Source organism: Anas acuta, chromosome 15 (assembly GCF_963932015.1).
Source record: "Anas acuta chromosome 15, bAnaAcu1.1, whole genome shotgun sequence".
Lineage (NCBI taxonomy): Eukaryota > Metazoa > Chordata > Aves > Anseriformes > Anatidae > Anas > Anas acuta.
Window position 1 is genome coordinate 17,869,351 of NC_088993.1, and position 138,279 is coordinate 18,007,629.

The following is a 138,279-nucleotide window of genomic DNA, read 5'->3' on the forward strand; positions in this document are numbered from 1 at the left end:
TTACCACTGCAAACCCGACCCTGGAGATGTGTTGCTGCCTTATCCCTTAAGTGGCTGAAAGAAACTCCTGTCGGGGAAGTGATTTGTAATTCGAACACTTGAGGACTTCACGCTCCAGACAGTTAGTCAAGGTAAATCTGTCTCTCTGTATCTCACCTTGTTTGTTGATAGGCGCAGAAAAGGAAATGTAAGCAGAAAAAACGTGGGCAATGGTAACTGGTTCTGGCCTGTGCAAACGAGGTAACCTGTAACAGGCTCCTATTTTAGAAACAGATCATAATGAAAGGCTCCAGGAATTTAATAAACCAAATGAAAGGCTTTGCTTTTCTAACCCGTGCTTTCACCTGTGCGTGTGCAGGAACCTTCCGCCTGGCAGAAACACAGAAATTGGGCAGTGCAAACAGCAGGAACAAAAACTGGGGGAAAGCAGAACAGGGGACCCTTAGAGAGATGATTGTGTCCAGGCCAGCATCTCCTCCCTACCCAGTCTGGCCCTGTGGTTGTCACGGTTTATGGCTCAGTGTGCTCAAGATGCGGTACTTGGGGCCGGGTCCTTGTCCAAACGTGGGGGATCAGCCATGGGGGCTGCTGCCAGCCGTGCTGCGGGGCACTCGGTGCTCTCTGTCCCCACGCAGGGGCAGCGCTGGAGGCACGCGGGCGCTGTCCTGGTGGTTTTGGGCAGCTGGGTGCCCTGCTGCCACCATGGGTGCTGGCAGCACCCACCCGTGAGCAGCACAAAGCCCTCGGCACGCTGCCACCAAGCACGGCGTGCTGCGAGAGCCCCCGGCACCCCCGGGGGCACGGCACCCACCTTCGCACCCACCCGTGGGGAATGTGCCGGGGCCCATGAGGAAGGACGGCGCAGGGACCGGCTGCCCTGGGACCCGCAGCCGTCACGCCACGCTGGGAACCATGCCCAGGACATCAAGTTCCCAGTCCTGTGAGTTAACCACACGATCATGTTTCCTCTTGAAGTTCTGCACAAGTACTTCAGCAGATCCTCAGCGTGGCTGCGATGGGCACGGAGCCCCCTGGCAAGGCGCGGTGCCAGCAGCCCGGTGCCGGTGCCCTGGGCTCAGCGCCCTGTGCAGGCAGCAGCGAGGTCAGGCGAGTGCAGCCCCTCGCCCTCTGCCCCAGAGATGCTGCCCAGCACCCTGCCAGGCTGAGCTCCACCCTCTGCCAACAGGAACCTCTCTAAAGGAGACTTTTCAATTAATTTGTTTATTTATTGCCAAGAATGGTACTGTAAATGTCTTGGTGCTTCCTCTCCGCGCCTGAAGCTTTATCAAGTCTGGAGTACTTATCTCTGACACACATTAACCGGTGTGCTCACCTCAGGGCGAGCATTAACAACAACTGAGCAGCAAACAGACTGCAGAGCGTGAAGCCTCCGAGCAGCAAAAGGATGTTCTTTTCACTCTGTTTACATCAGAGCCATTTAGACATGGAATTACGGTGATCTCTAGTCAAAAGCAGTCTGGGGCCCTGCAGATCTGGCTCAGCCCACGCTGCTGCACACACTTGCAGTACAAGCTGCAGTCTCTGTCCAACGGGCCACGACAGCTCCTGCTCCTGCACCTTGGAGGGCTCCCGGGTCCCCTCCCAGCGCCGCTGCCTTGCAGCGCTGCTTCCTCGTGCCTCTGGCACCGCAGCCCCTTGGGCAGACCCAGGAGCTCGGCATCCTCCAAGCTGCCCAGGAGGAAGAGCTCCACACATGCCTGTGCGCATGGCTGCTCATCGGAGAGAAGCGGGGTTATTATATCACCAGTCGATTCATACAAGCTCTGTGTGCTAAAGCCAGAGCCTGACGCAGGCTCTGAGATTTATTGCAGGATTTATTAGAGCGCTTCTTCACAGTGAACATTTTAGGGGAGGGGAGGAGAGCGAGGGCTTTCGGCTCCTTCCTGATTTTACCAAAGCGTCGGAGGCTGCTCAGCGAGCTGTGAACCGAGCACAGCAGCAGCTCAGTCCATGGAGGCAGCGGGTGTGCTGCTTACTCGGTCTCCGCGTCGCTGTCCAGGCCCAGGGCGTCCAGCGGCCGCACGCGCAGCGAGTCGTAGTTGGGTGGGGGGGTGCCGGGCTCCGGGGGCAGCGCCTCGGCCCCTGGGCTGGGGACAGGGCCGGCCTCCTCGTGCTGGAAGCCCAGGTTCGTGTGAGCCTCCACCAGCTCCGACACCGTGGGCGGTGCGTCCGGGTACCGCGCCTGCGCCCGCTTCTGCTTCAGGCCTTTGCACCAGCCGATGATGTTGATAACAGTGATCCACAGGGAGTCTATGATGATTTCCCCGAACTCTATGAGGCACAGCACGGAGCCGCCCATCCAGAACCCGAACTGGCCTCCCAGGCTCGACAGCAGCCAGACAATCTGCAGGTGGGAGAGCGGGACAGAGAGGTGAGGTGGGGCTGCTGGTGCCGTGGGCTCTGGTGCCGAGCTCACAGGACCCTGCGGCAGCACGGCATGAAGCGAGCGCGGGGCACTCACCGTGGTGGCAGCAGACTCCGAGATGGTCCGGTAGTTGTACTCCTGGAAGTAGATGTTCAGCTTGATGATGCCGGTCCTGCAACACAGGACGGGAGCTCAGAGCAAGTCACGCTGCGGGCGTCCCGTGGGCATGCACTGCCCGCTGCACAGGGGGAGGGCAGCTCCCAGCCCAACAGCAGGAACCTCTGCCCACTGCGGGGAGAAGCCCAGCAGCGTTCCCCACTGCACGACACGTGCTGGGGGAGGGATGTGGCTCTGCTCCTGCAAAAGCACTTGTGCACCTGGAACCTTCTGCAGGGCTGCCCGCTGTGTTTTTTTCCCAGCTGCCTTAGTTGGTCTGAAGCCCCCCCTGAGCGCCGCGCTGCTTGTGCTCCAGTGCTGCTTGTGCTCTGGCTGCAGGGACAGAGCAGCCGCATCGTGCAACAGCCCCAGGGCAGCAGGAGCCCAGGCCCTGGTTCTGCCCTCAGCAGCCAGTCAGGGCACAAACGGATCTGCTGGCGAGGCTGGGTGGTGCTGGTGAGGTGTTTGCTCACCATGCAGAAGTTAAGCATCTTCTTTTTGTTTTGCTCTGATTTGTTTTTAGGGCCTGGCATTAGGGCAGGACCCGGTTGGAGCTTTGTACCAGCCCAGGCTGTGTTGCAATACGTGGGTTAACGCAGGGCTCCTCGGCCTCCGCAAGAACTGGCTTTTCAGGCATGCTGAGCAACGAACACCACGGGAGCTGCCTGTGCTTCCCCAGCCTGCCCATTCCTTTCTTCCCCGTAACTCAGGGCCTAGGTTATCGAGGGATAACTCATCAGCCACCCTGCTTTTGGTGTAACCCCCTCCTGCTGCTGCTGTTGGCAATTTGGAGGCATAAGTATAAAGGGACGAAGGCAGCACTACGGAGCTGAACCCTTGCAGAGCAGCACTTCAGAGCTTCCAGGCTGCTGGATGGGACCAGCTGGAAGCATAGCTCATGTTCATGTTAATTTAACTCCACGTTCACGGTTGTGCCTGACCCCGTTTGTTACTGTGGGGAGCAGACGATGTGCGCGAGGTGCGTTTCTTGCTTCATGTATTTTCCAGGCAAGCGTGTGCTGAATCTTGTTCTACTTTCTGCATTAGCAGTGTGCGCTCTGTCTCATGGCCAAGGCACGCGTTCAACTAATGTAGGCAGGCTCGACAGAGAAGATCCAGTGGTTGTGCTTTTCACTTACCTGTCCAGGGTCACATTTGTTGACATGTCCCTTTCGTAAGACAAAATATGGAAAATCCAGTCCTAGGGAAACAGAACTAATTCAGAACAGAGAACAGCATCCTGTCTAAGCACTTGCCAGGGCAGGAACCCAGGGCAGTAAGAAACCTGTCCTGAGTAGTCCTGTTTTAATCCAGCTCTATTGGATTAAAAACATTGAGTAACATGTTGGTCGAGTGTCCTCCGTCCCACTCCCACCCGGTGGTTTGTGCAGGGCTTACAGCACGTCACCACGCTGCCTCCACTGACTCTGACTTTGTGTCCACAGATGGTGTCGGGCTGCAGGGGCGTTCTGGTTTAACGCGGTGAGTTCATAAGGCACTCGTCCCATGTGCTTAGAAGGAGGCAAAGGCAATTAACGGGAGCTTGTGGCAGAAGATGGTGCGTGTTTACCCATTCCTAACTCCTGCACTTGGCAACTTGTAGATGCCTTTGCTCAAGCACAGTTGCTGTGGCTGCGTTTATGCAGCGGTAGCAGAGCCGTGCTGGCTGTTGTTTTATCAATTCAGGATTAGAGATGATTGTTAAGATAAAGTTTTTCTGTAAGGGCTGTGTGTGAAGTCCTTGGTGGCCATGTGCCGGAATAAATTGAATCACAGTGCATGTCTGAAATCTCCTCTGAAATCAGCTCTAACCGACTCCGTGTCACGAGGCACACCGTACTGAACAGGGTTTGCCCTGGGAGCTGTGCTGCCCGCCTGGAGGATGCGGGCACGGCGTGCTGTGAGGCGGGGAGCCAGCGGGGCAGCAAAGCCTCTGGTGCGTGGCGGGGGCAAGAGGCAGGGCTGCACACCTAGCATCGATCCCGGGTAATCCTGGGTGCTTAGTGCACGGTCCAAATGAGTGTTTGTTCTCTTTTTAGGGAGCCCACGAGACCTGACTGCCCCTGCAGCCTCCACCACCCTCATGCTGTGGGCAGGTGGCCCTGTTCCTGGCTGCTCTGCTCCTGACAGCACAAAGCATCAAGCAACAGCTCCCAGCAAGTGCGCTGCAGACCCTGACCGGGCGGCGTGTGCAAGGCAGGGCTGCAGGTAAGCACCCGTGCCCTGTGCCATGCCAGCGATATCGGAGGAGGAAAGCCTGTGCCGTGCCCTGCCTGCGCCCGCCTGGCAGGGAGCGTGGTCACTCAGCTTTGCTCATGCTGCTGCGGGGTTGTCACCCCTCGTGCCTCATGCTCTGGGGTTAGGCTCTGTCTGCAAGCTGAAAATGTGTAATTTAGCAAAGAGGCCCTTGCTACCTGGGCATTAACTCTAAAAGTCTGAGTGATTCACGTGGTTAAGAACGGGTAGTTATTAATGGCTGTTTCAAAACAAGAAATCAGTGTTACCTCTGAAGCCTCAGATGGCCAGTCTGCCATAGAGATGGTCATTTTATACTGCGTGTCGCTAGGAAGAAGGGGGAAAGAACATTAACACACAAGTCACTGGAACTTCAGTTCTCATTCAGATAAGCAACCTCACTCAGTTTTCTGCAATTTTAAGGAGGTCAGAATTGCTGGGAGACAAAATGCGGGATTCTTTTACCTCTACAGCTGCCAGAAATAGTCGAAGTACTTACTTGCATGTTTCCTTACAAGAGTCAATGCAAATTTGTCTCTGTCTTATACTTGATCTCAGTGATGAATAGCAGTATGCTGTTTGGTGAAAACAAAAAATCGAAGCTTCTGTTTAGATAAGAACCGCACTTACTGGATTATATTCATTTCATAGATTCAATTCTAATTTCTCAGTAGTGATAAACGTGCACCCAGGCCCTTCCTCCTGCGTGCCAGTGCCCTGGGAAGGCCGTACAGGCTGCTTTGTTCGTGCTCTTACCCCAGCCTGGGTTATCGTCGTTGTTGCAGTAAGTTACCCTTTCGGGTAAAGGGAACATGTAGTGACCGCATCCACAGATCTCAGCCATGTGGTTTTGGAAACAGGAACGCAGGCAGGCCTGGAAAAAGGGAAGAGGGAGCTGCTTAGAAGTGAGGTGTACTTCCCTGATGATCTCTGTGTTGCTGCTGTCCGTGTTTGCTATGTGAATTAGCCAGCTCCCAGGCACGTTCCTTCCAGGGGATTTCTTGCACCGAGTAGAAGGTTTTGTAGCTCCATACAGAGAGAAAGCTGCCTCTGCCATGGGAGCCATCCTACAGAGATGCTCCTCCAGCCTGTGCCAAGCGTCTCTGGGTGCTGCAGCACAGTGTGGCAGCCCCTCACAGCAGCACTGTTTGTGGTCTGTCACAGAGCAGTGATTCCAATGGAAAGAAGAGGTTGGTGAGTAAGCGATCATGTTTATAGCTGCACTGCAATTACATTTCTCTTGATGTTGCATTTTTACTACTACTCTGGTTTTTAAGCTAAATTGTAGTGGCAAGTTAACGTGGGTAATTCACCTCGCAGGAGTAGAAGGGAGCTGCATGCCTGCTCCCAGCCGCACAGGGAACTGCTCAATTCTTAATTATTTTAGGGTTTCGTGGAAGCAATATAGAGTTTCCAAAAAGGAATAAAAATGTTCTGTTTTATCCACAGACACAGCTGTTGTCTCCAGGTTTTATATCACATATTGACAAAGGGTTGGTTTCCACTTGAAAGCCAAGACTTTAAAAATACTTCAACAAAAAGAGCAGGCTTTAGAAATCTGAATTATCTTATCTGTGCATCTGTTTCTCTCCTTGAAGGGATTACAGCTGCAGCTCCGACAGCATGCGGTCCAGGGCTGCAACACTGCCATTAGCTCAGCGAGGCATGAAGTTAATCATCAGAGATTGGAGTGGGATTTTTCATGAAACAATGCACAAAGCAATAACAAAGTCTATGAGAAGATAATTGAATTTAACAGTTTCAGCTAGGTAGGACAGTCAGAGAATGTCTATGTAACACGAAATGCTTACAGAATTCACTATAATCATGGAGTGATAAAAAAGGCTGGTGTTGCTGAGAGGTCTCTGAAGTGACACGAATTATGCGGACATAGTACCCTGGCCAGCGTTTAGCAACTTTTTAGTAATAATGCAATCATTTCAAGTATTTGCTTAAACATTATACAAGCGTCTTAAAAAGTAGGGTAACGTGGTCCAATTGTTATAATTATATAAAGGCAGAAATGCAAAAAGCCTGCTAGACCAAACCGCTTCAACTTGTCTGAGATGTGTTTTTCAGTCATTTGTAAATAACCCCAAAAATGTTTTTGGTGTTTTCTTTATTGCCAGATCTCACCCCTAAGGACTGTTTCTCCCTTATGTTATAGCCTGTTACAAATTAACCAGTGTTTGATGTTTATACTACATTTTTATTACAGATTCAAGGTTTACAAACACTCAACTTTCTCATCCCAATTTTAAAGTGAAGAAAAGACAAAGGTCTGTCTTCGCTTCCTGTACAAAATAAGCAGCCCTTCTCAGCGTAAAAATTGACTTATTTCTCTCAGAGAGAGAAGGATTAAAAAAGAAGAGGCGTGTTCAGGAGAGGGATCCCTCCCGTGTGTTTATCCCTGTCAGGGCAGTAGCACCATTATGTGCGTACACAAAATACAAGCTGCTTTGCACCTTAGGGCAGCAGAGCAGCAGCGTGGTTAAAGCCAGCAGCACAACAGTTACCCAGGTTGCTGTTATCCGCCCGGAGCAGCCGGAGCAGCAGGAGGCATCCTGCTTCGTGACAAGCTGCGCTCTCAGCAAAGCCTTCTAGCACCGCAGTCACCTGGGCACAGCACTGGCACTGGCACAGCGGCACGTGAGGGCGTGCTGACTGCTCAGCAACCCCAGGAGTTTAAAGAAGTTCGCGTGTTGAACACAGGTAATGATTGCACGCCCGCCCCTTGCAGTTGATCTCCTTATAATTAAAAGATTTCAGCCAAGCATGGAAATTGTAGAAGAAGACATTCTCACAGCTGAAAAGAAATTAATTGCCTCAGTGACATGGCAGGATCAGGTATTCTTTTAAAGGACCCCTGGAAGGAGAAAGCTGAAGTGGCAGGCGGCCGGCACGTGCAGCACTAGCGAGGCACTGACCCCTTCAGGAGTAACACCAAGGAGCCAGGATGTGTTAATGGGAGCGGGGCACCCGGCTCACCTCCTCTCACTTTGATGTTTTCAGGTGAGAGGAACCATCCGTGGGGGGAGCTGAGCTGAGCTGAGCTGAGGCAGCTGAGACCAGCTTTAAATCGTGGTTGTATGTCAAGGTAAAAATATTTTGCTTTTTGGTCTGCAAATCAGCGCTCTGCTGGTACGTTGCCTGTACCAGGGTGCCTAACAACAGAGATGCTGGGGGATTTTCTGTGTTACGGCTTTTGAGAAAATTACAGCAATGCCCGTTTTCATCCCTCTCAAAATGAAACAAACTTCATGCCTAAATAAGGCAAAAATTACTAATACTGCTTCCTTGCTATGTGAGCTGCTTTGGAACAGGAATGAGGACTGTATGTTACACGAAACTGCGTTGTCTGCCAAAGCAATATTCGTAATAGTTTGATGTAACTTTTAATAATTACGTCATTAGGTTTTGATCCTGCAACACAGAGTGCAAATACAGTGGCTTCACTGGATTGTTTCCAAACCCGGGGCTACTGCGTGTTCAGACCTGAGTTCTGATTTATTACCAGAAAAGAAGGTTCCCATGCTTAGGTTATGCTTCCTTCCTTATCACTGCTGAGCCTCCAGTAACCTGACAAGCCAGTCAAAATCTGCAACTGCTTTGAAGAGTTCCCCTGAACATCTTTGTTTGATTTAAAATCATGTTTTACCTGTATGGAGTAGGAAGTATTGTATTCGCTGTACAGGTTTTTTACAGGGACATCAGACCCATTCATGGTACAGTCACTGTAGGGGTAGCCCATCCGCTCTAGTTCATCCTGAAAGAAAACCAAGACAGCAAACGTGAGGTTATTGCTCCCCTGAGCACCTGGGGCTGCTTTTCCAGAGATTCTGTAATTCCCGTATGTAATTCCCTGCTGGCTTTGGAAAAAACCTCAGAGAATCGCTGTCATCTTGTGCTCTGGCACCTCTGCTCTAGGAGAACCAGAGGCCCAGAGCGGGTGCCCTGGCCAGAGTTACCAGCCAAAACTTGGGCTCTGGAGTGACATGCCAACAGCGTGTGTTAGCGAGGAACCTTCTGACATAGTGTGAGAGGAGGGAACAATGACCTGGGCTCAATATTTTGGCTTTAATAAAGCACTTTGCCAGGACAGTTACATAAAAGTCTCCATAAACTTTTCCAGCCCATAGCTAGAGCACGCCTTGACTCTTTTGGTTTGAGCCAGTTCAGCCAAGACTTAAAACAAACTTGGTGGCGGTCCCATCAGATAACATTATTCTCAGACAATCTGCTCTAGAGGAATGCCACACATACCACCAACACGCCGATGGAGGTTTCCGTCCCAGCCATCGCATAGATGCCCTGATCCTTGAGGAATGGGAAGCTCTTCTGTTGATGCAGCATCAGCCGTGCCCCAGCAGCAGATGACAGGTAGGGGATGTAGTCCTGCTGGCTGATGTCCAGAATCAGCTTCAGCCCTGTGGCACCAAGCAAAATATTCTGAACAGGAATGGCATCAAAATTTAGGTCTTTATTAAAAAACAACAACAAAACACCTGAGCATCTTTTCCTCTCACTGTGCACAGAAATCTCCAGTCCTTGGGGGAAGAACCCAAGCCTGTCTGCCACAGCAGGGTTACACGTGCGTAAATACGCATGATGGCAAATGCACAGAATGGAAATATCTCACTGAGTGTTCAGCCATTCCCTCAGATACTTTGGCTATCCAGATGTTACACTTCTGCTAACTGTAGTCACGTTACTTCTCTCTATGCAACAGATTTCCATTCTGGGGACTTATACCCTCTGGAAAACAGTTATTCCCTGCTGTAGTGCTCTGGAGAAAAAGAAATTACAAATCTGTTACAGATAACAGAAACTGCCATTGAGAGACAGAATAATTCCCAGCGCTTCTGTTCCTTTAACTCTTTCTTTAGTGGAGCTTTCTCTTACCAAACTCGGCTCCGGGGTTGGAAGAATTCAAAGCCTCTTTGTCCATGCCCCAGTTAAAGATGTAGCAGTTACCGTGGTCTGGGTGATAGATTTGGGTGAAATTCCTGGAAGAATCATGCGCATAAAACTGTGACTCTCAGGGAGAACTAAAGGGTTATCAAATAACGGATGTGGTGAGACTGGCTTTTGGCAGCTAGCTCTGGGATTCACTTTAAATTGCTTCATTTGTTGAACACTTGAATAGAAATTTCAGCTGATGTAATTCCAATCAATCTGCTGTTGGAAACAAAGAAAAGCCAGGTACTGACATGTACCGAGGCACAGCTGTTGAGGATAATGCTCTATCGTAATGGAAAAGAATAGCCTGCCATGCAGATGAGACCAAAAATACTGGCTTCATCTCAGCTATAGTAACAGGCTTTGGCTTGTGTTATATCTCATTCTTTGATACTAATTCTCTGTTGCCTTCTTTGCAGAAGTGGTATTGCTGGCAGGATTCCTTGAAGCCTGGGTTGCTGCTGTGCACTTGAATTTCTTAAAACTGTATATATAAATTCGGCATTCACAAGAAACAGTGATGGATAAAATGCATTTCTCAGAGCCTTGCGTAAAAAGATAAGGTGTAACTGAGGGCTGTGTCTCTGTGCTGACTCAACACCTGAGCTGGCAGCGATTATTGCTAAATTCCTAGTGAAGGTCTCATCAGTGCTGCTAGCCTCAAAACATTTTGAGCAAAATGGCCCATCCAAACTAAACACCAAGCCACTATCCAAAAATACCATTTCAGCCAGGATCACATCCAGAAACCATCTGGGAAATGCTGTTATATATACTTTAAAAACTAGAAAATAAAAATAAAAGAGCTGTCCTGCCTTCAGCATCCTGCACCACTCCTGATGTGCCAGGAAGGGCGCAGTGTGTACCTACTTGTAGTTGCAGGGTTCGGCCCCGTAGAGACACGCCAGGATCATGTCCTCTGCCTGGTAGCCCATCCTGATTCTTTCTTGCAGTGGGACTTTGGAGAGGATGCTGGTGGACTGCAGGATGTACCACTCCGTCACCGCCTGCGCTGCGCTGGTGAAGTTCCTGTAGGTGCAGTTGTTGGAGCCCTGGTGGCTGCACTGGAGACACACACAGTCAGCTCCTGCCCCGGGCCAGCCCTGTCCCCTGGTCCTGAGGGACCAAAGCTGTGGCCAGGCAGGAGCTGAGGGAATGGTGGCCACATCTGAACGTGCTCAACAGGTGGGTCGGAAAGTGATACCACATGGAGTGGGGGTTGGAAGGGGCCCTAAGGATCATCTAGTTCCAGCTAGATGCCACCCGCTAGATCGGGGGCCCTTTCCCAGCTGGACAGCTTCTCCATCAGTCCCAGAGGTTACCTCACCGTGCTTACAGAAAACATCATGTTTTGCTCAATTCTTGAAGGCTGCAGTTGCCTCAGCTTCCAAGATCTCGGCCTGTAACACTGCCTGGCAGGACTGAGGCCATGGGAGAACAGGACAGGGGGAAGCAAGGCCACCGTGTGCCCCCACTGTGCCCCTGCAGCGGGCGCTGGGCAGAGGATGTGGCCGCAGCCTGTCCCCAGTGCTTTGGGTATGGGCGCAGAGGAAGGGGTGGAGGTGGCAGGCAGAGCCCCCCCTCTGCCCTGCCCTGGTGCAGCGGGCAGCCCCTGGCTGGGGGCTGCTGCGTGGCACAGGGACAGGCAGAGCCCTGCCCGCACCCACTGAGGCTGCGCCCGGCCCTCCCCGTGGCGGGGATGCTGTCGCCACCGCACCCCCTCTTACCAGCTTCACTGCCAGCTTGTACTTCTTCTCTTCGGAGGTGAAGTTGGACGGGGCAGGAGGAGCAGCAGTGGTCCCGTTCCCTGGAGCAGTCTCGTTCCCTGGAGCAGTCTCATTCCCTGGAGCAGTCTCGTTCCCCAGAGAGATCCCGTTCTCTAGAGCAGTCCCGTTCCCCGGAGAGGTCCCGTTCCCCGGAGAGGTCCCGTTCCCCAGAGCAGTCCCATTCCCCGGAGCGGTCCTGTTGGTCTCAAAGATCTCCACGATGACAGGGTTGTCCTTGTCATGCTCATCAATGAGCACCAGTGGAATCTGGTTCCAGAGTGCCAGATCCAGCCCCTCGGAGGCATTGTCGCTGCCGTTCAGCAGCAGGGGTGTGATGGTGTCCCCGTGCGTGGGCTGCAGGATCCTCTCCAGAGCCGCCTCAATCAGCTTGTCCAGCTCTTTCAGCAAGTGTTTCACCTCCGAGTACCTGCGGGGCAACAGATGGGCACCAGCTGGCGTAAGGGCGCTCGGGACGTGGCCGGGCTCCATCACGCCGCTGCACCAGGCCCATGTGGGGCTGTGGCTGTGGGGAGCTGCAGGAGGCGAGCTGCACGGCAGCGCCAGGCTGTGCAGCCAGCGGGGCGCCGCGTCTCCCAGCAGCTGGGTGTAAAATCATCCGGAGATAAACAGAGTCCTTCACTGGCAAACCTCGCTCACAGCCTGTTGGCACAGGGCTGCCTGTGTTGTATTTCAGCAATTCACTGCAGTTTACACAAAACAACTTTAGCAAGCAGAGAGAAAAAACAACAGATCCCTGTGCCTCAGGCGAGAGCATCTCACCTTGCGCTACGCTACTGCGTGGATATAAATTTGAAGCAACCCTAGCAAAGATCAGTTGCTCCTTTGAAATTGTAATTATGTTGCTGTAGCTCACAGCAGATATCACTGTTTAACTAGCTCTTAATGGCTGGAGTGTACGCGATAAGAGGTATGTTCATGGCGAGGAAAAAGAAAGGAATTGTGGGGAGAGATCACGAGACTGATTTTGATTGTGACAAGTTAGTTGAACTTCAAGTTTTCTCTGAGCCAGGGAAAGTTTACAGGGAGGCAATAACCATTATTAGATTAGCTGATACAGTAATGAGAAACAGACAAACTCGCAAGCACACAACCCCTGCTTTGGATCCAAGCCATTTGTTTTTACATTGTTCTCATTTGTTTGTTTTTTAGTGCCACTTGGTGAGTCAAAGGATAATTTTCACTGCTGCTCCCAATGATACCTGAGACAGGAACAGCCCCGTGTATCTTGTGCTGTAACTGCGTGTGTTCACATGCAACTGCATAAATCAGGCAAAGGAAAACTTACTTGAAGGGGTTGGCGTTGCAGACCGTGACTGCTGGGAACTTCATGGTCTTAAAGCCGATGGAGAGCGACGACGTGACGTTGTAGGAGAGGTACGTGTTAATGAGGATACCCCACTGCCAGAAGACCAGAGACGCGAAGAGCAGCGTTAAGAAGAACCAGATGACTTTCTTCTTCGGCCCCTCCTTGATGATGCGCTTGGGGCCGTGCGTGTTGGTGTTGTCGCAGTACCAGACCAGCAGCTCCTTGTAGGTGTAGCCGGGGCCCTTCTGGAGGCGGTGCAGGGCCCGGACAAAGTACTTCTTCACATTCATCCTGGTGTCTGCAAGCAGGAAAGAGAGATCAGAGCAGCTGCTTGGAGAAGCAGGGCTTCGCAGCAGGCCAAGCCCAGCGGTGCTGCCAGCGGGGCAGAACAGCAGTTACGTGGTGACGGCCCCGGTTTGTAGCCCTGCAGAAACCTGGGGCTGGAGCTCCTCATGGCAGGCTGTGACAGTGAAATGGCCCCAAATTCTTGAGAGAGTGTAAGGGGGGACTTCTGCTTAGTAGTTCCAGAAGTGGTGGATGCGGCCGTGTCCCTCTTTGTGGGGCCTCTCAGCCCCACGGGAGGGAAGCTGCTCGGGCCTGCGTGAGGTTTGTGTGCCCGGCGGTAGCGCACAGAGGCCTGGCTCCGTACACGTCCTTCCCATCCCTCGGAGGGTGGCCGTGCTGCACCAGGGTGGGCACACGGTGCCGGGGCAGCAGCAGGAGCTGCCCTGGCCCTGGGCTTCCTCCCAGCACCACCAGCAGCTGTCCTTGGAGGGCCCCTCGCAGCCTCCACCGCGCGGGGCTCCTCTGTTGGGGCAGACAGACGGACAGACGGACAGCCCTGTGCGAAAATGGCTTCGAATCCCCAGGCCTCTGTCATTTCATGTTAGCCTGTAATGGGTTTCCTTGGGAGGAGGGCGGCGTTTTGCCCCCAGTATCACCCAGGTCACTGTAAAAAGCCACAAGCGCTGTTGCTGCTGCAGCCCAGCAGTGTCTGAGGGCTTGGTCAGTGCTGGCCGGACCGAGTGCTCGGACGTGGAAAGGCGCTGCTCTCACCCCTTCAGGATAACCCTGCGTGGTGCTCGGCTAACGCGGGGCTTACCAGAGGGGTTCTTAAAGTGGGTGAGGAAAAAGTATTGCAGTGTGCCAGAATACCAAGGGGGGACAGGACTTACAAACTGCAGTGTCTTTCCCAGACCAAGAATGCTGTTAAGTACATGTTGCCCGCCAGAGGAAGAACAATGGATGTTTTTTTCCCACCAAATTCCTTTGTCTTTAAGATAGTATCGGTATGTTTCTATGGCTCATGTGAGAGATGCTGCATATTTTACATTCATATTGTGAGTAAATAGAACATTTTGTGCTGCTATTTTTAAGGCGAGAATTTGTGTTACTAAATCTTAATATCCTGAGGCAGGATTTCAAAACAAAACAGAGTCAGCTACTTAGAAAATTCTCCAGACTTCAATTGTAGGGGAATAGAATTCAAGATAAATGCTGTGTGTATCACAGCATCCTAGAAGCCCTAGCACTGAACTAATACAGCAATATTTCAGTAAGGAGCAGTACTCAGTACCGGGCTCAAGTCACAGGCACTAAGACGGGTCTGAATTATAAACAGTACAGTCAAAATACACTTAAAGGCAGAGAGACCAGCAAAGCAAACTAGTAAATATTTTCCACCTTTAAGAAATCCAATAAAAGATTTAGATTAGATTAAATTTAAAACACACCTACACTTTGCTGGGCAAAATCCAGCCCTGCTGGACCTGACTGGCTGCATGCCCTGCAATCTGTTTGCTTTCCTGCTGACACACAGCGCTGCCTGCGCGCGGAGCCTGGGCTGCTGCTGCTCTCTGAAGCCTGCTAAAGAGGATCCCAGGCGCTCGGTGCACGGCTCCATCAGCTGCACATCAAGCTGAGAACACCAGAAGAAGTTGTTATTTTTAATACTGTTCCCTAAGCCTGATTTTAACAATTTTTTTCCTGATGACGACGTTGAGATGTGTACATGCGGTTTGAGGAGTGCATGCAGAATACAAGTTTCGTATCTGACTGAAGTTGCTCAATGGCCAGTTTTGAACCTGCCTTTAGTCTTTGTTCAGTTCTGCAGGAGTCACTCACACATTTATTCTCCATCTTGAATTTATTTCCATTTAACCACTTTAAGAGTGTCTTTTTCTTGCTAGCAATAGCAGTGGCAAAGTGCTGCCATAGGAAAAGATGACCACGTTCAAATCAGTTTTAAGTAAAGATTAGAAAACCTTGTGGTTTGCTTTATGTCTTCAGCTCAGCAATCATAAAAACACCGTGCTGAAGGGCAGCATTTTCTCATTTTTAAGTTACATTCAGGCCATACTGTGGAAAATGGAATTGAAATAGTTTTTAGATATGTTTTAAACTGATCCAAACCATTTTTTCCTCAATGTCAAAGCTGCTGGCCTGGTTCAGGTAATTGAGACCCCCTCACACAACCCCCTCCGAGGAAGGTGGCAGGGCTGCAGCAGGGCAGGGGCCGAGGAGGCTTCCCCCAGCAGTGTGGGTGGCACGCAGCAGTGCTGAGCTAATGCTCACAAAGCGCTGTCCCTGCTGCTGCCCCCAGCCCCATTATTCATGCTGTGTGCAAGCTCGGGGACCCCAGAAACACAGCAGCTCGCGGCTGCTGCAGGGGTTCCCTCCCAGGAGAACTGTTCCGTTCCCAAGGTCAGGGCAGAGGAACGCACACCCGTTGGGCTGCCCTGCTCCTTTTCCTCCTTTGTGTTTTTTATCATCGCACGGCTGACCTGCAGGCTCCCCCTCTAACACACCGATGGGAGCAGACCTCGTGTTCCCCGCAGCCACCTGTAAATGCGCTGCGGCTGCTGCGCAGCTCCCCGGGGCTTGGCAGGGCTGCACCTCGCGGTGTGCAGTGAACGAAGCACCACGGCCCTGCCGCTGGCACCTGTCTGTGAGCCGGGCTCCCCTGGGAGCACTTCCAGGACCTGCTCCCAGGGCCACGAGCCCTCTGCGGTGCACGGCCGCCCTGAGCCCTTCTCCCGGCAGCACCACAGCTGCGCACTGACCGAGGCCGTCCCGAAGGCAGCCTCTGTGCTGTGCGGGTGTCCTCACCTTCCCCCATGGGCCACGAGTCCGGCCTTACTCCTAGCATCATCCCGGGTGAAACTCCTCCACCTTACCGGTGAGATCAGACTTCCACATTACGAAATTACCGTGTTGACTGTGTTTAATCTCCTCCAGGGTTTTCCTGGGGCAGTTACCACTTACAGGAAATAAAGACATAAGCAAAACTCAGCACACTCCGGGAGACTGCAGGTGATACCTGGGCTGTAAAACCACCCCAGCAGTACCAGCCCGATACTGCAATTATTCCCTACTTTCGCTACTGAGACACACAATAGTCATAGCTCTTTGATCATCAGCTGCTCGTATGCCATCTCCTCTAGAGCCTGATGAAAAGACTGCAGTAAAACAACCAGCCTTGTTTTCCTAGAGAAGATGGTTATGCTAGCTAATGGTACTTTTGCAGCTTAGAGGGAAGTTTTTTATCATACCACGAGTTTACAGGATGGCAGATAAAAGGAACAGCGGAGCAGTGCGGTGTCACTGTGCGATGAAAGCCCCCCAAGGCAGGGGGCACAGAGTGCCCAGCGGGCGCTTTGCTTTGCTGGCTCTGCGTGATGCCGCACGCAGCCACCAGCTCAAACGCCTGCCGGTGCCGCCTGGTCCTTGCCAGGCACACACAGCACTGGGAGCTCAGAAAGCATCTGCCTGCCTTGCTGCACTGTAGGTCAGATGCTCCATCCCTTCTCTCCCTGCCGTGAAGCCTGGATTTCCCATAATGTTGCTGTCTCCCAGGGCAGTGAGAAGCCTTACCCCCCGCTCGCCACTAAGGTGACGTTGCTGAGTTACACCTGCTGCTTGTGCAACGCTCAGCACGGATCCCTGAACGCGGAGGAGCAAAACCCCTCGGTGGCTCCTCCCCAAACGCAGCGCTGCGGTTCTGCAACAGGCAGAGCCCGGCCAGGGAGCATCCTCTGCCGGCGCCCCGGGAGGCAGCAGCGCGGGGCGGGTGGCACCTTTCCCAGAACAAAGGAAATGGACAGTGAAACGTTCAGAAAGCTGCGGTCTGCTTCCGTACCTCTTATCAGGGAGACTAAGGTATGAAGGCCCTGTGTAAACAGAGGTTAAATAAGAACAACTACACCTGACTGCACAGTAAGCGCGTCCAGGACACCCGGCTGGCACGATAACCCGCACGGATGCTGCCAAAGCCAGAAAAGGTCGGGCGGCTTCGGGGCTGTCCCAGCGGGTTCCTCACTGCGGGCACCACGGCCATGGAAGCTCCGCATCCCCCAAAAACGCCGCCAAAGAACCGCACCGAGCTGCGCCCGCCGGGACGGCACCCCACGGCCCCCACCCGGGGCACGTCCCGGTCCTGCCGGGCACCGAGCGCCCCCGCCCCGCGCGGTGCCGTCGGGCTGGGCCGTCCCGGGGCGCCCCCGGACCCGGCGCCTCGCTGCCCCCGCGCTGCCCCCGCGCTGCCCCCGCGTCCTGCCCGGGCCCCGCGCCCCGACGGCGGCGTCGCCTCCCCGCGACAGCGCCCGGCGCGGCACCGCCACCGGCAGCCGTCGGGCCGGGGCGCCGCGTCCACGCTGAGCAGCGGCAGCCCCCAGCCCCCAGCCCCCAGCCCCCGAGCCCTGCCCGTACCTGCCCGGAGCTGCCGGTGCCCGCGCGGTCCGCGGGCGCTGCGCCCTGAGGCCGGCCCGGGCCGGGCCCTTCCGCCGCTGCCGCGCCCCGCCCCGGCCCCGCCCGCCCCGTCGGAGCCCTCCGGGGCCCCGCGGCCCCCCCACGGCCGCCTCGGGCCCTGCTCCGGCCCCGGCCCCGGCCCCGTCCCCCCGCCGGCCTGGCCCGGGGCAGCCCCCCCCTGTCCCCGGCCCCGCGCGGGGCGGCTCCGGCTCTGCCCGCCCCGGGGGTGCCTCGGTCCGGGGCCGCCTTCCCCGCGCCCCCCCGGGGCCGTGCAGCAGCCGGGGGGCGCCGCTGCTCTTGGCCCCTAAGCGCAGGCGGCTGCAGCGGCGTTTGGGCCGGGCTCATGCTCTGAAGGGAGCTCCCAGCCCCGTCCTGACGGCAAACTCCCCGTTAGCAGCTGTGTTTACTATCAAGACCGCTGCTGGGCACGTTTCCCTGCAGGTGTTTTGTGCACCGCCTGGCTTTCAAGCACAGACTGCACCGTGTTGATGCTTAAACAGAGCAGGAAGGCTGCCCCGGCCCCGGCAGGCTGCTCCCGAAAGGTGGTGATCTCTTGCTAGGATAAATGATCTCTGCTTCCACAACATGACAAGAAAACCGAAGGACATCTCACAAAGCCGGAATAAAAATCAGCAGACGGGTAAAAAGCTCTTTGGTTTACTTGAGGTGGAACACGAGTGCTGGGATGAGGCCGCGCACCCATGGCCGGGTTCTCGGCCCTTCTCAGACTTCAGCTGCGTATTTGTATTTTATGTCTTAATCTCATCCTCACGTCTGTTACACGCCGGTTCCTGCTGATCACACAATTAGTCCTTTGGGGGTGTTACACGTGTAGCCTCAGATATGTGTGTTTTCTGTGGTTTCCCACACCAGGGCCAGTACACGCTGTGCCAGCGAGGTGCAACCCCTGAACCCAACAGTCCCTCACAAACACGGTTTAGAGGTAAAACCCCGAGCATCTTGAGTGATTGTGGGAGTCGTTAACTCCTGCCAGCAGAACAGTAAACGTGTATAAAACTCCTTGGAACCATAAATTGCTGCACAGTGGCTCAGCATTGTAAAACGTAACGATTGCTAGGAAAAGTAACCACAGATTCTTGTTCAATCAAGACTTGGTGAGACTTTCCCAAATGTCCCTGTGTTTTGTTATTTGGGAACAAAAGGGATTTTTACTTTTAAATTGCACCAGAGTACCTCCTACCATTATGTCAAAACTGGAATGTGGGATTGTGTTTAAACAGTATTTTCAAGTGAAGCTAGAATGAACAGGTTTCACGGTGAATACCGGGACTTACCCAGTTTCTAACCTCTGTCCTGTCAAAATAATTGCCCTTCTATTGCTACTTATTTCCCTGGAGAACAATGTCCATTAACAACACTGGCAGCTCTAATGCTGAAAATAGAGCAGGCTCCATTTGCTCAGTAGGTTGAAAAATCAGCTGTGAAGCCAACGAAGCCAAATGACCTTGGATTTTGCTTGACTTTGCGTTGTCTCTCTACTTGCTTCATGAGAAAGTTTATTTCATAAGCAAAAACCTCCTGCTAAAAATACAGCTGAAAAACACTGCGATGATCTCCTCTACACCCAGGGCATTGTGTGTTATGTTAGCGTGATGCACTACTGACAGTGGTTAAATACAGCTGAGAAATTAGGTACACGGGACAAACTGGCACAGAAAATGGCACCATTGATCTAATCTGTAATGTGTCTAAAACATCAGCTGGTCCTAAATTTACCTGGTAAAGTTAAATATTTTAATGGTGACTGAAATTGAAACAAAGAAGGCTGAAAAGGCTTCCAGGATAGCTGTAAGTGAAGATGTAAATAAAGATTTAAAAAATAAGATAAATAAGTGGAGGTGTTTGTGCCAGAGCCCAACTCAGAGATCCTGGGACAATTCCACAGGGAAGAAGTCACGCAGCAGTTACACTCAGGTCACTGGACAACCCATACAGCTTTTCATAACTGGTTCCTTCATTTATGTAAACCCGCATTTCTTCTGGCCCAATGATGCCCCTCAGCAGGGGGGTGGGCGCCATCCGGGGTGTCCAGCCCTGGTGCCGTGGTGCCACCGCTGCCGCCGGGGCCATCACACGGCTCAGGGAGCTGCCCTTCTGCGGCAGCATTTGGTGAGTGGAAAAGCTCTCTGAGACACAGAAATGGAGAGGGAGAGGTGCTTTGGTATTTATTTATTTATTTATTTATTTATTTTGTGTTTATCTACCCAGTCTCTGCTGGAGCCCCGCACCGCGCTGCCCCCCTCCGGAGCTGTCCTGGCCCGAGGAGGCAGCGCGGCACTGGCCACAGCCCTACCCAGGGCTCAACGTGTGCACCGCTCAGGACCTAGTTAGGATGCCATTTAATTGCAAGATGTACGTGCTCAATACCAGTCACTTCTGCAGCGAGGCTTCCAGTGGTGTATGCAGGCAGCCCCCCCTGCTCACAGGAGCGGGAGCAGCGCACGGCTCCGCGTCACCTGGATTCACCCGCTGCTTGTGGTGAGGAGCTGCAGCCCGGGCAGCAGGAACACTGCTGTTCTGCACTGTCCAGTGAAATGGCATCACCTGTTCCTAACTAGGGTGCAACCAGGCTAATTCACCACTTTAATTGCTTGGTTTATCAGAAACACGCCATTACTAAACAAAATAATATACTGAGTAATTTAGTTTTAACCGGTGAAGTCACAGTCAAAGGATACTGAACATCTAACCAGCCGAGTTACACGGGTAATCACCACGTATAAAACCTTTTAACTAATCTCTGTTTGCGTTACAAAGATCAGGCAGTAAAGTGAAGACCGGTGTGTTTTACAGCGGGAGGCAGGAGGGAAGCTGTCCCCACGGGCCGTTCCCACAGCCACTGCTGGCGGCCGCTGCCTGGCGCCGAGGGGCTGGGAGCGGGGGGGTGATGGGGTGGTGGGGTGGCGGGGTGGTGGGGCAATGGGCGGCGGGGTGGTGGGGTGGTGGGGTCCCTGCAGGGACATGCACCGCCGGGGTATGGGCTCCATGGGCTCCTCCAATTCAGGGAGCTCCAACTGCCCTGTTTGGTTCAGAACAGGAAAGAGGGGACAAAACCTATTTCAGGCCCAACTTACTTTAGCCCATCTATTAACAACTGATGATTTAACCCCATGGCTGCACACCTCTGTGGCCTTAAAACTAGCAGGATGCACTGCACAAGGGCTCGGTGCTCAGGCAGAGATTTGCCACAGGTGAAGTTACTCCCAGTTACTCTGTGTTCAGTGACGTGACAGGGAAATAATTGCATTAATTTGCTTTTTCTGCCATAAAGTTTAGTGGGAAAAATGACCACCCTGCCTTTGCTCCAGCTTCATGGGGTAGGCAATAGCCCAGGGTGCCTTTGGTGTGCTGGGTCCTGGGAGCGCAGCGCTGCTGGGGCGCAGCTGATAAAGCATCGGCGGAACTGGTGCAGAGGAGGAAGCTCTGCAGAGGTCCCCGGCTGCTGCTTTATGGGCCCTTTCCCATGCTCTGGGGGAGAAATGTAAAATATTCTGTGACCAATGAACTTTTATAACAAGAACAAGACTAAGGGATGATTACTAGTCGTGTTTATCTCAAGGAACATGTTGTACCTTTCAGGATTGATTATGTAAACTTGAGTGAGAAGGTCTTAAAATGTAACAGAGGAGGAACTGTAGCAATATAGCATTATGAAAACACCGTGATTCATGGTGACTCTGACTAGCAACTAGATTTAGCCATGCTTCACGACAATCGCATCTTCTTCGGGAAATGCAGCGTGTTTTTAATTTCAAGTGAATAAATACATATATAAACATATAAATGCATGAAATGCATATGCTTTTCCATCTCTAGAAGCATATCTGAGACAAAAAAAGAGTAGAAAGAGCCAGAGAAATGATCACGTATCATCGTGCTGCATAGGGCCAGTCTCATTCAGCTGTTTGGAAATCCTGGAGTTCTGATTTCGGGTGAGCAGGAGGAAGGAAGGCCGGCAGTGACACAGCCTCGCGCCTCCTCAGCTCTGCGTCAGCCGGCTCTGGCAGGGGCCTCGCTCGTGAGCTGCGTCCTTCTGCGCCCAGCGCTGCCACTGCTTTGGAAGCGCTGCCCGCAGCAGCCTTGGCAGAGTGGGAGCGGGGTCCTGGGCAGTGTAGGGCAGCGCCCCAAAACCACTGGGGAGTCAGCCCTGCTGAGGGACCTGAGCCCCCCGGCTGCTTCAGGAGGGATGTTGAGAGCCAGAGTGGGTATGGGAATCTGACAAGAATGTGCCAAAGCACGGGTGGTGATACAGGAGAGAAAAAAATGCCAGGAACATATTGTCTGTGGTCCTGGAGCTGGATGTGTTTTTGTGTTTATAGATCGGGCTGTGTTGCAACCGGGCCAGGGAGCAGGAGCGCCTCCCAGGTCAGCCCCGGAGCCCGAAGCGTGATCTCAGCGTGAGGCAGGGGAAGCGCCGCATTAGCAGCATGACAGCCTGCACTGCGGCCTGCTGCGAGGAACTCGCCGCGCTGCATTCCGCGGTGCGCCGCGCACGGCACGGTGCCGGACAGCAAACTGTGCCCACGCCGCCCACGCGCCCGCACCGCGGGTGCCCTGAGTGCCAGGCGGGACAGCCAGCCCTGCCCTGCCGTGGCAGGGGGCATGGACGTGCCCTGTGTCCCACGTCCCCTGTCCCATGTCCAGTGTCCCATGTCCCCAGCCCAGCTGGGTGCTGCATTAGCATGGGCCCGGTGCGTCCAGGCGCGCTGCCCTGCCTCTGTGCTCAGCGCTCTGTTAGCCAGAGTCCCTGGTCTTCACCAAGGAGCTTTCTGGGGGCTCAGCTGTGGGCTGCCATGGGCAGAGTGGGTTAACGAGGCCCTGCCCTTTATGGTTCCAAGCAGTGTGTGGTGGCTGTTATCTACGCTGGCACCATTTAGTTGCACTTTTCATGGTCAGGATGAGTAATGCACAGACTGAAAAAATGCAGATCTTACTGCTGTGTGAAGGACGTGTTCTGCATGGGAAAGGGAATTAGGGAGCTGTGCCACAGCAGGTACCGGCAGGAGAGAGAAACTCCTGATTCATCCTGAATTTCTCTTTCTCCCTCTTTTTTTCATTCATGACTTTGTGTTCTCTCTTAAATCCTGTGGGTCTGGTTTCTCACTGTGCCGAGTGGCTGCCTGGTGATTTCATTTAGAAGTGTGGAGGAAAAGCGCCCGTAAAATTAGGTCCCATGTTGCTGTGGTCTCTTTTGTGTTTTCTTTGTACTCACTGAACTAAAAAAGCAGTAAGACATAAAAAGGGAGATGAGATGCTTTTGTAGCCAGAAACCAAGGGAGCCATGAGAACTGACAGGCTGGAGGCTTGCTTTGCTAATACACAGCAGTTCATGGAGCTCCCCACGCCAGGGAAAGGGACACAACCCTGATAATGAGGTGGCCCTTAAATGGGGCAGGCTGCTGCCTGTCCTAATTGCAAGGCAGCTCTTCAGAAATTCTGCATTTCCTCACAAACCTCTCCAAGTCTTGCGCTTTAATGGGTCCTTACCAACATGCCTACAATCTCCACTCCGGGGCTGCCTCTGCACGTGGGTGAAGCCCAGCTCGTGGGGCTGGGGTGTCGCTCCCCCCCCCCCAGGCACCAGTTACACTCTGACAAACTCTCACTCTTCCCCAGTGCCTGTCAGTGATCAGCGCTCTCTGCCTTGGTGCTGGCAGCAGCTTTGCCTGGTGAGGCTGGCGGAGGAGGGAGGACACGTCCGTGCCCGCACGCCTGCCCGGTCCGTCCTGTTCGCGGGGAGATGCCGGCGTCAGGATTAGTGCCAGAGCTGCCCTCAGAGCGTCTCACTCTGGAGGCAGCTGCTGCAGTCGCTGCGTAACGTCTTACTCACACCTGCCTGGCACCGCTCGCACGCTGTCACCGCTTGGGGCTGCTTGCTTGGGATGCTCCAGCTCATCGCTGGGATGCTGGAGCTCAACCTGAAAGCACTCCTGCCCCGAACAGGTCTGGCTGATGGAGAAAGCTGGTGTTTGGCAGGGCTGGGAGTCACGGGGCATTGCCTGCAGCCCCCATTGCATTCATTGTGGTGTCTGCTGCAACGGGCACTGACACCTTGGTGCTGCAGCAATGACCTCGTACAGCTGAGCACCTGCCTGCCCCTCGTCTCCGTGTCGCATGCCCTGGCCCCTCGCAGCATCCAAGCAGTTTAAGCCTGGGTGCAGCTGAGGCCAGGGAGCCCCAGACCATGTCCGCAAGCAGAGGGGAGTCATTTCTGTGTGTCTAAAGCATCTCTTGCTTCAATGCAGGCTTCCTGGGAAGTAGTGGCAGCTGCTGTCGGGGCTGGTGAGGCAGAACTGATTTTCTTACAGCCAGGGGCTTTGATTGCAACCTGGCTTCAGGGCACAAAGGAAAAGTACTCTTGAAAGCCCAGTTCTTTGTGCTAGAAATGCAAGAGAAGGGCATTTTCCTGCAGTGGCAGCTTGGCTGTGAGTGCCGAGGGGCGGGAGCCAGAAGTTTGCCCTGCTGGAGCCTGAAAGGGTTTTCCATAGGCATGTGCTGGAGATGCCTTTCCCCAGCCCAGCCCCATTGACATTAATGAGGCATTCAGCTTCCAAACCTGTTTGTGGACCACTGAAAGGTCACCGCATGGCAGGGGAGGCACGGGCAACCTTAACCCTGTCGGTGCTCCCGTTGGGAGCAGCTTTGGGCAGAGGTCCCCTGGCGTGGCGGGGACATTGGGACCCCCGAGCTGGCTGCAGCAGGTGGCACCCGTGGGGCTGGAGCAGCGGTGCCTGGTCTGGCCACGAGTGGCATGAGCTCACCGGGACAGTTGCCATGCACTCCTGGCCCGGCAGAGCTCCGCACAGCACCGCTTGCCTCCTTGGCCTCCTCCTCCCACTCCGGCGGCTCCTCTCCTGCCCAAAGCTTTCCCCTCTAGCACGCGAGCACTGCTCCCCGCAGTGCAGGAGCTCGGGGAGCCTCAGGAGCCTCGGGGAGCCTCTGGGAGCCTCCTCGCTGCTGCAGCTCCCCAGGAGCAGCCAGTCCGGGCCTGCGGAGCTGTTCCCGGTGACTCACAGCCGCTCCTGGCTGGCTGTGGGCCTGTTGGGGCGCCTCACCGGGGCCCGCACCTCGCCGGGCCTGCACCTCGCCGGGCCTGTGCCCTGCCGCCCGCCATGCCGGGGTGTGGGGATGTGGTCGCCTGTTGGCCTGCTGCCAGCGGCTCGCCGCTGCCTCACAGCTCTGAGGCCATGGGCTTGGGGAGCCAGGACCCTCGTCCTCCCCCGGCAGGGGTGCGTGGGGCTGCGTGGGGCTGGCAGGGCACCCTCCGTGCCTGTACCACACTGGCCAGGCACCCCCAGGTCCCCTCATGCAGGGAGATTGAGCCGCCAACCTCACTGCACGCTGTTCCCATGGAGTTTGAGCCAAGCTGCTCAATAGCTTTGAATTTATGATGTTCAGCAGGTGTCAGACCCAATTCTCCTACCATTGCACAGACCTTTCTGGTGTTTCAGATGACTCAGGAGTTCAATAAAGTTCAATATTTAATTCATGATGAAGTAATCCATTTCTGGAGCTGCTGCAAAGGCTGCCTGCCTCCTGAGGGCTCTTCCTATGAAGGACAAAGCGCTGCTCCTGCCCCGAGGAGCAAGTGCTGAAGTCACCCGCAGACAACCTCTGGTTCTGCAGCCCCTGGGGGCAGCTCAGCCTCCAGCTGCCCCCAGGGCTCACGGCAGGGTCAGGGGAGAGGCGACCCCTCAGCAGCTTTGCTCCCGGCCGGGTGTTTTCCCCAAGTACTGCAGTTACCAGGTGTGCCGTTCGCCCCCTTCCTACACCTGATTTCTTGTAGGATTGGTGCCACCCTGTTTTAGAAGGCTTTTGCTTAAAAAACTTTCTAGAGGTGTCACTGGTGGAAGTGCCATCTGTTGGGTTCTGCTATAACAAGAACTTCACGGCACTGCAAGGCTTTTTTTTTTTTTTTTTTTCTTATGAATTCCCAAGTAGATGTGAGAAAGATGTGGGAACCGGTTCGTGGCAGTGCGTGGAAGCAGCACGTGATGCCTGACTGCCAGCGATGTGAAGGGTGCCTGTGGAGCCGCACCAAGGGCATCAACACCAAGTGATGATGCCCTTGCTCCTGACTGGGACATGTACGACACATTGTGCCCCATGGCTGCAGCCCCTGCTGCCCTGTCCCATCCCCAGGTCCCAAGATGCCAGCGGGATGGCGCAGGGTGGTGCAAGGGGCAGCAGGTGCAGGGGGTTTCCTTGGGGCAGCAGATTGCTTCATCAGTGCCAGCTGATTTAATTGAGCTCTGGGGGCTCAGCTGGGGGTGGTGGTTTGGGGGGCCTGGGGGCAGGAGTCTCTGTGTGAGTGGGCTCTGGGCAGAGCTGTGCTGTCACCTCCCCTGTTTGGGGCTTCTGTGTTGGTGTGCGCTGGGCAGGGAGCTGCTGCCTGCTGTGCGTGCACGTTCTGATGAAGAACCAAAGAACTGCGGTGTGTCCTGCTCTGAAACTTTTCTCAGGTAGACTTTGTGTTGTTTTTGCTTTTTCTCAACTTCCAATCTTCGTGAGGTGACAGCCTGTAAGAACTAAGTTAACGCTGCTTCTAGGAGCACTTTGCATATGTAAGAAGTTGTCTCAGGTGCTCCCGAGCCAAACTGGCTCCCACGTAAAGGAGAATCAGCCTGGAAGGAGGCTTTCTGTAAGATGCTGTCTGGCTTAGACCTGCTCTGCCTTCCTTGCTGCTGTAGTTGCAGCAGCTCAGTGCCGTTTCCCCTCACGTTACAGACATGGTGTGTGTTTGGTCCCTGCAGGCTGTCCCAGCTTTCCCTCCTGTCTGTTCCCTGCTATCCCAAACAGCCAGTGTGGGGGTAAGGAGCACTACTGCTGGGGGGACCCAGCGAGCTGTAAGGGTGGCTGGGGCAAGCCGCTGGCTGCTCTGAGTGCCTCATTCTCACCTGTTAGAGAAGGGGCTTTGGAGTAGGGTGAAATCCATTCTCTTCTCCCTGATGGCCTCCCAGGGCTGCCCAACAGCTTGTCTGAAGGGAGGGAAGCACCAGGCACGATGCGTGTGCCTGCGGGTCAAACCCACAGCTCCTATCTGCCTTGTGGGCTGCAGATGAGTACTGAAACCACAGGTAGCACCAGGCACTTCGGCCTGGCCTTTCCTCAGGTTGTGCTGCCAAGGGAGCACTTAGATTTAGAGAAACACGACTCTCTTTAAGGCCACGTACTTCTGGGGAGTTTGCTGCACAGCAGCCCTGGGGCAGGCATGGGAAAGTGCTGGCATCTCTTGGTGCTCGCACATTGCTGCTTTAATAGGTGAGGTGGGGAAAAAATAGGAACAAGCACTTACTCAAAAATATATCTTTATTTTTTCAGTTTATCAGCTATTTAAATAATCCGATTAAAATATATTTTATTGCACATTAAAGAACCTTTCTGGATTCTCACTTTCCTATATAAAATAAATTCATCTAGAGAGAGAAAGCAGGAGAGGGACTTTGCACATTGACACACGCGCATGTGTGTGTTCACTATGAAATCCCCAAGCAGCCAACCCAGTGCAGGATCTGCTGCTCAACATCTACACAGTGTGCTCTGGTCGGCTATGGAGAGGCTGCAGTAGGCAGGGCGAGGTGCAGGATCTGGGGCAGTGGGAAGGATGCTGTTGCTGCTGGGTATCCCTGGATGGCCCCTGCGGGGCCCTGAGCCAGCTCTGCCAGTGTTTGGGCAACAAGCTGCAGGGCGTGAGCCTGCTGCAAGACAGCTACAGGCTCGGGAAGGAAAGCCACAGCTCTGCGTCGTGCTCGGACAAAGCCAGTGTTGCTGTCGCCTGGCTGCCAGGTGCTCCTGCTTGCGGAGGTAAGGTGGGGACCTCTGTTGAGGAGGTCTCGCCTGCAGGACGGGCAGGGGCAGCAGCCTTGAACAAACGGCGCAGACAAAGCCTGGCGCTGGCTCTGCCCAGCACGGTGGCAGTGCAGGGAGGGTCTGGTGTACGGGAGGCAGGGTGTGGGGCTGGGGACACAGCAGGGGGGCAGAGGTGCCCTGTGCCCCCCTCCTGTTGGGGCGACGCACGGAGCCTGGGCAGCAGCAGCCCTGCTGTGTCCCCTCCCTGGGCAGCACCACCGCGGGCAGCGTTGGGGCACTGAACCGGCAGCTGCAGGAAGAAAAAGTCCTTGCCTGGGGTTGGGCAGGAAGAGAAGCCGGCTCCCTTTGAGGCTGCTGGGAAGTAATCAGTGGCTGAGCTTAACGAGCTACTCCAAGGCTACGTTTAAAGGCAGCTCAAGCAGCATTAAATGAAACAAGCTTGCAGAGTACGTGGTTCATTACTCTAAGCTGAATTAGGCTTCGTGCCCTTTCCGATGACTATTTTGGGATGACTTAGGTTCTCCGACTCAAGCTGTGAATAACTTGCTTTACAAGCACATCGGTGACTATACTAACTCTTCACTCCAGAATAACAAGCTCTTCAAACCACTTTTGGAATCAGGCTCCTAATCAAAACTCAGCTTGAGAGCTTTCCTTGTATCCATTTTCTTTTCTTCCCAAGCCTTCGTCCTTACCCTTCCTGAAAATGTCATGCTGCATTCCTGAAAGCCCCGGGTTTTTCCCACAAGTCAAGCCACACAGCAGAGAGCAATTAGTGTTGATAGTCAATGTGGCATCAATCTTCTGCTGTGGAGTAATTCCTGCCCACAAATAATGGGGTGCAGGTAGCTGGTTGCAAACACACGCCTCTGTTTGGCAAGACATCCCAGCTCAGTGCTACATCCTGCTCCAGCCATCTCCTGCAATAATTACCTTGGGAATTGATGTTGTTTGAAGTTCCTAATGTTTCTGAGCCCTTGGCTTTTGCGTCTGAGCTTTGCTCAGAGAATCTTAGACTGCAAGTTCAATCCTTGAATAAGGGTCTGACCCAAGAGCCCTTCAGTGCTCGCTTGGGTGCGTGCCTTTCACCCCAGGCACGTGGGTCCAGCACCCACCTCTGACTTTGGCACCTGGATGAGCGGATAAATAAGTGTCAGTGTTGCCCAGCCTCCAGTGTGTCGGGTAGCTGCTCCGTGAAGGCGGTCTCTAGCCGCAAAGTGCTGTAGTTTGGGGGGGGAGTCCTGGGCAGGTGGCTCTCCTGGGGCAGCGGCAGGCGGAGGGCGGTGTTGAAGGTGGGCAGGTCCTCATCGATGCAGACGGGGTTGTCGTGGCCCTGCCGCTCCACATCGCCGACCTGATGCTTCCCCGACCCTTCCCTTTTCCTGTCGTTCCACCACTTCTTCGCCTTTTGCCACTGGCGCCGCATTACGATGGAAAGCGAGTCGATGAAGAAGACCTCGACGATCTCAATGACGCAGACGACCGAGCAGCTCATCCAAAGGCCCAGCTGGCCGCCGAAGTTGGAGAGAAGAATGACGATCTGGAAGAGAAGAGAGCATGAGGTCAGCAGCTCCTGTGGGTGCATGCCCGCAGGGATGCTGCACCCAGGGTTTGGCACAGAGTGCCGTGAGCCCTTCCCCTGCTGCCTGCGTGGTCCCCTCCTGCCCATTCTGCTGCAGCGGGAGGCTGGTGAGCTCTGTGTGTGTTTGGGGTAGCCCATGGGATTCGGGTGTCTTGAAAAGGTGCCGGGCAGAAGGGCTGTGAAAGAGCAGGACTGGGCACCCCAGGCTGCACCGGGTTTCCTGCCTCTGCCTGGATGGGACCCTCCCGTGGCTGGAGGAAAGCCTCCGGCCTGGCAGGAGGACGAGCTGTGCTCACCGTGTTCGTGGGATTCTCCGAAATGAATCTCTCATTCAGGTCTTTGTAAAACACCATGAGGTTTGCGAGGTCCGTCCTGAGAGGAGAAACAGAAGGTGGCTGAGGGTTTAGTAAAACAATAACATGAAACATACTGAAAAACTATGCAAATAACCAGTTGGACCAGTAGGGCTGGGCCGCTCTAAGGGAGCTTTTTCCCCAATTGCCATCATTAGGGCTGCTAAGATTATATCTGAGCTTGAGGTGCAAGCTAGAAACATATAAATGGAAACTTACTTGTTCAACTTGTTGATTTTTTGCCCTTTGTCCCAAGAGAGAACTCGAAGCATCCAATCCTGGAAAAATTATAGAAAATAATACTATAGCTGTGTGTGCTTGTATAGAAATACCCTGGAAAGGGAGCTCATGCTCCGCAGCTCCTGGGACCAGCTTGGGCTCCCAGACCAAATGTGTGACAGGCCAGCTGTCCCCAGGAGGACACAACCCAAACTTAGCGTCATGGCTAACGAGTATCCCCTGGCCCCTCTGCCGCTACATTTAACTTTGGGGTTTGTTTAGCACCTCCTTCTGCAGTCATGGCTAAGCAGAACTGGGAACTGACCTCTGACACGATGGACGGCCACTGGGCGATGCTGGTGGTGAGAGCCCACTCCTTGAAGCTGTGGGGAAGGGCAGGTTGTTAGCTGTGAGCCCAACGCCCCCGCGCAGCCTTACTGCTGCCCTGGGGCAGGGCTTACCTGCAGGCATCTTTGCAGATTTGCTGGCAGCCCAGCTGCTCCTTCACGAACTTCTCGTGTAGTCTGTAGTAGCAGTACACTGCAAGAAGGGAACACAGGAGCTGTTTGAGAAGCTGGAGAGAAAAGCAGTGACCTTTTGCTGCCTATGCTGGAGTGAGGGGAAGGGGGTGTAGGTGGCCCCTGGGGCCATCGCCTCTATGATGGGAATAGCAAGATTTCCCCTACAAATATTGCAAAATACTGAGTAGTAGTTGTCACTTGCTATAAGCACGCATGATTGCCTCACACAGTCAAGTCCTCCACTCGGCACTCCTGTGGTGTGAGTGACAAGCAATAAGGAAAACCGTCAGACACAATCCAAACGAGAGGCAGCTCCCGTGCTCTGCGGTGTGAGCGCTGTGTGGGCTACAGATCCCCTTTCCCACCCACTGTGTGGGTACCAGGCACAGGCAGGGCCGTGCTGTGCTGAGGGCTTTGTGTCTGGCATGGGGTGGGGGTGTCCCAGCACTCACTCCAGTTGGGGTTCTTCTTGTAGTTGCAGTACTCTGCCCCGGCGGGTAACGGCTGCGTGTACTGGGCACAGCCGCAGGACTCCACCATGGCCTTCTGGAAGCAGGAGTGCAGGCAAATCTGGGGAGAGAAACCAAGACCTGGTGGCTCGGAAATGCGGGCTGCTGCCTTCTGCCCCGTGCTTGTGCAGCACTTGCCCCTGGCTCCCCAAAACCTCCCCTGCTCGTGGCAGCAACAACAAAATGGGAACCCCAATGAACACAAAGACAGGCAGAAAGTGCTGCGGAGCGTTTAGATGGTAGTGCAAGGAATAGGAATATAATCCTTTATGAGTGGGAGGACTGTGTGCATGCTCCCCCTTTCCTCACAGCCCTGTTGTTGCTTTTTCCATCAAAACCTCCACAGAGGCTTTTGGTCTGCAATGCCACCTGGTCCACGATTCAACAAGGTGGGGGAAGCGACTTGCTACTGAAAATGTTCACAGCTCTGACTGTTTTGTGTTGGTTCATGTCTGGAGATTGGAAATTGTAAGGATTAAAAGGGCAGTAGTCAGTATTTTCTACTAAAATGCTGAATCAGTTGGAGCAAGCAGGAACTGAGCTTTTCTTTCACAATTCCTAGTCATCTTTTTGTTCCCAGTCCCAGCCTTCCTGAGCCCTGAGTTTTCTTGAAGTACTGTTATTAAAGCCTCAGATAATGTCTGTGTGATCCTGCTAGGCAATACATCACAGCAGATTTTGGGTTTAATACCCATAAAATAAAAATCCAGCCGAGGAAAAGGATTTGCAGAAAGCAGCAGCTAATAATGTAATTGTGATTCTTCAAGTGGAGAGTATCAGAACAACTGACACTCTCCAAGAAGACCCAATTACAGAAACCAAGGAAAATTAGTGGAAACTTACTCTGTAAACAAACATCCTGCTATCTGGATACTGATTAGATGGTATCTGTTATTCTTGGAGTCCTAAAGGTCACAATTTCTGGCTTCAAGGGTTACTAAGCTGCAACATTTACTTGGCCAATATTTTCCAGTCTCACATTGCTTGAAAATTGCCTAATGAGCTAATGTTCCTTCTTTATCTAACAGGGTGCCTAAGGGAACTTCAAACATCAACCACTTAGGAATAAAACTCGGATTCTAAAAAGTGCTGTGGTATCTTGCATCAGTGATTAAAAGCAGTGACCCTATGCCTGGGCTGTTAACAATCTCAGATCCTGAACTACAGAATATTGTAGAGCTTTTTATGAAGGTAGTTTTCAAGCAATTGATAAAAACAAATGCAACGGTGGTTTACCTGGAGGGAGTAGCTCTTGTTATAGAGATTTTCTACTGGTATGTCAGCACCAGTCTCTGTACAGTCACTGTAGGGCTTGCTCAGCTTGCGGGACCGAGTCTGAGAACCAGAAAAGAGCAAATTTTGGTTTGGGAACATCAGAGAAACCAAAGAATCTCCTGGCAGCTCATTTGTGGTTGTAAAACTTTCAGTGATGGGGTGGTTTGAACAGCACGTTTACCTTCTGCCACCTCAAATGATTTGTCAAAATGAAGGTTTTCTGGTTTGTACAGTTCATTTCCCAAAGTGCTGTTCTAGCTTCATCTAGTGCCTCCGTATGCCACCTCTGCAGGAATACTGAGGTAGTGTAACTGTAACAGTGAGGATTTTCCACAGCAGAGTCTTTCACCAGTGTGATTTCTCTCACTGCAGAGTCTTAGTGACCATGTACCACTTATCCTGCAGAGAAAGCACCTGGGGAGAGCTGCGCTGCCCCGAGCTGCTGCTGTGCTGGCTGCTCCTGCTCTGCGGGTAAAACAGCACTTTGGGCTCCACTAGTGCTCAACAGCACCTCTCCAAAATCACTCCAAATGTTTGTATCTCCTTCAGGACTGTTTCCACGAACTGCTTTGACCCTTCCACTCTGAATGCTAACAGCTTTTCCTGTTCTGCAATCTATGCCGAGAGAGAGGAGCTGTGAAATGCCAAGTGCTGTGCCTGCACGTGGAGCTGGGAGCCCTCAGATTCACGAGACCTGCCTCAGGTTAGGCTGTCTGCCTCCTGCAGCTGTACCTCCCTCAGCCCCAAACTCGCTATCTTTTTGATATAATTATCTACTTATAGCAAAGAAAGTGGCCCAAATGCGACAAGAAATGTCACTTATTTAAGAATCTGTTCACTCATCTTTGTACAGAGTTTACATTAGCGGCTGGTCCTTCAAAGGCTGATAAATGCCTGCCCAGCTGTAAGGTACTGGCTGTAGAGCAACAGGTTACTGAGATCAGGCCTGACAGCAAGCATCACCTTTCTGTCTGCACTACAGAAACGCCAAGTCTCCAATCATGGATTTGACAATAAAAGGTATGACACATTGGCTCTTTTAGAAATATGCTCAAACCTCTCTTTGGGGAAACACGGAAATATGGGATTTCAGTATTACAGGTGGGCAACTTCTGAAAACAACAAATGAAACCAGCTTTTGGCAGTTATTCTTTTAACTTCTGTAGACAATCTGATGCCAGGATACCTGCCTTGGAGAGCATACTCCCTGGCAGATGATCAATCCTTTCTATAGATTATTATTTTTTGTCACAGCTTATGCCCCTATGAAAGCAAACTTGTTCATTTAGGTACTGAAATAATTTCCAAACTAAATATTTAACTGAAGTACTGAAACTGCTACCAAACAATGCCTTGTTTGCATTCCAAACATCTTGGAATATTTTTTGGGGGTGGGGGTGTGTGGGAAGTCCTGGTATACAGCAGAAGTACATGAGTGATTAGGAACCTAGACGCTGACATTTGCATTTGGAAAACATCACTCGCCCCGCTCAGGCCTACAGAGCAGAGTGGTTGTGTGCAGCACATCCCTGCTTCCTCCTTCCCGTGTTCGGATGCAGGTACAGGGACTGATCCAGCCCCTCGGCTGCGCAGCCCTGTCCCGATAACCACAACCCCCTCAGCAGGCTCTCTGCAGTCTCGCTTCACTGGCAGTACAGCGATCACCAGATACAGGCGTTTGTTTTGGGTCCAGAAACTGTGTTGAGCTTCTGTTTCAGCTGATACATTAGGATGCAATCAGAACACTTCCTCATGCCAAATCTTTTAAACACAGCCACCAGGATGTATTCACTCTTGTTTTTATACTACACGCAACAGTTCAAATCTACTGTGCCAAGGAACTCTTGCATTAAATATTGATATTCCTTCTGCAGTGGCTTTCTCCTGCATGGTGTAAGAGTTACAGAAGAAATACAGCTTTGTGAGCGTCTGCCTCCTTCCCACCATTCTCATTCTGATGCCTTCTGTTTGTTTTTTAGGCAGCATTTATCCCTGCTGGTTAGACCAAGCAGTTGGTGCTTTCCAGACAGCTGGACGATAGTTAGCTATTTGCACATTTTAAAGCAGTCAGCCTTGTATTTAATGTCTTTTCTAATGCATGGGCTATCTAGATCTGGCACACCCAGCCGGGACAGATAAGCAGGATCCCTGATGCATTTGAACCAGCCATCAGTGAAGAAAAGGCAGAACTAAAGCGCTCACTTAACAGCCCATCCAGATGAAAGGAAAGCCTGGCTTGCCTGATGGCACTGCTTTCACTTCTCCACCACAGAAAGAAGCCCCTTGGGTCAAACGCCTGGTTTGCACTACACTAATTGGGGAAATTTGATAGCCATTTGATGGCCATGCATTTGATGGCCATCTCTGTGGCTGTGGATTTTGCTGTGAAAACAGCACAGATCCTGTAAAGCCAAGGGGCTGGAGAAAAGGGAGAACAAACAAGGTCCCCAGTAGCTGCTTGGTTTATAAAGAACAGATTTTCCATCCTCAGAAAAGAAAACTGTTCAGAATAGTGCTCTCACAGGGTTTTCCTAGGGGTGCTTCAGCTGTACAAATGAGGAATTAGCTGCCCTCCCAGCTGGCTGTGTTCAAACACCACACTGGCTCACATTTACACCTGGTTCATAGAAATGATGCCGTGCACCTGCACACAAGATTGCTGTCACTCACAAAGTGCATCCCTATGGAGGTGGCCGCCGCAGTTTCGATTTCTGTGCCGATGTCCTCAATAAAGGGATACTCGTCTTGGTCATGGACAATGATCTTGGCTCCCGTTGATGTCACCAGGAAAGGGTTGTAGTCTGCTTCGTCGATGTACAGAACAACCTGCAATCCTGAAGAACAGAGATGGGATAGGAGCAGTGTTAAACCAGAAGCCAGAGCCAATTTTTTCTCATCAGGGAGGGCACCAGAGTTTACTCAACGCTACCTGGCCTTAAGTGGAATTATAACAGTCAGGCGATGCCTCTGCCATGCTAGACTGAGACACTTAGAGCAAGTGGTGTCCCTCTGCAGCCCCAAGTACAACAAACAAACGATGACTCCTTAGAAGGCAGCTGAAACTTACTTTAAGAAGTTATATAACTGGGAAGCAGTAATTTCAGATGGAAAACATTAGTGATGCAATGATATTATCTTTGTATTCTCTGGCAACAGTTTGCACTAGTTCAAACAGGCACTTCCCCAATCAGACTGCACATCTAGAGCCAACACATCAATCACTCTCCAGCAGGATCCAGTTCACTGAACCGCTCGTTATCTAATAGTTCCTCCACAAGCAAAGTTTCCTTACCGTACTCGCTGCCTCCGGTGGAGGTGCTCAGGATCGTCCCATTTTCTCCACTGTTGAAAGTATAGCAGTTGCCATGCAGGGGATGATGGAAACGGGTGAAATGCCTGAAAGAAACCAAATATTGTTGCGTTGCCCTCTGCAGTTTTAACTGCCTCTGGCAGAAACTCAGCAGGTTTGGACTTTTTTTTTTTTTTGGCCAGTAACATAGCAGGACTGGATTTGGATTTTTTTTTTTTTTTTTTTGTGCAAGCACTTTATTTTCCTGATTTTTTTTCTTTTTTTTTTTTCTTTTTCTTTTATTCCCTTAATATCTTGAAACTACATGGAAATATGATCTGTTTTAACAGCACCAGGAAATGAAAGATTTCAGAGGTTTTAGTGTGGGAGTCGGGGCTGAGAGAGTGGGGGGGCAGATTTCTGAACTAGCAGGAAGGCGGCAGTGGAGGGGGCAGAGTCCTTTCTCATTCAACAGTCAAGTGTCCAAAGGAACATGAATCTTCATTTTTCAGAAAAGATGTCACAGCCACGGCCATGTAGGAGAGGCTGAGCAAACACCCTTGCAGTTCAAGCACGTTTATGTCTTTTCCTGAGAACTTCCCCTCCCAGTCAAGCAAATCTCTCCTAATTCCAATAAAATATTTTATGATTACAGACACAAACAAAATGCTTCCAGAAAAGCTTCAGCTCTACCTGCTAAGGTGAGAGTTACGATGCAGCTCACTTTGTACGTGGCAGTGGGAAAATTGCTAAAGCCATGTACAAGTGCAACTTCATCCCAAGGGCTGCACCTGGGAGCTCTGCTGTTATCCCGGCATTAAGGGATGACTCTCCCACTACCAAGACACACAGGAATTGCACTGCAGCAATCATAAGCAGGTAGACCCAATTCTGACAAAAAACATGAGTTTATCTGAAATGTGGAGAGCAGAACACTGAGACAAATGAAATTAAAGACCATAATTGAAGTTCATTAAGACATGAATGTTTGCTTTCATTTAAAAATAGAGCTGGTTCTTGCTGGAATTCAGCAAACTGCAAATATTAAATTCCTACGTATGACATAGAAATAAACTGGTAAGCTGGCAGGTATTTTCTGTGCACTGACCTTTTGTCACAAGATAGGCCATCAAAGAAACATGTCAATAGAAGGTCGTCAGCAGAATAACTCAATTCTTCTTTAGTCTCCAAGGGAATTTGAGCCATGATGTTCATGTAATGCAGTTTGTACCACTCTTGGATAGCATTAACACCAGAACTGAACGTATAAAGTGCACACTCACTGCTGTTGTTTGCATCGCACTGATAATTACAAAGGAGAAAAAGCATTTCAGACAGAAAGAAATGATGTGTCCTATAAGGTCTGTGTGTATCATTTCTTTCCCACTGTAATAATCACATTTGAAGTTCTAGTGGCAGCAAGAGGACAAAGGGGCACCAAAAACCTTTCATTCAGGGCTAAACGATACAGTCAAATGCTTCAGGCCAAAAAGAAAGGTCACGGATGGCACTAAGTCTGTTTTGGCCAGACTTCAGGAAGGCATTTCTCCTCCAGAGAGCGGGAGATGGATCTGCAGGCAGCAGCGGAGGCAGACCGGGCAGAGGGGTGGGCAGAGCTTTATTCACTATCGTGCCACTAAGCGAGCAATAAAACCAGCCGGTGGGATACCCCCCCCCAAACACCCCCTCAATGCCCCCAGCAGGAGGTTGCTGCCCAAGGAAGGGTGCCACTCACCAGCTGGAAGCCGATGATATCGTTTGAATCCCCGGAGTTCACGATGGAGGAGTCCTTGTGAAAGACGCTGCCCTCAATTTTCCTCTTCCTCCCGCTGCGGAGGTCAGTGGCCGTCCTGGAGAAGTCCTCGAACTTCAGCAGAGGGATCTGATTGAAGAAGTGGCTCTCTGTCTCGTTCCAGTCACCTGCCGAACGGCGCACCTTGGACTTGCCCTCTGAGAACCCGTAGAAAGTCTCCAGTGCTTTTTTTGTCTCTTTGTCCAGTTCTGACAAGTAGTCTTTCATCGAACTGTACCTGTGTTAGAGAAAACAGGAGAACATCGTGTCGTTCACTGCACTCCCCACCTGACTGCAGCACGCTGCCCGCTGCGCTGTGTGTCTCAGTGCTCAGTGGGTTCGTTGTCACAGACCCGCGGCCATCACTTCTGACCCCATTTGTTTAAATCGGCGTGGGGAGAGGCCAAGAGGGCTCAGGGAAGGGACCAGGGAAGGGAGCATCATAAGCAGAGCAGACTGAGCAGATTCCCAAGCTCCTGGGAGGTTTTGCCAGCACGCCCGAGGAGGCAGCGTGTGTGGAAATGTGACTTCTGCAGCTGTGCCAAGAGGCAGCCAGAGAGCTGGACAGCGGGGAGGGACTGGGGCGGATAGCTGGCAGCAGAACAGACCTCAGCATAAAGCGTAATTTGGCAGGAAAAAGATATTGATAGCAAAAGTCAAGACATCCCCTAGGAAAATAAAGGTAACGGAGGAGTGACAGCTGCTCCCTCTCCCCTCTTCGGGAGATGTCACTGTTTGTAATCCTGGAACGGCCGTCCTAGGGAGAAGGAAATTTGAAGAGTGCCACAGACCCGCCAGGGGCCGTCTCCAGCAGAAAGCTAAACCAAGAGCTGCGGCTCGGCAGGCAGTAAGTGGGGAGAGATTGTGATCCACAGGTGTCTGAGAGCAAGAGCATGGAGCGGGTGTGATAGCTGATGGGAAGGGAAGGGAAGGGAAGGGAAGGGAAGGGAAGGGAAGGGAAGGGAAGGGAAGGGAAGGGAAGGGAAGGGAAGGGAAGGGAAGGGAAGGGAAGGGAAGGGAAGGGAAGGGAAGGTGCTGAGGAGCAGCGGGGCTGTTCTGCCCGAAGTGCCCGCAGCCGGCGGCCAGCACAGCCTTACTTGTAGGGGTTGATGTTGCAGATGGTGACGGCAGGGAAGGGCAGCTTCTGGAACTGGACCGTGACGGACACCGAGGCGCTGTAGTAGTTCAAGAGCAGCTCCGCGCACTGCCAGAGGATGAGCCCCACGGCGCTCAGCGTGAGCAGGATCCAGATGAACCTGCGCAGCCGGCCCCGGGACACGACGATGCGGCGGCAGCCGTGCGTGTTGGTGTTGAGGCAGTACCAGCGCATCAGCTCGCTCAGCGTGGGCGCCTGCGGGCCCCGCACCGGCAGCGTCCTCTTGATCCTGGCCGTGATCTTCTTCCCGGGGGCCATGGCGCTACCTGCAAGGGGGCACCGCGGGGCTGAGTCCGGTCCGACGTGCCCCGCAGCCCCGGAGCCCCGGAGCCCCGCTGCCGCCCGCAGGGGCTGGGAGGGGGCCGGGGCCCGCTCCTCGCCCCCGCCCGCGCCGCTTGTGCCGGTTCGTGCCCTCGGAAGGGACGGGACGGGACGGGTCGGGGCAGCCCCGTTCCCCCCGCCCGGCCGCGCTGTCCCGGGGCTCCGCACCGCCCGCGGCAGACCCGAGGGGGCGGCCGGACCCGGACCCGAACCCGAACTCGGACCCGGACCCCTCGCACCCCCCGCGCCCCGCTCACCTCGGCCGCCGTCCGGGCCCGTCGGGGCCATGCTGCCGCTGCTGTCCCGGCCCCGGCGCCGCCGCTGATGGCTCTGCGGCCGCCCGGCCCGGCACCTACCCCCCGCCCGCCCCCGCGGGGCCCGCCCCGGCCCGGCCCGGCCCTGCCCTGCCCTGCCCTGCCCGCCCCGCCGCGCCCTGTGCGGGCACACAGCGCCGCCAGCCGGCCGGGCCGGGGCGGGACGGGCGGGGACGGCACCGTGCGGCCGTCGGGGGGCTGCGACCAGGGGGCGGCGGGGGGCGGCTCGCGCGACCACCAGGATGAGGCCGACCCCGGCCACCCGCCCCGTGTCCCTGTGGGGGGTCCCCGTGGTGTCCCCGTCCCCCCCGGCGGCAGTGGCGGTGTGACGGGGGGGGCTGGGGGCGGTTGGGGGGGGCTGCCCGTCGGGGGGCGGCCGTGCCCTCAGCCAAGATGGCGGCGGGGCCGGCTTCTGCCCGGCGCGGCCATGGCGGCGCGGTCACGTGGGGCGCGGCCCGCCCCGCCCGCGGCATGGCGGCGCCGTGAGGCGGCTGCGGCCCGGGGCTGAGCGCGGCGGGGGGATGCGCGCTGCGCCGCGCCGCCATGCAGCGGGTGGGCGGCCCCGGGCCGGCGGGCAGCGCCAAGGAGAAGCGCTCCTTCAGCAAGCGGCTGTTCCGCGGCCGGGCGGCGGCGGGCGGCGGCGGCGCGGCCCCGGCCGCGGCCCCTGCCCCGGCCCCGTCCCCGGCCGCGGCGCCCGCCTCCGCCGCCCCGGCCGCGGCCCCGGGGCGCTCGCTGGGCGGCTTCATGAGCCGGGTGCTGAAGACCCTCTCCACGCTGTCGCACTACGGCGGCGAGCCCGAGCCCCGCGGCCCGCAGGCCCCGCGCCCGGCCCCGCCGCGGGCGGCCGGCGGCCTGGGCAGCTGCCTCCCGCCGGGGCCCCCCCGCAGCCCCGAGCCGCCCCCGCCGCCCGCAGCCGGCCCCGAGGCGGTGCCCGGCGTGGCGGGGCTGCGCAACCACGGCAACACCTGCTTCATGAACGCCGTGCTGCAGTGCCTCAGCAACACCGAGCTGTTCGCAGAGTTCCTGGCGCTCGAGCAGTTCCGCGGCCCCGCCGAGCCCGGCGAGGTGACGGAGCAGCTGGCGCAGCTGGTGCGGGCGCTCTGGACGCTGGAGTACACCCCGCAGCACAGCCGCGACTTCAAGGTGAGCCCCGCGCCTCCCGCGTGCTCCTGGCCCCGTGAGCTGCTCCCAGGGCCTCGCCGGGCAGCACCGCGTGGCTGCGGGGTGTGAAGGCGGCGCCTCTCGGTGCCCTGCCCGCACCGTGCCCCTCGCTGCCGGGCAGCCTGGCCGGGTCCCGCTCCATCGCCACGTACGGGGCCTCGTGGGCCTTTCCTGCGGTCAGCAGGTTGCTGTCCCCCGTGTCGGTGCCGTGGGACGTTTCCCCCGCGCTGCTCGGGGTGCTGCAGCCCAGCCGGGCGTGGGGTGCATGCGGGCACCTTGAGGAGCAGCAGACAGCCCGGACCCCTGTGCGGGTGCCAGGTAAGTGGCAGCACCGTGTGTCCCCACAGCTGCTCGGGGCGGCCGCTGCTCAGCTCCTCGTCCCCAGCGGGAGCCCCGGGCAGGTGCCAGCGCACTCACTGCTGACAGCACTGGAAGCCAACTGACAGCTCTGCTGCTAATTGCCTGGCGGAGGTGCCCGTTTTGCTGTTTCATACCTCCCTTGTGCCGCGCTAGAAGTTGCAGTGAACTTGTGGCAGGGCCGGGAGCACCGGCAGTGCGGAACAGGGCGGCCGCTGCAGGAGCTGCTGCTGCCGGCGGGGCCGAGGCCCTGACCCCAGCACTCCCCCCTCTTGCCCTGCACACCAGAACCACGCGGTGCCCGGCATGGGCAGAGCGGGGTCCCCTCCTCCCGGCCTGCAGCAGGGTCCGTGTGCCTGTGGTGTAACCGCACCCTGGAGCGCCTTTGGGAGAAACGAGACCCAACTGCTGTGAAAACGTTCCGGGCCTGCCGCGCTTCTGGAAGCCGCTCAGGGTTGTTGAGCTTTGCCGTGAGGACTGCCTGGCACGGCCGTTGGCTGCAGGGAAGAGCAGGCACAGGGGCAAGGGCCATGTGCAGACCCTGGCAGACGGCACCGCTCACTCACGGGGCAGCTGGAGAGCGGCTGCCAGCCCCCAGGCTGCCAGGAGCCTGCCCTGCTGTGATCTCCCTGCCCTGGAGCCTTCCTGACACCGGCAGAAATCGTGGGCTCCTCCTGAGTAATAAGAATCAAAAAGCTTGAAGGCGAAGCTATCTTTTGGCAGCACAGCTGATAAAGGGGAAAGCAGAGCAGCTCTTAGGCCGAGGAGTGCTCTTTGTGCAAGCCCAAGGTAGAGGTGCTCAGATAAGAGAGGCAGAAAGAGGAAGGGAAACAGATAGGTGGATTAAATTAAGGCCATGTTCCAGGCTTTGTTTTTTTCCTAGTGGAACTTTCTGTGTCTGTTGGCCACCGTCACTAACGGTAAGTGAGTGCTGCTCTGCTCCTTGGTGCTGTAGCTGGAGCACATCAATCTGCTACCTGCCAGGCCCTGGGAGGCTTTAAAAAGCCTCTTGCTGGGGGGGATCTTGTGCGAGCAGGTCCTGCTCAGAGCCGTGCGGTATCAACAGGCCTGGGTCCTACTCCAGGGGACTTTGTTGTCGTGTCAAGTGCTCGGCTGTTTCTGCACAGGGGTCAATTACTTTCACTAGTACATTAATGCCTCTGAAGACAGTCGGGTAGCTTGAACCTGCTATTAAATGCGGTGTTCTTAATTAAAAATTTCTTCAGCAGCAGACTTGCACGGTTAATTTAAATGTATAAACAAGAGGCTTGTATTTGAGACAGGTGAAGATTGGTGTTTTCACTCTGGAAACTCTTGTTTGTTTGTTTGTTTGTTTTTAAATGGCAAAAAGTGTTTTCAGGACAGTTGTTTCGTGCTTTCACTCCAATAGTAGCAGTTATTGACAGTAACATTTATTTGGTACTTGAGCAGCTCTTTATCCAATGTGCTAAGAAGTGTTCCTGTTTGTGGGGTTTCTTTTTTTTCTTTTTGTTTTCCTCTTTTGGTGCCATGTATAATCGGGTAAAGGCAGTCCTTGATTCCTAAATCCTTACCTGCAGGTGCTAAGCATATTTTGGGGTGCAGGATAACACTTATCCTCATTCTTACATCTGTAGGTGTTTTTCTTGGGGCACTTTTCCAAGAGAAGGCCTCTCAGTGTCCTTGTGGACAGGGCCCTTGGAGGGGGTGAGTCTCTTGATGCTCTCTACCCTTAGCTGTTTTTTTCTTGGTAGTATTCAAAGCATTTCTCCTTGTTTAGGTTGGTCTTTGAGAAAATATCCATCCTACGGACTCATGAATCACAAAGTCCTGCTGCTAGAAACGAGCACAATGCGATTGAAACAAGTGGTTGTGTGGCTGCGGGGCCAAGGGGTCGCTCTGCGGGTGATCTGCAGGGCTGTGCCCTACGGGGCAGGGAGGGAGCCCCTGGAAGCGACCTCCCCGTGCTCCTGCTGTGGGGCATCGGGGCTGCCCCGGGGGCTCTCCTCGTCCCCAGCAGGTCCTGGGAGGGGGCAGAGGGTCTGAGGGCTGCGGGATGGAGGCAGGACAGGGAAGGAGCCGGTGGGTGCGGGTGCTGGCAGTGCAGGGACACCACGCACCTCCCCTCGGGCGGCACAGCAGAGCCGGGCACTGCTTTGGCTCCCCGATTGCCCCCTGCTCTCGTGCAGTTTGTTAGCAGTCCTTCCCCCGACAGCTCCGTCCTTTTTATTTTCCTGCCTAAGCAGAGCTGCTGCTTTCATAACTAGTGCCAATATTGCAGCTCGTGCTTCCTCTCTCCCCTTTGTGATGGGGTGACAATAGCAGCAAACATCCATTGTGTCAGCAGGAGCTGTGCTTCGGGCTTGTTTTTTTGCAGGAGCTGTCCCTGTGTCCCCACAAAGTTGCTGGGAGCTCAGCTGTGCGGACAGAGTGCCCTTTGTGCTGGGAGCCAGCCTGCGGCGCTCAGAGGTGCTGGTGGGGTCTTCACTGGGGAGGAGTTGTATTTAAACTACTTGGGTTTTGAAAATCCTATACGCTTACCCAAATCCTCTCCCTTTGTCCTTCTTGGAGTTCCGATCTGTGGACAGTGAGGTTATTTTTTTGTTCGGAGGCTTTCTTCTTAGCTCAGTGTTGTGGTCTCACCCGGCTGGCAGCTGAACACCACACGGCCATGCAGTCACCCTCCTGCCTCCCTCTATGGGATGGGGGAGAGAAACGGGAAAGTGAAGCCCGTGAGTTGAGATAAAGACAGGAAAATAATAAGAACAATAATAATAATTACAATAATGATGCTAATAGTACTACTACTAATGATGTGTACACACAAGTGATGCACAATGCAATTGCTCAGCACCCGCTGACCGATGCCCAGCCTAACCCTGAGCAGCCGCCCCCCATCCCAGCCAGTCACCCTATATACAGCTCAGCATGGCCCCATAAGGTATGGAACACCCATAAGGTATGGAACACCCCTTTGGGCAGTTGGGGTCAGCTGTCCCGGGTCTGTCCCCTCCCAGCCCGTGCTGCAGCCGCAGCCTGCCCGCTGGCAGGACAGCGAGGAGCTGAGACGTCCTTGGCTTGGTGTGAGCGCTGCTCTGCACCGAGTGAAACATCGGGGGGTTATCAGCGCTCTGCTCATCCTGAGCCAGAACACAGCACCCTGCCAGCTGCTGGGAGGAAAATGAACTCTGTCCTAACTGGAAGCAGGGCGCTAGGCTGGCTGCACACCGGAGTGTCTCGGTGTATTCCCCAGCCGCGTGCAGCTGAGTTTCGCAGTGCTCGTGTTTCAGAAGAGCTCTTGGTGTAAAGGCTGAAGTTGGGACAAGCAGCCATCAGCTGCGGTGATCGCTTCTTTGTGAATTAATTAAACAAACAAACAACACCCAACAAACTCCTGAATTGTGAAGCATCGGGGTGCCTGGTGTGCCTGGCTGGGGGCTGTGGGGGGACTGCAGGCAGGCGCAGAGCTGGCTCGCTGGGCGTGCTGTGTTCTCCACGCTTCGGCCTCATCCAGCTGAGGTATTTGAAGGAGGCAGTGGCCCTCCCGAGTGTGCTGCTCTTCTCTGTATCAGGAAAAGCCAGACGGGTCTGACACCCAGCTCTGAGAGCTCGCTGTCGGAGCGTTTCCTGAGGCTTGACCTGCGTGCACTTGGCCGTCCTGGCAAATCGTCTCCTCTCTGGTGGTTTGCCTCGTCCCGGGCTCAGCACAGCTTTTAGTACAGCTCACAGGGAACTGAGCACAAAGGCCCGGTGGTGCTGTGCCAGTTAGCAGGGTGCTAACTGCACGTGCTGCGGTGCTCTTGCCTTTTGTTTTCCATTGTGATTTTATTGCTCTTCCTCCTGATGTTTCCTCCCCTTTCCTCTCTCCTGGCTATGCCCTGTTCTGCAGCCATCGCCCATCGGTCCCTCCACCCACGGCCCCCTTGCTCCTGCTCCGTGCCCGCTGCCGTGTCCCCGGGTTTCTCCCCCTGTGCTGCGGGGTGCTGCTGGCTCAGCCCCGTCCCTGGGGCTGGGATGGACACGAGCCCTGGGCTGTGCTGTCTGCCGGGTTTGCTGCCCCCAGAGCGGGTGTCTCGTCTCGCCTTGGAGAGGGGAAGTCACCATGTGAGAGCACAGGGACCCCATTAGATCAGCACTTCACAAGGTGTCTGCTGTAGAAGCTGCCCAAGCACAAAGCTGACTGTGGGATTAAACAAAAAAACACCACCAAATCTCTGCCCGAGCCTGACTTTAGGATGTTCAATGGAAGGTAAATAACGGGCTCTCTTTCCTGCTCACGTGTGTCATTGTTTCAGGGCTGTAACGAGCTGGTTCCATCCGTTCATGCACAAAAACCTTTCCACAGCTGCTTCCTACCAGGAGCACGCTGGCAAGCAGCAGGCTGACATCTTTCCTGTGGTTGTCTGTGTTAGCTGGGAGAACAACAGCAGCAAAGGGGAGGCCAGGAGTTCAGCTATGTTTGGCTTTATTTATTGCATCTATTTAGAGCAATAGATGATTAAACTTTCAGTGGGCTGATAAAAATGATAATGCATCTTTGCCGTAAATCTGCTGTATGGATGGACAGGGACTGGGTTGGTTGTAGGATGCTTGCATTAGGGGGTCAGGTACGTGTGTGCGTTCAATAGGAAATTATGATTTTTTCCCCCACTTATCTCTTCCAGCAGTGTATCCATTCAGGATGTCTGTGCTGGTGTGCCTGTGGGGAGGGGAGGGGAGGGAAAGGAAGGGAAGGGAAAGGAAGGCCTCGTCCCCTCCCCTGCCCTGGGGCTGTGCTGAGGTGTGCCCGGTGGGCAGGGAGCCCTGGCACCGCGTGCTCCTGGTGTCCTGCAGCCCCCGGGGTGTGGGGCAGAGCGGGCTGCACGCGGCCCCCAGCTCACTGGGGACTGGCTGGTGGCTTGCTCAGACTGTTCAGTTTGGGTGGGCTCCTTCCTCCCAGCCCCCGTGCGTTCTGTGGCACTGCCGTTCTCCGCTCTGCTGTGTCTGCACCGCGCTCTCTGCCGGCTTTGCTGCCGCAGCGCCGTGCGGTGCGCTGGGAGGGAGGCGTGGAGCACTCCGCAGCAGCGGTGACAATGACAGCAATGACAATAATAACAATGATACCAGGCCACTTGTCACGGTGATGGCAGGAAGCGTGCGTAACGCTGCTGTTGCCGGAGTGTTTTTGCAGCACAGCCTCTTGTGAGGAAATGGCATCTGATACCTTGTAGTGCTTCCTGAATCGCTTCCAGCGCCGTGCCATCCGTCTCCACGGGCAGCTCCGTGTCCCTGGCACACGCAGGCTGCGAGGAGCAGACCCGGTGCTGCTGGGACGGGAGCGGTGCCAGCACAGCCCCAGCCCCGCGCTCGCTGTGGGACCGGGCGTCAGCAGCACCCCGCGGGGTCTGTGCGGGTGGTGTGCTGGTGGCACCGGGAGGAGGGCGATGAGAAATCGAGCCGGGATTCCCGAGCTCCTTGGTTACGCCTGCTTCCACAGAGAAAGCCCCTGCACGCCTCCCTTTGGACTTGAAATACCAGATTCGCTTCCTCCTGGCAACGCCGAGGACCCTTTTATCTTCAGCTCTGTCTAGACGAGGGTGCAGTGGGAGCACCCGGTAGCTGGCTTCCCTCAAACAAACCAGCCCAGGTACGGCAGCCGGCTCCTGGCACGTCAGGTGGGGGTCTCCCCTCCGGCCTGGTGGTGCTCTGGAAGGGGCAAGAGCAGCAGCTGTGCTGGCTGCTGTGCTCCTGCACCTCTTCCTCATCCACCTGCGGTCACCTCACCCCGGGCAGCATGATCCATGGTGCCTGACACGGGGCTTGGCAGATTTTGGCTGATTGGCTGACTTTTGGTTCAGAACCTTACGTGGGGTTTCAAAGGTAAATTCAATTTTCAGAAGTTTTACATTGAACAAGGATGATGCTTGCCAAGGAACTTTGTGCAGTTGTCCTGAATTCTTCCCTGTGCCCTTGGGTGCTGTGAACTGATCAGCTTGCATTCCTCACAAAGCGGATCTTGGACATTGTAGGTGCCGAGAGCACCCACGGGACAGGCTGGTGACCAGCAGGGCCACCAGGCTGTGTCTGTTGGTGTCACTCCGGAGCAGTGGTAACCACTTACTCCTCGTGCAGCTGAGCTAGGTTCCTCTAGGTCACTGAATCTTGTCCTGGTGTTTTTTGGTGGATGAATGTCGGGTGTTCAGGCATCGGACCAGGATCTGCAGGGACGTTAACTGTATTTTCGTGGTTTAGTGTTTAATGTTATAAACTGGTGCAACACAAACAAATCACCAAGCTTTCCACTGATGGACAGCGAGAGGTATAAATAAGGCCAGCACATGAAGAGGATTAAGGTCCTTCCTTTTAGATTACATTTTGTCCTCCCCCCATAGATCTTGTTTTGCTTGATTGGAACTTGGGGTGGGGAAGGCTTTGCTCTCCTTTAACCTCTGAGTCCCTGCAGACTCCTTTCCCCCTTGGGACTGGCTCGCGGCAGCACCTGAGCTCCTGTTAGTCAAGCACCGAGCCGGGTGCTGGGCTGCGGCTCTGTGTGGCAGAGGTGGGCACTCCACGTGCACGGCTTGCTTGTCTCAGGCTGTGTTTGCATGGTTTAGCTGGAGGGTGCTGGTCCCTGTGCCCGCGAGGGAGGGAAATCTGCTGCCAGAAGGCTCGCACATCTGTAATGCGAGCAGATTATTTCTGTTTTCTGTTATTTTGCTGCCTCGAGGCAGGTGGGCAGATTAGAGGACAATGTGTGTCTATCAGTCCTTTCCCGTCTTTCCCATTGCCCCTCCCTTCTGGTGACCCCATTTTTGCAGGGATAAAGCCAGCAGCCCAGCCTCGTTTCTGCGATCTGTTGCCGAGTCAGACTGGAGAAGCAGCAGAGGTTTGGCACCGCGGGCGTGCAGTGTGCCTGGTGCTGCGGGGCTCAGGTCTGCGGCTGCCCCCTCGCCCTGCTGCTGCCCCTCTCTGCGGCCCTGTCCCGCTGAGGCTCTGCTTTGCCCAGCCAGGCCGTGCCCATGGCAGTGCTGCCTGACACCAAGGCAGTAGGTTGCTGCTTGGCTGGGAACACACCAGGACCAGCCCACCATGTGCCATGTGGCATTACTCAGAGAGCGTTTGTGCCAGGCATCGGTGCCTGGTTCCCATCCTGCAGGGCTGTGCAGAGCTGGCTGCCCCAGCACCGTGGGAAGGCTGGAAGCGAGATCAGGGAGCTGGGGCAGAGACACCAAACAGCTCCTGGTGTTGGTCACTTCTGGGGAAAGATGCGGCAGGCCCCGTCCTGAGGAGGGTGGCACGTGTGGCCCAGCTGGGGGCTCGGTGCAGATGTCCCCAGAGCTGCAGGGCAAGGGAAGCCTGTGGAGGTGCAGGTCTGTGTTCCTGGTGAACTTCAAGACCCTCCCATTCATGTCCAGAAGAAAAACAGGTTGGATCAAATCCCTTGGGTGTGCTGGTGTCCTCCTGAGATGGCTTTTCTGGAAATTCAAGTGTAAATTACACACATTCCCCAGGCTCTTCAAGCGTACCCAGAGCAGTACGAGTTGCCTTTACCACGTGCCTCTCTGTGTCTCCGCAGAACATCGTGTCCAAGAACGCCATGCAGTACCGTGGGAACGCCCAGCACGATGCGCAGGAGTTCCTGCTCTGGCTGCTCGACAGAGTCCACGAAGATCTGAACAACGCGGTGAAGTACGGTGGCGTGCCGCCCCTCAAGGTGAGGAGTCTGCTGTGCGCCAGCGTGGGGCAGCAGCTATCGCTTTGCGTACAATCTTTCTTTTTAAAATAAATCTGCCTATTGGCTCCTTAACTCCGGTATGCAAACGGAACAAAAGCTTGGGTTAGAATCGTTTGTTTCTGGCCTGTGAACGTAACTGGATGTTTCGTGAGGCCCTGGCACGGGCTCCCTGCTGCAGCCCTTTGTGAAGGCTGGGGAGGTTGGCAGGGGAGCTGCCAGGAGCCTCATCTGGGGCGAGATCCCTGCCCGTCCTCGGCTGTGCCGTGTTCCTGCGTAACCACCTGCATGCCGGGGAGCACTCGTTGCTTAAAAACTGTGTGGTGCTGTCCTGCTGTTCCTGGTCAAGGAGCGCACAAATTCGGCTAGGAGTACTGGAGCCGTCTGGTGCCCACCTACACGCTTGGCTATGCTTCTGGGCTTTATTCTTTTCTTTTAGCCGCCGCTGGAGGATGATGTGCTGCTTGAGGGACCAGCCTTTCCCATCAGTAGTACTTTCGTGCAGGAACTCTTTCAAGCCCAGTACAGGTATGATGTGTTGTACCTTTTGAGGCGTTACTGCATGTACTGGTGACCCCAGTGTACTCTGCCCTGACCCTAGCTCACCGTACAGCTGAGGCTGGTGTCATGTTAACTGCTACTTCTGAATTGTTCTGAATAAATTTTAAACTAAGATCTCTCACCAGAGGAGAGAGAGAGTTTGACTGCCTCAGATTCGGTATATTGTTTGAAAATCTACAGAATGTGCCACCTCTTCAACTGCCCTGACCCTTCCTGAAAGCAAGCCAGTGCTTAACGGAGCAAAGGCCCAGGGCAGCTCGGTGCTGCGAGGCTCGCCCTGCCTGCTCGGGGGCAGGAGCCTGCAGCAAGACCTGGAGGTGCCTGGAGGCAGCTGGGGAGCTGCAGGTCCCAGGCTTCTTGCAGAGTTCTCGTTATCTGGTGCTTGGGAACCCGGAGTCGAATCCTTCCTCGTCCCTTCAGGGTATTTCCTGTGAGTTTCTCAGACTTCTGGGAAGTGAGCTCTAACTTCAGAACTACTGCAGGAAAACAACCTCATTTTGAGTTCCTCGATAGCTTGTATCTGTGCTGCTGTGGGCACTTGAATTACCGGGCGTTCCCCCCAGTGTTTGCCAGGTTTTCCTTTGCAAAGGAGACACCTTAAGCCCTGGTGCAAAGCCAGCATAAGGTGAAGGTGAATCTGAATGAGAGACGTGTTGTTTGGGGTTTTTCCCTCCTGAATAAGAGATCTGTGTTCCTGCAGTGCTCACTGTCCCCGTCTCTTCCCCTCTCTTCAAAGAGAAAACCCTTTCAGGTCTTTCACATCGGAGCTGCGATTGGTGAATTATTAATCTTGCAGTGATGCTTATTAAAAGCCAAATTCAGCGTCTCAAGCAAAGTCTTTTCCTGGCATGCCATGTAATGAACTTGAGACTAATTACTCTGAAAGGATTCAGACATCCAGAGCCCCTCGCTCACCACGGCTGTGCCTGCTGCACCTCTGTGCAGAGCCACTTTGTAGGGAGGAAGAAGAGTGCAAGGGCAGCCGAGCTGACACGCAGAGGCAGTAATTTGTGATGTGATCATTTATCCATTCCTGATGAGATGATGTGTAACTGTCCTCTTATTGCTGTTGTAACAGGTCCTCTCTGACGTGCCCTCATTGCCAGAAGCAGAGCAACACCTTTGACCCTTTTCTCTGCATCTCTCTGCCAATTCCCTTGCCTCACACACGGTATGTGGTTATCTGTTGGTTGTTTTCAGTGTAGTCAGAGTTGTGCAATTTGGTATAGAAGCAAAAGAGATGACAGCAAAATCTCTGTTTTAAAAGTCTCTTAAAAAATACAAGGACCTATATGGTACTTAAATCTTCGATTTGCAGGTAAATTGGAAAATTGAGCCTTTTACTTGTTTCAGAATGTTTCAGAGAAAGAAACCTTTTACTTGTTTCTTCACCCCTACCCTTCCAAAAACCTCCTAGAGAATTACTTTGTGGAGAGAAGTTATCTTTGATTCAGGGAACCAAAATGTTTTGCTTTATTTATAGCATGTTGAAATTAAAAATGGGAGAAGGATGAAACTTTTTTTTTTTAATTTTTCATGGGAAAAGTCTCTGATCACTTTAATTTTAAAAAGCGAAGTTAAAAGCTCTCCTGCAAAATTTTTTGCTTTTGAAATACAGCCGTTGCCAATAAAGAAAAAAGGAAAAAATGTCTAGGTAAAAAGTTCAGAGCAAACATCATGAGAAGCTTATTTATGTAGTGGGTAGCAGGGCTGTGCAGCTCCTTCACCTGATGCTGTGTGTGCAGAAACTTTGTGTGGGTTCAAGAAGCAAAGGAACGAAGTAATGACAGTACTCAATGTGAAGGTGTCAGGTTTGGTTCGAAGCTCCTGCTGCACCGCTAAGTGGAGGCTGAGGGGGCTTTCCAGGGAGAGCGTTTCCTGTAGGGTCGCTGCCCCGCTGTGCTCCTCTGAAGGCATTGCTGTTACTGCTGGGGGAGGCAGGACCTCATTTAGAGAGACAGCCCGGAGATCTGTCCTGGTGGTCACAGCAGCTCTCCGAATATTCCAAGCTACTGCTTTGGGCTGACCCACATCACAGCGCGCTGGCTGGGAAATCAGATTGTCTTGCAGTGGAGAGTTTTATTTTTAACTCTGGGATTTTTTTCCAAGAACACTTTTTGCTTGTAGGAACAAGCAACAGCAGCCCGTGTAGTAAGAAAAGTCTTTAGAAATCCCACACGTGTGTCTGGCTGAGGCTGAGCACAGCTCTGGGTCGTCAGCAGGGCCCCGTAGCTCGCAGCAGCCTGGGTGCCGTGGTTGGGGTGGGTGCCCCTGCAGAGGGGGGAGCTCTCCCCAGGCAGTGCCTCTGCTCCCCGCAGGCCGCTCTACATCACCGTGGTGTACCAGGGCAAGTGCTCCCACTGCATGCGCATCGGCGTGGCCGTGCCCATCGCCGGGACCGTGGCCAGGCTGCGCGAGGCGGTGTCATCGGAGACCAAGATCCCCACGGAGCAGGTAAGGGCTCGCCGTGCCGGGACCCCTCGTGCCGAAGGAGGGCAGTGCTGAGGCTTCCAGCCCGTGGGAGCGGTGCTGGCCGGGTAGGAGCTGCAGTTGGCTGTCCCTGTCTGGATGGGGGAGCAGGGTGGTGCTGACCTGAGTCACGCTTTTCCCTGTGCCATGACCCTGTGACCACTCGCGGTGCGAGGGCAGCCGCCTGTGCTGTCTGTGCTGTTCTGCCCCGTGCCCTGCGATTCCCACGCGTGGGCAGTGAGAGAACTGTGGGGCAGCTATGGAGCAGGCACAGCAATTCCTCTGCAGGATGAGTTCCAAGGAAGCTGTCAGATCCACCAGCACCCCCTCTCGTGCTGTTGTCGCCCCAGCTCCAGGGTCACGGCCACCCTTTTCCCGGCTCCTCGTGCCGGCTGGCAGCAGGGTGCTTTGAGGGATGCCACCCGTGGCAGGTAGCCCCAGTGGAGGCATGGGGCAGCTCAGCAGGGCCAGGACCGGTGGCATCAGGGGCTCTGCTTTTCTTCTGCTGGCTCTAGATCGTGCTGACGGAGATGTACTACGACGGGTTTCATCGCTCCTTCTGCGACACTGACGATCTGGACACGATTCACGAAAGTGACTGCATTTTTGCCTTTGAGACCCCGGAGATATTTAGGCCCGAGGGTATCCTTAGTCAGAGAGGTAAGTGGATAACTGAGTGGTGCCCACCCGGGTGATTAGATGAGGAGGGCTTGGTTTTGTAAGCAGATGTACTTGATAATGAAAGCGCCACAAGTAGACGATGCCCTGGTGTATTGATTTCAGCTCTGACTTTGTCCAGACTCATTCCAGCAGACTCAATTCCCTCGCTCCCTCAGCTGGGAGGCTGTCAAGAAGTGATGTACATGGCTTTCTTCCTCTTCCTGGCACTCATTCTTCAGGCCAGGCTGGCTTCTTCTGAGATCTGTTGTTAGGCTTGCTTTAAAGGCCTGATAGGGGCCAGACCAAGCCACTGAAATTGTGTTATTTAAAATCAGATTGCCAGTGATGAACAAACAGTCTGAGGAATGAGAAAACATTTTCTCTGTTAAAGCTCAAGAAATTCAGCTTTTCTGTGCCTCCCTCTCAGAGGAAGGGAGTAATTGCATCCTGGGTAGACAGAGGGTAATCAGAGGCAAATTTCATTATTGGAAGTAACAAGGAGGGTGTCTGCCACTTCAGCTTCTCATGCAGTCAGACAAGATATGAGTATTTGCACAAATTACTGTGAAAAATCAGTTAGTTGAGCATTACATAACACTTATTTCTGTAAAGAAGTAGGCACCATGGAAAGTAATTGCTCACTGAAGTCTTTGTGCGAGGCTAATAAAAATGGTCAGTCTCACTTCCACGCCGGCCTGCTCCTCGAGGCCCAAGGAAGGCTTCCCGAGGGGGATGTATATTGTAAATAATGGTACAAAGTATCCCGTTCTCCTAATTTTTCAGGATTACATGTGAACAATAACCTGAATAACTTGAAATATGGCACTGAGCACTCCCGAACAATATCCTACTCTCAAGGAACAGTGAAGTCTGGAAAACTGGAACAGCCTCCTACTAGACAAACAGCAAACGACAAGATTGTCTTGCTGGTGTGTAACAGAGCGTGCACTGGACAGCAGAGCAAAAGGTGACTGGCAGCTTCCCGGCCAGGCTTACGGCTCTGGCTGCTTCCTTGGTGGCCTGGGCTTTACTCACCGTGTGGGGCAAATGCAAGGTGTGGGAGGGACGGCTTGTGTGCACGCTCTTCTGATCTCTTCCTCAAATGCTGCTCCTTTCTCTAGGTTTGGCTTGCCCTTTGTGTTGCACCTGGAAAAAACAATTGCTTGGGATATTCTGCAGAAGGAAATTCTGGAGAAGATGCAGTATTTCCTGCGGCCTGCAGCCTGCTTGCAGGTGAGCCAAACGATGTGGCTGCTTTGAGACCAAGTGGGAAGGGAGGTTACTGGGAGCAGTGGATGTGCTGCGCTGGTGCCTTCCCATATTTCTTAGTGCCGTGGATGTGCTGCGCTGGTGCCTTCCCATTTTTCTTAGTGCAGTAGTGTCCAAGTCTGATGTGCTTTTGTCTGCTGTTTGCTGAACGTTGCAGGTAAGAGTAGACTGACCAGGTGAAGGAATGACATGCTTCTCTTCCTTCCTTACCCCCGAAAGCTACTCGAGAAGTCAGTGCTGCTGTGTGCACTGGAAGTGGTGCTTGTCTTAAGGAAGGCTGTGGTTTGCCTGGTGACTGCTGAGCGTGTGTCTGATGGGAGTTCCCTCTGAGCAGCACCTTGTCTGGTCGCTGCAGGGGAGGTTTTGTCTTTTGTAAAAAAAGACAAAGACGTTCTAGGATAAACTGTTTGCCTGTGCTGTGAGGTGATGTGTGTTTGAGTCATTCAGATGGCTTCTGCTGTCTTTCTGCAGGTTTGCCCGTTCAGCTTGCGAGTGGTCAGTGTTGTGGGCATAACGTACCTGCTACCTCAGGAGGAGCGGCCCCTCTGCCACCCAACAGTGGAAAGGTAGGCGGCAGGGACCGGCCACCTGGGGCTGGGGATGCAGCTGCAGGGAGAGGGGCAGTCCTGGCACAGCTGCGTGCAGTGGGCTTCATGGGCCTGGGAGCTGGGAATGACTGAGAGTCCTCAAGAAGCTGTCAGGATTCCTCCGTGGTGTGTCGTGCTGTCTAGGACCTACTTTTTTCTACTTTCCAAGCTTGATCTGGGTGGCAGTGGGGGAAGGTGAAGGGCTAAAGAAAATAAGTTCTGTGCATATGAAAGACAACATAGGCCTCAGATTCCAAGATGGGCTAATTTCTGTCTGCTCCTTTCTCCAGGGCATTGAAGTCGTGTGGACAGGGCGGAACTGCTCACGTGAAGTTAGTCGTAGAATGGGACAAAGAAACTAAAGATTAGTAAGTATGGAGTAGGAAGCCTTAAAGTGAATTCCCGTTGACAGCCTTGCTTGCAGCCAGCTCGGCACTGTGCTGCCTGTGGGACCCGGCGGGGGCCGTGCACACTGAACGTGCTCTGACCCGGAGCCCTTTGCCCTGCAGCTGGCATTCTGCGTTACAGAGCAGGTGTCTCACCTGTAGCTGCTTCCCTCACCAACTATATTCATGTGAGACATCCTGTGGGCAGTGAGCTGCTGCCGAGATGCTGCTGAAGCTGCTCATGTCTGTGCTCTGTTGTGTTGCTCTGGTGGGGTCCTGCCAGGCAGCTCTCACTCGTGGATAATGAGACAAATGCAGGAAGGAGCTGCTGGTTCTGCTGCTATCCTTGTGTTGGCTCAGCAGCAGTGTGGGGAGCAGGTGGCTGTGCTGGTAAATGTGTTGTGTCTCTGGTGCAGCTTGTTCGTGAACACGGAGGATGAGTATATTCCAGACTCTGAAAGCGTCCGCCAGCAGAGAGAGCTTCATCACCAACCTCAGACCTGCACTTTATCTCAGTGTTTCCAACTGTACACCAAAGAGGAACAGGTAGGGGCACGGCTGTGTAGCAGCCATGACTCAAGGCCTGGTAGGTCTGTGTGCTGCTTGAATCCCATGCTCAGCTGCGTTCTGCAGACACTGATGTGTTGAGGCAGGAGAATAAATTTGTTAACACAGCACTAGCCACCAGTCCTGCTAGCAGAGCTTTTCTGTGGTAGGAAGAAAGCTGTGGGCAGTACTGCTCCCCCTCCAGTCCCCGATGTTCAGACTGCAGATCACAGGAGCAAGTTCCTGTGCTTCCCCCTGTGAAACAGCAATGCCTTTTCTGGCGTTCAGGATGAAGGATCAGATCAGTGTGGCACTCTGTGGGGAATGTGCTGCTGTCGTGGAGCAGTCGGGTGCTCCCAGGCCTGAGCTGGGCAGCTTCCCAGCTGAGTGGGGACCTGCTGGGCAGTCACACAGGGACAAGGGGCTCCAGAAGTGTGGCTGCACTTCTCCAGCTCGGTTCTCGGTGCGAGGAGGTGGAAGGGGCAGGAGCGATGATGTGCCACAGTGCAGGCTAGAGCTGGGTCTGGTCTGGCCCTCACCTGGAACATCATGCGAGTGATCTGTGCCTCTTTGCAAGAGGTCTCTAATCCCCTGTAAAAAGGGATGGTCCCAGATGTGGACTGTGGACCTGCCATTGAGCTTTAATAATTTTGGAGCCTCTCTTGTCGCTTCTTTCAGAGGTGAGAGAAAAGTCGTCTGACAGCTTACAGCTCTGGCTTCTCAGTTTTCTGAGCATGGGGCTCTGGATGGAAGTGCTTGTCATGCTTGTGGCTTTTAAAAGATACCATCTCCTTGGTGGAGAGTGAAAAGCTCCGTCTGTAACTTTGTGCTACTGGGGCATGGGGAGACATGGAGAGGGTTCTGACAGGTGTCAGAGATGAAACTTGGAGTATATCTGTAATCCTTCTGTTCAGGTTCCTTCTTTGCTGCTGGTGTTCCTGCAAGGATACTGCTACTCAGGCTGCCAAGCCTGCCGGCTTTTTCCTTTTTTTTCTTAATTTCTAAGGGACAGGGGGGTTTGAAGGATGGAAATAGTTTCTCCGCACAGCAGCACCAGCTGAATTCTGTCTTGCACTGGGAGGTGCCTGTGCCGTGAGGCACCCCTCTCTTGCCTCGTTTGCTGTTTTGAAAGGTATCAGTGGGAGCCCTGTGTTTCTAATGAGCTTGATGAATGCTGGAGGTAGCTGAGGTGCGTGTGTCAGTGCCTGCACTGCGCCTTGGGCAGCGGGGCAGTGGTGAAGAGCTGCCGTGGAACCAGGAAACTAATACCTGCTCCTGCCTCTTGTAGCTTGCCCCAGATGATGCATGGCGATGCCCACACTGCAAGCAGCTGCAGCAGGGCAGCATCACACTGAGCCTCTGGACCTTACCTGATGTTCTCATCATACATCTCAAAAGGTTTAGGCAGGTAAGAGTGTCTGCGGGGGTGCTGGATGGGGAGCGACCTGATGAGAGCATCTCAGCAGCAGCTGCTCTGTCTGACACATCTCTTCAGGGTTTTGTTAGTTCTGCCAAGTGCGGTGGCCTCCCTGCCGCTGCAGCTCGTGCTGTCCTCCACTTACACAGGAAGGAGACCGAAGGATGAAACTCCAAAACATGGTGAAATTCCCCCTGAGTGGCTTGGACATGACTCCTCACGTGGTGAAGCGCAGTCAGAGCAGCTGGAGCCTGCCGTCTCACTGGTCACCCTGGAGGAGACCTTACGGCCTTGGAAGGGATCCTGAGGACTACATCTACGACCTGTACGCAGTCTGCAATCATCATGGCACCATGCAAGGGGGACACTATACAGGCAAGTGCTCTGCAATGTTATGTCCGTTAGCTCCTTTCAGAAAGAAAACAGTTCTGTTCTCTATCCTGTCTGTAGTTTTTTCCTCTCTCTTGACAAAAGGACCTAACCCAGTTCAGAGGGGCTGGCTATGTGATATTGGATGGGGAACTTTTATGACCCTGGGAAATGAAACAATGCCTGTTGACCCCCAAATGTCCTACTGTGTGTTCCTTTCTCCTTTTTTTTTTTTTTTAACCTTGTGTGTAATGTCACCAGCCTTTTGTGTCTCAAAAATGCTCTTTCCCACCACTGTAGTTGCCAGAGTCTTTTATATATGAGAAATATTTGCACATTGCCTGTGCGTACAGCACAGGTTTTGAATTCCTCTTTGCATGTTTTGGCAGCTCCCAGAGCAGCCAGAGGTAGGCTAAGTTGTTTGGTGGTTCTTAGTATCTGTTCATTTTCACTCAGCCCAAAAAACATGCATCTGGCTTTGCCCTCTGCTGCACACCTCTGGGCTTCATCCTCCTGTAGCCTCCCTTCTGGGACTCCATCAGGAGGAGAGTCACTGGTGGGGCAGACCCTCCACGAATAACAACGTGGAGTGAATGGGGCCACCCCAAATAGTGTTCTGTTCTGAGCAGCAATGCTGAACAAAGGCAATCCTGAGCTGTGAGCTGTTCATTTTATTCTGGTTGTCTCAGGCTTCCTTCTTGCTAGTCAGACTGGAAGAGAATGTGTTGCATGAATAAATCTTTCATTCTCCTCTGAGTTTATCGTAGCAGATAAAGTCATGTTCAAGTTATCATACGGGAATCCTGATAGTAGGAGTGAGGAAAGTCTAATGGTAATGTTTCTCTCAGCATATTGCAAAAACTCGGTTGATGGCCAGTGGTACTGCTTTGATGACAGCGATGTTCAGCAGCTTTCTGAAAATGAAGTCTGCAAGCAGACAGCATATATTCTTTTCTACCAGAGACGCACAGCAATCCCATCGTGGTCTGCTAACAGCTCTGTGGCAGGTAAGCCCTGTTACCTTTGTCAGTGAGTGGATGTAGTTCTTGTCCTGCATGGAACTGAGGAATTTTCTGCCTGCCTCTGCTTACACCCCAGCTCTCTGTCCCAGAACTCACAGTGAGCTTGTCTCAGAGTCCTCTGCTACACCGAGGAGACTGTGGGAAACTTCCCACCTCTTCTGCTGCCCAGCCTTATGTACCCCATGCTCGTTATGGCAAAGAGGCTGTGGAGATGGGGGAGCCCCCTCCAGTGCCACATGTTCACAGCTGCCCTTGCTGAGCCAGGACGTAGCCGTGTGGCTGGTTCATTCCCCCTGCCAGTGCAGTAGGTCTCAGGTAAGCGGCCAGCAGCTGGACATGTTGGTTGTGAATCTGGGCTGAGCTGTGGGCAGGTACAGGCTTGATTACTTGTCTTTGTAAATAAAAGGGTTTGCAGGGTGCATTTGTGGCAGCTCGAGGACTGCCCTCCACCTCTGTGCTGTTGCACTGAGGCATGGATTCTTTTGATTCATATTGGGACAAGTGTGATGGTCTCTGTTGCTTCTGACACTAACTGCATATGAGTAGAGGTTTATTTCTGCATGGTCTGGATGCTGTGGCCATGTGAGACAGCCCCAGACTCAGTGTCTGTTGAAGCTGGTGCAGTACTGACCTGGCTCTGTGGCCTTCCCAGAGGTTTCACATGTTGTACAGCTCTGTGCTGCTGGTCTGATGTCTCTGCCTGATGCCTTGCAGGCTCCACGAGCTCCTCGCTCTGCGAGCACTGGGTCAGCCGCCTTCCTGGTAGCAAGCAGCCCAGCATCGCTTCAGCAGCATCGTCACGGCGCACGTCTCTGGCTTCGCTCTCTGAATCGGTGGAGCTGACCGGGGAGAGGAGTGAAGATGATGGTGTGTATTAACGATGCAGCGCCTCGGGGAACTGGGTCAAAAATATTTTCTCAGGCACTAACTTGTCAGCTACAAGATCCCTACCAGGACAGCTGCAGGTGAAGTGGTTAGGATGGATGGTTTCTCTAGCAGCTGGGGGAGGCAGGAGCACAGGTGGGCTTTTCTCTGGTGTGAAATGATGGGCAGGAACCTTAAGAGCCTTTCAAAGAAAGAAAATATTGTCAACTAAACCTCTCAATCAAGTATTTAGTGTTTTTATTTTCTCTGGGTTTCACTGCAGCACCTTTGCAGGGAGGCTGACACACTCCTGCTGCTTGGTACAGGCTCTAATTGTCTGCTGCCCTGCTGTCTCTTCCCATGTGACTCCCACCATGGGGTTGAGAAGACAGGCAAACTTTTTGTTGAATTCCTTGTTCAGCTGTTATGCAAGGAATGGTGCCTGTGGTGCAGGTGAACTGTCTGACTTGTAGGGGAAGGGCATCTGTGGATGGGTGGGATAAACTGTGGGCTTGGCTCTCATACTGATGATGTTGCTTCCTCTCTAGGAGGATTTTCAACTCGGCCCTTTGTGAGAAGTGTCCAGCGTCAGAGCTTGTCGTCTCGATCCTCTGTCACCAGCCCACTGGCAGTGAGTGAGAACGGCGTCAGGCCCTCGTGGTCGCTCTCTGCAAAGCTGCAGTTTCGCTCCAACTCCCCGTCACGCTTCTCTGGAGATTCCCCAGTACACACCTCTGCTTCCACCCTGGAGAAGATCGGGGAGGCTGCTGATGATAAAGTCTCCACCTCTTGCTTTGGCAGCTTGAGGAACCTTTCTAGCAGCTACTTGGAACCCTGCGATGGCAGCCGCCGAGAGCACAGGACGGCTCGCAGAGCCCCCCTGGCTGTCATGGAAGGGGCGTTCAGGGAAGAGTCTGTTGTAAGGACATCTAGCTCAGACCTTTCGGATGGGCTTGGAAAAAGCTCTGTGCAGCCAGACAAGAATCACCCTGCTTTGGACCCTTTTGATAACAACAATCAAATTGCCTTTGTTGATCAGAGTGATTCTGTGGATAGCTCTCCGGTCAAGGAGGTGAAAGCCCCCAGTGGGACGGGACTGGCTCCAGAGAAGGCAGAGGGAACCCCTAAGAAGGCTCACAGCTCCAAGGGAGCTTCCGAAACAGACAAAAGCTTGAGGAAGGGAAGGACAGTCTTATCTACCCACGAGACCAAAGTCTCTCGCTCTTCTCCTCCTCCCCAAAAGGGTTCCCAGAAGGTTTCCCGGTCTAGGAGTAAGACTGACTCCTCCAGGGCCAGTGGGCGACATGGGTCTCCTGCTCCCACTCAGGCTAGGAAGGACCACAGCACCAAGCCCGTTGAGGTGGCTGTCCCAGCAGCTCAGCAGAAGCAAAAGTCAGGTTCTTCTCCCTCTTCCACAGCTGCCAAGAAAGCCACATCAGGCTCATTGACTAAGGGCTCTTCTGCTGGGAAGAGCCGGACTTCAGACCGAAGCCTCAGCAGGGAGGGCTCTAAGATAAGCCTGGGCTCGGACAAAACGAGCGTTACCAGCAGCTCAAGAACGAGCTCCCCGCGGATAAGCCACTCCAGGAGTGACAGCAGGGCAGTGGACAGCAAGCACGTGAGGAGCTCCTCCATGGCCAACCTGCGGTCTCCCAATGTCGGTATGCGCTCTGGGCTGAAGAGGGACAGCAAGTCAGAGGAGAAGGGGTTGTCCTTCTTCAAGTCGGCCTTACGGCAGAAGGAGACCCGGAGGTCAGCAGACCTGGGAAAGACCACAATGCTCTCCAAAAAGGCAGCGGGTGGCAGTTCCAAGTCAGTCAGCAAAAACGTGCTGGAGGACAAGTCTGAGAAAGGTGGTGTCCCACCAGCCTCTCAAACCAATGCCAATGTTACTGCAAAAGAAAAGCTCGTCCCAAAAGATGCCGCACCCAACAAACACTCGCTGCTCTCCAGTCGCAAGTCCAAGTCTTCCCAGCTAGATCCCGGAGCCCAGTCTCCTCCTTCCAGTGGCAAGCAGTCCGCTGACAAGCCGCTGAAGAAGTTACCTTCCAGCATGCAGGTGTCCGTACGGCCTTCTCTGGAACCTCAGTGAAATGCTGCAATCCAGGTGTCTTTTCTGCTGAGAAGCTAATTTATTCTGAGCTCTTGTTTTTTGTTCATGTGCCTAATGTATGTTTTGAGGAGAAGTTAACTGCGAGTTGTTAAAGCGCCTTTTGATTCTGCCATCAAACCAAATAGCCACAGGCAGGCAGCACCGATGCAAGTAGTCTATCTGGAGTCGTTGTTGAACCCGAACGCAGCTGTCCCATAGCACTTGTGCAGGAGTCTCTTCGTAGAAAATGCAACAACTTCCTTCAGACTCAAGGTCTGAAATGGGAAACCCAGTTGTACTGACACTGGTGTGCTTCGTAGAGCTGTGAGCTGGTGTTCCTTTGGTCTTTTTCTGAGCAGGCTGTGTCTGCACTGGCCTTGTTCTGCGCTGTGGAGGATGCGAAGGAAGCCGGACAGGAGAGCCTCCCGCTGCTTACGCGCTCTCTCGACCCGCTCTCCCTACTCCCTTCCATTTTCTAGCTTTCTTAAGGGCAATATCTCAACACTAATGTTGTTTCTCAGGTATATACTCAGCCAGTATAGGAGGGACTAGCATTAGTGGATGGACAGAAAGGTACCCGTGTGTCTGTGCGTACGCGTGTCTTTGTAATAGATCTCACATTTGCATTCCGACAGCGGAAAGATTTTTCCATAAAATGTTATCTGCGTTTTTTGTTGCTCTGTCTGTGAAGAGTTTTACTGTCCACACCTGAGGCGACCTCTAGCCTGTTCTCTTTAATTGCTTTCTCTCTTCTGAAGCACTATGCTCAGCAACAGGAGTCACTGAGCAGCAGCTGGCTCCAGCCCGTTCCTGTGAGAGCGGCTTGTTGGTGCGGTGCCCCGGGAGGTGGCTGTCCCCGTGTGCCCGGCGGGCAGTGCTGCTGGGCCCCCCGCCCAAACCCCTGAGCAGTGGCGTTTCCTGATGTGCTCAGACACTTCCCTGGCGTGGTGCGGAGTGAGCACCCGTTACGTCCAGCTGTGGTACTTGCCCAAGGCAAGTGTCATCCTGTCTTCTCTGCCTTCTCTGAGCGAGGGTTGGAGGGGCCGTGCCCCGGAGCCGTGCTGGGGTTGCTGCCCTGCTCCTCCCTGGTGCACTCCTCGTGTTCCCCATGGTCTGCCCCCTGCGTGTCTCTTACGGCCGCGGTCCCGTCCCCCTCCGGGTGTTGGTCTGTCAGGGCTGAAGCACTACATCTAGCGACATCCTTGTTTACGTGCCCTTCTCCAAGGGGAGATTCCTCAAGCTCTTTAGGATTCCTCTCTGAAGGTGGATTCCTCAAGCCCTTTTGTATACTCATGGTGTAATTTTTTTTAATTTCATGAGGTTTTATTACTGCTCTGCATATCCTTTCTGTACGGCAGCAGCCTGTCGTGTGGCTCATGGCATGCAGCAGCTGGCAGTGTGCTGTGCACGCTTGTCTCTTGGTGAGGTCTTTGCCTGCTGCCCAGTCTCGTCCAGTGAAGCTCCCCGGGCTCAGCCTGCAGACCCCTGCTTGTTCGTCTCTCCCGTCACCGTGGCAGTGCCCTCAGTCGAGCAGTTGCTTGCAGCTGGCCTGTCCCAGCTCCACTCCTAGCCGCCGTTGCTGCTCCTTGGGTTTGCTCTTGGCTCAGCACTTACAGCTTTGGAGAGAAGCGTGCCTCGGGGCAGCTGCCGCCTGCTGCAAAGCTGGGGCTGGAGCTGAGCCGGGGAGCTGCAGGGCTCTGTGGCTGCAGCACAGCCCTCGGCCTGTCCTGGCTGAGCCCTTAGGACCTGCCTCCTGCATCCCAGAGGCAATGCCAGTGGCCTGCATGTTTTTACGGTCTGTTGGACTCTGTGCTGTGCCCTGGACTATATTTTTAAGCCTGACCGTGACCATCTTCCTGATCCGTTTCTTCTCCCATGCGTTGTCACCTTCTCGTTTAATGCAGCAACAAGGAGTGAAGGTGGTATCGCTTGCTTCTTAAATGTGTAACTTGGGTTATTCTCGGATTATTTTTTGTTATACCCAGCAGAGCAGAGGAGACTTGCTTCACATTTTGGTACTTAAATTTCTCCCTGAAATGCCAATATTGAAGTACTTGTTTAAGATTTGATCTGCATTAAGATCTTGCACCGTGTTGGCTCTTCTCTTGTAACAACTCTTCTAGCACGAATGTAATTCCGGTAGCTGTTGCTAACTTGGTTTGACATCCTTTTAATAGACAGAACCTAGTTCTCTGCGTTTCACCACGGGATGTTTGTGAAAGGCTATTTTTATCAAATGACACTTTCTTTTCATGTCATCCATCGTTCACTGGAAAAGTTCCAACTGGAAGATGGTGTACGGTTTCTGAGGTGTTTTTTGCTAATGTATTGCATGTCTGTGCTGAAGGAAACTTGAAGCCATGTCCAAGCTGGCGTTTCAGCCGAATGCCAGTTCAGAATGTTTGTATTTGGGGCAGGAGAGTGGTCATTAGAGCTGCCGTTAGGATACAATGGGAACGAGAGGTCTTGGTGCCAAGCGTTCCCGTAGCTGAGGTTAAAAGCAGTCAAAGCTCTGCATTCCCAAGATAAGTTACGTAGCCCTTCCTTTTGTGCTTACTGTAATTTCTGATGGAAACTGCTGCCAGCTCCAGCACTGTCCGCTCTGTGTACGCTGCCAATTTGGTTTTCTACCCGGCCCTCTGGAAAACAGCAGCTCTGGTGCTCAGATGCCTCGCCCCATGGATGAGCGTGGGGTGGGCTGAGGAGCTGGCCCTGCCAGCGCCCCGTTCTTCCCATTGAGCTGGTGTTGCAGAGTGACTGAGAGCTGCTGCCCTTCTCCGGGGGGCTGCCAGCACGTGGCGTCTTCTGGCTCAGGAGGGTTTGACTTCGGGTGTCCTCAAGCAAAATGCTTTGACTTGCAAGGGTGCACTGATGTTGTTGAGTGTAAGACACGTCGGGCAAAACATGGAAGGCAGGGCTGTAGGGACCTGCAGAGTGCGGTCCCTGCTCCCGTGGCTGTGTCAATTCTGTAACAAAGCAGTTTGGAAAGTAGCTGCCTGCTGCCTCTCTGCGTCCTCTGCTCTCTGGTCTCAGATTTCCAGCAGTCTGTGGATTTCTTTGCATAGGAGAGGGCTAAAGGATGCAGGCCCAGGATCAGCAGTGTCCGTGATGGGTATAAATCCGGGTCTGATCACCGCTAAAACCCTGGCTTCACCAGTGCTGTAGAGTAAATCTTTCTAAAACTGATGGTGGGCTCCTGCAGGCCTTATTTAAAGTGACTTGAGGAAAACCATCAGCCTCCTTGCTTTAAGCAGACTTGTTTCTTAGCCCTTTCCTGCAGAGGAATCCCGGTCTGTGTGCACCACGCTGTCCCGATGTGGTTGTGGCCCAGCTCGAGGGGTGCTCCAGGGAGGGACCTTCCCAGCACAGGCTCGGCCTTGCCTGGGGGCTGTAGGATGGTGGGGGCTTGTGCCTGCTCCACGGCAGCTGCTAGTGCCCGGCCCCCCCTTTCCTGAAAGTTCGGGCCCTGGAAGGCTTTGTGATGTGCTTCTAGCTGAGGTCGGATGGAATTCACCTGGAATTCACCTGCTGGGGTCTGCCCGTGCCCCTCATCACGCCCCTGGTCCGAGGCTTGTGCCGGGGGCCAGCCCTCAGGGCCCGGGAGAGCAGCGCCCTCATTGCAGTGCCAGGTTCCTGCTGGGGTCACCTACAGAAATTATTTTTACCCTTTTTGGGCTTTGTCTTTTGGATAGTGTTTAGTAGTGTACAACTTATAAGCACATTTTCAACGATGTGTATTCAAGAGGCACCTCTTATTTGTATTAATCACATTTGATAGAAGATCTGGTGCCTGCAGTTCTCAGTAACTCGTGTCTCACTTTGGATGTATAAATTGTAACCCTCTCCAACTTACCAGATATGGCTAAAAAAAAAGTAAAAAATAAAAACGCTTAGGATAGAAAATTAGCAGCTTAATTACAGTACACTTACTGCAAGTGCCCTCATCCTTCTTAGCTGCAGAGTTGTTTGCTTTCCAAAGCTGAAACTTGAGCATGATCAACCATTTTTTCTACGTAATAAAGGCAGTTTTGCATGGCAGTTCTCTTGCTGTACTCAAATGCATGCACTTATTAACTATGCAAGCATCTAATACAAACCATAGACCGTGCTTTCAGTATCCAGAGCTGCTCCCTCGGTGCCGGAGCACTGCTTTGACTCTGTACTTCTGTTTCTTGGTGCAGCTATGTGTCAGCACACAGGAGCATGTACCTGGTTTCCTGCTTTATTTGCACATCTTTGATTCTTTTCTTTGCAGAATTTGGGATTACTGACAAGGCTGGAGTGTAGCATAACGTCAAAGGAATTTGAAATGTTGAAATGAGAACAAACTGGTTTTCTGTATTGTATTGTTTTCTCTCTTTTTTTCGTTTTTAAAAAAACAGGAAAAACCCGATCAGTGTTCGTATGTAGCCTGCCACTTTGTGTACCTGTACTGACACACTCTGCGCTGTGGGAAGAGGCTGTGCCCGTGGTGGTGCTCGGGGGGCAGCCCCCAGCAGCCGCCCCCCCGGGCCAGCCCCAGTGCCACGGCTGGGGGCTGCCCTGAGCCGTGCCCGGGGCTCCGCTGCCTGGGGAGGGTGGGGAGCGACATTCCGGGTGGTTTTGCTGTCATCTTTCTTTCTATCTTCGTCATTGCCTTCTGATCCAAAATAATTTGGCGGCATCTGATGTTATCTGTGGAGGGAACTGAAATTTAGTTTTAATCTGTGGTGAGATGAAAGTACTATGCGGTTTCCTTAATAAAAGCACCATGAAGCATTTCCTATCAGGAGCTTTATTTTGTAAAAATAAGGGTATGTGAAGACTTGTATGTTATCTATATTAGGTTTAAAGGTTTAGGAAGTCTTCTATTTTTTTTAAAGGCGATAGCACTCAATTTATCTGCAAATAGTGTTTTTTAAAAGACACAGATTAAAACTAAGTGTAAACACAAATTGTTTTGCTCTAGGCCCTGCAGCACAAACACGCTGCAAGAAAGTTAGCGTTAGGTTTGTATGGCATTTGTGCAGTGCAATAAGAAAACATTTTTAGGTGCTACATTGCCTTGGGTAGGGTGACACAAGGGAATACAGGCTACAAGTGGCTACATTATTTTCTTGTGGCCTTCCAAGTATTAATTTGTACAGATTTGCTCACCAACTGTGCCTCACCATTGGTTAAAATTGAATTTTAAGTCCTGTTACAAATGTAGTTTCTCTTCTGGACACAATGTCAGATTTTACACTGGAATATCTACAGTTCTGAAAACTGCATGTCACATCACTGTACGCCGATACTGGGACGTGGGGCTTGCCCACACCTTTGATATTCTCTTCTGTATTTTAATGTTTTTGAACTGTACAGTAATCTGGAGAGCAGGCTGTCTTTACTTGGGGTTGAACATTGTACCATAAATTTTAAATTATTTGAGGACAAGTGCATGAGACTGTGTCAATGCCTTTTATTATTTATTTGTATGTTTTATTATTCAAGGTGTATGCACTTTTAATACGCAGAATTTATATTTTTATGTTAAAAATCATTTTCTTTCAGAAAGAAGAGTTTGAATATGAGGAATTGGGATTCAGTGGAAAAAGGGGAATATGTAATAAAATACAATAAATTTATTACTAGGCATCCTGCCTGCGTGAGCCTTCTTTCAGGTCAGCATCGCCGCCCAGCTCCCTGCAGTGACAGACGGGTGCAAGGGCCTCCTCTGCCTTCCTCCTGCCTGCGCCGGGCTGCCCGCACTGCAGAGCTCCTGCCAGTGGTTGCGGGGTTCCTATAGCTAGAGCCAACCTGCAGGGCCCTGTCTGTGGGGTCCTGGGGCTGTGGGGTCCCGGGGTGCCACCAGCCCCCCATGGGCAGCAGGAGGGGACAGCGGGCAGGGTGCTGTCACTGGCGTCTTTGCTGTAGGTGGGTGAAACGTGCTCCGGCTGCAGCCTCGGCTGGCGTGGGTCACCCCTGAGCTCTCCCTTGTGCCACAGCAGGGTCCCAGCCCTGATCACAGAACTGTCACCACGTGGCGTGGGTCTGGCCGAGGCAGAGCCCTGTGCCCTGTGGCCCCTGCAGGTGTCGCGTGGAGGATCCTCGCCTTACGCTGGGCAGTCACAGGGCACGAGGAGACCTGGGCTTTTATTACTTATTGGAGAGCATAATTGCTTCGTATCTCGTATGGAAATGGGGATGACAGATGTCATATTAAATCATAGGGTCATCACTTATTTATAGGTGATTACATTAAAGAGAGATTAATATAGCCAAAGGCTCTGCAGAATTAGAGTTAATATATTTTTGTTTATTATATTTGCCAATATTTCTCCAATCCAGATGGGTTTTTATGGCCACTTATTAAATAGCGAGCCCACTGCGGTTCCCTTAATCTAGCTGGGAGGGCGGTGAGAGGACAATTGGAAAACACTTGAGAACTTTGATCTTCGAATGATTAAATTTTATTGCCTCCTTGTTTATGAGGCATCCAATGGCAGGTGCTTTGTGCACTGAGATGAAGCGAGGGCAGGTTAGGACTCGGGCGGTTATTAAATCCAGGTCAGCAGGGGAGGCTCAGTCCTGGTGCGGGGCACGGGCCCCCAGATGTTTGGCTCCTCAGCCGGGGTTACGGCTGTGCCCAGGGGTGCCCAGGGCTCGGTGCCCATCCCACAGGGCTCTCAGCTCTCCCTGCAGCCCTCCCTGCTGTCCCTGTGCAAACCACAGGGGCCGAAAAACACTCGCTGGGTGCAGAGCCCCTGATGGCTGTGCCGGGCTGTGCCTCGGCTGTGCCAGCTGCGGGGCACTGGGGCACGGCGCAGGGTGGGCAGGCGGCTGCCCCCGCTGTGGGACAGGGGCCTGGAGCTTGCCGTGTTTGTTAACACCCAGCTGCCGCTGAGGGCCAGAACAAAACCTGATCTTTGGAGGCCGTCAATAAATTATAACATATTAGGCACTGTCATCAGTACCTCTGGACTCCTAAATTTTGTTCTAATTGGAGTATCGCTTTTCCTTTCTCAGCACTTTTTCCCCTCTGCTGGGTATCGATCCTTTCTCTGTGGGGATCTGACCAACTGTTGACAATTTATGGTAACATAAACCCGGTGCCTCTTACAGCAAAAACACAGCTTTTAATAAAAACCGCTGACACCAGCCCCTCGCTGGCAGCCTAACCTGATTACCGCATGGATTTAGCAGTTAAGGCCGTGCTGATACCCCGGCCGTTTTGCACATAGGGATTTTTACTGTAACACTTAAAAGGCTTTCAATTGTCATAATATTTCATAAATACACATGTACCTAATTGAAAGCTGGGAGGCTGATAGGAAGCATCGAGAGAGCTGCTGAGACCTTGGCTGGCTCCTGGATGCTCGTGGCTTGTTATTGATGGTTAACTGGGGCACCCGTAGGGCTTGTAGAACTGCACTGCTGACAAAATCGTTCCTTCTTCTGCCAGGGAGAAGTCCATACACAGGTTTTTGTCATACGCAGAGATGGGACCAAAAAGGTTTGGGAGCTGCAGTGCCCTCCTGCTCGCCTGTGCCCGCGGTGTGGTGCCGTGCCATGCTCCTGGCCGGTGTCGGGCCGTGGCTCCGGGCCCTGCTGCACCTCCGGGAGCCGAGCGGTGGCCCCGTCCCGCTGCCTGTGCATGAGGCCCCTGCTGCTGGGCCCTGCAGCAGCCTTGGCGCGAGGCTGGCCGGGAGCCTGGCACCGGTGACCGGGGACTCGTCCCAACTGCGCCACATCCCCACAGCCACCGGCTGCCGGCGTCCTGCCCCATGCTGGGCACAGCCACAGTGCTGGAGCCCGAGGCCGCCCACCGCGTCTCCTCGCAGCGCCCCGCGGCCTGTGGGGGCCTCGGGCCTGCTGGCTCTGGCCTGGGAGCTTTGGAGAGTGGCGACGGGCGCTGCCACGGGGCAAATCCTTCCATCGTTATCAGGGTGTGTGTGCTAACTGGAGGCTGCCGCAGCTCACCCAGCCGCGCTGAACCTGGCCCTGCCTCGATGTCCTGGAGACGTTTAAATGGGCCTGGAACACGTCGCTGGCTGCCGGAGCAATTTATCGCCTCACCGCACGGTCCCTTTTCCACGTTAGATTCATCCAGTGAAAAAAAAAATAAGTAAGAAACCGCATGTCTAACATAATGACATGAATTTCTTAATAAACGAATGCAATGTGGATGGCTGTGTGTTTCCACTCAGCCTGAGCCAAACTGTGATGAATTGATCCTTCCTAAAGGTATTGAATATTTCTCAAACTATTCATCAGCCCCACGACAAATGCCTCTGTCAGCCCCAGCTGACATCCTATTTTAAATACCTCTTCCAGGGCACCAGCATGGAGCAGTGGCTGCTCGAGAAGCAGGGACCTTATCATTTTTTAATGCACTGCAGTTCTTGGGCTTATAGAATATTTATAACAACACTGGTATTTACCAAACAAGCCGGTGCGTTTGCAGGAACCCCTGGTGCGTGTCTCCCCTGCACGTTCCCATGGGTGGCCCCGGTGGGGCAGTCCCAGCCCCAGCCCCATGGGACCCGGGTTCCTGCCGTGCCCCCGGCTGTGCCCTGCCTGGAGCCCGGTCCCACTGCCCATGGTGTGCTCGTGCCTCTGTGCTGCCTGCCCAGCTCCTGGCCAGCTCTGCCCAGCACATCCCGTCCCCTCATCCCACCTACATCCCCTCATCCCAGCCCTTCCCGTTCCTTCCCTCCCAGCGCACGTCTGCGGGCTGAAAGCGCCGTCCCCGTGTAATACAGCGCTATCAGCTTGTTCTTCTGGGTGTCACAAATACCGTAACATCTGCTCTCCCTGCCATTTGCTTCAATCTAATTCTTTTTTTATTGAAATGAGTCTAAATTGTCTGAGAATATATTAGATTACTCTTTCCCTGAGGTTAGCACACTTGTATAGACGTGAATAAAGTGCACAGTTAGCAGCACTCGCATGCTCCTTCGCTCCCTTTTTTAATCTACAAGAAGCCGGCTCCCTGGAGAACTGGTGTGTTTCCTAACGACCTTAATGAGTTTCCATAGCTGAGGTCAGATTATCTAGAAAGGCTGGTAATGGCAGGGCAGGAAGGTGGTTCTGTCTCCACTGCTGTGAGTCTCTGATAGCTTTGTACTCCAGACTGTAAATAAAGCAGAATTTGATAGCTCTGCCTGGATCCACGATGAATACATTTTCCCCTTTAATAGGCAGAAGTGTGAGTGTTGCAAAGCAATTCATGAAGACCATATGACAGTCTTTAAGCATTTTAATATTTTGCAACTGATTTATCATTGGTAATGAGCAGATGATATACTCCACTTCAAGGGTATGGATTATCTATTAAAGTCCACACGTAAAAGGCATCTGCCGATGACATATTGCTAACAGAAAATGGAAAGTACAACTTATCTGTTGTTTAACGGGAGGGGTCAACAGCTTCTGCCACAGTTCAGGAGATAACCTGCATTTTCATTCTCTCCTGTAATGACGTCGGTAAATATCTCCCGTGTTTGGGCATTCTGTCGGGCCGGCACCGATCCTGCCCCTTCTCCTCGTGCTGCCTTTGGAGGCACCGGCACATCGAGCCGGAGCTTATTTAGTGCCTGGTTAAGAGCTGAGGGCGGTGCTGATTCACTGGCTGCTGCTAGATTAGTTTATGGTCTCTGATATCATCTCTCCAGGGCTGTTTGTGCTCCAAGTAGTTTGGGAGAAGTCTGCTCGCTTATTTATTTATGAAGCAATTCATACAACGGGGCTGTTTGCGCCGCGGGGGCTGCCGGAGCGGCTGGGTGCCAGCGAGCCCTGGGGGGGGGATGCCTGGCCGGGGGGTGGCAGTGGGCAGGCGCTGGGGGTCTCCAGGCTGAGGCGCCCTGCTCCCGAGGGGCAGCACGGGGCCCATGCTGCTGCTGCCGCCCACTGACTGTGCCCCACGAAGAGCTGGTGGGCGAGCGGCGGTTTCCACATCTCAGCAGTGCTGGCAGCACCTCGTGTCCCACCCCCCAGCACCTCGTGTCCCCCCCAGCACCTCGTGTCCCCCCCCAGCACCTCGTGTCCCCCCTGCTCGCACCCGTTGGCAGGGCCATGGCTGAGGAGCTGGCGTTGCTGCTGCCTCTCTTTGGAAAACAGCAGGCAGGGGCTTCTGGGCTGGAAACTCAGTTTTGGTGCCCAGTTAAAAGCCGAGCTGAGAGCAAGTGGCTGATGCTGCCTGTTGTGCATCGGCCCCGCACCAAGGCTGGGCTCCCAGCAGCTTGTCACAGCCCATGGGTGTCCCCATGGTCCTGAGAGCTGCAGCAGCCCACGGTGCCGGTGCCACACTGCCCTGCTCTGCTCAGGCATGCTGCACCCCCCCAGCTCCACAGCACGCCTGGTGCAGGGCGCGCAGCTCTTTGCACAGCCCGGCACGGGATGTTGTGCTCTGTCCCACACTCCTGAAACTGCGACACCCCCAGCCTGACCTCCTGTGGCAGGCACAGCGTGTCCCAAGGGTCTGGTGCTGCTCCGGGGGGGCTCTGAGCACCGGGACAGGCCAGGCGAGAGGGGCCTGGTGGGCTCGGGGTGACAGTGGCAGCGGGATGTCCCCGTGCTGCACAGCCCCAAACATGCCCCTCGCCCTGCAGCCCCTGCCTGCCGAGCAGCGGTGCCGAGTCCCCAGGCAGGGCCCTCGCAGCCCAGCACCGACACACACGGGTGGGATGGGGGCTCACACGTTGTTCTGGGGCTTTGTTAGGGCGAGCTTAGTGCTGGTTACTGGCTGGGAGTTTTATCCCTGAGTGCTTCCCCTTAGCTCCTGAGACCGACTTCGGTGCAGATTTATCACCCAGCAAATAAATAAAAGTGCAGGTTTATTTTGCCTCCTTGTTCATCAGAAAGGAATGAAAATGTAAGCAAAATATTAAAAATAAAATAGTCTCAGTTTTACTTTAATTGACCTTTGATTTTTAGCTTAATACCTTCCCTGTGTTGCTGCCTCAACCTTTAATTTCTCTTGGTGAAGTGGCTGTGTTCAATGATTCATTCTGTCCCGAGGCAAAGCACACACTGTAATTGGTTTTTAACTTCCTGGAATGTCAAAGCCAGGATTGAAATTTTACGTATCACACCACCAATTCAATACTGGCTTTAATAATAATGTTGCAGAAAGGAAGGCAGATTTACAGCTGTAGAAAAATGTAATCAAATTTTAAGCCAGAATGCAATAAGTCCAAATGCTAGTTTTCATTTGGAAGCTTGTTAGATAAATGTGGCATCACCTGAGCCGCTCCAGAAGCATTTCTGCCGTTCCCTGCCCGATGGAGCACGGCCAGGGGATGGGGAAGAGGCACCACACACTGCCCTGGGGCCGTGCTCTGCGCTGGGGCACAGCCGGTACCCACAGCCCCCAGCCTCTCCCAGCCAGCCTGCTCCCCGTGGTGGCGGTGCCCTCACGCCCTGAAACCAGGACACCTCGCTGGGCCACTGGGCTTGGTGGGCTCCTGCCGTGCCTGGGGCTCCCCGGATCCTGCAGAGGCACGGCAGCATGGACAGGGCAGCCCCACAGCCCAGGACAGAGCTGCTGTGGGAGCTGCTGTGCAGGTGGAGTGCCGAGTGCCCTGCTCTGCCTGCCGGGGCTCCTGGGGGGAAGCACCCCTAATACACTGCAAATGCCAAATAACTAATCGATTCTAGCCAATTAATGTCTGATAGAAACTAATAACCCTTCTCTTCCTTTCTTATTACTAAATGACCTCCAGCAATCCATTAGTTTAACAAATGATATGCAAGTCTTCAGCATGGCTAATGACTCTGGATTAAAGCCGGTGACACCTCATCCGTCAGCGCACTCCTGTACCGCAGTGCCCATTAAGCCTCGGCGTCGTCCATCACGGCGGCTCTTACACCCGGCACAGCCACGTGGCAGCGCTCCCGGCACTCCTGGGGGAGGTGGCCCCGGGGATGCCATGCGCCCTGTGCCGTGTCCCCTTGTCCACTGCTGGTTGTGGCCGGAGCGGCTGCAGTCTGTGCCGGGCGCCCTGCGCTGCCCAGGGGCCGCAGCAGCCCCAGCGCCTTGCCCCCGCCCCGCAGCCCCCGGTGCCCAGGGTGAGCTCCCCGCTGCTCACAGCTCTGCTCCCTGCTCCCTCCTTGCACTGCCCTAAAAAGCTAACTAAGCTGAAATTATTTTCCTTCCTTAGAAGCCTTTAAATAATGTATTGCCCTCACTTGCTGTTAGCGAATGCTTTAAAAATCCAGGGGACTTTTCCTCCTCGCTCATGAATTTGCATGTGTTTGCTGCGGGGCCGTGAATTGCTGTTGGCAGGTGCAATTAGAAGGCAGTGCCCTGCCCACTGCGCCACAAGCTGGCCTGCAAGAGGCAGCGTGGGGCGGGCGGGAGGCACCCGCAGACATTGCCCCAGCGCTGGGTGCTGGCTATGGGGGCAAGCCCAGCGTGGGGCTGCGCTGTGTCACTGCACGGCAGCCCCGTGCTGCGCATCCCCCTGCAGCCCCACCTGGAGCCCCTCGCTGCCTCGAGCTCTGCGGGTCTGCCCCGAGGTTTGCAGCCCCCCAAGGGTTGGCAGCCCCCCAAGGGTTGGCAGCCCCCCAGGGGTTGGCAGCCCAGCCCTGGCACCGCAGAGGAGACGTGGCCCCGAGGGGCTGACCCCTGCTGGTGTTCCCAGCCAGCGGGGCAGCTCCCCTGTCCTGCATTCAAGTGGCAGTGAATCAGAATGAAATTGGAGGCACCTAAAACAGAGCCCCTACAAACATCTTCCAAAGAAGCTTACCTCCTGGGGAATGGCGATAAGAACTTGCTGAAAGGATGATAATTAAATCAGGGGAGCTGTCAGCAAAGCAAACACCTCCTGTCCTGAGCAGCTCGTAAATGTTTTCCTTTCCACGCTGGTTTTGTGCGGATACTTGTGTACTCTGCAAGGCTTTTAATATTTTAATCAGAATTAACCCAAGCATTTACCAGACCATCAGGGCCTCAGTGCTTGATGTTCCTAGCAGGCTGGCATTCTTGATCAATTGGAATGAAATCACTTATTTGAGCCACTTTCCTGGTTGGCTGAACAGCCAAACTCATTTGCAACCTGAATTTCACAGGAAATTAAGCTCTCCCAATAGGGCTAAAGAAAATATGAAACTGGGTAAATGTTAAACCTGTTAGAAATTTGTCCCATAAAGTTTCTTCCAGATATATCTCCCTTTTCCCTGAAGTGATAGTATTTTTGAATCATGTTTCCATAAAGCGCAGGGCACTCCTGGGAGAAGCCTCCCTAACTGCACCGTCTGTCTCTGTAATATAACGGGGTCCCTGGAGGAGCCGTAAATTCTCAGCCGAGGCTCGGCCCGGCTTTCAGGCACTGCGCGAGCAGAGGCGGGGGAGCAGGGGGAGCTGCCAGGGCTCTGGGGACTGCGGCACCCCAGGGCTGGGCTGGGGGTGCCATGGGGCCGGGGGTGCCGTGGGGCCGGGGGTGCCATGGGGCTGGGGGTGCCGTGGGGCCGGGGGTGCCATGGGGCCGGGGGTGCCTGCTCTTAGGGAGCATGAAGGGCAATCACCAGAGGCTGTGCGGGGCTGCCGCCGGCTGCTTGCAAGTGACAAAACCTCCCTGCTGCTGCCGTAGGCTGCTGAGCGTTTTGTGAGCGATGGGAGCTGCCAACTTGTGGCCCAACTGCCCGTCCCCTGCGTGTGTGTTCGGCAGGGTCCCGCTGCAAGGTGAGGTGCCGCTTCCCAGGCCTGACACCAGGGTGAGGGACACCCAGAGCCAGCTGCCGGGTGGTTTGCACAGCTCGGCGGGCACTGAGCTGGCACGGGCTGCCCTCTGCAGCCGCACGGTGCAGCACCAGGCACGGATCCTGGCTGTGCCTGGCCCTGGGGGAGCGGCTGCTGCCAGAGGAGGGGGCTGAGAGGGGCCGAGAGGGACACGGGGAAGTAAATGCGACCAGGACGGGGTGAAACAGTGCACAGCCTTTATGTGGCAGCAGGGCCAGGGATGCGGGGTGGCTGCAGGGGGATTTTCCCCTCTCCTCTGAGGCTCTGGGCTCTGTGGCACCTCCCCTGCCTGCCAGGGCTCTGCCAGCCCCGCGCTGGCTGCAGCTGCCCCTGACATTCAGAGTAAGGACGGGAGTACGGTGTAATGTATGGAAATGAATCTCCAAACTCATACTGTGTCTGCTTTGCATGATTGATTTCTATTAAATTACTGCTGTGCAAACACTGGTGGAGCCCAGTGGGTTTGTGCTTTCTAGAGAATGGGAGTTTCCACGATCACTGCTCCCAGCCACAGCTCCCGTGACGAGCGACTCTCCCAGCTGTCCTTTCATTCCCTTCACAGCACATTATTTTCTGTGACGATTCAGCTCTTGGCCTCAGGTTTTCTTTAAGGTGTTTTTTAATACTTAAATACTTGTTAACAGCATCTGGGGCTCTGCACACAGTCAGCTGGGGCTCCTGCTCGCCCTGCCCTGCCCTGCCCTGGCATGATGTGGGTGCACGTGGACCCCGTGGGGCTGTGGCGTGTTCCTGTGCCCCACAGCAAGCAGTGGAGGGGCTGCAGCAACCCCTCTGCTGTCAGCTGAGCCCTTCCCCTGTGAGTCTGTGAAACGGGGCCTGAGCCTCGCTGCTGCTACTGCCGGCTCTGTGGCTAATTCTGTTGTTTTACAGCAAGAGGACCGTGTTTGCTATTGATTGCATAGGTTGCTAATGGTCTTTTTCGTACAATAAGAGGCTTTTGTGGGGACTACTTAATCCAGTCATATCGCAGGGTGAAATTGCACAGCTTACTGCGTAGGTTTCCAGGACGTGATCTGCTTTAATAGCAGAAGCAGTTTTATCTAATACATTTAATGTTCCAGTGTTTTTACAGCACGAGGGGCTCTAATTGAGCTGCATTTCTGTATCAGGAGGGCAGAAGGCAAGAGGCCATTTCCGTACCGCCCGGGGAGGGGTAGATGCTGACATGGCACTTGGTGGCCTGCAGGGACCTCTGCTGCGTGACCGTCACCTTCACCAGCTGCTGTGCAGAGCCTGCTGCTGCCGGGAATGCTCGATACCGAAGCAATCATCACAGTGATGGCGAGGCTTCTTGCTGGAGATTGCAGATCTGTGCACACTGGGACTTTCTGCTTCCCCCAGGGATTAATTCCACCCCCACCTCTCCCAGGTGTTGCTGTTCCTGCTGCTCCGTGGTGAGAGCCTTGCTGCAGGGGCAGAGCCCCGTGCTGCAGGGCCTGGTTTGCAGGACGTGCTTGTGCTCACCTGTGGTGCTGGATGTGCCCATGATCTCGTGATGTGGCTGCACCTTCCTCACCCCGCAGGCAGCTGTGTGCTGACCCAGACCTGTTACAGCATCGTTTGAGGACACAAGGGAGCAGCTGGCACCATCTTCTGGGCTCCCCGTGGCTGAGAGTGGGGCTCTGGGAGAAGCATGCACCGAGGGAATGGGGTTTGTGCTTCTGCCTTTGAATTAAGCATACAGGAGGTATCTAAATGGATTGTGACTGCCAGGATTAAAGGTTAGGAAATTTTTCTGTGTATCTTATGTAAATGAGAACTAATGAGGTTTTCATGATTACCTTTAATTAGCTTTCCCAAAAGTAGTGGTGATTTATATGGTGTGAGCCTGGACAGATGACACACGCAGATACGCACACAGCCACACACCTTCATTAAAACTGTTTTTAAAAACGAACCTGCAACATGCAAATTACCTATTAAACACTCAAGAAAAAGACTGTAAGGGGGGAAAAGGCACAAGCACAGCACTGGCTCTGCAAGGCCTCCGGGGCTGCGCTGTGTCGGGGTGGTGGGCTGGGCTGTCCCCTGCCTGCTGGTCACGCTGGGGGGTCCCTACTGTGGGCACCATGCAGCCCACGCTGCTCCCAGCACAGCCCAGTTCCTTCCCCGTGCCGGCCCCAGCTCCGGGGAGCGCCCAGCACCGCAGCTGAGCGCCTGGCAGACACTTCATGGTCATCGGTGCCCTCCTGCAGCTCCGGGCTGAGCAGGTGCCGCTGCCTCTTATCGGAAATGGGGAACGGGGACTGACTTTGGTCAGGAAGCAGCGTCACCTCCTCCTTCTCAAATCTGAACAAAATAGGGAAATGCCCATTCTCATTAAAAGACAAGAATCCTCGTTCCTTGTGATTGCAGAGAGAAATGGGTAAATGAGGCCTCCAAAAGCTCAAACCCAAATCATCTGTCAATCAGATGATGCAAATGGAAGGGAATCGGCCAGCCGGTGTGCCGAGGCCCAGGTGAGCGGCAGAGGTGGGGTCGGCAGGGAGCAGGCACACAGCACGGTGCTGGCGGGTCCTGTGGCAGCCTGGCCCTCAGCCCTGCCCCAGGGTCTGTGTGGATGGGACGGCTTAAATTAGAGTCAGAGCAGGGAAATGGTGCTGGGTGGGAGGAGAAGGTGCTGTGCTGAGACACAGAAGTGAGCGAAATGGCTGGGATGACTACAGCCAATTAGCTTGACATCAGTCCTGGGCAAATCAGTGGAAAAACTACTGCAAGAGTCAATTAATGGGAGAATTAGAGCCCGAGAATATAAATTCATGCCTGTCAACATGGTTGAAAAGAAGTAGGTCTTGTCAAACAAACCTGATTTCATTCTCCGATGCGATTACAAGTTTGGCTGGTGAAGGCAGTGGCACAGAAATAGCAGGCTTTGGGCAGCGTTTCGCCCGGCGCTGATCTCTCGTTCACCAGCTCTGTGCGGAGATGTGGGCAGGGGGCGCGTGCCGGGGGGCTCGGTGGCACGGGGATGGCCATGGACTGGGGGCAGCAGCTGGGCGCTGCGGCACGGCCCCGGCCTTGTGCAGGGGTGGAGGGAGGCGCCTGGGGCCAGGAGCTACCGGTGGCTGGAGCGCTTTGCAGAGCAGCGTGAGCGGGGAGAGCAATGAGGGATCCTCGAGCTGCGCCTGGAAAGCAAATTGCCGGGTTCTCTCTGGTGCCTGCGTGCTGCCTGCCATGAAATTACGCACAGGCTCTCCGGGGAAAACGTGCGTTTTCTGAAAATGTCAAGTTTGCTTTATTTTCCTGAACCTTTATGTGAAGATGATTCTGAGTGTAGCTAAAGCAGCAGAAACTGTGCCCAAAGAAAGGCCAAAATCCATCTGATTATGAATGGATTTAATTAACCAAGATATTCCCTTTTATCAGGGTTCCAGCAATTGACAGATTTATGCAGCTCTTGTCTCATCCCTCCTCAACACTTCAGTGCGTATTTCAAGGTGAAAGAAGAGGTCCCCAGTTAATTGAGCATCCAGCTCCAATCATGCCCTGCCCGACTGCCGTTGTCTCAGGCGTACGTGCAGGGTGCTGCTCCCCTCAGGGCACCCTCTGGGCACGGCGGCTGAGGCAGATGAGACCCCTCAGCCCCGGACACGGCCCCGTGCCCGCAGCCCCTTCCCGCACAGGGCACGGGCAGCTCGCCCACCCAGCTGCAGAGCCCTGAGCCGCTGGTGGTGCCAAAGAGCGGGCACTGCGGGGCTCGCCTGCTCTCAGAGCGGTGGGAAGGCAGCTGCCTCCTGCCCCACTCACGGCTTCTGATCTCCAGACTCAGCTCTTCACCCAGCAGCTTTCAGGCATTAATGGGATTTGTGCACGTGGCCACAGCACAGCGCTCCCCTGCCCTGCAGCCCCTGAACGGGCGCTATGGCCCTGGCAGCTCTCTGCCTGTGAGAACAGACTACAAGCTAAAGGCTTTTATTGCTGCCTTTTAAATACTATTTTTTTCTTAAAATACAACAATTGCACAGCCGTTGTAGCCGTAATTGTAGACAGGTACAAATTACATCCTGCACTAAAGCTCCCGAGGGGAGCTGGAGCAGCCAAGCCCGGGGAAGCAGTGGGGATACCTGCGTGTGCTGCACTCAGAGCCCCCTCCCTGCGCCCCCCAGCATGGATGTGCTCACCAGGGCGCACAGCATGGGGGCTGCCCATGGGGGGGACTGCCCGTGGGGGGGCTCCCCGTGGTGGGGCTCACTCTGAGAATCCAGCGGGTACAAGGTCCTGCCCCAGGCTTTGCTGCTCCTCTGCGGGCTGGTACCCGGGGGGCTCATGTGCGGTTGGGGGCTCCCACAGCCACTGTCCTGTGGTGCTGTGCCTGGCGCTGCTGTGTTGGGGCACGGGCTGGGAGGGGAGCGCAGAGCTGCTTCGCTGCCGCCCCATCCTGCGTGTGCCACTGCCGGGTGCTGCTCTGCCCACAGAACACGTTACAGAGCCCACGTGTCCTTTGCCTGCAAAGAGCCCCATTACAGCGCATTAATAAACCATGACAGATTACCTTTCTTCTCTAAAATAGTACAACAGCTTTTCAAACACACAAGTAATGAAAATTTTATTGCAGCTGACTTGATCTCCTGCCGGCCTGTTGTTTCAGAGCAGGTCGGAGTCCACCCGGAGCCCACGCAAGCTGCCACAAGACTGAGCTGCTGCTGAGTGGTGGGGCACAGGCTCTCTGCCTCACTTGTGGGGATGTTTGAGCCCAATTTCTTTCTGTTTTTCAGTCTTTTGATGCCGGATGCACACTCAGTTCCCTTGCACTGTCCTGGCCTCCTGCATCTGGACACAATGGATCCCCCGGTGATCGCTCCCAGTATGCTCTCTGCTGGCATGGGGCCACACGGGGCAGCGTGGCAGGGGGGCGATGCATGCCATGGGGCTGTGGTCAGGTCCTGTGCAGTGGCCTGGGGCAGCGATGCCCACGGGCCTCCCATGTCAGCACAGGATGGTGCAGGGAGCCCGGCGCAGTGCTCAGGCATGCGGTGAATAATGGCCCAATTGCTCTTTCCCTGGGATGGCTTAAATAAAGTGCAATGAAGCAGCACAGAGTGTGCCTTTTACTAACTCCATCCAGGCAGTATTAAGATGTGAAGATAAAGAACATGTAATGCAGTGTACCAACGTTATCTATGTAGAGGAGGTGGTTAAGTGAGGCATGAAGTCTTCCTGGCCCAGCCCTGACTGAAGCAGGGGCTGCCCCAGCCCCGCAGTGCCTGGCGCTGCCAGGGGCACCCAGCCCCATCCGTCGGGGCTGGGGAGCTGCTGCTGGGCAGGGCTGGGTGCTGGGGGCAGCGGGGACAGGGGATGTTTTTCCCTTTGTCTTCACTTGGCCTGGTAATGAGGTCACTTTCTCCCTTCCTGTTGTTTCTGTGCCCTCCACTAAGGACAGGCTCTTTTCCTGAAGCCCCGCATCAGGCTTGCAGTGAATTCACTCTCAGCACACGGGCGGGCTGCTGGCACAGCGCAGTGCCTGCTGCACAGGGTGCAGCTCTGTGCCCTCCGCCCGCGTCCCATGGCTGCAGCCCCCCCTTAACCTGGGGTCCTGTCCTCCCCTCCTGGCAGCCTGGCTGGGTGGACAAGGTGTCCGTGTGCCCATCAGCACGCGTGGGCACAGCCGCACAGAAATGCACCTCCCGTGCTGCCAGCGGCTCGGCAGGGCTCAGGGAGCCGCGAGCCCTCCTGCCCTGCACTGCCTGTGCCGGCCGGGGCTGCCCAACCTCGGAGGTGGTGGGCACTGGGCCGGGGGCTGCCTGCCCGGCAGGAGCCTGCTGGCTCCAGCACCGCCACCAACTCTTCCGATTTCCCCCTGGAAATTGCTTCTGTCAATATTTTAATTTCATTTGGGCTGCGCAGGCAGAGGCGGAGGTGGAGGCGGCACATCCCAAGCAGATCGTTTGTCACCCGCCCGGCTCTCGGTGGAGGCCCGGCACAGGGACGATGCCCGTGGCACGGGGCAGCGCAGTGGGGACCCCACAAAGCCCCCAGCAGTGAGACATCTCCCCTGGCTCCGTGCAGCGGCTCTGCTTCGCCTGCAGAGGATCAGCCGGGCCACGTGCGGGGCCAGGCCAGGCCCTGGCTGTCTCTCTCCCACTTTTTCACGTTTCCTGCAGATGCCGTTTCTGTCAATGAGGTACGTTTAACTGGGGGAAAGAAATGAAGTCTTAACCAGATGGCAGGGCTAATAAATTGCTCAGGAAAAGCAAGCTAGTACTTGCAGCATGCACCTCCTCTGCGTATCTATTGCAAAGTGCCAAAAGAAATCTGTCTCAGGAATTATTTCAGAGAGGGTAATTTCTGTTTCCCAGTTGCTTTCATACATTAGAAATATCTGAAATGCCTCCAGTTGGTTACCAGCGGTGAGGAGCAGCCAGGGGCTGCCATGTCTGAGAAGCACTAAAAGAAAATAAATTAGCCTATTGCACTCAGCCCTTCCTTAGCTGCTGAGCCACAAGTGACGAGCGGCTGTTGCTTAAGTAACGACCAGAATAATGAGGAGCAGAAGATCCGCAAGGGAATATTAACTCGGAGGAGCAGCGTTTTCTCCCCCTTTTGAAGTCTGCTCCCGGCAGCCCCGGTCCTGCTGCACCGGGCCACGTGTCCCTCGCTGCCCCTCAGCGCCGGGTGCCATCGGGTCCCTTCCCTCCCCTTCTGCCCGATCCCGTGCAGGTGCCGCTCCTCCCGGCTCACCCAGGTGTAAATCCCCGTGTGTCCCCTGTCCTGCCAGCACAGCCTCCTGCAGCCAGAGCCGGCTGTGCTGAAAACTGCCTGTTTTCATGGACAAACTGCTGGGAGCCCCGGCTGGAGCCGCCTGGAGCTCGTCAGTGGCTGTGTCTGAGACCTCGCTTCCCGGCGGGGGGGACAGGGGAGCCCTCCCTGCTAACAAGTGGCGAGAGCAGGAGCTGCAGCCTGACAGAGCAGCCTGCTGCTGGCTGCAGTGCCTTTCCAGGAATGGTTAATAACTTAGCAAACCAACCGGCTGCTTGTGGGCACCTTGAAGGAAAAAAAGAAATGAGAAAAGGATTTGTCAGGAACAAACCGCATCACTTCAATCTAATTTCTGCCTATGACAGGGCAAGAGGCCGTGCAGGTAGGGGACAATATTGGCTCAAATCAGGCTGCCGAGGCTGTCTCCCACACCGTGCTCACGAGCAGCCATCTGGGTATGGATCAGCCCCAGCCTGCCCAGAGGCAGCCGCTGGCTGGCTCCAGGTGCAGAAGGGAAATCCCGACCAAGGTGCCGGCAGAGGTGGGCACGGCTCCAGGCAGGGCGTCCTCCCCTCTCTGTTTTCCGTGTACTGGGGAGCTCTTGCTCCCTGATGGGCTGGGGCTGCCCCACAGTGTGTGCTGGGTGTGTGCAGGCACCGAGAGCTGCAGCAGCACCGGCACTGTTCGTGCTTCTGTGCCCCAGCTGCAGGGCGCTGTGCACGCACCCGTGTGGTGCGGAGCTGTGAGATGCCTTAATCACAGGCTCAGTAGCGCGATGTGAGCATTGGCAAGCTGTCCCCTCTTATTTCTCCGCGTGCAGCTCACAGTGCTCTAACTGCTGGTTGGACTAACTCCGCTGAATGAGCGGCTGCGAGGCGCCCGTCGTGGCTCGGTGCCGAGCGGTTGCAGACGGTGGCGGGGCTGGGGCGGCGCTGAGCAGCAGGCGGCAGAGCAGGGATGTTCCCACTGCTTCCATCCTGGGTTATTCACAAGAGAGAGCGCTCAGGTGCTGCGGGGCCCTTGCAAAGAACCGTATTGTTCTGCCAGCACCTCAGGCCCCTGGGGAGCCCTACCTGTGCGGTCCCGTCCCGCACTGCTCGCCCAGACCATCCGGTGTCGCCTGCCCCGGCCTCCTCGGGGCTCCGCTCGGGCTTCCTAAGCTCTGCCTCTCTGCAGAGAGCTCTCTGAAATGAGGTCCCTTGGAAAGCGCTCAAAGCTGAGAACTCGTAGCTGCTAAATGGCTCTTGAAACATGGGCACGCTGTGCCAGCTGGCTGGGGAATAACCGAACTCTGCTCACTTGTTGTCACTGCCTCATTATAAATAACAATAATTATCATGTGAGACATTCTGCTCGCGGTTTCTCTAAGCATCTGAGCTGTGATGGCTGGAAATGCTCTCGGGTGCCTGGCCCCAGAGCGACCCAGCCGCAAGGAGCCCCCCATGGGCTGCGCTTCCCGCGGGGCTCTGCCGGTGCTGCAGGATGCAGCGTCCTGCAGGATGCTCCGCCAGCATCGCCCCACACAGCTCATCCCGCCAGCATCGCCCCACGCAGCTCATCTCTGTGTCCTCTGCAAGCTGCAGAAGGGGACTGGAAGCCTGTGGGGAGCAAGGAAGGCTCTGGGCAGCTGCAGCTGGCGCGGCCGCGGGGCTGCATCGTGTGGGGCTTTCCCAAGTGGCACGGACGATTCCCTCCCCGTGGCTGTGCCCTGCCGCTGCCTCCTGGCCCCGGGCTCCTGCAGCGGGAGGCGAGGGGCAGCCCCGGGCACTGCACAGAGACTCAGAGTGTTTGAGGCACCCGCCTGGCCAGGGGCAGGCAGCGCTTTGTGTTGCTCTTGTCAGTTCATGAAATGAAGGAGCTGGTTGTGAGCCCTGCTCCTGGTCTAATGAGCATCTTAGGGAAGGCTGTCCCTATGACAATGTAAAACACAAGCACTCACGATGTTCAATTCCTTTATTTCCTCTCTGATTCCTTTATCTCTTCTGGCTGTCTGAGTCATCTGGGGAACATTACCCTGACTTACTGCTGGTTGTTTGGATCCACTAACAATTATATGGGGGGGCAATTTTGAGAACTACCTCATTTCACAGTGCCTGATTAATGATGGAAATTTTCTTTCCCATTTAGCAGTTTGTTAGGTACCTGTTGCAGCTGCAGCTATCCCCAGGAGGACGTGTGTTCACTTAATGTGTCGTCTCAGGGAAAACAAGGCATTCTTCTGCTAAAAAAGGCAACAAAGCAAACCTAAATGGGGCCATAACTTTTCTCAGTGTTATTTCTCTCCAACACCCTTTTCCATCCATTCCAATGTGTGAGCAACGGGTAAGAAGTCATTGCACTGCGTGCTCTCCCCAAGGCAGTCCCAGGCTACCTTCCCCTCAAACGTCCCCGTGCCGCCAATTAACCCGTTTGGCACTCGCTGTTTTCTGGGCCGTGCTGTGAATGCTGCAGCTCGTACAGCAGCCTCAGCCTTGGCTTTGGGGTACTGTAGGTGTCTCTGCAGCGGTTGTTTCCAGCACCTACAAAACTAAAAGGGCACAGTGATACCCAACAAGTCCGGCCCCGACCCTGCAATGTCTGCACCCTGCCCTGCCGGGACGACACGCTGCAGCCACTCACCGCTCAGTGCCGGGCTTGGCCTGAGCTCGGCTTGAACCCAGGGCTCAAACCGCTGCGGCAGCTCCACCGCTGTGCTGGAGGACAGAGGGCCTGCCCCCTGCCCCCTGCCCCCTGCCCCTGCCCCTGCCCCTTCACAGCCGCGGCTCGACTCTGAGCCGTGCCCGTGGAAGGGGAGAGGAGCGGCTGCTGCAGCGCTGCCCGGGCAGAGGAGCGAGGCCATCACGCTGTTGGAGAGCTGGGCTCTTGGCCTCCGTGACAGCCGTCACCTCCTGGCCCTGGGCTCTGCAGGGCTCGGCAGGAGGGATGCAAGCCACCGAGCGCTGCACGGCCGTGCCCCCGGCTGCAGCAAGGTGTGCGGCACGTTATTAATGTGAATGTGCCGGGGAGCTGCGGGCAGCATGGGCACGGGCTGCACCGCGGGCACCACACAGGCAGCAGCACCGCAGTGACAGCATGGAAACACCCCTGCTGCTCTGGCAGAGGCAGCTCTGGGACAGCAAGGCGATATTTTGCTGGGGAAAAGGAAGATGAGAATAGTCCCTATCAAAGTTATTGTAGCACTGTTCCTTAGTCAACAGCCCAGAGCTGTAAGGGAGGTTTTCTTCCTTTTTTTATTATTTTTTTTTTCTTACAAGGCATTTTAATGCCACTTAGCGCAGCTCTGGCCACAAGGCACCTAGCACTGAGCTATCTGCCATGCAGGCAGCTCATGCTAATTACACCACGGTACATGGCAGCTCCGAAATTACATTAGCAGGCTGGGGGCTGGGGGACGGCCCTGGCATTAAGAACCCTCTGTGCTCCGATTATTTCTACAGAGATACACATTTGAACGAGCTTGTCAAGTGAAATTTTCTGTCTGGTTAGAAATGGATTTTTGAGCTTCTTGCTCACATGTAAACATTTTTAGTGGTCCCCAGATAAAGCAGGAACAGCGAAAGCAAACATCAGACTGAGCAAACCCAATCCCTTTAGGGAAATCATCGGCCACAGAAGGAAACAAAATGCATGATGGCTTCAAAAGACATCCATTAAACTGTGTGCTGAAGTGATTCATAGTGCTGGTAGTTAGAGTTTAATTAGATCTTAATCACGTAATTTTATCTTTGTTTTAGAAATTAGAGCTTAATGACCGTATTGCTCTCACAACAGTGCCGTAGCTAAACACAGCGATATCACATGGCAGCGCCGCAGCGCGCAGCGATGGGACAGAGATTATCTGCTGGTCTCACATCATCGTTCCTTAAATAAAGAGCTGTATGCACAATATTTGAATCCAGCAGGACCTGCCAGGCAGGGAAGGTGGGAGAAGCTGAGAGCTGCCTAAAGATGAGGGGCAGGTGCCCACAGCCCCGTCCCAAGCTCCAGCGATGCCCAGAGCTGCGGGAGGTGCTGGGCAGCCCCCAGGTCCCCCGGCCCTGGCTCTGGGGCCGTGGCTCTCCCCACCAGCCTGGGCACAGCAAGGCCTGACACTGCTCACCTGCCCGGCTGCTGAGAGCACGGCGTGCCAGCGGGGGGAACATGCTGTGTGTGATAGGGAGAGATGGGCCGCGGGTGCTCACTTCAGCTGGCTGGTCAGATCCTTCGCAGGATTAGCACCAGAGTGATTCACCTCCGGCACTCCTGGGCACTTCTGTTGTGTTGCCACTTACAGCATCACTGTGCTTGTAGACTCCCACCCTGCGGCATCGTGGTGTGCGTGGCTGGGCGTGCTCCAGTGGCAATAGCAGCACGGGCTGTGCACCTGCAGCACACACAGAGCCCGGACACCTCTCCCAGAGGGGATTTTCTCCCTTGCTGTGCTTTGGGATGAGTCAATGTCTGCAGCAGCAGGACGATGAGCTCAGCCTCACAGCCTGCTGTTTAATTATTTTATCTTGTTTGAGTCAGATGAAGTCAATGGAAGACGTGCAGTGAGTCTGTAAGCTGGGCAGGACTGGGCTGCACGAAGGCACAGAGCCAGAGCCTGGGTGCCCTGCGGGAGCTGCCGCACTCCGTCCTGCATCCCATGCACAACACCAGCGCTGGGAAGCACTGGTTTCCCCCACATTTCAGCTTCTTTGTTCCTTTCTGAGCTCAGTCAGCCCTCCCTGCACTGTGCCCGATGCTCACCTTGCCCTGCTGTTGGTGGGCAGAGCAGGAGCCCTGCATCCCAGCACCGCGGTGCTGCCGCAGCCTCAGGCCGATGACTCTGCTGTCCTTGAGCCCTGCCCTGCCCCTGCTGCGGATGGCAGCCGTACCCTTCCCACCTCCCCTCTCCTGTTTGTTATGCCACTTGAGCCACTTGAACTCATTACTGTGGCAGATTATAGGTCCCCAGGTAATAACGCATATTCAGATAATTACTAACAGATCCTCTAATAGGAATGAACTCAGCTGAATCCATTCAATCTCTAGGTAAATATTTATACCGAAGCCATCCTTATTGCCAGCCAGCGGAGCGTGCACGAGCCGTTGCTGTCCTCGCTGCCGTGCCTGCCTCAAGAGCAGGCTGCAGCGAGGGAGCTGCTGGCACCCAACACGCTGCTGTCTGGACCTGCCCCACTGCCACAGCTCAGGACCAGCCGGGGACCCAGCGCCGCCCAGTGCTGGCCCCACACTGGTGTCTCTGTGCCCCCAGGACCAGCACCATGGGCTGGGGACTGCCCAGTGGCCAAGCACTGCGGGCACGGCCCTGGTGAAGGTCCCTGCCCCACACCACCACTGCCTTTGGGGCTGCTGCTGGAGTCGGTTTCCTGGCAGGGGTGTGAGCAGCAGCACCTCTCCGTCGGTGCTGAAATGCTCTTGACGGGGCGTTTGCAGCCATCCCCGTGCTCCCGTCTGTTGGCAGCAGCTTCGTGTCTTGGCTGACATCCTCACCGGGCCCCGTGGCCCCCAGCGGCCGCCTGCTTGTGGGGAGCACCAGGGCCCCACTCCCTGCATGCCCTGAGCCCTGGCTGCAGGAGTCACCCTAATTGGACCAGCTGGTTAATTAGCTGCCAGGTAATGAATTATGCAGTGATGCCCAGACTTCAGTGCAGTATTGATACCATCAGATCTTCTCCTTTTCACACGCTCTTGTTCTCTGGAGCGCTGCACAGAGCTTGTGGAAGAAGTTGGAAAACTTTCAAAGCAAATTGAGCACGTTAATCAGTTGTGCAGGACGTGAGCTGCTGGGAAAGCAGGCAGGCAGGCAGGCAGGCTGACACCCAGCCACGCTGACACCCGCATGGGCAGCCAGCAGTTTCTCCTCATTGCCCGTTCCCCCCATGCAGTGGGGGCAGAACAGGGCCAGCCTCGGGGCACTCAGCACCCACCCTGCACGGGGGGCTGCGGAGCAGGATGGGACCCCCGAGGGGGCTGTGGCTGCGCAGGAGAGCACCCCGAGTGTGCCAACTGAGTGCCCGTGGCCGTCACAGGGGGCAGCAGCCAAAGGCATCAGAGAAGGGACCATGGGGCTGGGCGGGCTTGGTTTCCTAAGTGAATGAAGCCCTGCAGAAGATCTGAGCTTCGGAGGAGTTTGATTAATTTATACACTGTGCCTCAGCGGCTCACATAAAAGAGAAATTTCATTTACTTTTGCAAAAGCAGCCTGGGCTCTGGGGAGGGGGCTTGGAGCCTGCCAGATGCAGTGGGGCTCCTGGGGGGATGAGAGGCAGGGAGCTGGGGTCTGTCCAGGGGTCTGTCCAGGGGTCTGTCCCCCCCGTCCAGGAGCAGCAGCCTGTGGGCACAGCGCACTTGGAGGTGTCAGGACGGGGCCGGGGCTCCCCCAGCACAGAGCTGTCCACAGCCCCTGGCTCCAAGCACCCCGCTTGGTTCCTGGTCCCTGCTGTGGGCAGTAAGCGTGGAGCCAGCAGCGAAAGTGAATTATATTAATTAAGAAGAAGTTAATCAAATTTCCTCAGTGCTTACGGCACTGTGTTCCCACCTCAGTTTGAGAGACGAATGATGCTTCTTGTGCAACCGAAAATACTTGGCCCTAATTTAACGTGCAGTGCAGAGCCACAGCCGGGGCTGGCTGGTGCGGTGCTGGTGCTGAGCTGGCCCGGTGAGCCCGAAGGGTGGCTGTGTGCCCATCACTGCCTCCTGCCCCTGCCAGGGATGGGAGGTGGCAGTGGGACAGGAGCAGCACCGCGGCTCCCAGGGACGTGCTGGCAGCTCCGCTCCGTGCGGGCAGGGCAGAGCACTTGCCAGCCATGTAAATTTGGGCCCAGAAAGGTTTCCTTTGACCCAGCATGTCTCAAGAGCTCTTCAGTGTAAACAGGATCAGGGACCACTTAAGTCGCATTCATTATGTTTAAGTATTTATGAGCTGATAAATATTAAACAGCTGCCCTCGGGGGTTCAAGCCTGAGCGAGCCGATCACAACACGCTGCACGCAAGGGCTGTGGAGTGGCCGCACCAGGGAGCCCCTCACGCAGCGCCCCACACCCCTGCAGCTGGGCAGACCCATGGGCAGCACCCCCACAGCCCTCGGGGGACCCCTCTTGGTGTGGGTCCTGCCTGCGTGTCGAGCAGCTCTCTCATCACCCTGCACCCTGAGGCTGTGGCTCCCCAGCACCTCTCACCTCTGCGAACGGAGCAAGGAGCACGCCAGGGGCTTGCCAGGAGCCTGCCAGGGTGCGTGTGCCGCAGGCAGCGGGCACGTGCTGGGGCTGGGCCGGTTCTGCAGCACCTCTGCCTGCCCAGAGCTGCACAGGGTTGCTGCAGGTTCACATCATTCACAGCCAGCTCCATCCCTCTGTGTCACAGCACCCTGCGGGGGGAGCCTGGCTGGCCGAGCTGCAGCCGCAGGGGCTCTGTCACCGCGCTGCACTGCAGTGCTGACAGCCACGGCTGCAGCCACAGCCCTCCTCGACCAGAGAGCTGCATTCAGCACTTTGAACTCAGCACGCACATTAATCAAGGCAACAAAAGGTCTGCCTTGTCGGCCTGTCTTGGGACATTTTCATCAAGTCTTCGAAGCGCTCTGGTGAGGCTCCATCACCCTTAGCTGAAATAGTGGGCTTAAATTGCAGCCCAGTAAAAATTAAACAGTGGTCGTTACAATTTACATGCTAGCTTATAAAGTTCACTCTTAAAGCATTTTCCTCCCAACTATTACAGCCATTTAATGGCACGGAGGCTGCTCAGGACCGCAGCTACACGGCACAGCAAACACTTCTTACAAAGCCAATTGGTTTGGTTGCCCAGGAGGTCTCCCTCCCGCACAGAGGGGCTCCGAGGGCTCTGTGAGCAGATGCCATCAGCACCGACGGCACGACAGGAGTGCCCACAGCACACCCCTGCAGTCCCCACTTTTCCTTCTGGGGAATTGTGGGCGCAGCAATCCCAGCACACAGCACAGCCGAAGCGGCAGGGGTCCTGCTCGGGGTGTCCCCCAGCAGCTTGCCAGGGCTGTGGTGGATGCAGTGAGTGTCCCCTGATGTCCCCTGGCAGCCCCTGGCACTGCCAGGCACTGTGCCCAGGCAGAGCCTCCCCCCCAGCTGCCCGGGGACCGTCCCTGGGTCAGGCATTGCCGAGCACAGCCCGGCCGGACCGGGAGCCAGCACCAGCCGTAACTCCAGCGCTTCTCCTTCCTGACTGTGACCCTGCGTGCCTTTGCAGGAGCTCACAGAGCTTGCTAAGCCAGAGCTTTGAGCTGATTTAGCCACTGGGAGGGGATTAGTCGCTCTAATCCGGTCTGCTTGAAATCTTGCTGCTGTGCCCGGATGGCTCTGCGCCGTGCCGGGACCCGCCGACGTGCCGGGCTCCTGGGGAAGGACGGCCGGGGACTCGGTGCCGGCACAGCTCCGTGCTGGCTCCTGGGTATGAGCGGAGGCTCTGGCACCCACGTCCCTGGATGGGCACGGTCAGGGGGCAGTGGGGAGGACCCCAGCCCAGCCGAGGAGGAGCTGCCCTTTGGCAGCCCCTCTGCTCAGTGCCGGCATCTCCAAGGCAGCGTTGCTCGACGTTAATGAACCTCCCGTCCTGCTGCTGCCGCATGCAGATTGCCTCCTCGAGTGCTTTTTAAGCCACGTTTTAAGAGCTCCTAATGTGATCAGCATTTCCAGTACAGCCCTTCCTGAGCCCTCATTTGCTTACCCTTTGTAAATCTAATACTTGATTTAAGCCCTTTTCTGCTCCCTCCATTTGTACGGACAAATGTAAAGTAGTTGTTTGATATTGCAGCGGTTTCTTCAGCCTCCAGCTCTAATTTCCCACTAATACAGTATTGTCAGGGGGATCAATCTAGCCCAGCACCTTCTGCCTCCTTGGACTGGATTGGAAATGGCTTTTCTACCGCGAGTCTGGGATTTGTGAATCTTGCTGTGAATATGTTTGTTCTTTAAAGGAAAATTCATATAAGAAATATCCCCTCCTCCTGCAGCAGCTGGTAATCCCCTGCTTGGCCGCCTGCCTGCAGCTGTCTCTGGGACCCTCGCTGCCGGCCTCGCGGAGCTCCTGCAGCTCCTGCAGCTGCTGCTGGATGCTCGTGGAAGGGGAGGCAGGGTGGGCTGTGTGAGATGTCTGTTAATTACCTCCACCTTTTTCCAATTAGAGCTCTCCAGACAGGCCTCACTTCCAGTGAGGTCCCTTGGACTGAGTGTGGTTGTGCTGCTCCCCTGCCTGTCCGCCCCCGTGCCATGCACAACACTGCAGCAGGCACACTGGGATGGGGAAGGATTTTTGTTCCTTTTGTCCCTGCCCTGCTGCACACCGGGGGCGAATGGCCGGCACCCCGAGCAGCAGCCCCGTGGCAGCCCCCGCGCTGCTCTGCCCCGCAGGGGGAGAGGCTCGGCCACCCCCCAGCCCCCAGCCCCAGGGACAGCCCCTGCTCATGCTGGCAGCCAGGAGAGGCTGAAGGCTCGGGCTCTCGCTGAGATTTAGATGCTAGTGGTAAATTGCAACCTTTGACAGAAATGCCTGAGATTTACTACGAAAATCAATAGATGATTCAAACAGTCCAGCACTCGGAAAGGCAAATAACACCGCTCCGACAAGAGCAGTTATTGATATTCACGAACGGAGCTGCTCATTACAGCGCCCGCTAACAGGGTGCTGAAATGGATTGCTGCAGGATGGGACGGGGCTTTGTGTGTGTGACCTCGGCGTGGGCTCTGCCGTGGCAGGACAGGAGCTCAGTGCTCAGCGCTCAGCGCTCAGTGCAGCCTGAGCCAGGGTGCTGGTGGCTGACCCCCGGCTGAGCCCTGTGGGAGCAGTTTGGGCCCCCAGCTCCCCCAGGGCTGGGTGTGCTGCAGAGTGCCCGTCTCCACCACCCGAGGCTGTGGCCCCTCACGCTGCTCCGGGCAGGCTCCAAGGGTCCCGGCTGCGCTCAGGACAGCTGTGCTGGGTGCTGTGGGGAGGCTCCGCTCGCACACCCTCAGCACCACGGCTCCGCGCCTGGGCAAAGCGCGCGGTGACACCCCCAGGACCCTGGCCGTGGGGCTGCTGCTGGCAGGGGGCCGCTGGGAGGCTGCCGGGGCTGTGTGTGGCTGGTGGCAGAGCCTGGGCACGGGGCTGCAGCTCCAGCTGCCCGGCTGCAGCCAGCAGGGAGTCAGAGGGGACGGCAGCCGGGGGAAGTGGAGGTGAGCTCAGCCCGGGGGCCATCTCGCAAGGCTGCACTTGACATTTCGGTGTAACTGTGGGCTCCTACAGAACAGCCCATTCAATTCCACCCTAAATTCCCATCCCTTGCATGTAACACAGCCTGCTCCCAGAGCCTGCCAGGAGGCGGTGCTGATGCTGGGGTGTCTCTGGTGCTCCTGAGCAATGTGGTCGGGCTCCCTGCTCGCTGTGCGGGGCTGAGCCTCCCTCCCTCCCTCTGGTCCTGTCCCCAGGGTCACTGCCCTGTGCCGCTGCCCGCTTCTCCACCAGCCCCAGCGGCACAGCGAGGGGAGCAGGGCAGCACAGAGCTGCCCCAGCCCACGGACGGGCTTGCCCTAAGAAAAGCCCATGCATAAGGACCGGTGGTAGCCGCTTTTATTTACACACGAGATCACATGCTGAACAAGGATGCTAGTGCCACTAAAGTACCCGTAACAGCAGGATTCTGTGCTTTATTCACAGGACAAAATATCGGTACAACATTTTTCAAAGACAGTTTTTCTTCAAGCAGATACATCTCACCACCCTCGTGGCTGCACGCCGTGCTGCAGTGCTGGGAGGCCAAGCAGGGCGGCTGGGACCCTCCCTGCCCTGACCCCACGGACAGCGATGCCTCCTCCGCTCCCTGGGGCTGGGACTAGCCGGGGGCCCTGGTTCACTCTGGGGTGCCAAGGAGGGGTGTGCCCCAGAGGAGCCTGTGCACGGGCTGCGAGGTGGGGCCATCGCCGTGGCCCAGGACCACAGGGCTGTACAAGTGAGCAGGACCCCCCAGCACGAACCACTGCACCGCTGACCCGTGGGGACCCATCCTGCAGGGGCTGCAGCAGGGCTCTGCGCCTCCCCAGCTGGGCTCCCCCAGCCCCGCTCACCCTGCAGCACCCCGGCTGCTGCCCTGCCCGTGCCTGGGGCTTGCAGGAGGGCCGGGCTGGCTGCAGGGCCTGGCCACGGCCCCCACAGGCCACCCTCGTGGAAGACTGCAGCGTCACGTCACCACAGCTCTGCTCCCGGGTGCTCATTCCCACCTGAAGTCCTGCCCGACTGTTTCATAGAACTTGATATTGTAAGGTCTGTAAAAGTCCCGGAGCTGCTCTATCACCTCGGGGTCTATCTGCACGTGAGTCCTCCCTTTGGACTTGCCCAGGCAGCGCGGCGAGCTGCTGCTCTCTGTTTTTTTCAGGCAAGGAAAGCCTTTCGTCTTGTTGAAGTAGAAGTGCTTGTCTGTGATAACCCGTTTGATGCCCAGGAAGTCCTGGACTTTGCCCATCTCCCCGGCCGGGTCTGTGATCAGCTTCTCCCCGCTGACGAAGTGGATCTGGGAGAGGGGGAAGTACTGGAGCCAGCTCTCCAGGTGCACGGCGTACATCCCGATGCGGATGGCATTCCAGGAGGTGTCCACCAGCCCCAGGCTGCGGTTGCGGAAGGACAGCCCCTCAAAGGTGGGGATGTCTGGCTTCTTGGAGAGCGTCTGCGTGTAGTCCGAGATGGCGCGGGTGACCGGGTTCCTCACCACCACGATCAGCTTCGTGTCCCGCGACATGTTGAAGATCCGCCGCGGCGCCTCCTTGGTGACAAAGTAGCTGGGGGTCTTCTCCACCGTGATCTGGCTGTCGAGCGTTCGTGGCATCAGGCTCCTGCAGGCAAAGAGGAAATTACAGTGAGGAAGGAGCTGTGCCGCTCGCAGTGGCTGCCCACGCTGTGCTGGGCGGTGTGTGTGGCACGGGGCTGGCAGGGTGCCCGGTCCCAGCAGGGCAGGAGGACACCGCTCCCTCCCACAGCACTGCAGGGTCTGCCCCGGCCGTGTCCCCCCATGTCCCGTCTGAGAGCCCCGGCAGAGGGCAGGGGTGTGCCCCAGTGCCCCACGCGCTCCGGCCAGAGGAGACACGCTGCTCCCGGGGGGCTGGAGCCAGGCAGGATGGCACTGCTGAGCTGCCAGGGAGCTGGTGCTGTGCAGCAGCCAGGGCTGCTCCATCGCCGCCAGTGGCAGCTTCATCATCAGTTTAAGGACAGCGTGTGGCTTCATTCCGCAGCCACGCAGCCGAGCAGTCCTGCCACCCGCCCGGATCGCTGCCATGGGCACATTAACCAGGAGACAGCCTCTGCCAGCCTTCGCCCAGCCTTTTATCATGTATTACTACACTGGCTGCCATTTGCACAAGAAATTACAGTGGCTCCTTCCGGAATTACTGCAATTACCTGGCTCCTCCCCTCCCTGATAGCATTAAAGTGCAGCCAGGCTCCCGCACTCCCTGAGCCGTGGGCACCACAGGCAAGCACCAGGTGCCAGCCAGAGCCGTGCTGGCTCCAGCCCCTGTGGGGACACAGCCACCCCTCCTCGGTGTCCCCTCAGCCTGGCAACCAGCACTGTCTGCATGCAGCCCTTGTGCCCCAGCTGTGTGTGAAGCGGAGCTGCAGGGCCAGGCAGTGGATGTGTGCGGGGCGGGCAGTGCTGGGGGCAGCCTGGGGGTGCTGCACCACGAGGGGCTGGGGCCCAGCTTAGGGCTAATTAAATCACTTGCTTCAACAAGTGAACATCCAAATCAAATAAAGACGAACGGGATGGAAAGACTTGTAGGTTGGCTTTGTATTACTGGAGTGAACTCCTGGATCCATCGCAGCCAGACGTGGGGCACAGCAGGAAGCGCAGGGTGCCCGGGGCCTTGCTGCCCCTATGCCAGCAGTGGGCACGCCGGGGCGTTGCTGTCACACACTGCCAGGGAGGGGGGAGCTCACCTGGCACCCAGGTGCTCAGCCTGGCTCAGGGCTCCCCAACCCTGCAAACCGTGCTGCCAGCCAGACCCAGCCCCGTGTCTGCTGCCCTGCCCCAACACCACAGCCTGCTCCTGTGCCAGCTCAGGTGATGCCACAGAGCATCTCTAAGGTGTCCTCCGTGGGCCAGGGGCAGGGGCATCACCGCTCTCCTCCCTGTCCACAGGGCTTTGAAGGAGCCAGGGGACAGCGGTGCCAAACGCAGGTGACCAGCCCCCCAGGCACAGGCAGGGGAGTGCGTGCCGTATGCACCCACAGGCTCTCCTGCACTCGCAGGAACCTTATATTTCAGCTGTGTTTACTGCTCAAAAGCATCTGCTACAATTTCCACTTTGCAGTACAAGTTAGTGGCTCAGCGACTGCAATTTAATTGCGCAGCAGAACGCAAGCTGTAAGGCACAAGCAGGCGCTGCCTGGGGAGAGCTTTATGGTGAGCTGAGAAATGTGCCTCTGGGAAGGGTTTATTCGGAGCAGTCCACCACACGTTCAATGCTCCGCAGCCGCCTGTGCCCTGCTCGGAGCCTACCACCAGCTGCCCGAGGCCCCAAACACAGCCCCTGCCTGTGAGCCCTGGGTGCACCCAGTGCCCCCCGCTGCAACCGCTGGTGTGCAGGGGGCTTGGGCCCCCCCAGCTCTTCTGAGAGGACAGGCAGAGCTCATGTGGCACAGGGGAATGCCTGCAGCCTGGCAGGTCTGTGTCCCCTCCACGAGGGGACCTGGGGGGCGAGGCAGAGGAAGGGCTGGTACAGCAGGCATCTGACCAGACCTGGATCTCCTGAGGGCTGGCCCAGCGCAGCCTCAGGACAGAAGCAGCCACGGGAAGCAAACATCAGCAACCCCGCCTGCAGCAGTGCGGGAGCGAGGCACTGATTTATTCATGGGATAACCCTGCACAGACCCTGCCTTCCTGGCCTGCTGCAGCACAGCTGTTTGGGAACACTGCAGCCGTGACCCCGACCAGAGACCGCCAGGGAAGCATCCTTCAGCCCTCTGGAAATCCACGTGGTCCCTGCAGGGTCCCTGGAACAAGGTCCACAGCCACTGCCTTTGGGCTTGGTCTGCAGAACGAACCCTGATGGAAAACAGCTGGGAGGAAACGCAGCAGTGGCGCGGGGGCAGCACCCACCTGGTCCCAGTCTCGCTGGCCTTGCAGCCCTCACTTGCTCTTGACCAGCTTTCTCATTTGAAAGAGAACTAATTAACTAGCATAAATTAACGGGGATGTTTTACATAGGTACCTGAGCACAGCCGTGGCTTAATTGGCCTTTCCCACTGCTCTGCTCCAAACCCCATAAATCCAGATTATGATTCCCATTGTTTAATGACTGTCAGGAAATGCTAATTTAGTGCCAGGCCCCACTGCTGGTATCTCCATATCACAAACAAGTTTCATCATAAATCAGTGCAGGACAGCTTTATAAGCGAATCACTATTACAATATATTGGTGGAGAATCATAAAACTGCTGTTTCATTAATGGCTCATCTTCAGGCTTGTTAGACTTTCATTACGTGAGCTATTAGGTCCATGTATTTAAAAAATGAAATTACAGGTTCTAATCAATTATGAAAAAACAAAAAATCTCTGCATAGTAAATTACAGAAATGAGACAAGAGCTGTTTTTTTTTTTTTAGATGGACTCCCAGTGTTTGCTGCTCCTGAACAACAGAGACTGCTGAGACAACAAAACACAGCCCGAATAGATAAATAAATCACCAGTGAAACCATGCAAGGGGGAGAAATGTCATCCACACATTCATCTTTATGTTAACGGCGGGATCCCCAGAGCTGCAAGAGCTGGGAAATGCATTGCAAACTTAATTACAGTTGACTTTAAAATGATATTTTTGGACTTCTGCATTCACAAAGTTATTTGCATACAAATAGCATGTCACAGAGTTTTAAGCCTCGGGCTCGTGTCTTCAGGTTTGAAGGCTCCCAGCACCTGGCCCGCGGCGCTGCGCACCCCGGTGCAGCAGGAACAGCTCCGCGGCGCTGGGGCCCTCTGGGCTGTGCCACCCTGGGTGCCCCGCGCTGCCTGGACCCGCCGTGCCCCCCGATTTCAGGGTTGTTGCTGCCTCTCCTGCACGGTGCCAACCAGGGCCGAGGACGGTGCCCCAGCAGGGGAGGTGCAGCCCTGGCCAGAGACGTGCCAGTGCCACCGACACCCTGGGAACAAGGCACCCTTGTGTCGGTGCCCCAGGACGGACGGGCAGTGGTTTTGGTGCTGCCTTCCCCTGCCCCAGGACACCCCACCAAGGGGCTCAGCTCCCCCTGCCCTGTGCCAGCACCGCTCACGCTCCTGTCACACACACCAGGCTCTCCCCACACTTGTCCCATCGGCACTGCCCGGCTGGGGAGAGCACACGGGAGCTTTCTCCATCTGGCAGCGCGTGCACGAGGCGTCCGCGCTTTGTCCTGGTGAGGGGAATCTGCAACGCAGCAGAAATGGAGGAGGTTAAAAAAGCTGATGCTGAGTGAGCAGCAGGGCAGCTCTGCGCAGAAATCATTAGGGAGGTAGTGGAGCGAGCTCCTCTCCGGCCTCGCAGCAGCGTGGGCTGCAGGAGCGCCTCTCCCCTCGCCTGCACAGGGACCAGCCCAGGGAGCACAGCCACCTCCTGGGGGGCAGCCGCTGGGGTCCCCTCCGAGGAGCAGGGGTCGGAGGCACTTCCCAGAAGCAGCGCCGGGGTGCAGCTCCCCCGTCATTCCAGCACACGCCTTTCAGCAGCCACGGGCTTTCCACTTCATTTGCTTTTCCCTGTGCTTGCCAAGAAGGCTAGCCCTCTGACCACTAGAGGGATTTAATTATCGGGGCATCGCAGCTCTCCCCGCCTGCCAGGCGTGGGCTGCAGACACATCTGCTTGCGGTGCCCATGCTCACAGCTCCCACCCGGCTCCCCCCAGCCCTCCCCAGCCTTCCCTCCCTCCAGCCGTGCTCTGCTCGGCCGATGACGCAGGCAGGCCCACAGCCCCTTCCCTACAGCACGCCGTGCTCCCCGAGGGGGTCGGCATCGCTGCTGCTGTGCTGGGGAGAGGGCAGGTGCCCCCAGCCCACCGTGCCCCCAGCCCGCCGTGCCCCCACAGAGCGCCTGCCCTGGCCCTGCTGCCATTCTGCGAGCCCAGGATGCTCCCCAGGGACCTGCAGCAATCCCTCCGGGCTTCCCAGCACCAGCCAAATCCCCTGCTCAATGCATTAATCTGGCTGGAGATACAGCACTAATTCCTCTTGAATTAGAGATTATTTTTATTGTAGTTACTAAATTCTTAAAGCCCTTTAGTGACATTTTCTATGAGCACTAACGCTCGCTTCCTACCCTCAGATTCGGGGCTGTATTTGCCCCCTTACTGGAGCGAGGGGACGGGCACACCCAGGGGGGCGGCAGGAGCCGCAGGAGGACGCTTCCCAGGCGCCGGCGGCAGCACCGGGACAGAAGCCACGTCCCTGCCCCGAGCTGGTGGCCGTCCCCTGCAGCACCCGAAGCCGGCACATCCCTGCCCAGCCTTGCTTGTGGCTGCCCCAGCTGCACACTGTGAAGGCAGTGCCTGCCCTGAAGGAGTTAACTTCTCGCCAGCACCTTTCCCAGGCCTGAATTATTAATTTTCTCATAATCTGCCTTTGGGCACCCTGCGGCCCCTACAACGCTCCCACATTAAAGAAACATACGCTCCCTTGCTGCCTACGTTGCTTTGATGTCGAACATGCGTGAAACACTCTCCCAGGGATAAATTTGTACAAAAATTCATCAGATGATTGAGATATTGCAGATAAGCGTGCGGGGGGGAGCACACACTCGATAATCCCGTTATGGCCCAGGTCTGCATCCAGCCCGTGCAGCACGCAGCAGAGCCAGCTCCTGGGTAAATATTTGCCTGTTGCCGCTCGCTGTGTGCAGAGGATTTGGCGAGCACATCCAGGGCTCTCCTCAGAGGCCACAGACTGAAGTGTGTGTAATCCTGGACTTCATCCACTCATCGGCATAAAAACAAACTGTTTAATTTGGCAAAAAAATCCCAAGTGCTGGCTCTCGTGATGAGGGCCGAGTGCTTTCCCTCAGCCACCCGATGTCGTGGGCTCAGCGCCTGCTGCCTGGGCACGGGGAGAGGGGAGCCTGGGTGGGCAGCGAAATCCTGCAGCACATCCAGCACCCGCTGGGCTCCCCTCGGACCTGCTCCCATGCAGCCAGCCCGGCTGGGGTGCACAGGGTGCCTGGGCAGGCACCGGTGACGTGGGGACCCAAACCTCGGCTGCTGCTCTGAGCCTGCCTGCAGCAGGCAAACAGCCTCCAGCTGACTCTGAGCCCTGTGCCCGCTGCAGAGGGGTCGTGCCGTGCCGTGCTGTGCTGTGCTGTGCCATGGCATGCTGTGCCGTGCTGTGCCGTGCTGTGCCGTGCCGTGCCATGCTGTGCCGTGCTGTGCCACAGGTGCACATGGGGCCAGTGCTGGGCTCGGCAGGACTTCAGATGCTGTCAGTAGATGAAAGCTCAAGCAAAGCTCCACGAAGGTTTAAGCAAAACTGGGTCAAGCATGCGAGAAACTGAGGTGTGAGGAAGATAAAACAGCTCTTCTGGTGGAGTGACATTGCAGCAGACTCTCAGGACACAGCAATACAGCAGCCGATGCCTAACAGCTGGCGGTCATGGAGTCACAGAGCACCGTGAGGAGGCCACAGGGCACTGAGCCCCAGCCCCAGTCCCCATGTCCCCCAGGCCTTCCCACGGCAGTGTCCCCTGCTGAGGATGGCCACGCTGTGAGGGCTGGGGGTGCTGGCCCCAGGAGCAGGGCTCTCAGCTGAGCAGGATGGACTCGGCTGCGTCCCCCTAAAGCCTGCACAGTTCAGGGATCACACCGTCACCCACGCTGGGAAAATGATGACCTGAGGGACAACCCAGGGAAAGCCCGTCCCAGCCCCGTGTCCCTCCTGCCACACTGGGAGAACACCTGGGCCCTGCGCTGAGGCAGTCCGGAGCTTTAACGATGGAGCAGCTCCCTTTAATAAATGTTTATGTTCCAAGATTTTACACCAGTGCTCACAGACAGATAATGAGGGACATTTCAATGCATAAAAGCAGTGTGAGCACAGTAATTAACTTTGTTGCTGATTCATTTTTAATCATTCAAATGCTCCAGAGATTTGCTGTGTCCTTTAAGTCAACAAAATCTTTTCCAGAGGGCACACTGCCGATGCCCTTCACGCACGCAAGCCTGGGTGTAACTCCCATCCCTGTAAGTAGCCACCCAGCACCGACTCCCAGCGCCCAGCAGCCGCAGGCCAGGCAGGGAACAACCCGCAGGGGAGCGCACCCCAGCCCGGTGCAGACCAGCCTCCTGGGGAGGCTGCAGCGCACGGAGAGGGGCTGGGGTTGCCCCTTGGCCATTCCCACAGCAACTGTTTTCAGAGGTGAAACTTCCAAAATGAACACTCGTTAAAAATCCCGTAATGTGCCACGGCTGCTGCAGTGCTTCCCTAATGGAAAGCTCAAGCTGGAGACGCGCTGCCCACGTGGAGATATTCCAGTGCTTGGAACGTGCAAAGGAACAGGGCAGCGTGCGGGCACCCAGAGCACAGCAGCGGCCTCGCACGATGCAGCCACCCCTCACACACCTCTGACACGGCCCCAGGCCAGCCGGGCTGTGCCACCAGCCGCTGTTTGTCAGCCCCAGGGCCCGCTCTCTCCCACAGGGCTGGGGTCCCTGCAGCCGGCCCAGCAGCAGATGCCCGAGGTCACCACGGCCCAGCGGCCTTCACTCGTCAGCTCCATGGAGCATCCATGCCCACGGCCACGCCAGGTTCTGAGAGAGATTTCATGCTACTGAAGCGAAGGTTAGAACAAATTGCAGTGTTTACAAACAAGGTCATGGAAGACAGAATGAGAGCACGCATCATTAATATTGAAGACTTGGCGCCCTACAAGGATTTACCTCCCTGCCTTCTCCCAGGCTGCAGGGCTCTGGCTGCCCCAGGCCCACGGCAGCAGCCAGGGCAGGCGCTGCAGGCAGGGCAGCTCCTCAGGCACACAGCCTGTGCCGGGGGCCCGCACCCATTCCTCTGCGCCTGGGCGCTCTCTGAAGTCAAGGAAACTTCAAAGCATCCTTGAAGCTTGCTGCCTTCCTCTCTTCTTGCTAATTAACTTTAGCAAAATGCACTGTCAGTCAAGCCCACAAAACAGTCGGTGTCGTTGGGCAAACCCTAATGGGCTCCCATTTGTGTGTGAGCCAACCTGGCCATTAGCAGAGAGCAATTAGCGAGGCGGAGTGCGGGAGCCAGGGCTTGCTCGCTCCCTCCGCAGGCGTGGGGGGTGCAGCGTTTTCCTCCCCACCCGGGTCTGTTCCCCAGGGTGGCCACGAGCACGGCAGGGAGGCTGGCAGGGGAGGCTGGCAGCGCTCGGTGAGCTGCCCTGGGACAGGATCCACGCGGCTGCATCCCAGCTGGAGCCGCCCAGGGCTGCCCATGGCACCAGCGCCTCCCAGCTCAGCTCCCTGGGGACAGTGACGCGGCGGCGCTGAGCATTTCATGGAGTTACTCAGGAATCTTGGAGAGGAAAACTGCACCCACGGTTGCTGCTCAAAGTTAACTGCAAATTAAACAACCCTGTCTTCCCTGTGCTCTGGAAAATATTGAAGGTTATTGGCACGCTACCTGCAGCAGGAAAAGCTCTGTATCGAACATTTAGTCCAGGATTGGTAATGAATCGATATTCCCCAGTAGCTGGCTGTTTGGTTTCAGTTGTCTTAAAACAGATCTTGCTAAAAATACCTTTCCTGTAGTGTATCTCTAGCTAATGAGGTGGATTAGAGAGGCTGATGGGAATTGGGAATGGCATGGGTGTTCCTGGGCTGCTGTCATTAGGCAGGCAGCTCCTGAGCTCTGCGGTCTCGCAGGGGGGAGAGCAGAGGGGTCCCGCTCAGGGCCCACTTGAAGCGTGCAGTCTCCAAGAGGAATGAGCCAAAGCTGCCCTGGGAGAAGGCAGGAGGTGCTACAGGAGCCACCAGGGAAACAGCAGCTGTGAGTAAGCACAGCACTTGGAGCCAGCAAGGACAGCAGCATCACAGCTCCCCTGGCACTGCTCCTGCCACCTCCACATCAGCCCAACTCAGGGTCAGGGGAAAACACAGGAAAACAGAAGCTCATGTTTTGGGAATGTCACAGGGAGTCAGCTCTCTCGCTGCTCCCACCTGCAGCAAAGCCCTGCCTGCGCCCTCCACTCGGCTCCCCACTGGAGCACAGGATGGGAAGGACGGAGCTCGGCCATCACAGGGCAGGGGCTCCTGGAGCTGATGTCTCTGCTCACAAGAGGGGAGCCTTTGCCCTTCCACGCAGCCCATGCTCTGGCTCTCCCCTCTCCCAGCCAGCAGGAACAGGCGGCCCCTGTGCTGGTCCTGGCCAGCAGCCCCTCACAGCCGGGTGCCAAGAGCTCTGCCCTTCCCCGGGGCACAGCCACCGCCAGGACCCTGCTCCTGCCTCCTTGGTCTCTTGGCAGCGACACGAGCTCGTCATGCTGTGGGTTAGACCTGCTCCACATTTAATTGCTCCACTTGCAAGAAGTAAAATCAATTCCACACTTTATACGTTAGCAGCCTCCGCGCTTATGTTTTGGCACATTTGTGAGGTTAAAAAAAAAAAGTAATAAAACCAGGGAAGTGTCATTTAATTGTTTTATCTTAAGTAATTTGGAAGCTCCGCTGCTCCGATGCGATCTATTGATCTGGACACAAAGCCAGGCCCTGGCAGCACCCGGCCACGCTCACAGCACAGCCACCACCCCTGGAGCAGTGCCGTGGGGTCAGTCCCATGCTGCCGCCGAGGCCCCCAGCCCCAGGCTCCCCACAGCCCACTGCAGCCACCACGTGTGGGAAAGTGCCAGAGCCCAGAGAGCTTGCAGGGCCCAGGACTGCGAGCAGGACCTGGACACAGGATGGGGAGGCCATTTCCCAGCCAGGTGCTGAGCACACGCAGCTTCCCTCTGAGCGAGGCGCTCGGTAGGACCTGTGTCCTGCTGCCTTGCCCATCCGGCTGTTCGGTGCCCCTCAGCCAAACCACTGCTGCTCCTGTCCTCGTTCGCCTGTACTGCAGAATCGCTCCCGATTGCTTTCAGGCAATGCAGGACAGGTGACAGCACCTGACATCTGGATGGGGGGACAAACCTGCTGAGGGGCAATGGGAGGTGAAGGGTAGGAGGAACTGGGCTGGCTGCAGTTCCCTTAGGACAGACACGGCTTCGGAGCGCTCCACCCGCACCTGTGCTGGCTCTCCAGTCACCTGCCAGCGGTGCCACAGCAAAAGGAATGGGACATATCCCTCTGCAGGGTTCGCCGTGACCCACGTACAACTCGGCAGTGGAGCTGCCTACATCTGCTGACAGCCCTCCCCGAGCAGTGCCTGAGCTGCCTCCCCAGCACAGACCCGGTGCCGGTGCCAATGGCTGGAGCACCACCCCTGCGATACACAGAGCAGTTCTGACCTGCTCGCAGTCAGAAAGCAGCGTCCTGACGCCACAGGCATGACTCATGTCTGGCCAGCAAGGAGACAGATACAGGGATCCCAGAAGAGCTGGAAGTGAGCATCTCATCGTGGTGCATCCCAACCCATTTGGCAGCCGAGGAGCACCGCTCTGCCCAGGGACAGGGCACATCTCTGTTGGAAAACCACTGCTGAGACAGGAGTAAGTGCATGAGAGAGGAAGGGAGCAGAGCTGGGTGCACAGCCCCATAGGCTGCCTCCCACAACCAGCTCCAGCGCTCTGCCTGTGCTGGGCATCCTCCTGCTGCAAGCTCACAGGCACCAGGGGGCTAACAAAGCCTCCACTGCTTCCCGATGACCCCACAAGCACCCAGCTGTGCCTGAGGGCACCCAAAGCGCCCGCAGCACTTGTCACAACACACAGCAAACGCCAGGACACTGGGCAGAGGCCAGCTCACTGCCCACAGCACTGGGATGAGCCCACGCATGGCGCTCGCTGCCTCTCTGAGCACCGCTGAACTGCCCTCAAAAGCCTTTACTCAAATTAAAATCTTACCATCTCCTGCTGGAGATGCACTCACTGCTCTCTGCAAAGTATTAGGGATCGCAGACACACTTGTCTGAGTTGAGACAGAGGAGATGGGGGAGGATGGGTTCTGAGGGACCCTGAGCAGGGCTGCAGCACCAGGGACAGTGCCTGTGCCATCCCGCAGCCTTGTGACTCGCCCCTTCTCACTGCCGGGTGCTTCTTCCGACGGGTGGGAGACCTGCTTCACCGTCCTGGCTCCAGCGCCAGGGGCCCGCAGGGACGGGGCTGGGGCGTTTGCACCCACAGGGTGGATGCGGGGCTGGGGGCTCCAGAAGCCTCGCGGGAGGGAGGGCACAGGGCTGGGGCACGGGCGGGGAGCGGCCTCCCCCCGGCCCTGCAGGAGGAGGGCGGTGAGGATGAGGAGGGAACCTCCCCGGCGCGGCCGGGTGCGGGCTCGGCCGCGAGCGCCAAGCCTCCCCCGTGCGCTGCGCCCGCGGGCGCTCCGGGGATGCGCGGCGCCGGAGGGCGCAGCCTCGGGACCCGTCCCCGCCCGCCGCCGCGGGCACCGGCACCGGGCACCGGGCAGCGGCACCGGGCAGCGCGGTGGCGATTCGGCCTCGCGGGCCGGGCGGGGTGCCCGGGGTCGGGCGCTCGGCGGGGCCGGGTCCGGGTCCGTTCCGCGGCGCCGCCCTCACCTGTACCACTCGAGCCCGCGGTCGTAGTTCCTGTCGAAGAAGTGGGGCTCGGTGCCCAGGGCGCGCACGTCGGGGTGCGCGCGGATGAACTCCAGCACGGCGCGGGTGCCGCCCTTCTTGACGCCCACCACGATGGCCCTGGGCAGCCGCTTGGTGCCCGGGCGGCCCGGCCCCGGGGCGCTGCCGGCCGGCGGCGCGGGGGGCTCCCGGGGGCGGCGGGCGGGCGCGGCGCTGCCCGGGGGCTCTGCGGGCGGGCGGCCGCACGGCCGCGACTTCTGCAGAAGTTTCTTGGCGGCGGCGGCGCTGCGGGCGGGCGCGCAGCGGGCGCGGGGCGCGGCGGGGCCGCCGCAGCAGCAGAGCAGGCTGTAGCACAGGTAGGAGCAGGACAGCGACAGCGTCAGCGCGAACAGCAGCCGCCGCGCCAGCCGCCGGGACGGAGCCAGGGCCCGCCCGCCCTGCGCCCTACGCGCCATGGCTCCATGGGGCCGGCCCGGCGGGCATGGTGCGGCCCGGCCCGGCGCGGCTCGGCGCGGCGCAGGCGAGGCGCTGCCCCCGGGGCCCCGCGGCGCGGCCGCTCCGGCATGGCCCGGGGCTACGCGGCGGCGCGGCCGGGTCGCCCCGGGGGGCTGCGCCCGCCGCCCCGGCCCCCGCGCGCCCTTGGCCCCGGCGGCGCGGCTCCCATCCCCGGCGGGCGCGGCGCTCCGGACGGCGGCGGCGGCGGCGGCTCTGCCTCCGCGGGAAGTGCCGGGGCAGAGGCGGCGGCGCTGCTATTTAAGGGGCCGCCTGACGTCAGCGCCGCCCGGAGCCCCCGCGATCGCTCGGCGGGGCCGGGGCTGGGGCCGGGGCTGGCACCGGGACCGGCTCGGGACCGGCCTCGCTCTCTCGCCGCGCCGGGACCCGGAGCGGCGCCGGGGGCTGCCCGCGGCCGTCCCGCCCCGCCGGCTCTGCCCTGCGCTGCCCGGGCGCGGAGCGGCCGCGCTCCCGGTGCGAGCCGCCGGACCCCGGCAGCGGGGGGGTCCCGCAGCCCCGCGCCCCCCTTCCAGCCCCGTCCTCCCGGCGGAGCAGGGACGGGGGCACCGCGCCTCGGCAGGGCCGGCAGCACAGGGCCCCGGCCGGGAGCACGGCTCGGCGCTGGGGCGCGGTGGGCGCGGGGCGAGGGAAGGCAGGGCTCGAAGCTGCGGGAGCACGAGGCGCGGGCAGAGCCGGCAGCGGGCTGGGGAAGGCGCTGGCAGCGAGGCGCGGTGTCCCTCCAGCTCCCGGCGAGCCTCCTTCCCGGCGCCTGAGCAGCCCCGGCCCCGCGGCTTGCACTGCGAGGGAGGGGACAGGAGCGAGGAGGGGCCGCCCCGCACGGCGGCAGTGATTTCTGGCCTCAGCGAGGGCAGAAGGAGCAGCCGTCAGCTGGAAGAACAAGACGCAAGAATTACATTTCTCTACCAGGTTGGGGATGCGTAGTCTCCAAACCGTGATGGCCTAAAAGCAGGCTGACCCAGGAGAACCACACGGTTGTTGCAGGGTATGGATGCAGACTGTTGCTTCATCCCCAGTGCTCTGGCTCCCTCCACTTGACACGCTTCCTTCCCTCTCGCACCCTTCCAGCCCAGGCTTCTGCTTGGCTGCTCACACTTAAGCCAAAAGACTGTGTGCAGCACCACTTAAACATTAAGAGTCACTGCCCCTGCTTTCTCGGCACAGAAAGCTTGTTCAGCTGCAGAAAACTACTTGTCTTGTTACTTGGGAAGAGGGACGATAATAGAATGAGACAGGCAAAAAGTGGCAGCCCAGCAGAAACAAGGATACTGCGAGCTGCCTGGCAGCAGGGTGGGGATGAGGTTTCCTCTTGTGCAGCACCCAGGAACTCAGTGCAGATGTAAAGAAAAATGGAGGAGGCTGCAGAAAAGCAGTGCTCTCTGCAGCCTCTTTTGCCTGTGCTTGTGTGGGAGCAACAAAATTGGACCTCGCTGGGAGTGTAAAAATAGTTACAGAACCAAGTGTCTGCTGGATCAGGAGAGCTCTGGAACAGTCGGAGGGGGTTGGTCCCGTGTGGGGCCAACCTCATCGTCCTGGCAGGGTGAAGTGACCCACGGGAGCTTTGCATTTGGGGTGCTGGGTGCTGCGTTTGGTGCTCTGTGCAACAGCTTCTGCCAGGGGCCAGAGCAGAGGCTCGGACACCAGCAGCTCCGTGCAGATCGCAGCGGAAAACAGCAGCGTACATCCTGTGTCAGCCTGGAGGAGTCAACAGCCGTTGGGTTATTCCTGGCTGGTGTAAACCCACCCACGCCTGGTACTTCTCTGGGCATGGCACCTTCCGCCTGAGCTGGTGCTGTGCTGAGCGAGGAGGGAGCCGATGGAGCCCCTGCTGTGGGCTCAGCACCTCGGCCCGGGGAGGTGGCAGCGGGGCAGGAGCACGGAGCAGGGGAACCGAGGGGCTGGGCACTGGCGGGCTCCCTTTCCAGGGCCAGAAGGCATCAATCACTCAGCTCCGCTCCATGACAAACTGCCACAGGAAATCTGTGGAAAAGTTGCTTTTTCCATTTTTAGCCGTTTTATTGCCTCCACGTGGTGATCCAGCCTCGGCAGCAAACACACTGCCTAGGCATGAACATTAGAGGCGCCTGGATAAATAAAGCTGGTGTGGATGCCTAGACACCTCCAGGTTTCTCTGCTTTGCAAGGGAGGAATGTTTTGTAAAGCTGACAATTTTGCTTTCAGTCTCTCTGTCTTTGCAGGGCATGTTTTTTCCATGACATGCTTGCTGTTTACACCCGGCTCCACATAAACAACAGCTTTCTGGTGTTCTCAGCGCTCCCTCGCCCTGCCACCTGTGCCAGTGGGAGCCCCGGGGGTCGGCCCCGATCCTGCTCTCCCTGGTGGGGCTGCAGCCCTGGCCCTGTGCCGCGGGGCTGCCCCGGTGTGCGGGGAGACGGAGCCCTGAGGGCTGCAGGAGATGCCGTGCTGCCTCCCCCTGTGGCGCTGGGGGGGGAGCACCACAGCAGGTCCTGCCTCCAGCCCTGCCTCCCCCCTTTGCCCCTTTCCGAACTGAGCTGGCACTTGCTGTTGGCTGCCAGCCTTGCACCTTTCACCTTTGTCTTCTTCCCTCCATCTGTTTGCCCCTTTGCATGGCTCGCTCTCCGCCTTGCCTCTCCTTTGTTCCTGGCTGTCTTTCCAAGATGATCTTTCTCATCTTTCCTCCTTCACTTCTCCCAGGCTCTCCGATCTCCCTTGTTGTGCTGGGATTTACCAAAGCAGCTCAAGACCGCTCTGCCTTGCCCTGCATTAAGTCTTCTCATTCCCAGTCCCGTCCCTCCCAGGTCTCTCCCAGGCTGGTTGCCCTTTGTTGCGTGGTCCCGGGTGTCAGACTGCCCCAGGAGAGTTCCTGGCATGCCTCCCGTCCCCTGCTGTCCCCTCGCACAGAGCAGTGCCAGCTCACGGGATCGTGGGGGCAGTACTTGTGGGGCATTTCAAACCCCACTGGAAGGATGTGGAGCCCAGCCTCAGCCCTCAGCCCCCTTTCCTTGCCACCCCCCCCCAGCAGAAGAGGCCACAAGCCGACAGCAGGTAAGAAGGAACCCCCTGTTCCAGGGCTCATCCCAAGCACGGGTCGCTGACGGGCATGCCAAAAGAGAAGGCTGCAGCAATGTAGAGATCATAGAAGGTTATTACTGAAATACACAAAGAAAGTGAAACCTATAGGAAGAGGGGGAAGCAATAAAATGCATACTGGAAATAGCAAATAAGATTAAAGGTGATATTCTACCCTTGATGTCTTCAGGTTGTAGGCAGAATAGATCAAGGGTAGAATTTATTTCCAGAGCCAAAAAAAGCCCTCAGGGCCAAAGTGTCATTGTTAATCCAGTTTTCTGTGTCTAATATGTATGTCATTAACAACCTTTTGATTCCAGGCTGACAAACTGCCACCTTTTCTTGTGCTGGGAGTTGATGGCTGAGCAGTACATCTACCTGGACAGGGGATGTTCGGTGCCACGGGGCAGGCAGGGCTGAGCTGCTGCAGCCTCACAGCGCTGGCAGTGTCCTTGAATGCCTGCACGGAGCCTCCACCACATGGCCTGCTGCTCCCAGGCATCTCCCCGTTCTCCCTGTCTGGATGGGGATCTTGGAGCTGGAACGGGAGGTGCAGGGCTCTGCAGCCCAGAGGCAGAGGAACGCAGCTGAGCCAAGCCCATGGGCAGCAGCCCCAGTGGGATTCAGGGGCTCGGTGGCACAGAGGATGGGGATGGCAGCAGGTCCCCCAGGCCGGTTCCATTTTGGCTGTCCTGGCCCCAGCGCCGCTTCCAAAGGCCCATCCTGGCTCCTGCAGGCTCCCTCCTGGCCCAGCACTACCAAGCTCGGTGCATGCAGGCAGGTTCCCAGGCTCTGAAGGGTCTCACCAAGGACAGGAGAGTCCAAAAGGCTGCGCCAAGCAGCACGACTGAGCCTGAAACTGCTGTAAGCCTCATTAATCACTTGTAAATGCACTGTACTCCAAATAAAGTCAGAAACAATAAATTTAATTTTGACTCTGACTCGAGCTACTTTGGTCCTAATTCTCAGCCTCTCACCCAGCCAGAGCAGCCAGCCATGGCCCCGCTGCACAAACTCATTTGATTCTGAATGCATTTTTAAGCAGGCTGGAAGGGTGCTTAAAAGCTAAATGGCTTCCCCGGGCTGCAATCACTGCTGGCGGAGTCCTGGAATGAAAGGGATAAAAACAGGAGGGGGGCAGGGAGAGGTTTTAATCTCGCTGAGTAGATTACAGAGATTACTTCAATTTAATCCTTACGTATCTGTCACTGACGCTGCAAAGAACATAACCGGGTGTGGGCAGGGCTGAGCTGGCTGTCCCAGCCCCGTGCCCAGCAGCACAGTGGCCGAGGCTCCGTGCCCACCCTGCACCCACCTGGCAGGGACAGGGAGCCAGTGGGTGAGGGTGGCCCTCACGTCCTGGCACCCGCTGGCAGCTGGCTCCTCCTCGCCCCACCAGCACCCCTCAGACCCTTTGGAAGGAGCCCGAGCCCCCTCCCTGGTTCAGAGGGCTCTGGGCAGCCCTGCTGGGGCTGTGCGCACTTTGTGCCCCGGGGAGGCTGCACCACCAGAACTGCACAAAACAAAGCAGTCGCAGAGTTCATCTGTGTGCTGCAGCAGGCAGGGACCCCGTACCCACCCGCTGCCCCTCGTCACTGCACCACCATACATGAAGCTCTCCTGGGCTCGCCGCGGTGGCTGCTCCGGGTAAATCTCATTATTGCTCCTTGGGGACCGCAGGGGCAGGAGCTTGTTCTCCAGTAACTGGAAATCTCTCTTTGGCTCACAGACCTTCACAATCACATTTAACTCCAGGTGAGGAATCTGTAGTCAAACACGGGCCAGTCATTTTTTCTTAAAGCTTTGTTCTAGTGTTGCCTCATCTTCAGCCTGGCTCATCTATAACTTGATAACCCTATCCTTGCCTTAGAGCAAGCGTGCCTTAGAGCAGAAAATAAAAAGAAAACTGCCCCATCCACACCGAGGGTAGAGAATTGGGTAACGTACACTCGGTCCTGACACTGTTGTGTCCTCTGGCACTGTTTGGAGCAAGGCTTGCCCTCTTCTTCCTCACTGCATCAGGGAGCGGACCCTCTCCAGGTGCCAGAAAGCTCTGTCCCTGAGGTGCCCCTGCTGCAGGTGCCAGCTCCCAGCCCAGCCGCCAGGAGCTCAGGGGCAGCGAATGTGTCTGAACGAGAGGCTCTGCTCGCTGTGGGACAATGCAGCCAATTACACCAGCCCCACGAGGTCCCAGGGGCATGGGCAGGGCTGAGCCCCTGCGTGGGAAGCACGTTGTCCACAGGAGCTGGGCACTGATTAATTCCCTCAGCTGGGACAGTGCTGCCGGAGCCAGGGCTTTCCCACACAGAGCAGCAAGGGCCAGCGTGGGCACAGCCCCGAGGCCGTGCCGGTGCCCTGAGGCACTGCAGCACCTCGAGGCAGCGCGAGGGGCAGGAGGGCGCTGGGTGGCCGGGTGCCGGGGGCTTTGCCCACCTGCAGAGCCCCTTTCCCTGTGAAAGCACACGTCCTTCGGACCAGAGGAGCTCTCCATCAGGAGCACTTTGAAACACCCTGCCTTCTATTTTTAATGGGATTGAAAAGAGAACAAAACCATTTAAGAACTTGAGGAATCAAAGCAAGTGTCCCCACATCACACCCAGCGCTCACAGCTATATCCTGATTAATGACAAGCAAGAGAGGGGAAACAATATTTAATCACACCCTGTTTATACTGGAGCCAAAAATCAAAGCGCTGCGTTTCTCTTTCATGAGAAAAACGAGGTGGGCATTTACCCTCTGGTGATTAAGTTTCCCACTATGAGCACATCAATTTCCGTGACTTGGCATGGGGTCCTCGATCACACCACAAACGAGGACTTCCTTAGCAACAAAATATTACAAACGCTGAGCCAGATCCATACACAAGACACCGATATACATCTATCATTTTGTCTGGATTATCTCAATATGCTTCTCCTTGGGGAGCTGGAGATAAAACAGTCGCAGCCAAACCACCGTTAACGATTGGCATGGCTACAGCAGCCCTCAGCCGAGGACACCACGGTGCTCACCGGCCCCGTGCCCCCAGGCGTGCTCTCACCTGGGTACCGCTGCCCCCGCGTGCCCAGCAGGCTGCCACGGGGCCAGACGCCGCAATGCTGGCAGTGCCATCACGCTGCTGTCACTGGTGGCACCCAGGTCACGAGCCCAGCCCCACGGCAGGGACGGGGCAGGGCAGGCAGGGCCCAGCCGTGGCAGTGCTGGCACAAGGGAGCGGTGACGCAGCCCAGCAAAGTGGGTCAGGCAGCCCGTGGCCTCTGTGACGCCCCCGCCCTCCTGCCCGCATTGATTTGCTCTGGATTCCTTGATTAATTAATCTGAGAGAGATGCAAGGTCTGTTAATTACCCCTGATTAATTAGGGTGAACTTTTAATTGTATCCCTAAGCTGAGACGTGCCGTTCAATAGGCTCCGTAATTAGTGACCCAGCAATCTCTTTTAAACCAATTAGCCCTGTGTAACGAGTAAACCGGGCTGGGCACTGCCTGGCAGCTGGGGGTGTTCCCAGGGTGCTCTGCCATGGAATGGCACAGCATGGCACGGCACGGCACAGCATGGCACAGCATGGCACAGCATGCCATAGCACAGCATGGCACGGCATGGCATGGCATGGCACAGCACGGCACAGCATGGCACGGAACGGCACGGCATGGCACAGCTGTGCTGCACCACGGGGCTGTCCCCATGCCTGGGACAGGCTGCCCCAGCAGCACTGTGCCACCAGCCTTGCGTGGGGCCCGGTGAGCCCTGAGAGCTGGTGCTGCCCTGCAGAGCTGTGCCTGTCCTGCACCTCCCACTCCCACATCCCATGCCTGAGGGACGCAGCAGCCGGTCACAGTGGCTCTGGGGTGCTGCGATGCCTGGGGGCTGTGGCGAGGGGCAGCCTCAGGCACTGCTGCTGGCTGGGATCGCCTCCCTGCCCCCTCACAGCTCTCCTGTCCGTCGGGAGCTCCTCCGCCAGCTGTGATGTGCGTGGTTAAAAATACAACCCAGCACACACCCAGAGACAGGGAGAGGCAGAGATTGATCTGGTTTAAAGAGTTCTTTCAGCTTTTTGATCGACTGACATCTCCCCAGACTCCCCGCCACTGCGGGAATGCCCTCCCTGCTGGCGCCCAGCACACAGGCGGGTCGATGGCCGCGCTGTCAGCCCGGGGCCTGATGGATGTCCCCAGCGCTGCGCCGGCAGCTCCAGCCCTGGCGTGGGTGCCCCAGTGAGGCGGCCCTGGCCGGGCATCTGCGCTTCCAGCATGGGCTGGAGCAGGGGGACATGGCACCTGCAGCCCTGAGCCCTGCTCGCTCCACCACGATGCCCTTCTGTCCTTCTGTCCTTCTGTCCTTCTGTCCTTCTGTCCTTCTGCCTGGCACTGCCCAAGCAAAAGGCTCTGGCAAGCCAAGAAAACTTTCTTCCCATTGACATATTTTCATCAGCTGCTGCAATTTAATATCCAGGTCAGGAAGCAGATGGAAACCAGCCCGGTTGTCCTGGATAATGGGGACAGTAACAGTTGTTTATGAGCTCTTGTTTACCGAATCAATTAACTGTGCAAACCAAACCAGCCGCCTGCCCCCTCTCGCTCCTGCATCTCGCGGTGGAGCTGAGCACATCGTTACAGCGTGGGGCACAGCGGTGTGCACGGGGACAGCGGCAGGCACCTGGCTGCACATTGCCCCAAGGGGCACAATCCCCCGGGGATCTGGAGCAGCACGGCCAGGGCAGGGAGGGCAGCACATGCAGCGGGAGTACAGTGGGCTCTGCCTGCAGCAAGCCCCCATCTCAGACCCCCTCTGTGTCAGCAGGGGTCTCACGGCTCAGATACACCCATGGAAACTCTGCAGCTTGTGCTAACCGGGAGCCAGAGGTGCGGGTCTGCACTAACAGGTTCCCCCCAGCCCCAGCTTTGTCTCAGCAGTCCGAGGCCAGCCTCCACCCGCCGCTGGCTGTAACACGCCGGCAGCACAGGTACCGCTGGGCCCCTCGCCCGGCCCCACGGCTGCCCCACCGCCAGCAGCGTGTGCGCCCCTGCCCATACCCCCACCAGGGCTGGGCACAGCTCACTGCCTGCCCCAGAGACTCATGGCAAAACCTCCCGGGAAAGTCATTAGTAATTAATTTGGTTTTTCTAATCCTCTAATCCAGCTGCTCCTTGATTTGATAAGCGAAAAATCTGCTCCGGCCACATGGTCCTTGTTCCATCTGATATTTGCAGTTGGAGGCACTGGCCAGGACGAGTGGCACCCTGTGCTCTTTCCATCGTGCCCCCAGGTGTGAGGGCCAGCCTGCTGCACTGCTTCTCCCAAGGCCAGAGCACCTTGGTGCCCTGCCTAGCCGTGCTGTGCCATGCCATGCCGTGCCATGCTGTGCTGTGCCATGCTGTGCTGTTCCACGCCTGGCTGCTGGCCTGGTGCCCTCACAGGACTGAGGGGCTCCAACCCCCATCCCAGGCACAGTGGGGGCTGACAGGACCATGTCCCCCCTGCATGTGGTGCTCTGCTGTCCTCACTGGACCTGCAGCCCAGACAGGACATTAATTTTGGGTCAGAGCTCGGGACCCACTGCCCCTCGTGCCGGGCTGAGGACAGGCTCTTCCCACCCTGTCCCACTGTGGGGTGAGCAGAGCCACCGACCGGCCGCGCTGTGGTGGCAGCAGTGAAGCCATCCCTGCCCGCAGCACGGCCAGGTGCTACACCAGGGCTGTGCCCCGTGCCCGGCTCACCCACCGCCCTCAGCTCCTTCTCCTCTGAAGCAGCGCGGTGAAACGGGGGCTGTGTCCCTGGCCTGGTCCCCTGCACTCGTGGGCACGGGGCCACGCGCCGCCCACAGGGCTGGAGGCTGCAGCCGAGCGGGGCTGTGGCACACTGCGGGATGAGGGAACATCACAGATGAGAGGCCAAATCCTTCATTAAATCCCACATTAATCTCTAAGAACAGTGATGTCAAAAATCTTAGCAGCAAAATTAAATTTTGTAGCTATATTTCAGCTGCACAAAATCAATATTAATTACAGCGAGAGAGACATTGCCGAGAGAGGGCCTGACCCAGTATTTACCCGCTGCAGTAAAACTCCAGCTTGGTAACTTGTTTATATAAAATTACTGCACATGTTTTTGTGGCGCACAGCTTCCAACCCGCCAGGCTGTTGGGGCTGAATACAAATGTAAGCTGGGAAATGAGCACCCCTCCCGCAGAGGGGAGGCACCCTGGTGGCAGCAGGCAGCAGGTCCCGGGCAGACAGCTGGGTTTGGGGTCAGAGGGGGCAGAAAACAGCCGCAGAGCTCTGGGGAGGGGTCTCCGGGGGGGGTTGGGACCTCTGCTCCCTGTGCCCCCAGCCTTGCTCCCAGCCCTGCCGTGCCTGCCGTGCCCTTGTGCAGCCAGGAGGTGCCCCCTGCCAGGCCCTGCTCAATGGGGCCTGATTTCAACCAGAACAAAGCTCAACTCAGGGGGTTAAGTCCTGGGTTTAAGCATATTTTCCTTCCACTTACATCAGAAATGAGTTCCAAAGTGCCAAGAAAACCCACGCGGGACCTTTAGCAGGTCAGTCCCGCGGGCAGGCTGCTGCCTTCCCTGGCAATGCTGCGCTCTGTGCCCCCCCGGGCGGGCTGCACATAGAGACCCGCTGCGAGTTGGCTGCTCCCCGTGCCTGGGTTTTTGGAGTTGCTTTGCCCTGGGGCACACCTGGCTGGTGTGGGGGCCCCAGCCGGCCTCTGTGTGGGGTGGCCCACGGGGGAGCAGGGGTGAGCAGTGGGGGTGTCCCCACGCACCCCGACCCCAGGGCACGGGGTCTGGGTGCCCACGCTCCGAGGTGTGGGGCCCGTCCTGTGCTGTGTGGGGCGTCCCCTGCTGCCTGTCACAGCCGCTTAGTGTCGCGTTAGGAGATGATCCAGAACAGGCAGTTCGGGGGCAAAGGAATTAAAAGGGGAGGGAGAGTTTTAATTAGAGAAAGAAGTCAGAGCCCATAACCAGCCGGGTGAGTGACTGCCCGCTGTGGGGAATTCTCCGTATGTCAACTGGCATCAATCAAAACAAAAATAAAACAAAGCTGCGGCTGTGCGGGAGGAGAGGCCCCCCTGTCCCTGCCCCGCAACTCGGGCAGCGCACCCCCGGCCACCACACTCGTGCCAGGGGCAGCTCACGGCCAGCCTGCCCCGTGCCCCGTGCCCCGTGCGGAGGTGGCACCAGCAGCGCCCACCAGGCTCCTGCAGCCAGGTCGAGGTCGGTGGCCGTGGCATGGGGGCGTCCCACTGTACCCCCAGCCCAGCCCTGCTCTGGGGTCAAGGCAGGGGATGGCTTCGATGGCGCCACCTCCTGCGCCCACCTCCAGGCCCATCACGGGCAGCAGGAATTGCTGCGAACCCGCGCGGTTGGCAGAGGACTCGCAGGGAATCCCAGGTTGTCTTTGGCTGAGCCCCTGCACAGGGAGGCAGGCGCAGGACGAGGAGAGCTCGTGTTGTGTGCAATAAGGCTACGAAATGGACGTGGCTTTGGGGAGCGCCGAGCCACAGGAGCAGGAGTCACTTTGCAAGTGGTTACAGAGCAGCACAGCCCTGGTCCCTGGGGGGGGGGGGGGCTCATGCTTGCTGCAAGCCCAGCTGGAGCCGCCGTGCCCCCGGTGCCCACGGGGCCAGGCTGTGCAGGCGGGCAGCAGCTGCTGGGACAAGGCTCAGGAGCCTCTCACAGCCTCACCTGCAGCTGGCGGTGCTGCTCCGCTGCTGTGCCGGCCAAGGGCTCGGTCATAGGAGTGTGCAGTGAGTCCAGGAGGCTCTGCTCCTGCTCCTGCTCCTGCTCCTGCTCCTGCTCCTGCTCCTGCTCCTGCTCCTGCTGCTGCTGCTGCCTGGGGCTGCCTGCCCTGCGTGCCTGCGCACAGGGTGCTAGCACCGTGCCAGCAGCTGAGCTAAACACTTTTGACTCTATTTATTACTTAAAAATTATGCAACTGGGTCGTGTTCTTGCTATTTTTTATGCATGAGCCAAGCATCAAATCCCATTATTTAAAAAAACTGTTTTAGCTAGTGATGCACTAGACCACGCAAGTAAATGCCCAAAATAATTCCAGCTGACACCTTTATGAAGGCAGAGTGAAGTTGAAAGTCTACACAAGCCTTTCATTTGTAATCTAACATCCCTCCTAACCTGGTGCTGGGAGCTGCATTTCCATCGGGCTCTCTGATCCCTCCTGCGGTGGGTGCCTGTGCCCTGACGGGCAGTGCAAGGCCCCACACTGGGGGTCCCGGCAGCACTGGCTCTGCCCCAGCACCAGGGGCCCGGCTGGCAATTTTCTGGTATTTGCAGCCAGCTGGGAAGGGCTGGGAACGTTTGCCTGCAGCACGCTGGACAGAGACATGGAGCTGGAAGGTCTTTGAGGGCAAAAATCTTCCTTTGCTGACGCACAGAAACAGGGAGAGTGGAGCCCTGCAGGAGGCTCCGGGAGGTGCCTGGAGCCCCGCGCACCCTCGCGCCCTGCCCGGGGCCACCCTCCTGCTCCAGCAGCCCCAGGGGAAGGCAGCGGGGCCGCAGAGATGTTGCCGAGCATGGCACCGGGCCAGGGTGAGAGGTGAAACGCAGGTGCTTCCTCTTGGTATTGCTCACCTCATTCTTCGTGTTTATTCACTGTATTTTCTTTACAGACATCCTTGTCAGCGGCTGGTGGCCAACGCTTTGTCTTTCTGAAGGCTGGTTTCACCCATGTCTTGCTCTGAGCGGCAGCAAGGCCATCGTTAATCACACCAACCTGATTATTTGCAGCTAAATTCCACCCTTCAGCATGACCTTGCTACTTTAATGAACAAGGTGCTGAGATTTTTCTTATCATAAAAAATTTTGGTTGACCCCAAAAGTAAAGGATGACAAACAAACTGTGATATAAATAATCTTGCTACTCGAAAAAAGCATTAAAGGTAACTTATCAATTAGCCTTTTCCTCACCAATAAATCACCATACTGTGGCATCTGACCCTGGCTAGGCTGACATTTCTATAACCCATTTGCCACCGTTCACGTATTAAATGGCTTCCAGTCACCCTAAATTTGGAGATTTTAATCTCCTATATTAAGTCAGTGGTTCTTATTAATTCATTGAATCTATTTTTATTGGCTTTGTAAATCAGAGTTATCCATGTCAGTGACCGTGGTCAGGGAGAGAAGCGTTTGTCTGTGAAATTGGGTTGACACAGACCATTGACTGCAATGATAACAAGTGATTTGCAGGGCTGGGTGGACAAGCCATTTGCGCTAAGCAGATTATAATATAACAATAAAAAGTTTCATTACTGGAAAAACAGTAAAAGCCGCTGCACACCTTGATGAGAGGGTCAGAGGAGTCAGCGTGGGGAAGAGGGGCCATCCCCCTGTGAACCCCGGGGACACCGGGGAGGGGGATGCTTGTCAGAGCCACAGGGACGCTGGTGGCAGGGGTTGGTGCCGTGCTCAGGACCTGTCCAGGCAGCGGGGGCTGGCGTGCTGCCCCGGGGAACACCGGGGCTCCAGGGGGGGCTGCAGGGGTGGCTGCCCAGAGGGCAGGGCATGGGAGGTGGCGCGGCAGGACGTGGGGAGGTGCTGCCAGGGACGGGTGCTGTGGGGTGTCTCAGCCACCCTCGCTCTTGCTGAGCCCCTGGGACAGGGGGCAGGGTCCTTCAGGAATGTGTCCTGAGGTTCAGGGGGGGCAGGATGAGGAATAAAGCCTTTGACATCGGTGTGTGTGAAATGCAGCCTGTGCCAGTGCCCTGCCCCGAGGGAAATCTCTGCAGAGCTGCTCCTGCGGCAGGACTCACCTGTACCCAGCGGCTGCTGAAAGCGTCCTGACTTGGCATAACACGGGGCCTGGCAGAGAGCGGGGGCCATTTTAAGAGCTGTTAATTGACTCAACAAACTAAACCTGTTGATTATTGCAGGGAAATGGGCACCCCTGCGCAAACAACCCGTAGCCAGTATGTTCGCTGCCCCGTGCCTGCTCTGCCCGTGGACACGCTCTGGCTGAAGCTGGGCTCAGTGAGCAGACACGAGCCGTGTCAGCCTCCTCCTGCTGCAAGGAGAGTGGCACCCGAGCTCTGGGGCTCTCCCTGTGCTCTGCTGGGACTGCTGGGTGCGATGCTGTCCCCGTGGCTCTGTCCTGTCCCCATGCAGGGCACAGAGGGTGTGGGGGCACGGCCCAAAGGGCAGACACCTGGGGCTGTGAGCACAAGGCTGTGGCGAGCAGAGGCCGTGCAGCAGCTGGGCTCAGGCACCTGGGGCCACCCCCCCGGCACCTCTGTGTGTCTCGGTGGGCATGCTGGCTGGACAGAGGCAGGAGAGCGGTGATTTACTGGGCACACTGGAGGCACGGCAGTCACAGCATCCCACTCTGCTGGCAGCACTCATCGAGGCTGTCGTTAGCTGAGATTTACACACAGGGCTGCTGGTGGCTGTCCAGCTCCTCACACTTCTGCCGTGTGCTCAGGTGCTGTGGGTCGGGGTGGATGCAGCCGTGGGCAGCTCAGCCCCCAGCCCACTGAGCTGCACCAGGACAAGGCTCAGCCAGCTCCTGCATGGGACTGGACAGGCACGGCTGGGGCCTCGTGGCAGCTGCTTTGGGCTCGCTGGCACCCAGAGGAGACTCACTGCCCTTTGGGGGACTGCCCTGCAGCTCGTGCCATGCTGGGAATGGGCCCAGGGCTCTCCGGGGTCTCACCTGCCCCAGGCAGCACCCTACAACGCAAAGAGCTCTCGAGAAGCCGCCTCTCCCAGGGCAGTCCCTGTGCCAAGACACCCGACTCACTGTGTGGGAGCTGAGCTGCTGAGCCCTGCAGCCAGCTGTATCAGGGATCAGACCCACAGGTCATTTACTGACCCTGGGTGAGGCGCTGTGCACTTGGCTGTGATGGCAGGCGCAGGTCGGGCTGTCCGTTGCTCAGCAGTCCTCCCCAGGGAGGGGAACGAGCGTGCCAAAGGTGGATTCTGGCTGCGACACCTCGTTCTGCAGACCCAGGCACAGGTCTGAGGCACGCACTCACCCTGTGAAAGTGCTCAGATGCCCCAGTGCCGCTGCTCAGTCTGGGGGGGGGCACCTCGTCACTGCTGGGGGGCACAGCCGTGGGCATTTAGCAGTCGCATTTCCCTGGCAGAGCTGATGAATAATGCCATCAGCTGTTGAACACGTGTCAGGCGACCTTTCCCTGCACTCTCCGCAAAATCCCATTAATCAGGAGAGCAGAGCAGAGCTAAGAACTCTTACACAAAATTATTGTAATCTCCGCGTTTCTCATTCATCACGCAGCAGCTCGCAAACCTCCCCGCTCCCCGTGGGTGTCACAGGATCCCCGGCCTTTGCTTTGAAACACCCTTCCCTTTTCTCCTGCTGTCCTGCAGTTACACAGCCTCGCGGTTCCTTTTCCTGCTGCCTCCCAGCTTCCCCACTCACCAAGGGGTGGGGGCATCACGGCACCTCCCCAGGCCCCTGGCAGGACGGCAGGAGGGTCAGTGTTAATTGAGGTGGTGGGAGCTGGCGGGTGGGGTGATGCTGCCGAGCATCAAACGAGGGGCGCAGAGCAAGCACCCCCGGTGTGCAGGTGTGTGCAGGGCCCTGCTGGGTCCGTGGGGACGCGGTGCCACGGCCGCTGCTGGATGGGGGCAGCTGGGGCTTGCTGCTGGGGGCTGTGCTGCTCCCACCGGGACGCTTCGTGCTCAGCCGTCACCTGTGGGGGTGCCGAGCCGCGGGTGAGCCGGGTTCTGTGGTACAGAGACGGCTCCGAGTATCCGCGCTTTAATCGGGCTGGCCTCTGGGGAAGGGGGCTGTCAAAGTTGGTACTTCTGCTGTGAGATGAAAGAAAGAAAATGTAAATGAGAGGCAGAGAGCGAGATGTAGCGAGATCACAGCCTCTGATGCCTGGCATGGAGGATCCCAGGAAGGCTGGAGTGCTCGGACAGGGGGCTACAAACGGGGCCACGGGGCCCACAGGCACCCTGCACCCCTTGCAAGGGGATTTGAGGCTGGACGAGTCCCTTCTCCAGCAGGTCACAAGTGCTCCTGCTGCTGCTGGCACCACATCTCCTGGGAGCAGCAAAGCACACACAGGGCAGGTTGGTGCCTGGGTGCCCGGCCCCTGCCACGCTGGGAAGCTGCTGCGGGGCTGGGACCTGCCCCTCGCCCCAGCACCCCCTGCCCAGACCCCCCGCGTGCTTGTTTGGCGTGTGGGGAACTGGTGGCAGCGCCGAACCCCTCAGAAGTGCCGCACAGATTGCTGCACAGATCCCGCACCTTTGATTTTAGGAGTCTGAGCTGGCCCCGGTGCTTCTAATGAGGGTGTGCTGCAGAGAAACGGGTCTGGATTGCTGGCTGGTGCTGTGTTGCCCAGCTAACAACAAAAGGAGATCAGTCGAGGTAACTACTTTCCTATTCAAAGCTTTGCAAGCAGCAAAACACAGGTTGAATGCAGACAGGGATATTTCAGGCCGGAGCTGCCTTACTGCCCATACTGCTGTGCTGTGGAGCTGAAGATCCCCATCCCATCCCATCCCATCCCATCCCATCCCATCCCATCCCACCCCACCCCATCCCACCCCATCCCATCCCACCCCATCCCATCCCATCCCATCCCATCCCACCCCACCCCACCCCATCCCATCCCATCCCATCCCATCCCATCCCATCCCATCCCATCCCATCCCATCCCATCCCACCGCTGGGCTGCACCGGTGCCATCGGGAGGCTCTGGAGCTGCACAGATCCTGCTCCACAACCCGAGGAAACCAGATTCCCCTTCCTGGGTAAAAATCTCCCTGGGTGGTTTGTAATCCCCAAATCAGGACAGAGGCAAGGTTTCAAGCATCTCGCGGACTGGAAAGTTGGGAAGAAAGTGAGTTCAGACAGTGTGGAAGTGTCTGAAACAATTCAGCTTGGTAACATGAAAGTGATGGTCTCTGATGGGAGAGAAAGCACTACAGGAAACCTGGAACAGAACAGAGAGGGAGAACTGTAATGAAATATGGCATTTACACTTCAAATCATCGCAAGTTTTCCCAGTGAGAGCTTCATCGGTGCTGACACTTTCCTTCCAAACCCCTCAGTGTCAGTGGGGCAGGGTTTTCCAGCGGGAGGTCTTCTCTCGAGGGGTGATGCCGGCTCCAGCAGCACCCGCCGACATCTCCGGGTGTGCTCCCACCGGGGGCCGGCGGTGTCGTGCCCTGCTCCTGCCCTCAGGGCCAGCCCGGCCCCGCACCCACAGCACACCTCGGCTCAGTGTCTGCAGGGCTATGCAGAAGGCCCCTGGCTTTGGTTCTGCCCAGCTCCCGTCTTGTGCATTTGTTCATCCCCTGCACTGCAGCCACGAGACGCTGGCCTCCGTCCTATTTCCCTGCTGCCTGGCGGGCCAGGAGAGAGCTGCTTTGCAGACAGCTCTTCACCCCAGGAGCTGCTCCTCTGGCTGCCACGGCGGGACCCCAAAGCTGCTAATTACAGCACCAGCCTGCCCGTGCCTTTTAATCCACGTAACATCTCGAAGAATTAATTTCCAGCTGTACTAGCATTCAGAAATACCCCCCTGGCATCTTCATTTCCAGTAAGTCCCAGCTTGCGAGGTCTGTGCTTAATTAGTGAACGAAATACTCCAGAGTTCAGGCTGCCGTGTTGTAACTCAAGTCCTCTCCTGTTCCAGCTTCCCCGCACACCCCACGGGCACAGAGATGGGCTTTGCACGCTCTGTGCTCAGAGGCCAGGCCGCCCATGGACCCCCTCCCCCAGGGCAGCCCCCTGCCATAGGCACCAGCATCGCTCCCCCTTGCTCCCCGCCTGCTGGCTCTGCCAGCTTCGTACACCGAATTTGAGACGTGTGTAAGCCATGAGCAAAGATCGGCCTCGCTCACGGCCCCTGCTCCCCTCCTGCCCCACACCTGGTCCTCGAGCAAAGAGAGCAGCCCGCAGGTGCACAAGGCACCGAAGCAATGGGTGCTTCTGGGGTCCGGGGCAAGAAGCCTGCCAAAACTGCAGGGACGGCCGCTTCGACACCAAGCCCGACACCCTCCCAGGCACCGAGCCCTGCTGCGAGGGAGGGCACAGGGCGGCAGCATGGGGCTGGGCACGGGGTCTGCAGGGCCCAGCGAGTGGATAACTGGGACGTGAAAATAATAACACACAGAGTAACTCCTGCGACCCATGGAATGAAACAGTGATGACTCAAATCAAGCAATTTTAAAAAGCATCTATCACAACAGACCAGTCTGAACTCTGGCCCTCAGTAAAGGCCACTTCTTCATGAGTAATCACTGGGTATAAGCATAGCACATTAATAATGCACCTATTGATTGCCTCCAATGCTGGTCCACATACGTGCATGAATCAATAATCCTGTTTAAGTACATGCACCACAAAACTTTCAAGAAATACCACCCCTACACTTAGCAGAACACTGCCTTTCACCTGACAAATTTATTACCTGACAACACTCCCTATTTTGGGACATCCGTAGAAGGACATCGCTCTCTGTGGCAATTACTCCAATACAAACACGAGCAGCCTCTGTTCGGGTTCAGGAAGCTATGCTGTGCTGGTCCGTGCCTTCCTTGCACCTAATAACCATGGTGTGCTGATGAGGTGGGGTGGGCAGCTGAGAGCCGCAGGGTCCTGAGCTCATCGTTTCTGCTTGTAGCTGCCGAGGCGGGTCGGCAGTGTGCGACCGCTTCCACCTCACACAGTGTTCACAAGGAGCTTTTGTGTCCCTGGCACCCCCTGCAATAAATGCAGGTCAGAGGAAGTGCCTCGCTTCTAACCAAAAGCCGTTTGTTTGTCTGGGAGGCAGCGGGAGGCAGCGGGCCGGTCACAGACACGGCGCCCTGGGCAGGTGAGAGAACCAGGAGAGGGGCTGAGGCCGTGCCTGCAGGCACAGAGCACCTCGCGCTCAGCCACGGGTGCAAATACCTGCAGGGAGGGGAAGCGGGTGGGATGCGCTCTGTGGGCCACGTAGTTCAATGGTTTATTTCAGGGCTGTTAAACGCTGTTTTACATATTTATTAAATTGAAGGCAGTTTTTTCCTAGGAAAGCGTATCAACAATTATTCTGCCTGAGAAGCAGCCACCGTCAGCTGGAAGCTGTGCCTGCCTCGCAGCGCTGGCCCATCCGGCATTGTACTGCAAGGATGTTGCTTCAGCTGCTCACAGCACAAGTCAGGAGAGCTTAGAAGCAGAAGCTGAAGGAAAGATTTAAGGAAAAAAAAAAAAAAAAAAGAGAGAGAGAGAGAGATCAAGATGATCCTGGCACCAGGGTGCTGTGTTCTGCATGCCCGACATGGCACCTCTGATTGATGAGTCCCGCGCCTCGGTCCAATCTGTTCAGAGTTAGGCAATGGCAATCATTTTTTTCAAGCCTTGTCATATATAAAAGCAATTGAGTCAGCAGGCACCAGTTGTCTGGCACAAGAAGAGATTATATTTTTACAAGGTTTTGCAGAAGGTCTATAAAAGTTTGTTCTTTCTTTAAAAAATAAATACAGCTATGTCAACACCTCTTGGAAAAAAAAAAAAAAAAAAGGAAAAAAATCAAACTTGCAAATTGAAACATTATGTCTGCAAAAGATGTGCCTAAAGAGCCTTTTTATTGCTTGTATTAAATGATGAGGATTTCACGTTTAAATTGTGTTTCAGGGCAATTCCTCTGGAAAGCTGGGGTTTTCCCATAGTTCTGGCTTCAGGCTGTGGGAGCAGTGCTGTTGCGGTGTGCTTTCCCCCTGGAGCAGCACGGATGGGCTCTTCCCCAGCCCCGGGGGCTCCCTCACCCCGCTGGCGTCTCTGCCCCTGCCCCAGCAGCAGGACCAGCTCTGCTCTCTGTGCTCATCCCACGGGATTCAGGGGCTGCAGAGCTGGCAGCTCGGCTCTCCTGGCCCCAAGGAGAGAATTGTACCAAAATCCTTTCTTACATAGGAAAGGCTCAGCGCAATTGATGCTTCTGGTTGGTGTCCTTATGAAGGCAGGGCTGGAGTGCTGGCAGCTGTCTGTCTGTCTGTCTGCTCTGTCTCCCGGGAGCTGCACAGCCCAGAGGGCTCCAGCCAGCAGCAGCAGGGCTGGAGGAGCTACGGAGCTGCCCGTGCCCCCCGGCGTGGTGGCACTGCTCAGGGGCAGCTGCCAGGGGCAGTGCTGGAGCTGGTGCCACGGGGCCTGAATCTGTGGGGAGCTCCTTTGGCCCCACAGAGGGAGCGGAGGGGGTGGGTGTCCTGCTGGGGTCACAGCACCCGCAGCACCACCAGCACCACCAGCCCCAGCCCCAGCCCCAGCCCCAGCCCGGCCTTTTGGCGAGGCCCCGGCTCCTGTCCTGCAGCGCAGGTCCGAGAGGGCTGCACCGTGCTGGTCCCGCGGCTGCTGGGGGGGTTCATTAGCCCCGGTCGCTCAAAGGCTGTCAGAGCTGTAGGAAACACCGACATGAATCTGCAGCTATGGATTTTTATTTCTGACAGAAGCTGACCCCTCGGGATTGCTGTTTATTACATGTTAGAGAAGGAGCTACTGTAGTCAGAGCAAATCTTTTTATAATGATCTTTCATTGTGGATGTAGAGTATTAATTATCAGAAGGTATTAAAAAAAGCATTAGCCCCCTGACCCCCGGAGATTCACGTGGGCTTTCCAAGTGTCTCCCGCAGATCTACTGGGGCTGCGGGCCGTACATCAAGGCGCGCACGGGTGCCGCAGGTAACGGCACTGACGCTGCTCTGGTGGAGCTGAGCCCACACACGGGCAGCCCGGTCCCGTGGGCAGCCCCTCGCGGCGTCCCAGCAGCTCGTCCCAGGAGAAAACACCTCGGGTACGGGTACGGGGAACCCCAGGAGCCGGGCACAGGAGGCAGCGGTGCCCCCGCGCTCCTGGCAGTCCCACCGGGGGCAGCCCATGACTGAGCCCCGGGACGCCCCGGGATGCCCCTGCCTGCCCCGGGGAGGAGGTGACAGGAGGTGACGGCACCGTGGGGCTGGGACGGCCCCGGCAGCAAGCCCCGCCGGCAGCCCCACACACCTCCCACCTCCACACGCTCATGCCGTGCTCCAAATGCACGTTAAAAATTTGTCTTCACCTTCATTAATGCCAGAGTTTATTGCAGAAGGGAGAATTTCTTTATTTTAAAAAACCTATAGGTGGAACACAAGCAAATTGCTGGCTTTTACTAGCACATAAACTGAGAAAAACCTTTGAGATACATCTACATTACACTAAACTGCATCCATAATTCATACCTAAAGGAGAAATTTTTAGCTTCCTTGGAGGTTTGCTGGTATCTATTATTGATAGGGCCGTGTTAGGCAACAATAGGCTACTTCTTATTCACACGCCATTTACTGTTTTAGTCAATTCCAGAGGAGGCTGCAGCGCCTTTATTCAGCAGAACAAGCTCTCAATTAGATTTTTGCGAGGATTTGGAAGGGATTTAGTTAAGAAGCTGAAGTGATGCGGACTGAGTTGGGAGAGTACTTCTAGAGGGATTCCTGCTCCCGCAGTTAATCAATAGATCAAGAACGTGAAAGACACTCCGAACAATTAGTTTCTATTCCGATCTCCGCGAGCAGCGCTTACACAGCAAAGCTCTGGGGACGGCAGCGTCTCCGCGCTGGGGATGCCGTAAGCCGCTAATCGCAGGGAGCGGAGGTTGCTGGCCTGCAGCGAGCAGGGACTCGGCGCAGCCACCGAGCGTTTAACTGCGCGTAATGCACGCCTGTGTCAGCTGCTGCCAGCCACGTAATTACCAGTGTGATCGCACAACCTGCAGACCTTTCAAAGCCAGCTGGGTGAGCCCCGAGTGCTGCAGGGAGCAATTGGCCGCTGCGTCCTGGGGTGCGGGGCGCTGGCAGGGGCTGGCTGCAGGCACATCCCCCGGGCAGCCGGGGTGCTGAGCGCCTGGCAGGCCGGGCACGGAGCTGGGGAGGGACGGCAAGGGTTCGGCCAGGAGAACTCCCAGAGCCAGCCCCAAGCCCTGCGCTCTCCCTTCTCTCCCAGATGACGTTTGGCCAAGACATTACAACAGCAACTCCGCAACTGGCAGCAAGCAGGAAGGATGGATGGTGGAAATGCCTGCAAAATTTACTTCTCTTTTGAAAATTTTTGAGATTCTCTTTTGAAGTCAGATGAAACAGTCAAGCAGACAGAGGTGTATGGAGAGCGGAGGCAGCCAAACCCCCGCCGAGCCCCTCAGCTGGGGCGGCCTCGCTCTCAGGCACCAGGAGTCGGCACCTCTGTGCTTGGGTGAAAGGAAACGTGGAGAGAGAAGAGGATCTGGCAGCAGTTCTCTTCATCAGTATAAATTAAGACAATGTGTCTAGCACACACGCGTGTTTACGGAGCACGTAGCAGTTAGTTTAAGATAAAGGTTGCCGTTAACATAAAATTCCCATCCTTCCAAAACCATCAATTCTGAACTGAATTAGATCCAGGAACCACAATGCAAATCAGAGGGCTACAAATCTCTCTGACAATATGTTTTGCTCCACAAACAGATGCAAAGCCAACTATAAAACCACACGACAATCCTTATCTGACAGATTTCCCTTTGATTAGCTTTTAATTGCTCATTAAGATTTGGGTGGTTTACGCCTGGGCTCCGAGGCAGGGACACAGCATTGCTTCAGGCCCCTGCGATGCCGAGCCCCAGGTGCCTGCTGCCCTGCAGAGCAGCTCCTACGGCCTCACCCCGAGGCTGCCGGCACAGCCCCTGGCCACGCAGCCCCTCTGGATGCTTTTCTCCACATTTCCCCTCCCTGGTTTCCTTCAGTGGTGGGTAGGGATATTCGGTGTTGACAGAAACAAATGATTTCTGAAAGAGCTGCAAAACAATATATTTCTGGAACAAAACACATCAATCATGGCTCAGAGCCAAGTTAGTTATTGCAGAATTTCTCCAGCATTACCCAGATCTGAGATTATTATTTCCTTCCATTTGTTGCCTCAGCTGGAGAGGTGAGTGCGGCGACGTGGCGGGGCAGACGGCACCGCCGCAGCCGGCAGAGGTTTCCTGCAGCCGTGGTGCTCCCCTCAGCCTGGGGGGATGCTGCTGGTGTCCTGCTGTGCCCCTGCTCATTGCACTGGTCAAGGCCAGGGGCTTACAACGCCCAAGGGGCAGTTTCACACTTGTACTATGGGACCTGTGGCCCCGGGCACCCTCACCCTCACCCTGGTAGGAAGGGCTGAGAGCTGACCCGCTGCGGTGCAGCAGCGCCCAGCACCGTGTGAGCAGCAGCAGGGCTGGCTGCACCACGGCACAGCCTGTCCCCGGCCAGCAGCTCCCAGGGTCTGGCCTCGCCTGTGCTTCCCGAGCAGCATCCCCCTCGCCCCTTTGCCCAGCCAGGCTGCCGCAGGCAAGCTGCAAGGTGGGGCAGCCCCAGCCCCGTGTCCCCACCTGCACCATGCGAGGGGATGGAAGGGGCGCGCAGCTGCACCCCGTGCTCTGGGCAGGGTTTGCTGCGTGCTCAGGAGCCCCAGCAGCAAACCGGGCTCTGGGGACAGAGCTGGGTGAGCCTCGCAGGCTGCGGGGGGACGGGCAGCTTGGCTCCCCCTTGCTCCTGAGCTCGCACCAGGATTAGCAGGGAGAGAGCATGTCGGGGGGTTCTCGTGTTATTGTTTATGAGAGGTTTGCATGAAATTTTGGGATTTACAAAGTAGTCATATCATTTAATCCTCTTTAATGAGGTTTGGGGATTTATGGGCCAGACATTTTCATTTTCAGCTTTTACAATTAACCTTGGTTAACCTATAAAGAAAACTTCAGGATAAGTTTGCCTTCTTCAATTATTAAAGGCAAGGATTTGAAGAGTGGCACGCAGCCCGCAGTGCCCCTGGCTTGCTCACTCTGTTACGTGTCATCCACAGAGAAGCCGACAGCACCCTCCACGCTAGGAACGGGTCCTGCCTCCCAGCTGTGTACGTGCCTATCTACACTTGTTCGCGGAAAGTTTATCCAGGGATTACGAGTCTGGTGCTGAGCTGTGGGCAGAGCTGGACAGCCTCACACGGGCTTTGCTTGTGAAGGGTGCACCCCTGCAGGGAGATCTTCAGCGGGGCCATTAGCAACAGCTCTTTGCCTCCCAAAACCACACCAGAAGTGCCCTGCCTGGTGGGGAACAGTTCCACGGGGCCTCAGAGGGTCCGGAGCTGCTCCACCTCCAGCCTGCCAGTGATGCCCACACTGGCTGCTGGTTTGGCAGCGCAGCCCCTCTGCTGCCAGCCAGCCCCTGGGCACGGGGGGAGCGTGGAGCAGAGTGCTCGGCTCCAGGGCAACATCTGGGCAGCGTCTCCAGCCCGCAGGAACATCTGGGCACTGCTGCCACCCTTTTAAAGTTCTTGTAATTCCACAATAAATCAGTATGATAATTTCTCACTGCAATAAAGCCCCTATTCCCATTGCAAGCTCTCATAACCAGCACCTCGATCTTTCTGTGCTCTTTGCTCTTTATTACCTTTCAATGACTTAAGCCCCTGAACTGAATAACTTCATCAAGGTGTCAACCTAAACAGATTTTTCCCTATAATGGCCCAACTCTCACAGGTTCTTAATGAAAAATATTGATTCCGAAGGATTAGTTGCAGATTTATGTGGTGGATGCTGATCCTTCTGTCACCTGATACCTTATCAGTGGATGAAGGAACTGATCCTCCCTGCATGGTTTTAAAAAAGCAATCACAGACTGTGTCAAGCAGGAGCTTATTCCCAGAGAAATGCACATGATGCTGCGTCTGGATCAGATACGGTGCTTACAGACAGCGACTGGTGAGGGCTGTGGGGTCGCCACCGTGGCCAGGCCAGGCTGCGGCCGGCTGCCTGGTGCGCGGGGCAGAGCAGGCTCCTGCTGGGGGCAGGTCCCAGCCCCCGGCTCCCAGAGCCCCCACCGGACCCCAGGTCTGTCCCCACTGCCCCGGTCGCTGGTGTGGGAGGCAAGGGCTGGGGGAGGGTGTGCGGAGCCCTGCGGGCAGGGGCTCACCCACCCGGGGCTGCCAGCTGAGAGCGTCCCCCTCGAGTGGATCCGAAGGCACTCACAGACACAAAACACGCATTACGTACACGGCAGCAATTCCCGGCTGATTATTTCCTCTAGAGACTGTTATGAGCCTCAATCTGCGAGACAGCAGATTATGCACATCAGAGACAAAGTGCTGCTAGGCGAGCCCTGTGCCTGCAAACACCGCGCTGCATCGCGCCGCGCTGATGCACAGAAACGGGGGCCTGCCCTCCCCCTCTCACCTGACAGCTGCGAGCCCCACGAGCATCCACAGGCACAAGCACAGCCCCCAGGAGCAGCCTCGTGCACCCGGAGCCCCCGCAGGGCTCGCAGGGCCCCTGGCAGCAGCACAGCCCCATGGGTGCCACGGCCCCGCCAGTGGTCCCGGGTGGGCGGCTGCCAGCCCCGGAGCGGTGCCGGTGCCCGTGGGGCTGCCGGGCCTGCTGCAGGGGACACCGGCAGCAGCAGCAGCGCTTAGTGGCAGGCACACATACGATTATTAATCTTCTTTTTTCCCCTCCCTTCAGAAACTTGCAGACGAAATTAATACATAAATTACAGCCTGGAGTGAGCTGTTATAAATAATAGCGCATGGGTTTGATTATTTACATTTTTATGGAATCTGAACTGATCAAATATATAGAAGTCACCAGGCACATGGGAGAATTATGTCGTGTTCAAACATGATTTAAAGGCCATGCAAGAGGGACCCTTCCCAGGGAAGTGATCAGGCAGGGCCGGTAACTCTTGACCAGATGAGCGATGTGCAAACAGCGCAGAATAAACCTCAGCCCTCTGAAACTTCAGGAAGAGCAGGAGAAAGCAATAACTGCACGTGCAATCAACCCTTCAAACACCCCTTTGTCTCCCTCTCGGTTTGCTGTGAGCAGGGGTGAGGTAATGAATGTTTTGGCAACAGCCTTACTCAAAATCTAATAAAATTATTCAGGATTCTGTGAGGAGCCTTGGAAATAGAGGCTGTCCTACAGCAGCAGCAGCATGCGACAACAGCAGCCAAGCTCTGCATTTTGGGGTTGATTTAAAACCTCATTCGTTTTTCATTAGCTCAGAATTGCTGCAGACGAAGGTTCATTTTTACTACGTGCGTGGCACACGAACGAAAATCTGGATTTTGTTTCTCCCATTTGCTCGGTGTATGAAGCCACCCCATTTAGGGATGAAAGGCGGCATTTACTTCCCACCACCCGAACGTGACGGAGAGCAGCAGCATCTCCCTGCCCTCCACACCGCCCTTCCTGCCCCCCTTACCCCGGCTGGGGCTGCCCCCGGCCCCTCTGCCCCGCTGCCCCCCGTCCTGCTCTGCCCCCAGGCGCGGGGCCGGCTGTGCTGCTGCCCCTCCCGACGCTGCCATTACAGGATAATCACACTCCATTCACATTTCCAATTACTTTACAGTTCAGGGTAGAAAAAAATAACCACTCTGCTGATTAAAAGTGCAATAATTAAAATCGAGGCTTTGTGCTGCTTCTGCCTTTTAAACATTTTACAAACTCTCGCCCAAATTTCCAATTTCAAATCTCCTCTCAGGGTCCCAATTTCATGGCTAATTTGTGGAGCCACTGCCTGTGTAATCGCGGGCGTTGCAGGCGGTGGGCAGGGTGGTGGTGGCAGCGGCCGGGCACACTGTATGGCTGGCATCACACAGCCCCAGAGCCGTTTCTGCACCTTCTGCTCTCTTTTTCCACAGGAACCAGGCGCTCGCTGCCCCACACCATGGGACGGGTGCACAAAGGGCCTGCTCGCTGCCTGCCCGCCCCACGTTGGCTGCATGGGGCAGCCAAGGCTCAGCCTGCCCCCCCCTGCCCCAGCCCCTCGGCCGTGCAGCCTGGGCCGGCTCCTTCCCAGCAGTTCGGGGCACCCGGGGCACACACATGCCCCCTGCTCTGAATGGGAAAGGGCTGGGGAAGCAGCGTGTGTGTTGTGTGCACGAATAAATGAGAATGGATTTTAATTATTTCTAATGGAGTCTCTAGAATGCAGACAACTTCCAAATTAACACCAATTAACATAGTATACTTGATATCCCATAACATTTAATTAAACCTCTTAAAATAAAATCTGCAAAGCTCCCCTTCAAGCTTCACAGAGATGATCCCATCAAATGCCGCACCTTAAAGGTATTTAAATAAAATCCCATACAGCAGCAGATTCAAAGCCTACAGCAGGGAAGCACAGCGAAGAGCTGATCAAGGTACCGCTGTTAATGAATGGTGCTGATTAGTCCAGGTGAACAAGCAGGGCATGAATCCGCCCGGGGCTCGCAGCTGGTCCAGCAGGAGCTGTGCCGAGTGCCTCCCACTGCCCTCGCTGGAGCCAGCGGGTGCTGGATGCGTGATGCTGGGGGGTGCCCCGTGTGTGCTCTGCCACTGCCCCGCTGCTACCTGGAGCATCCCCTGGTACCAGGAAGTGCTGAATGGGCCCCATTTGGCTTGATCCCATGGTATCCGTGCACAGGTCTGCCCACAGCACACGCACACGGCTGGAGGCTGCAGCTCACACCTGGCCACGACGTGTTTGTGCTGAGGTGGGCGCCAGGCGTGCTGCCCGTGCACAGATACACATCCCCTGCAGCTCCTCGTCTCTTACACGGCATCACCTGAACACCTCCCGTCCTCATAGCATAAGACAATTACGTGCGACCAACCAACAAGATGCAGCTTTGGAAACAAATACCTGGTTGGGAACCAGCTGAATATCTGCTAAAAATTGGTATTTTTCTGCTTGTCGCCATCGCAGATCACAGCCCTTGTAATTTGCTACACACAAATCTCTGCTGGATGTACATTTCTTGTCCCTAACCTGCATCTAAGGCAGAATCCAGCTGTGCAAAATCATATTTCACTTTATTTAGTGTCATGGAAACCTTTGCCTAGACAACAAGAGGCACAATGCCTGCCTGCTGCAGGGGAAGCTGCCACGAGCCGCCACACGCGTCCCTGCAGCCGCCCCCTCGCCCCAGGGCCCCCCAGCCTGGGCTCCTGCCCCTGGCCTCAGCGGCAGGGCTGGGAGGCCTGGGGGGGTCTGGAGCCGCCCAGGTAGGGCCCGTCCGGGAAGCTGCAGAGGGAGGGAAAGAGACACCGATAAATAACAGGTAACGGAGACAGCCAGGGATGCTGGGAAAGGCCTGGTGCAGCATCAACAACAAATAAATTACAAAAACCTGACGAACTCACACACAGCCTCCCCTCCACTTTGACAGGCTGCTGACCTCCAGCTCTCAGCTGCGGCTAGGGCTAGGAGATGAAAATAGCAAAAAACACCAATTAAATATTAAAACTCAGAAACGTAATGCAGACCAAGAGAGGGGAAGGGAGCAACCATCAGCCTGGAAGGGAGGGCTGGGAGCTAGAAGCAGAATGAGCAGGTTTTCACCATCTGCAAGTAATAAGGACGGTTTGTGTCGGAGATTAAAGAAGGACTTCCAAGTTCATTTATAATGAAAACATTCAATGCTAATGACAGTATAAAGGGTGCGATTGAGATCCGTTTACCTTTGGGGGATTTTTGATCACTTATTTCTGACATTTGTCTGCCTTTCAGTTCCTCTGAGCCCGGGTTTGCCCCGTGTACGTGGCACGGCCTCGCCAGCCTGGTGGAGCAGAGCCAGCACCGCCGGGCCGCCAGCACCGCAGAGCTGCCGGAGGAAAGAGCCAGCAGCAAACCCGGCTAACTCAAAGGTTCCTCATGGAAATCAGGCTTTTAATTAGGAGAAAGAGAATCGTCCTCCTCAAAGACAGAACGGAAATCAGGGTCTTTAGAAAAGGGATTTAACCAGGACATGTTCTTATTGAACGCGGAGATCAAACCTGCTTTGAAGCAGGAGCAGGCCAGGCAGTTCGGCTCCCCCAGGCACACGGCGCCGGGCACACGCCGAGGCCCGCGGAGTTGTCCCGGAGGCGATGCCAACGCCAGGCTGGGGGCTGCTGTGCCAGTGCCGTGAGGTGGGCGCCATCCCACAGCGGGGCCTCCTGGCTGTGCTCCGTGCACCAGCCCAGGCTCCCCCAGGGACCCCACAGCCCCCCGGGGTGCCGGGCCTCCCGTGGGCATCTCGCGGAGGGGCAGCCCACGCTGCACGGCACAGAAGGGACGGCCGAGCCCTGCTTGACGGGATGGCTTCGTCTGTCCAGGTGGCTCAGCCTGCCCCTAGCTCCGTGCCCCCAGAACCACCACCAAGCGCGTAGAGGAGAGGCAGGGGCTGGGAAATGCTGCGAACACACTGGGGGACCCTCACGAGACGCCTGCCAGCGTTTAATGCAGAGACAAAGTGCTGAGGTCCAATAAATCAATGATGCTCTGTGCTCTGTTTACAGCTTTCACAGCACCATGCACAGTTCTGCTCCCCAAAGCTGTTGCTTGACCAGACTTCAATAGATGCTTTTCAAAGTGATTTAAAAGGTGATTTTTAAAAATCACATGACAACAAGGAAAGTACTTAGGAACAAAGCCCACAGCAGGGATGTGACAGAGCGCAATGAAACAGCTTTCCTCCAGCCGCTCTGCATCCCTGCTTGACTGGAGCAGTCTGTGGGGACATTTACAAACTTCACTGTAAATAGGCTGTAAATTAGAGACAACCTCAGCTGCTTCGTGCCTCCTCTAGGTCAGTGCTCCCCTGCAGACCCGGGCAACCTGTGTCGGTGGGACGTGCTGGGAGCCCAGCAGCCTGAGGCACCGCACAGACCTGCAGCGACCCCGGCAGTGCCACCGCGAGCAGGGGGTGCTGCTGTCCCCTGCTCTGGGGGGCCGGGCTGGGCAAAGAGAGCCCCCGCATCCCACTGCCGCTGAGAATGGGCTGAAAAAGTGTGAGCTACGAGGCAGGTGACTCGGGAACATCATCTGCAGGTTTTGCTGCGCTGTCAGGCTGACTGACAATATCAGAGATGTGGGGAAATCCCTGGCACAGGGCTTTCAAAGCCTTGCAGACGGCTGCCTCGAACCTGTCGGCCTGCAGGACAGAAGCGGGAGCTCCCCGTGCACACACTGCCCGCCCTGGTGCTGTGCCAGCAGCCCCAGCCCCGCAGCAGCACCGCTGGGCTGGCGGCAGGAGCTGCACGACGCTGCCCAGGCCACTGCTGGAGCAGTGCAACCACAGGCAGGTCGGTACTGCACGGCCTTTAAAGCGTTATCACACCTCAGAAATAAGCGTAAAGGTCAAAATCATTAGTGTTGGAGTTCTGAATTAAATCCACTGCAATTAGCCCTGAAAAGATAACTGGAGATTCTGTTAAGATAACAGCGCAGGTATCTTCTATAATTGATAATTACTGGGTGTACAGACATGTGCACTTGCTTTGAAAATCATAATTGTTTCTCATTTGAAGAGATTGCTTTATTTTAATGGTCTGCAATTATTTTTATTTTAGACATACTGGTGCCAACATCTGCAGCCTCAAACCATCCTGTTCCTACACAGCATCACTGCAATTTGCTGCTTTTTTCTCCTTATCTACTAGAGGATCTTCTTGATGTTGTAAGAGAAGAAGCTGGGGCTATTTCCCAAACTGTGCAAGTAATTCATACATCAAAAGCACATTTGTGGATATTTTATTTTTGATCCAATTTTGTGTAAGCTTCAGATACGCCCAGAATATTTGCAACAGCGCCTGTTTGCTGCTCCCCTCACCTGCTGAAAGCCAGCTGGAAGCCAGGAGCCCCCGAGCCAGGTGAGGAGCTTCAGGACAAGGTGGGAAGGGAGAAGTGAGCCCAGCCCCTGGTCCTGCTCCACGTGAGCAAGGCTGCGTATGGCAGAAGGGCACAACAGCCACACAAAAGCCTTTGGACACTGCATCAGTCCCAGCACATCCCAGAGGCTGCATGAAAACCTCACCACCTTTTTGTAACTGAGGGCAAGAGACAAACACTAACAGCTCCCCCCATCACAGGGAGACTTCACAGCATCCTGAAGTCCAAATGGAGAATCCCCCTGTGCTTTGAGGCAGAAAACCTTCTTTCAATACCTTTTGAGTGACTCCTGCTTCTTCTGCAGGCCAGCAGCTTGCACCGGACTGCTGAGGCAGCCGGGATCTCCTCTGTCCCCCAGCTTCGCCCAGGGCTTCAGGCAGGAAGGAACGCGACACCACGCACCCGGACTGCCATGAAATGCAGCAGCACGTCCACCCGCACAACGCAGGCTTAAGAATTATTTCATCACCGCTGAACAGGACGACTTTTGTTATCTCTGCTTTGCGCTGTGATTGCCAGAGACACCGGGTCTCTGTGCAATTGCCACTTTGGCTGATAGCATCCTGATATTATGGCCTTAAACAATCAATGAGCATCGATCGTGTCATTAGTGCACAGCCTGATCAGAAAAGAGACAGGACTGGGAAGTCTCTGCATTTCCTACAGCACAGAGCTTATCTCCCTCCACGAGGACAGATCACACGCTGCTTGCACCGGGGAATAAAGCATTCCCCTTTCTTCCAGGTCTGCACAGCGGCACTGGGAGCAGCAGCAGCAGCAGGAGCAGGGCTGCCTCTTAGACCAGCCTCTGGCTCCCACCTCCCCGGCTGTGCTCAGCGCCCCCACCTCAGGGGCTGTGCCCCCCGGCCGCTGCCTGCTGCACCCTGCAGGGCTGGGAGCAGGAGCAGGGACAGCCCCACAGCCCCGCGCTGCCCTCGGGCAGCTCCCCCAGGCTGCGCGCTCCCCAGAGAGAGGCTGAGCTGTCATTAAGCAGGAAAACGGCGATTTGCCTAAAGTGGGCATGCTTCATCAATGCTGAGAGAAGCCCGTTATAATTTCATAACCTTTAATGCTGCCTGATGACAGCAATACATCTTTGTTCATTACTGCAGATAAATCGGGTGTCACGGGCCAGGTGTGTTGCACTCAGGGAGGAGCAAAGGGGCTAAAACCAGCAGCCAGCTGCTGCTGACCCCAAGACCTCCTGCAGAAGCAGCCCAGGCACTGCCGGGCAGCAGGGACATGGCCATGGCCATCTGCTGCAGGCCCAGGGCTGAACTGGCCGAGACTTCTTCACCCTGCTCCAACCTTACTCAGAGTTAAAGTTGTTGCCAGATACTAAAATTCTCTCTCTCTCTCTGCAAGCTGTATGCAAAGCTTAAAAAACAGCCAAAAGGTGATCATGGACTTGAAATTGAGGTGTTTCAGGGAGATGAAGCTGAGCTGTGGCTTTGTAGCTCCTGCCCAAAAGATTGTTCTTCCATTTACTCCACAGCAAACCACCCACCTGGTGCCCTGGTGTCACGTCGGGTACCAAAAAGGCACATCTGGCTCAGGCCACACTAAGGCATTAGGACCAAAACAAGGCACAAAGTCCAGAGAAGTCTGGAAACTCATCACAGATTCCTTTGTGCCTTTTCTGACAACTTCCTAGGCCCACTCGGGTTTCACATGGAGAGGATTGTCCACGCCAAACCTGAAAACTTCTTCCTTTAGCTTCCCTTTCTTTTAACCATCAGAGGATGCAGAAGATGCTTTTTAAAATCCTTTTAAGAGGATGGGGGAAAAGGGAGCCCAGCACCTCGGTCCCACGGAGGCAGTCTCAGTGCACTGGGGCACAATGAAGCTGGGCTGGGACAGCCCCGCTGCTGGTGGGGGCCATGGGGGCTCGGTGCCACTGAGCCCACGGGGACACGCCGTGGAACGGGAGCGTGCGGACACAGCTGGAGGGCAGGCGGCAGCGCACGTGGGGCTCCCGCAGCTCCCAGCGCACTGGCACACTTTGCCAGAGGTGCTGTTGTGCACAGAACCACCCCGCCTGTTTGCAATGCACAGCAATCAGGTTTTATTTAAATATTTGCTCTGCTTATGCCAAATAGTTGTTCAAAATCTTTGGGGACATTAATATTTATGCATGAGTTTTGAGCAAATCTGTTATGATGGAAAGGTCTCGCATAATTGCGGCTCACGGCCGCTGCCCAGGACCCCTCAGAGCCCACACAAAGTGGCAGGATGGAGCCGTGCCACAGCCGGCCCAGCGCTGACCTTTGCGAGAGCACACGCGGGGCCGCCCGCTGTGTCTGCAGGCGACGAAGCCGCCAGCCGCTGTCACTGCCGCACGGCCGGAGCTGTGCCCATAGCGCTCCCGGCCTGTCCTGCCCCGTCCCTGTCCCTGGCGTGGTGCCCCACCAGCAAACAAAGCCCTGGGCTGGCGGGGGCTGGCGGGGGCTGGCAGTGCTTCTTTCCTGCTCCCTGCACGCTGCAGCCCAGCGCAGGGACCTGGTGCCTGTGTGCAAGGCAGGCAGCTCGTCCTGCCAGCCCGGCACATGCTGCGGCCACACAGCCCCCCACAGCCCCCAGCCCCACACAGCTCCACACAGCCCCCGCCATGTCCCTGAGCCCGGCCGTGCTGTGCCCAGCCAAGGTGCAGGGCCCGGGGTGGGCAGCAGGTGAATCCCTCGCACTAATTGCGGCACCGCACAAATAACTCAGCTGCGCCGAAGCCCTCCTCTCCCTGCCGGTGACGGGGAGCCGTGCTCTTTCGCCCAGGGTAGGCTGTGATTAAAGAATGATTCATGTTTCACACGGAGGGTCCCTTCAGCAATCCGTCTCTTGAATTAGTTTCTCCTGTGAAGAGGTAACTAAATCACGGCAGCTGGCAGCGCGCCTGGCCGGACAGTGTCACACGGAGGCCTCCTACCAGCAGCAGGTGATTAAACGCTATAATCACCGCTGCTGAGGGGTGCCTTTTTTCAGCCTGACAGGGATTTATCACGGGTGTGTTGCTGACACAAATGCAGTTCGGGGAAGCGGTGGCAGTGTAATTATTCTGCAAATATAATTAGGTACAGATGTACTGAATAAGTAATACTAAAATATATTTATTTCCGACTATTCTCCTGACTCCTGCAGCCCATTAAAATGCATTATTATGATAATTTGTCAGAAAAATGACAACATTTATTAATGCATTAAAGTTAATTCCTAGTAAATTAGTAATTGGCTAAACAACGACACTCAGATTACTACGCCGGGGCTTTTAGCGAGAGACAGAAACGCAAGAGGAAAACAATTTGTTTTCCCTGGGTTCTCCCCCTCTCGGCAGAGGCTGGTGACAGAGGGTGCTGGGGCTCAGGGACCCAGGGCACCCAGCGCTGGGGCAGCCTGGGGGCTGGCAGGGCCACCTGGGAGACCCGGGCTGGTTGTAAAAACCTCCCTGAGCCAGGCCAGCAAGCAGCTCCCGCACAGCCACAGGCAGAGCTGTCGGAGCCAAGCAAACAGCTGCCCTCGTTCCTTGACATCCGTTACTGATGCAGACACACCCTGCACCCTCATTTCTTCACGAGACATGGGACAAGCCTGTGGCTGCTGCATTCCCCTTTGTGTGGTCAGGAGAACAAGGGAGAAGCTGGGGCTGCTCGCTCAGCCCCCACTGCTGGTCCTCTCAGCAAGGTCCCTGCTCTTGTGCTCAGCACAGACAGCGGCGTCAGGCCGGAGGGACGAGGGGACGTCCCAGCAGACCCGAGCTGTGCTGGCAGGGCAGCAGCCAGCCGTGCAGGGAGGCGCAGCCGTGCCATGCGTCGGACCGGGTGCTGCTGCCCCACTCCACGTCCCTGCGCACACCCTGGGCTCCCCAGCTGGGCCCTGCAGCCGAAGTGTGGGCACCCTGCTCCCCGGCCGGGGCTGTGCCAGGGCAATCCGGGATCCTTCTGAGAGAACCGCGGCTGCAGAGCGCTTCCTGATTCCCAAACCTGTTACAGAAAGGTCGAAACAACAGGCTTCTGCTGAATTCACCGACAGACCCCAATGCTGAAACCCAGAAAATGTAAATTTTTATGGACATAACTAGAAATATTTATTGCAAAAGGTAAATGCAAATATGCATTTGCACCGTTGCTCCTGGCTGTCTGGGGCCTTTACACTGCCTGGAAACGTAGCCTTAGCAGTGCTGTTTGGGATTTCAATGTTGATGTCATTTCTGTTTGAATGCAAAGAGCTTCAGCTATTTGTTAAGTCCAGCTCCTCAACCCTAGCTTTCCATCTTGTTTATTATACAGAAAATAACAGTGGTGTATGAATCATCTTCGCCTAGCATTGGGAAGGGAATTTCAATTACACTCCCTCTTAAAACATTCACACAAAGTAAACTCAAATTCTTAGAAACATTTCTGAAATGCAGCCAGAACAACAAAAGCAAGACAGGAGCTTGCTGAGGATACCTCCCTCACCGGCACCTCAGCTTGCAGCTGCAATTAATGAGTCTTTGAAAACAAAATGCTTTTTCTGTCCTCAGGTTTTCATGTAACCAAAGCAGTTGTTTGCAACACCAAAGTGAACATTAAAGCTGTGCTTTAAGCACAGTTATCGTACCAACCCACAGCGGGCCTGTAGCAAGAAATCAACGCGAACGCTACCGAGGCGCAGTCCCCGTGCATCCTGCCCCAGCTGCACTCAGGGAGCTCGCTGGGCCCTGGGGACACCCCCCCCCCCCCCGAGCTCTCCACATTTTCTCCTCATGTCATCTTTCGTGCAGCGCTGTTATTGCCAGCACACTTCCAAGTGTGTGCATTTTTCAGAGAGCGGGCACGAATCTCACCCACCGGGCT

At 56.0% G+C, this 138,279-nt stretch overlaps 4 protein-coding genes across 4 annotated transcripts; 1 reads left to right on the forward strand and 3 right to left on the reverse strand.

Moving 5' to 3' along the window:
* Positions 1-1,202: 1,202 nt before the first annotated feature.
* Positions 1,203-13,119, reverse strand: SCNN1B (sodium channel epithelial 1 subunit beta). The gene is made up of 12 exons (XM_068699345.1): positions 12,809-13,119; positions 11,464-11,929; positions 10,607-10,800; positions 9,680-9,783; positions 9,041-9,204; positions 8,436-8,543; positions 5,534-5,651; positions 5,277-5,352; positions 5,047-5,104; positions 3,682-3,743; positions 2,483-2,558; positions 1,203-2,365 (listed from the first exon to the last, which is right to left on the reverse strand). Exons 1-12 carry the CDS (start codon positions 13,117-13,119, stop codon positions 1,994-1,996), a joined length of 2,109 nt encoding a protein of 702 aa, XP_068555446.1. The 3' UTR covers positions 1,203-1,993.
* Positions 13,120-26,887: 13,768 nt separating this feature from the next.
* Positions 26,888-38,844, reverse strand: SCNN1G (sodium channel epithelial 1 subunit gamma). The gene is made up of 13 exons (XM_068698837.1): positions 38,681-38,844; positions 38,044-38,368; positions 36,890-37,184; positions 36,263-36,456; positions 35,158-35,261; positions 34,536-34,699; positions 31,827-31,925; positions 30,534-30,651; positions 30,022-30,100; positions 29,886-29,943; positions 29,561-29,619; positions 29,285-29,360; positions 26,888-28,946 (listed from the first exon to the last, which is right to left on the reverse strand). The coding sequence occupies exons 1-13, from the start codon at positions 38,709-38,711 to the stop codon at positions 28,560-28,562; spliced, it is 1,989 nt and encodes a 662-aa protein (XP_068554938.1). The 5' UTR covers positions 38,712-38,844; the 3' UTR covers positions 26,888-28,559.
* Positions 38,845-39,152: 308 nt separating this feature from the next.
* Positions 39,153-65,803, forward strand: USP31 (ubiquitin specific peptidase 31). The gene is made up of 16 exons (XM_068698836.1): positions 39,153-39,880; positions 47,790-47,927; positions 48,385-48,473; positions 49,585-49,677; positions 50,825-50,960; positions 51,491-51,635; positions 52,419-52,602; positions 52,757-52,868; positions 53,376-53,470; positions 53,782-53,859; positions 54,294-54,423; positions 55,712-55,831; positions 55,990-56,215; positions 57,058-57,216; positions 57,946-58,098; positions 58,644-65,803. Exons 1-16 carry the CDS (start codon positions 39,281-39,283, stop codon positions 60,185-60,187), a joined length of 4,002 nt encoding a protein of 1,333 aa, XP_068554937.1. The 5' UTR covers positions 39,153-39,280; the 3' UTR covers positions 60,188-65,803.
* A 25,347-nt stretch (positions 65,804-91,150) lies between these two features.
* HS3ST2 (heparan sulfate-glucosamine 3-sulfotransferase 2) lies at positions 91,151-103,714 on the reverse strand. Its single transcript, XM_068699326.1, has 2 exons — positions 103,240-103,714; positions 91,151-92,423 (listed from the first exon to the last, which is right to left on the reverse strand). The coding sequence occupies exons 1-2, from the start codon at positions 103,710-103,712 to the stop codon at positions 91,805-91,807; spliced, it is 1,092 nt and encodes a 363-aa protein (XP_068555427.1). The 5' UTR covers positions 103,713-103,714; the 3' UTR covers positions 91,151-91,804.
* Between the last annotated feature and the right edge of the window lie 34,565 nt (positions 103,715-138,279).

What these genes read in the sequence shown, in the direction of transcription:
- SCNN1B (XM_068699345.1), bottom strand. Translation starts at nt 13,119, where the DNA reads ATGAATGTGAAGAAGTACTTTGTCCGGGCCCTGCACCGCCTCCAGAAG. An exon ending in TGCAACGCCAACCCCTTCAA is followed by an intron (nt 11,930 to 12,808) that starts GTAAGTTTTCCT and finishes GTTGCCCCGCAG; the next exon opens with GTACTCGGAGGTGAAACACT. An exon ending in ACAAATGTGACCCTGGACAG is followed by an intron (nt 2,559 to 3,681) that starts GTAAGTGAAAAG and finishes CCTGTGTTGCAG; the next exon opens with GACCGGCATCATCAAGCTGA.
- SCNN1G (XM_068698837.1), bottom strand. Translation starts at nt 38,711, where the DNA reads ATGGCCCCGACGGGCCCGGACGGCGGCCGAG. An exon ending in GGCCTATCTTGTGACAAAAG is followed by an intron (nt 35,262 to 36,262) that starts GTCAGTGCACAG and finishes GGTTTCTTTCAG; the next exon opens with GCATTTCACCCGTTTCCATC. An exon ending in CCTCCATAGGGATGCACTTT is followed by an intron (nt 31,926 to 34,535) that starts GTGAGTGACAGC and finishes TCTGGTTCTCAG; the next exon opens with ACTCGGTCCCGCAAGCTGAG.
- USP31 (XM_068698836.1), top strand. Translation starts at nt 39,281, where the DNA reads ATGCAGCGGGTGGGCGGCCCCGGGCCGGCGGGCAGCGCCAAGGAGAAG. An exon ending in GGCCTGCAGCCTGCTTGCAG is followed by an intron (nt 52,869 to 53,375) that starts GTGAGCCAAACG and finishes GTCTTTCTGCAG; the next exon opens with GTTTGCCCGTTCAGCTTGCG. An exon ending in GACAAAGAAACTAAAGATTA is followed by an intron (nt 53,860 to 54,293) that starts GTAAGTATGGAG and finishes TCTCTGGTGCAG; the next exon opens with CTTGTTCGTGAACACGGAGG.
- HS3ST2 (XM_068699326.1), bottom strand. Translation starts at nt 103,712, where the DNA reads ATGGCGCGTAGGGCGCAGGGCGGGCGGGCCCTGGCTCCGTCCCGGCGG. An exon ending in CGCGGGCTCGAGTGGTACAG is followed by an intron (nt 92,424 to 103,239) that starts GTGAGGGCGGCG and finishes CTTTGCCTGCAG; the next exon opens with GAGCCTGATGCCACGAACGC.